The 144,179-nt window shown below is 45.4% G+C and overlaps 1 protein-coding gene across 1 annotated transcript; it reads right to left on the bottom strand.

Annotated features, from left to right (window-relative positions):
* Positions 1-1,228: 1,228 nt before the first annotated feature.
* Positions 1,229-89,076, bottom strand: ACE (angiotensin I converting enzyme). Its single transcript, XM_030221319.1, has 25 exons — positions 88,294-89,076; positions 59,027-59,194; positions 56,012-56,105; positions 52,891-53,034; positions 50,428-50,619; positions 50,073-50,170; positions 47,243-47,415; positions 46,476-46,699; positions 46,090-46,234; positions 45,123-45,221; positions 43,672-43,794; positions 38,684-38,895; positions 37,578-37,714; positions 32,783-32,941; positions 32,494-32,584; positions 28,745-28,888; positions 26,387-26,578; positions 25,344-25,441; positions 21,738-21,907; positions 20,659-20,882; positions 16,438-16,582; positions 9,840-9,938; positions 7,961-8,083; positions 5,756-5,937; positions 1,229-1,837 (listed from the first exon to the last, which is right to left on the bottom strand). The coding sequence occupies exons 1-25, from the start codon at positions 88,513-88,515 to the stop codon at positions 1,689-1,691; spliced, it is 3,807 nt and encodes a 1,268-aa protein (XP_030077179.1). The 5' UTR covers positions 88,516-89,076; the 3' UTR covers positions 1,229-1,688.
* Positions 89,077-144,179: the final 55,103 nt, after the last annotated feature.

Genomic DNA, 144,179 nt, shown 5'->3' on the forward strand with positions numbered 1-144,179 from the left:
TTCACATCATTTCTTTATTATTTGAATGCTCTAATGTATGCTATTAAGGTTTGCCATTCGAATTGTGCTCAATATCATAACACCCCATCTACATTGCTAAATGCTCAGTAGTAGAAAAAACTTATCACAGTATTTCTAAATGTTGTGGAAAGACCATCATGTAGAAAGAGCAAAAAAAGACAACCAGCACTGGAAACCCAGGGGTCATTTATAAAAGGTGCACTAGCCTTTTTAGCACGCGCTAACCATGTAGACGCCAATAATATTCCTATGGACATCTACATGGTTAGCACGTAACTACTCTTTACCGCACCTTTGCAAAAGGGGCCCCTAGTGCATAATCTTCACTATAATCATTGGCCCACAATTTTCTTTATTTGAACTTCACAAATATTGTGGATCAATGATTATAGTGAAGATTGTGTGTTCGGTTTGGCAGTGTAATTGGCTTTTTTTTGCACTTTCTATGTGATGGTCCTTCCACAACATTTAGAAACACTGTGATAGGTTTTTCTACTGAACATTTCGCAATGTAGATCGTGTGTTATTGATACTAATTTATCCCACAGTCCCATGGCAGTGTTTTGGGGATTTATTAATTGCTATCTTGGATATTTGTATTGTGGTGACATATGATTTATGTTATCTACTAAGGGGTTGTTATTTGTATTGTGCTGACATGGTAAGTATTGTATAAGTATTATATGACTGCCCTTTATGCTGCAATATCATTTGTACCCTATGATTTTTTTGCAGTGCTGTTAAATGTTTATATTTCTAATCCTGTATCATGTTCTATTACTGGGTTTCAATTTGTCATCTCTAAGTTATTATTATTATTATTATTATTTACGGTTCGTTTCTACCCCACATTTTCCCACAAATGCAGGCACAATGTGTGAGAAGAACCTCATTGATGTTTAATATTTGGTTATTTTACTATTGTTATTCAGGTAACAAAAGTTTTATGTCAAGTTATACTGCCGTACACCACCTGGGTGAGTCTCCTCAAAAAGGCTATTAATAAATCCCAATAAATATATATATGAAAGCATATACCTAATTTTTCTGTTATTATGCTCCTATTGACCCCGCCTATTCAATTTTACACACTTACCCTAAGGCCCCTTTTCAGAGGTCAAGGCAGATGACAGTGCCTGGGTGTTAACAGGCTACTGAAGTGCTCAGTTTTTCTCAAAAATAAGATTCAAAATTTTTAAAAAGGAGAGAAATTAAAATTGTTTTATTTGTTTGGTCTATCAACCACATTATTAAAAACACAGATTTCTCTTTGCTTTACTGTATCAAATCAGGGAATTGACCAAGACAGTGATTAGCTAGAAAATAATGTCCCGCATGTCTCCCCCACCCTGCACCTTGTGATTGCAAAACATTTCTGTTTTCTTTCTGTAATGGTGTTCCACCAGTGCAAGTATTTTGCAAATAAATAATCAACATTGGAGGAAGGCTCTTGCATAGTCAAAGGGTTTTTTTTTCCTTTAGAACCTGATTCAAAGAAAGACACTTGGATGTAACACACATGCGGCTCAGCACCGAGCACCCCTGCCACCTGTGAACACCAAGGCACAATTCCGAGTCGCTGCTCCTCAGCTCCTTTGCTTGTGCTCTGAGAAGGTGCTCAGTACTTCCTCAGCTCCATTCTGATGCTGACTTTCCAGCTTTCCGTTTTACAGAGGCAAATTTGACCGCCACACGATGACAGTGATGACAAGGATCATCCCCAGAACCAGAAGGATCCACTGGCCGGCTGCGGCTTGGCTTTCTTCCAGAGACATCCCCAGGAAACTGGATTTGGCCACAGGCTGCTCTTGGGAGGCTGGGAAAGAAAAGAACTTGTTTAAATGATTTAAAATATTTCTTTACAAAAAGTGGGGCAGATGCATGGAACAGCCTTCCAGAAGATGCAGTGGAGATAAAAACAATCACTGAGTTCAAGGAAGTCTGAGACAGGCACAGGAGATCCCTGGTTGTGAAGAAATGAACAGAAAACCAAAGATCAGCTGGGACGTAAGTCTGGAGAATGAGAGGGGACCTTTAGATCTATAGTCCATGTTTCTTTGTTACAGCGGCCTCCACATTGATCCCATTCTCCCACAGGTTTCTGATATAGTAGTAGTGAATGTGTATTTACAGGACCAGGCTGTAGTTCACAAGTAGAAAGGGTTGGAAGCACGCAGGAGGAAGATTTCAGTCTTGCACTGCCTGAGCTGTAGAACTGCCAATGAACCAGATGCTAGATGGCTGGGATCGGGACCTCGTTGATTAGTCTGATGGGCAGGAGGTAGCTCAGAAGCACGAAGAGTGAGTGACTAGAAAGACGAACGTGGCAACGACACGGGTTCATGTTGGGAACGAGTGAAGAGAAATAGGGTAGTGCCTGAACTATGTCCTTACAACAGGAGGAGGAGTGGCCTAGTGGTTAGGGTGGTGGACTCTGGTCCTGGGGAACTGAGTTCGATTCCCACTTCAGGCACAGGCAGCTCCTTGTGACTCTGGGCAAGTCACTTAACCCTCCATTGCCCCATGTAAACCGCATTGAGCCTGCCATGAGTGGGAAAGCGCAGGGTACAAATGTAACAAAAATAAAATAGATACTATTGGAGATTCTACATGGAATGTTGCTACTATTGGCGATTCTACATGGAATGTTGCTATTCCACTAGCAACATTCCATGTAGAAGGCTGCGCAGGCTTCTGTTTCTGTGAGTCTGACGTCCTGCACGTACGTGCAGGACGTCAGACTCACAGAAGCAGAAGCCTGCGCGGCCACATTGGTGACCTGCAAGGGCCAACTTCTACATGGAATGTTGCTAGTGGAATAGCAACATTCCATGTAGAATCTCAAATAGTAGCAACAGTGGAGGAGTGGCCTAGTGGTTAGGGTGGTGGACTTTGGTCCTGAGGAACTGAGTTCGATTCCCACTTCAGGCACAGGCAGCTCCTTGTGACTCTGGGCAAGTCACTTAACCCTCCATTGCCCCAGGTACAAATAAGTACCTGTATATGTAAGCCGCATTGAGCCTGCCATGAGTGGGAAAGCACAGGGTACAAATGTAACAAAAAAAAAAAATGACAACAGGACTAGAACGGAAAAACATCACAACAAATAGTTTTAGATTGATCCTATGGTTTAGAGCATTGCACATTTTCACAGATTTATTTAAATGGCACTGAAAATTATGATATGTTTTATTAACTGGCACTGAGAATTATGTTACTTGTTTTCGGAGTGATCTGTCGCACGTTGAGACAGTCGTGGGCGAAATTCTGGCCACAGTTGGTGGGGTCAGCAGCAGAATACTTATAGCACCTAAGACTGAAAGTTAAGTTTTGGGGGGTTTTCTAATCCGCAGTCATAGTTTTAAAAGGATATCCATAAGGATTAAACCCACATAGAATTTTAAAAATGGGTGATTTTAAATGCCTGTGAGGTAAATTACCCTGGTAAATCCTGCCACCTATACAAAAAGAAAAGATGGAGGTGGGGGTTCTGAAGCTTCCCCCCCCCCCCCCCCAAAGAAGGTCATACTCTAAGTGTGGGATTTATTGTTAAGTACATAAGTTGGATATTTAAAAGAGCTATTATTTTGGAAAAGAAAAACCACCAGGTCAACCAATAAGGAGGAGCAGAGATTCTGCAATAGTGACACAGTCAGGAAAAGAAGGAAGTGGGAGAAAGGAAAGATGAGGAAAACAGGGGACCCTGGCAACTAGGGCAACAGGTAGATCATTTTATATGAATCTCCTTGTGTTATGAGGGAAATTCAAGAAATGGCACTGAAATGTAAGCACCGAGATGAAGCATGCTGAGCAAAAATTCTATAATGGCAGTTAAGTGTGAGCACTTATGCCAGCTCAACGGTTGCCGTAATGCTCACATCCAACTGTAGGCAATTAGGCGCATACATGATAGTATTCTATAACGTGTCCCTAACTGCCTTACATATCCCTGACCCACCTGTGCCCCTCCCATGTGCCCTAACTGCCTTACCCATTACTGACCCACCTGTGCCCCTCTCATGTGCCCTGCCTTACATGTTCCTGACTCACCCATGCCCCTCCTATATGCTCCTAACTGCCTTACCATCCCTGACCCATCCATGCCCCTCCCCCTGTGCCCCTAACTGCCTTACATGTTCCTGACCCACCCGTGCCCCTCCCATGTGCCCTAACTGCCTTACCCATTACTGACCCACCTGTGCCCTGCCTTACATGTTCCTGACTCACCCATGCCCCTCCTATGTGCCCCTAACTGCCTTATATGTTCCTGACCCATCCATGTCCCTCCCCCTGTGCCCCTAACTGCCTTACATGCTCTTGACCTACCCATGCCCCTCCCATGTGCCCCTAACTGCCTTACCTGTCTCTGGCCCACCCATGCCCCTCCCATGTGCCTCTAACTGCCTTACTCATCCCTGCCTCACTCATGCCCCTCCCATGTCCACATCCCACTTGAAGTTACGTGCTCTGAGATTTAAGCGTGCAACTTATAAAATAGCAAGAAAGGAAAGTTGCAGGTGTAACTATTAATTGTTGCCCATTAGCACCAACTAAGGCCACTTATAGCCAATTAACATCCAAGTCTTCAATTAAGTTGCATGTGCAACTGACCTTATTCTATAAACTGCACATGCAACTTTGAGCGCTAAGCTTAAAGTTGGTTGTTCAACTTCTTAAATTTGGGGGTACATGTCTGGCTGGGCCACCAACCAACCCACTCTTTGAAGCCTCGTGTTTTTGAAGCATGCATAACAGGTGTTTTTAAAAATGTGTCTTTATGTGGCATTTTCCTTTCAAATATATCCTAAGGGGCTCTACGGCTCTCACTCCTTGGAAACCTGCATGTAGTACATACAGCTCTGATGATTTTGGGGTTAATGAGCCAGCTTCAGATGTTTTCATCAGTGACTTACTGCTCCCTCCTGGCAGTGGACTTCAAGCTGCTAGCTAAGTAGTGTTCCCTGGTGGCCATGTGCTAGACTGGTTAACAGGCATGATTCATGAAGCAGAATTGGATTTAGCTCGAATCCTTTCAGTAGTAGTGCAAGGCAACTTACATCTAGGCATTTCCTTGTCCCCAGAGGGTTTACAATCTACGTTTGTACCTGAGGCAATGGAGGATTAAATGACTCATCCAAGGTCACAAAGAAATTCAGTGGCATTTGAATTCTGGCTTCCCTGTTTCTCATTCCACTACTCTAACCACTAAAGTACTCCTTCGCAACAACTTTAGAGAAACTAGACTCAGTTCCTCCTATAAGAGTGATATGTTGAGCCATTCAGCATCTGTGCATTATTTAGTGATCACGTAGCTCAAACCCAAGTCTTTGAAAACACCCATGGTTTGGACTCCTTCCCTTCTAATATGGCAGTTCATTCGTAAGAGGAAGGTCCATGGCTCTAGACCAGAGGTTAATCCAGTCCTCGGGGCACACCTAGCCAGTCAGATTTTCAGGATACCCACAATGAACATGCATGAGATAGATTTGTACACGCTGGAGGTAGTGCGTGCACATTTATCTCATGTTTATTAATTGCACATATCCTTAAAACCTGACTGGCTAAGTGTGTCCCCAGGACTGAAAACCCCTGCTGTAGACAAATGTAACCAAGCTTATTACACACAAACAAGATCCAACCAGAAGACCAGAAGTTGAATCTATGTCACTGTTGTGCCCTAGCAGATGTGTCTAACCCCATTAAACCATGACTCTGTCTCCAAGCATGCACAAACCTGGGCTCCAGTTGTAGTCAGGCCAGCCTAGGGTCTCCTGGTTTCTTTGGTTCTCGTTGATCAACCAAGTTGTCAAGGGCTCAAAATACTTCATTAGTGCCTCAGCAGACATGTTGGGTTGGCCTGTAATCATCTGCATGGCCTCTGGCCAAGGCTTGCTAGAGCCAAGCTTCATAGCATCCCTGTGGAAGAAAACTGTCCTATTAGTCATTGCTCTACCTACTCAACTTTTCACGCTTCCCTGTATACAGAGAAACAGAACATTGCAATGAATAACAGACCATTATATTGATTCCTGGACTTTTTGAGGGAGGCATATAGGATATATATTTAATATGTACTCTTTTCATTTTATGGAGAATATACACCATCTCCCTACAATGCTGAGCTATTTCTGGAGACTGGCATTGAATATCTAATTTATTTTTGGCCAGTTCAAACTTAAATCGGCCAAGCTGATTATTCACCACTGGCTGGTTAAGTTTGAACCAGCCAAAGACAGGCCTGGAATTCATATGGTCAAATGTGGCCGCCGAATTCACACTGATAATTGGCGGATAGATGGTTATATTGTGCGATATAACCTGCTATCTGCTAGTCACTAACAGCGAATTTTCAGTGGGTCATGGCCAGCCAGGTCCCGCTAAAAATTCATGGATAGCCAGTTATGAGGCATTTCACTGGCCAGGTGCTGATTCTGGTCAGTTAAATGCTTTCGAATATCAGGGGGTAGGATTATAAAATACTAGCACTTATGTGTGTGAATGTAGCATTCATGCGTGTAAGAGCCAGTTGGGTGCTAAGCGGTATTCTATAAGCTTATCGTCTAACCTGCATAGCGTGCAACAGCAAGGGGGGCATATACATGGATGGGAGAAGAGCAGGGCATGGGCCACTGGTGGCAAATGCTGGCCTTATGCTCTGTTTTATAATAGAATCTATGTACCCAGATGCCATTATGAAGTTTGCGCTCAGTATCCTGCATTTTAGTGCCCAAATTTGGGCTTTCTTTATAGAATTGCCCCCCCCCCCCCCCAGAGGGCAGTTCTATAAATCAGGACACCTATTTGGCGCCTACTGTGTAAAGCAAGTAGGAAACTAGCACATAGCTATTATTATTTCCAGGCATATGTGTTCACATCAAACATATAAACGGCAAGTGACCGTACTCACTAGCAAATGCGCAGTACAGACTTCCCTCTCTGTCCCACCCTTGTGTCAAGACGTCATGACGTCAGAGGGCGGAACAGAGAGGGAAACGGAGTCGAATTGTCGGACGCCGCCGCCGCTGCCGCCTGGAAAGGAACATCGCACAACACAACCTCCACCTCCTCCCCTCCCCATCCCCGCCGCCGCTCCCGCCCCCCTCCGTGCCGGGCCCCCTGCACTGACCTGACAGCACCTCTCACCTCCGTGTGGAAGCGCTGCAGGCAGCAGCAGAGCGATCTGCTGCTGCCTGCAGCACTTCCACACGGAGGTGAGAGGCGCTGTCAGGTCAGTGCAAGGGGCCTGGCACGGAGGGGGGAGGGAGCGGCGGCGAGAAGGGTAGCTGGAAATCTCGCCCGTTTTTACAGGCTTAACGGCTAGTACAAACATAAATGACTAGAAGACCAACATTTACGCATATACTGGTCACCTAACTTTAGGCGTCTCCTTTCATTACTGAAAATGACAAAGAGCTGTTAGAGTCTTTGACTAAGTATTTGGATGAGAATAATGGGTGGAGGATGCGTCAGCGTAAATGAGCATAAAAGTTGGCAAAAACTGAAGTGATCTTTGTAGGTAGGTATTTGAATCCCTCTTTGCTCTATGTTGTAAAAGTATCAGGGAATGGATCGGCTCTTCAAAATTTAAGAGTGGCAATTTCCCACCCCTTCCCCTCTCGTGGATCCCTCCCTTTATCTTTCACCACCCTCCCTCCCTCACGCAGTCTAACCCCTTGATTCTGAATTATTGTAAACCATTTTGCTTTGCCTTGGCTTTAACCCTTTAGCGTCCAATGTTCCCGTAATAAGCCATATGGGAACAGATTGATGGGAACAATGGACACTAAAGGGTTAAAAGCAATATATCAAATAAGTTGAAATAAATTAAATAATCTAACAAACATGTAATCACGGGTGATAGGTCCACGACAGGGTCCCAGAACTGCAGCTCTACAGTACAGCGCTCATGTCACACTAATGTCTCTCAGACTATACTTACGCAAGGAGCTTCCCAGCGTTTGTTGATTTATAGATGTCGCATTTGTGCAGAGGCCCCTGTTGATTGGCCGCTTTGCAGAGGGCCTCGTGGAACTGAAACTGGATCACAAAACTCACAAAGTATCTGTGAAGGAGAACAGAGCAGACCATGTCCACCAATTCACAAATCACCTTTTCTCTAAAGTGCCTTTTTCGAACCAGCTTGCTTCATTTGCTCACAATCCGTTACACTGTTAAGAAAGAGCGTAAACCACGGTACACAGACGCAAGAGACTGTTGACCTGTTTTGAGTTGTTAACAGAGTGATTCAAAACATGTAACGGTTGAGGAAATGGTGGCATAAGCTACAGTTCCTACGGGTAGCCAACCTAGCAGAACAAACTCTATTATGAGGCCAAAATACAGTTGTACTTTATTTTCAAGTTTCAGCTTCCAGGAGGGCCGCTACATTTTCCTCCCCTTTTAAAACCAGTATGACCCTTCAGGTCAAACCTTTTTGGTGCTCTTTCACATATTGATACTTTTGTGTCACTTTTGGGCTCATTTTCAAGAGAAAAACATCCAAAAAGTGGCATAAATCTGCATTTGGATGTTTTTCTATGTTTTTAGACGTTTTTCTATGAAGTCCGTCAGAAGTGTGTTCAAATCACAAGGGGGCTTGTCAGGGACATGTTAAGGGTGGAATTTGGGCATTCCAAACACTTAAATGTTTTTCAGCCACAATGGAACAGAACAAAACCGTCCAAGACTAAGACGTTTTGAGCTAGACCTGTTTTTATAAAGAATAAGGCACAAAAAGGTGCCCTAAATGACCAGATGACCACTGGAGGGAATCAGGGGTGACTTCCCCTTACTCCCCCAGCGGTCACTAACTCCCTCCCACCCCCCAAAAATGTGATTTAAAACATTACCTGCCAACCTCAGATGTTATACTCAGGTCCATTAGAACAGCATGTAGGTCCCTGGAATAGTCTAGTGGTGGGTGCGGTGCACTGCAGACAGGTGGACCCAGGCCCATACCTCTCCCTACCTGTTACACTTGTGGAGGAAACTGTGAGCCCTCTAAAACTCACCAGAAACCCACTGTACCCACAAATAGGTGCCCCCTTCACCCGTAAGGGCTATGGTAGTGTAAGTTGAGGTGGTGAGTTTTGGCGGGCTCAGCAGACAAGATAAGGGAGCAATGGTGAGATGTGTACCTGGGTGCATTTTATGAAGTCCACTGCAGTGACCCCTAGGGTGCCCTATTGCTTTCCTGGGATGTCAGGGGGACCAGTCTACTAAAAATGCTGGCTCCTCCTACATCTCAATGGCTTGATTTTGTACGTTTTGCACTTGGACATTTTTTGTTTGAAAATGGACCAAAACACAAAACGTCCAAATCACAAAACCTGGTATTTTTGAAAACAAAAGAGACGTTTTTCTTTTCTGAAAATGACCTTCTTTCCCATTCCGATTTTGGAGGTCGGACTTAGATGTCATATCGAAAATGCCCCTCTTTGTGATATAAAAAATAATTAGAAAAATATCTGGGCTTAAGACCTTTCTGACCCAGTACTAAGACCAGCATTTGGACTCCCAAATAGAAGCCCCACCAGGTGTAGTGATAGATATGGTTACTCCCGTTTTGTCCAGGCCTTTTCCAGTTGCTCAAGCCTCTACTTGGCTCTTTCTCAGTCACCTGCAGGTATAGAATCACCCATATCATGATGTGCCCTACCACACAAGCAATGTGAGCAGTCACAGGCAATGGAGGAGGAACAGAGCCTACAGCCGCTTTTAACAGATGGCATGCACCCATAAACCTGCAAATGGAAATGGACAGAGAAGCACCAGGCATTTCATCTACCAAAGGGATCCCACAGCAATTCCATCCCTACCTGACATAGGGCACGTTGGCAGGAATATGAAACTTTGAACCTGGATCAAAATCATTTTCAGATCTTGGCACTGGTGGGCACAGTCCCTGGTACTTCAACCTGCACAGAAAGAGACAAAAGGAAGCATTATTGATCTGGGAAGCAGTGCGTATCAGCAGGATTAATGATGTGCCTGCTACGGAAGTCCCAAGAGCAAGCTCCTCTCCATCCAGGCTTAGTCAATTCATTAACTGTTCAGATGGAAAGGCCCTTAATTGTTCTAATTACATAGTTCTTTGTGTCCTATTTCTATGCCCTTATTAGAATGTAAAGTATAACTAGTCAATTCTAAACCAGAATGGAGGCAGTTTGCAAGCATATACTGTCACTTTTGCACATATAAATTTTGGAGCATGGGACAAGTAAAAACCAGGAATCCTGTAAGAATCCATTATCATGCAGTGAGTTGCCTCAGGGCAGATGAGATAGTCTGCCTTCCTCTGTTGGTTGCCCTCAGGCTTATTGAAATCATATAAATGGGATACTTTGGTTTCTCTTGAAAGGCTGATTTTATCAGCTTCAAGCTGTCCAGTCCAAGGTTATCTACTGTCCAAAGCAAACCTTCAGCTGCACCCCCCCAACCTTCTTAGAGGCTGCTCAAGGCAATTTGATGCCTGAGGTAAGGAAGGACATGGTGCCCCCTTCAAGAAGCTCAAAAGGAAAAATCCCCTCAGAGCTCTGGTCAGGAAGTGGAGAGAGAGGGAAGGATCCCTCACACAGAACACTGGCCAGGAGGTTGCTCCAAGAAAAAAAGAATGTATCTTATATTCCCAGGATATATTTATTTATTTGGATTTTGTCAATACCATTTTCAGTAGTAGCTCACTGTGACTTACATTCAGGTACACTAGGTATTTCCCTGTTTCTCTGGAGGGCTCATACTCTAAGTTTATACCTGAGGCAATGGAGAGTTAAGTGACTTGCTCAAGACCAGAAGCAGCAGCTGGATTTGAACAGGGCACCTCTGGATGTCAAGACTGGTGCTCTAACCACTAGGTCATTCCTCCATGCCACAAAATAAATAAATACTGTAAATACATGTGGCCGTCTCTATGGAAAGGTGATTAAAATAGCAGATTCAAAATGTTGAGAATGGCCAATTTTTCATGTCATGGGTCCATAAGCAGTCTGCAAAAGTTACATGCTTGAACTTCTGTTACTTTTTTAAATTTTTTCTTATAAAAGGATGGAGTTTGGACTGCTGTATTACAATTTGCTGCCCTAACAAAATTAATTAAAACCTCATTTTTTATTTCTGGTGACCACCCTTCTCCCAGAGATATTCACATATAATATAGCAGGGCTTGACAAATCCTCAGCACCAGGTCAACATGATGACTGGAAATTACCTTCCGATGCCCAGGATTTTCTTGACCTATACTGCCGTGGCCATAGGGAACAGAAGCTTCTGGCCCTCTGCAAGTTTGAGTCACAGTGCAAGAATTCCAGCACTGGTCTCGGTATCTCAAGCACTGTTCCCTCTAAGCTGAGCGAAGAGTCCTCCACCTACAGTCCTGCCAGTGGGGGGTGCTGTTTCACTATTACATTTTCAATAGTGAGGGACAGGCAAGCTCTGCAGTACTCCAGGGAACCTGACTGTCCCTGGTGATTGAAAATACAGTATTGAAGCACCACCTTCCACTGGCAGCAATGCAATTGGAGGAACTCTCATTCAGCTTAGAGGGAACAGTGTAAGATTCATGAGACCAGCACAGTGTAGAAACTCAGCAACAGTCTCGCAAGATTTGAGATACCATGACCAGCACTGGAGTTCTTGCACTATACGACTCAAACTCGCCTGTTTTTCAACATTTTGTTCCTGCACCTGACGCCGACTCCACATTTTTGGATTTCATCTTTTTGAAGACTGTCATCCAGACACCTTAATGTTCATCCGTGATTCCGTGCACAGACCCCTGATGTAGGCTTTACGCCGAAACACAGTGCTGTGTCAGGTCTCGAAGAATAAAGGTTTCATTGGTTACATTCCTCGTTCTTCTGTTCCTTTGTGGCAGAGCCTTACTGATTTCGCTACTGCTTTTGCTGGTTTCTACTATGTAGTGACACACGGTCCTCCGCTTTTGCAGCGTCTCAGGGCTAACCAATCACCTCCGGGCATTTCTCCAGTGATAGAAAACTGAAAAATATCTTCCTGCACTGGAATTGGCATACGGTGAGAGTCAGAACTTACCGCCAGGCTCCTCCCGGAGTAGGGCTGAAATGCTGCATGCCATGCAAACACTGCCCCTACCATACTTTTGCAAAAGGGCAGCACTGGTTTGTTTTTGTATTTTTTGTTGTTGTTGGTTTTTTTTGCGAGGGAAGGAGAATCTTAAACTCCTTCATTATGCTTTATCTGTTCATTATTTTAATTTGATATTGTTTCTTCTATTTCAAGTAAACAAAATGAACCACAAATGAAATGGGGGAGAGAGGGGACTAAAATTACAACATTATTTTAATGTTATTTATTTTTGTAACTTATCGATTGTATACTTACGTTGTATGTATTAATTGCTGCATACTGCTTAAATATATAAGTGGTTTATAAACTTAAGAAATTAAAGGGCTCATTTTCGAAAGAAAAAAAACACCCAAAAAAACACTGTAAGGTGGCAGAAGGATGTTTTTCTCTCAAAACGTCCCAGTTGCAACTTCCGACCCCCCCAATTTTAGATGTTTTGCTCCACAGGTTGTGCAAATTTCAAGGGGGCATGTTGGGGGCATATTTTGGGCGAAACATGGGCAGCACGAAAAGACAGACATTTTTTCTGCAATAATGGAACAAAATGAAAATGTCTAGGGCCAAAATTAATACTTTTTGGCTAGACCTGTTTCAATCACAACTAAGGGCCCTGTTTACTAAGCCGCGCTGTGGGTGAGCTAGCATTTTAGCGCTCGCTAAAAATTAGTGCGCACTAACAATAGAGACGCCCATTATATTCCTAAGGGTGTCTCTAACGTTAGCATATGCTAATTTTTAGAGAGTGCTAAAAAGTTTGTGCGCCTACACTGCGGCTTAATGAACAGGGCCCTAAGTGACTAAAGGATGCCCTAAATGATCAAATGACCACTGGAGGGATTAAGGCATAAACACTCTTACTCCCCCAGTGGTCACGGACTCCCTCCCACAGCTGTGAAAGGAACAGTACACATCAGTTTTACTTGTCCCATTATAGCCAGTCCTATGAGAGCAGCAAGCAGGTCCCTGGAGTAGCCTAGTGGTCGGTGTAGTACACTGTAGAGAAGGGAACCCAGGGCCATAATAGTGGTGTAGCAAGGGCGAGACGGTGGGGGCGATCCGCCCTGGGTGCACGCCGCTGGAGGGTGCAGAGAGCAGCCGCGCGCCTGTCGGCTCCACTGGTTCCCTGCTCCCTCTGCCCCAGAACAGGTTACTTCTTGTTCTGGGGCAGAGGAAGCAGGGAGCCAGTTGAGCTGACAGGCACGCGGCTGCTCTCTGCACCCTCCAGCAGCCAAGAATGCACCCGGGGGGGGGCTTGATGCGCCGGGGAGGAGGGTGTCATTGCGCTGGGGGGGGGGGGGTGTCATGCTGCACCCCGGGGGGGGGGGACGCCACTGCACCTGGGGGGGGGGGGCGCAGCGGCGATCCGCCCCAGGTGGCAGATGACCTAGGATCGCCACTGTCCCACTGTAACTGTTACATTTGTGATGGAAAGAGTGAGCCCTCCAAAACTGACCAAAAACCTATCGTACCTACATATAGGTGACACCTGCAGCCATAAGGGCCAGTGTACTATACTATATTATGACACCCCCGCCAAATACCTTATCAGTTCAAGGTGGATTACAGAGACAAAGAGACCAGAAACAAATATTCTGGGAATTACAACAAAGCAGTCATACATAAAATCAATTATCCATTAACTACAGCAAGTATGACTTAATACACGGAAACAAAAATGTTTTCAGCTTCTTTCTAAACAACATACAATGTAAACAACATCACAAGACTAAGGGGAGTAAATACCATAATGAAGCCATCTGGTAATGGAGAGACGGAGAAAAATGTCTGATTGACTTTAAAGCAGTAGCACCAGGAAACTGTAAGAGGAATTGATTACGTGTCTGAGATCTATGAAGGAGTTTCACTAAATTTATCATATACAACGGAGCTTCTCCCGACCAGATCTTAAACATCAGTATCAGTGGTTCGCCTGCTGTTACTTTCATATCTGAGAAACTGTGTGTGTACTGCGTACATGACCGAGAACAGTATGTGCACTTTTTGTTTAGGGAAGTGTCTGTAACAATCCAGCATATTTTAATTTTCCATTGGAATACAGATTAGTATTTTAGGGCCTACTGTAATATTTGCAATACTGCTTTCAGTTTTGCATCTGTGTGACCAAGAGAGGAATTCTGCTGACCTGTGTTTTCTGCATAGAGGATCTTGTTTATTCTCTTTGCCACAAAATAGGTGTGTTGGGTCTAGTGTAATATTTGCAGCGCTGCATTTTTATATGGGCTGTGGCTGGGTACGTTTATTTTAGATTAAAATATTTGTAGGCTTCAAACTGGGGTGTGGCTATCTGTTGGGGCAGAGCCACAGTCTTCCCCTTCCCCTATCCCTTACATACACACACGCATACACAGTTGAAGGATTTTGGCACAAATGTGTCAGAGATCCAGAAAGGAATGGAAAATAGAATGGGTTTGGTGACTGATAGTGTCAAAATGGAGAATTAAGAGAGTGTCTTATGCAGTATGGTGGCCTAAGGGCACATGAGTAAACCTGATAGCATTAATGGGCAGTAGGGCTTGATTGATTACGTGTCTGAGATCTATGAAGGAGTTTCACTAAATTTATCATATACAACGGAGCTTCTCCCGACCAGATCTTAAACATCAGTATCAGTGGTTCGCCTGAGGATCTTTCATTAGGACAGAGAGGATCATTCATTATTTTATTTTATTTTTTTTATTTGTTACATTTGTATCCCACATTTTCCCACCTATTTGCAGGCTCAATGTGGCTTACATAATATCGTAAAGGCGTTTGCCAATTCCGGTATGAATACAGTAATGTTGTGGTAGAATAAGTTACGAGCTTTGGTTTCGTTGTGTTGCAGGGTACAGGCATTTAAGTTGGGTTGGTAGGGTATGCCTTTTTGAACAGGTTAGTTTTTAATGATTTCCAGAAGTTTAGGTGATCATAAATTGTTTTCACGGCTTTTGGTAAAGCGTTCCATAGTTGTGTGCTTATGTAGGAAAAGCTGGATGCATAGGTTGATTTGTATTGGAGTCCTTTGCAGCTTGGGTAGTGGAGATTTAGGTATGTTCGTGTTGATCCTGTTGTGTTTCTGGATGGTAGGTCTATGAGGTCTGTGATGTATCCCGGGGCTTTGCCGTAGATACGTTTATGAACCAGGGTGCAGATTTTGAAAGCAATACATTCTTTGATTGGGAGCCAGTGCAGTTTTTCTTGGAGGGGTTTGGCGTTTTTCCAAATATAAGCCTGGCTGCCGTGTTGGGATGTTTGGTGGGTTTTGGAGGGCTCACCATACAATAAAAGGGGGTAATAGTGAGATGTGTACCTTGGATCTTTTATGTGAAATCCACTGCAGTGCCCCTTAGGGTGCCCCATTGCTCTGCCTGGATGTCTGTGTGGCCATTCTACTAAGAATGCTGGTCCCCCATACATCCCAATGGATTGTTTTTGTGCATTTTCCCCTTGGACTTTTTTTTTTAATGGTCCAAAAAGACAGATGCACTAAGCACAAAATGTCTAGCAAATGATCATTTTCAAAACAAAAAGTTGGGCTTTTTTCTGATTTGAAAATGGCCATGTTCGCTACTGGGTTTTTGGATGTTTTTTTTGCAAAACGTCCAAAATTGGATTTAGACATATCCAAAATGCCCCTCCATGTGAAATGAATTGCCCCCTACTAGTGTTTCTCATATTGCTTGCACTCTTTGACAGAATGTAGATGATTCTGTCAAAGAAACCAAGTAACACTTTTCCCACAGTGAGATGACCAAAACACTAGTTTGTGTTGAATGAAATAGCAAGGAATTTAAATATGTGTCATGACAGTGGCGTAGGAAGGGGGGGGCGGGAAGGGCGGTCCGCCCCGGGTGCACGCGCTCGGGGGGTGCCGGCCCCGCTGGTTCCCTGCTCTCTCTGCCCCGGAACAGGTTACTTCCTGTTCCGGGGTAGAGAGAGCAGGGAACCAGCGGGGCTGACGCAGTTCCGAGTGACGTGCACTCGGGGCGGATCGGCCCTCCCGCAGGTAAGAATGCGGTCCGGGGGGGGTGCGCCGCAGAGGGGGGGTAGCGCCGTGCTCCACCCGGGGGGGGGGGTGCACAGCGGCGACCCGCCCCGGGTGCCATTAGCCCTCGCTACGGCACTGTGTCATGAGAATCTGTAACTCCTGTTTTTAAATTTTCTGCTTGCCAGAAAATTCTCCTTGTTACATATTTATTTCCTGTCAAATTTTAAAAGACATACATGCCCCCTGAGTTGTTGTTTTGTCCTGGGTTTTTTTTTTTTTTTGCAAAGGGAATATTTTATCCTAACTAACGCATGGACACGGTTCACCTGAGGTTCCACCACTGCTGGTTATACTCGGATTCTGGGATCCGTCCATCAAATACTTTCCACCTCCACTGGTCCATCAGGTAGCCAAAAGGCAGGAAGGCAATTTTATCCAGGGCCATGCTCATCAAGTAGTTAATGTCGCTTTCTGTAAAGATAGAAGGGGAGAATTAATGTCAAGCTTAGACTATTTTTTATAGGTAACCTTTTACTAAGCTGTGTTAGGTACTAACACACTGGTACATGCCTAATGCAACTTAAAATGACATACTGTGGCTTATGCTCAGGCATCCTGTGATAACTTCCCAAAATGTCACAGGAAAATATCAAAATGATTAAATCATATCAGAACCTTAATTATACACATGCATCATAAGAACAATAAACATTATATATATATAAATATCAGGAAAATGAAAGTGTTGCTAACGATAACCTAAAGATGTCATGCAAATATCAAACATATAAATGGCAGGAGGCGTACTCACTCGCAAATGCGCAGTAGAGACCCTCTCTGTCCCGCCCCCCGCGTCAATACGTGATGACGGGGGCGTGACAGAGAGGGAACCTGCGCACCTGCGAGTGAGGGAACCGCCGTCGCCACCGCTCCCCCCCCCCCCCCAGAGTCGCCGCCGCTGCCATCCACCCTCCACCCGGCCCGGGTACCTGGCTTCACTATTCAAACCGCCGGAACGCAGCACACAGCTCATCTGAGCTGCCGTAGGCCTTCCTTACCTGCCTGTGTCCCGCCCTCGCCGACGTTACGGCACACGAGTGCGGAACACACGCAGAGAAGAAGGAAGGCCGACGGCAGCCCAGATGAGCTGTGTGCTGCGTTCCGGCTGCTTTCCCGCGACGGGAAGCAGTTGAGGGCGCCCAAAATTGGCTTTCAATTATGCCGATTTGGGCGACCTTGCGAGAAGGACGCCCATCTCCTAATTTGTGTCGGAAGGCGGGCGCCCTTCTCTTTCGAAAAGTCAACTGATGGTCACTTATAAAAAAAATTTTTTTGTTCTATGTACAGAAATGCATTGCTAATACTGGAGTTCAAAAAATGTTGGTTTTTAAAACTTGTTGCTCACATGGAAAAACATTTGCATACACCACGCCACTCCTTAGAGGAAACATTGCCCATGACCGGGATTTGAATTTTCGATACATTACTTTTTTTCAAATCCAAGCTCAGGGCTCCTTTCACTAAGCAGCGGTAAGCCCAAAGCGGGCTTACAGCTCGCTATACCAGAAGTACCAGCAGCAGCCCAGCAGTACTTCCAACCCCTAACATACCGTCATTTCTGTCACTACAAAAATGTATTTATTTTTGTAGCACTGGAGCGTACCTGGCGGTAATCAGGCAGTGATGTGCGCTGCCCAGTTACCACTGGGTTAACATGGGAGCCCTTACCACCACCTCAATGGATGGCGGTAAGGGCTCCCCCCTGAAATGGCAATGCAGCAAGTGCTTTACTTGCCACCCAGCCATTTCCTGTAGAAAAGCGACACTTCCCTTTTACCAGCTGCGGTAAAAGGGGGGCCTCGGCGGGTGTGTAAGACACGCTCTGACGTCAGCGCTGGCCCCCTTTTGCCGCAGCTTGGTAAAAGGGGCCCTAGGTGAGTTACATTTATTTATTTATTTCCAGGAGCTTGCTATACCGCATGGGATCCTATGTGGCTACTGCATGTTTACAATACTAAACGTATTCAGGTTCATGAGTTATTTCCACTGGACAATTCCTTGAACTAAAGAACCTCTGATGGTAGACTCTCCAGAACAGACTACTGCTCTGTGACAGCTATTGGGGTGTTCTTAAAAGCCCTTTCCACTGACACCACTTCAAACTAACAGAGGTGCATAGGGAGGATTGAGGGCCCCAAACATTTCTCGTGAATAGGAGAAGGAAGAAAGCTGATTGTTTAACTGGAACTGGATTTAGGGTCCTCATGTCCCAGGGCAGTGGCAGTTCTGGCCTCTCTGTTCACGTAAACCTGCATTACAAGGTAGGGAAATGCTTCTGCCAACACATCATTTTCACAACCATGAGAAAGGCAAGTCTGTAGCAAGGCGCCTGTATATATGCCCCCACCCCTTTGCAGGTGTAAATATAGGTAAAATCAGCACACGCATCTAAGCCCCCTAAGCATTATTCTATAAGCGCATGTGTGTAAGTACTATAACATGTAACTGCAGGGGTGTACATGTGAATGGAGCATGGAGGTGGCACGTGCAGGGCTCCCACATATTCACCTTACACAATACTGTAAGTTACGCACTTTCCTGCCGCACTTAGGCATGTCTATGGCAGGTACGCTGAGACTGGGTTTCAGAAAACAGAGGGTAGGGTTGAATGGCCATTTTTCTCAATAGAGAAGGGTGAATAGTGGAGTGCCACAGGGATCTGTACTGGGACCGGTGCTATTTAACAAATTTATTAATGATCTGGAAAACGCAACGATGAGTGAGGTGATTAAATTTGCAGATGATACAAAACTATTCAAAGTTGTCAAAACACATGCGAATTGTGAAAAACTGCAGGAAGACCTTAGGAAACTTGAAATTTAATGTGGATAATTGCAAAGTGATGCACATTGGGAAGAATAATCTGAATCATTATTAGCTGATGCTAGGGTTCACGTTACGAGTCAGCATTCAAGAAAAAGATCTAAGTGTCATTGTAGACAATACACTGAAATCTTCTGCCCAGTGTGTGGCGGTGGCCAAAAAATCAAACAGGATGCTAGGAATTATTAGGAGAGGCATGCAAAATAAGACCAAGAATATTATAATGCCTCTGTATCGCTCCATGGTGCAACCTCACCTTGAGTATTGTGTTCAATTTTGGTCGATGTATCTCAAAAAAGATATAGCAGAATTAGAAAAGGTTCAAAGAAGAGCGACCAACATGATAAAGTGGATGGAACTCCTCCCATATGAGGAAAGGCTAAAGAGACAGCTGAGAGGGGATATGATTGAGGTCTACAAAATCCTGAGTGGTGCAGAATGGGTAAAAGTGAATCGATTTTTCACTCTTTCAAAAAGTACAAAGACTAGGGGACACTCAATGAAACTACGTGGAAATACTTTTAAAACAAATAGGAGGAAATACATTTTTTTACTCAAAGAATAGTTAAGGTCTGAAACTCGTTGCTGGAGGATGTGTATCTAGCTTTTAAAAAGGTTTGGACAAGTTCCTGGAGGAAAAGTCCACAGTCTGTTATTGAGATGGATGTGGGGGAAGCCACTGCCCCGGGATTGGTAGCATGAAATGTTGCTACTAATTGGGTTTCTGCCAGGTGCTTGTAATCTGGAGTGGCCACTGTTGGAAGCAGGATGCTGGGCTAGATGCACCATTGATCTGACCCAGTACGGCTATATTCTTATGTTGCACCAGAGACCTATACAGAGGAATAATGATATTCTTAAGTTTGTTTTCATTTGAACAATCCCTAACATTTCTATTTGTTTTTTTTAGCAGCCACAGATCACTGGGCTGAAGATTTCAAGGTATTAACCAAGATTTTTTTTCAGTACTGGAAATACAGCACACCTTCTGAGACAAGAACCCACAAATCCTAGACCTAGACGTTCCTGCTACTAGATGGTCCAGGTCATCAGAGGCAGGTGAGCCAGTCCTAATTTAACCCCATTTCAGCCTGCCCCCAATGACTTGGACCCATCTGTTACCCTAATTCCTAGTCCATGTTGTAACCACTGCAATACAAAATAACATACTTCCTGTCAAGTCTTTTTGCTAATGCAATAGTCATCCTATGAATTTGCTGTGGGTTCCCTCTGGTGGCAGACGTCAGAACTGCATTTAAAGTGCATCTAAACAGGTTGAGCAATGGAGTTGCTCAGGCAAATAGCTACAGTGGGGTATCTGATAGGTTGATTACATCTATGCAAGAGAACCACATGATTTCCTAGGAAGATGTTGCTTCCTCAGTGATGGAGGGACTTTGGAGGCATCCCAACCTTAATAAAAGCACATGGTGCCTCAGGAATTTGCATCTTAGAACATTTTGAGAGCACTGTGTAATATTTCTGGAGAAGAGAAGAAGACATATTACCAATTAATCAGCATTAGCACAGATATGCTTAGTCTTCCATTTCATAAATTAGCTAACACATTCAACCTAACTATTGGGGACTCTTCCCCAACTCATTGCCGAATACAGGGAAATTCTCTCCCCTTAAAGTGACGAAGAATATACAACAAGACACACCTTTATTATCTTCTACTTTATCCAGCAGGTTGATGCTGTGGAGATGTTTGGGTGTAGAAACAGAGAGAGCCAAGACATCTCCAATAGCCTCATGGAAGCCAGGATTGGCTCCATCCCGGAAGGAGACTGGCTGGTCTTTGTATTGCAGGAAGTATTGTACATGGCCCATCTCATGGTGGACGGTGATTAGGTCATCCATGTTCACCACTGTGCACTGTTTAATTCTGAAAAGGGGGGAGATATGAGAAGGAAAGAGCAAATGTTTAAAAGGCTTTATATGACAAAATGCAGGCAAATAAGATCCACCAGGCAGAAAATGAGGGGTCAAACAATGGGATCTTGCCAGGTATTTGTGACCTGGATTGGCCACTGTTGGAAACAGGATGCAGGGCTTGATGGACCTTTGGTCTTTCCCAGCATGGCAATACTTACGTGCTTATGTACTAATGGGTAACTAATGGAAAATTGGGTCACCAGATAATACACATTAGGGGTTGTAGACGTAGGACCCTGATCTTTAAGGGAATCCTTTTACTAAGGTGCATGGAAAACTGGCCTATGGTAGTGTAGGCGCAAGTTTTGGGCGCACGCAGAATCATTTTTCAGCGCACCTGTCAAAAAGGCCTTTTTCAAATTTTTGCCAAAAATGGACGTGCGGTAAAATGAAAATTGCCTCGCTTCCATTTTGGGTAGCGGAAAGTCTCACGCGGTAACCGGGCAGTAATGGTCTACGTGCATCAAATTCCACTTAGCATGCATCCGATACGCGTGGCAGAAAATAAAAATTCTTTTTCGCCGCGCACCAAAAATGACATTACCGCAAGAGCCACGTGGTAGCCATGTGGTAACTCCATTTTGGCGTGCCTTGGGTGTGCGTAGATGCTTACGCGGCTTAGTAAAAGGACCCCTAAGTAAATGCACAAAAACTAGAAATGGACATGCGAACTGTATCATGATTTAGCCCACTTCCAATCTCGTGGGCACGTCCTACCCAATGTAGTCAACATGTTGTAAGACAGTAATTTTCCCTAGCAGGCTAAATCTGCATAAGGCCGCATCCTCTCCCCCCTGTCTCAGACCTGAAATCCTTCCGGTTGTAGAAGTCCCAAGCTGAGGCGTGGCATACCACCTCCCTGTCCTTGGGTTTTTCTATCATGGACTTTGCCCAGAATTCTGGAGGCATTTGGATTAGCCCAAGGGATGTAAAGAAACGGTCAGATTCCTCAAACATCTTCCGTGGTGTCCAACCCTGGAAGAAAAGTATAAAGTTCCCTCTAGAGTCAGCACAGGTGAGCAGGCCTAATTTACAGTGCTAAGAGCAGTATGTACAAAAGTGTAATGGTCTCAAGCTCTCTCTCACTTCCCATTTTTAGAATACAAGGTACCATGGTAATACACATTAGTGGAAGCCCAGGCTCAGTGTTAAGAGGCTGCCCACTGCAGCCATCGCCAGGGGCGTAGCCAGACCTCAGCGGGAGGGGGGGCACTGTTTAGCCGCCTTCCCCCGCCACCGACCCCCCCGGCTGTCGCCGCCGCCACCGCCGCAAAAACCCTCCCCTGTCACCGCCGCCAGGTACCTTGTTTGCTGGCGGTGGTCCCCAACCCCTGCCAGCCGAAAAGTCTTCTTCAGCGCCGGCGCCTTCACTGTGTGATGATCTGTTTCGAACTCCTGACATCCTGCACTGTGCACATCCTGTATATAGGCGTCAGAAACAGATCATCACACAGCAAAGGCGCCAGAGACCACCGACGCTGAATAAGACTCTTAGGCTGGCGGGGGTTGGGGACCCCCGCCAGCAGACAAGGAACCTACTGCAGTGGCAGGGCGGGCGGGCGGTGGCCGACGGAGGTGTCGGTGGCTGGGGGGGGGTGGGGGTCAAATGCAGAGGGGCCCCACGTAGCTACGCCCCTGGCCATCACTATATATTTAGGGTAAATTCAATACATGATGCCGAGATTTAGGCACAGAGATGATGTGTGCTGAGCGGAACTACTGTTATAAAATACCAGCATAAGTCTGCGCCTACAGACCTAACCGTTAGGCACAAGCACTTACGCCAACTCCAAGGCACCTAAATGCACTCTATAACCTGCATAACTAACTGTTTGACATGCCTCTGACCCTCCCAAGTCCACAGTGCCCTCTGCAATTTCCGCACAAAGCATATAGAATAACAACTAAGGGTAGTTATGCATGTAACTGCTAATTGGCGCTAATTAGCACCAATTAAAGTCAATCATTGGCTGATAACTCCAGTTCACAACCAGTTAGTGAATCAAGTTGCGCACACAACTGACCTTATTCAATAAACTGAGTGTGCAACTCTGTGGGTTAAGCATAAAGTTGAGCATCTGACTTTATAGAATTAGTGGATTAGGGTATAGAGAATGACACAGGGACAAAGTTTGTCCCGATCCTTGCAGACTCTGTCCGTGTCCTATCCCCGCGGGCTCTATCTCTGTCCCCACCATAGGCGCCCCATATAAGAGGCTTGGGGAGGCTAAGCCTCCCCAGCCCAATGGTCGACTTCCGGGTGTTGCACCCGCCCTACCCGCTCCCCTCGCGTGTGCGGTTTAATTGTTTTAGTTCCGTGGCAGCGACGTCATTGACGTCACTTCCAGGGAGAATACGGAGGTCAGTTCCGCCCTCTTGGCAGCGCCAAACTCCGCCCCTCCGCCCCCTTGGCAGCGACCTACAGAGGAAAGCTCCGCCCCCTTTAGCCTCCCCAAAACAGTTGGCTACCGACCGTCTATGGTCCCCACCCCCATCCTCTGCAGGCTCTGTCCTCATCTGCAGAAGCCTCAAACACTTATGATTTTATATTTAAATGTTTTTATTAAAGTATAAAAACGAACAATATTCTGTGCAACTGTTGTTTATAAATCACAAATTGAAAACAATTATAACAATGAGCAACCATAACTTTTTTTTTCCTTACATTTGTACCCTGCGCTTTCCCACTCATGGCAGGCTCAATGCGGCTTACATGGGGCAATGGAGGGTTAAGTGACTTGCCCAGAATCACAAGGAGCTGCCTGTGCCTGAAGTGGGAATCGAACTCAGTTCCTCAGGACCAAAGTCCACCACCCCAACCACTAGGCCACTCCTCCACTAATAATAATAATACCCCCGCCCCCTCTATCCTTCCAATCCCAACAATAGCTGACTTCTACTACCCTAAGGAACCCTAACCCACCCTGTTCAAATGTCCAGGGGTATAAAATACAATCCACTCTGTATGTCATAGTGGGGGAGAAATATGTCCTACACTGTTAACATTTTTTAATCTGTGGATGAATAATAAGTAATCAACAATCTCAGGATTTTTTTTGTTACATTTGTACCCCGCGCTTTCCCAATCACGGCAGGCTCAATGCGGCTTACATGGGGCAATGGAGGGTTAAGTGACTTGCCCAGAGTCACAAGGAGCTGCCTGTGCCTGAAGTGGGAATCGAACTCAGTTCCCCAGGATCAAAGTCCACCACCCTAACTACAAGGCCACTCCTCCACTGTTGCTACTATTTGAGATTCTATATGGAATGTTGCTATTCCACTAGTGTAGAAGTCGGCCCTTGCAGATCACCAATGTGGCCGCGCAGGCTTCTGCTTCTGTGAGTCTGACGTCCTGCACGTACGTGCAGGACGTCAGACTCACAGAAACAGAAGCCTGCGCAGCCTTCTACATGGAATGTTGCTAGTGGAATAGCAACATTCCATGTAGAATCTCCAATAGTAGCAACATTCCATGTAGAATCTCCAATAGTATCTATTTTATTTTTGTTACATTTGTACCCCGCGCTTTCCCACTCATGGCAGGCTCAATGCGGCTTACATGGGGCAATGGAGGGTTAAGTGACTTGCCCAGAGTCACAAGGAGCTGCCTGTGCCTGAAGTGGGAATCGAACTCAGTTCCTCAGGACCAAAGTCCACCACCCTAACCACTAGGCTACTCCTCCACTTCAGTCTAGCTCTCCCGTCTTCCATAGTCCTTCCTGCAACAGAAAATGCCTTCTCAGAAGGTGTGCTGGTAGCAGGAATGCACAGGATCCCTTGTGCAAATTTTGCCATTTGTAGCCAGCACTTTGCTTGTTTTTCCAAAAAATCAAAACATCATCATTGGCATCACTCAAACATAACTAACTGTCTAATTCATTAACAGCCTTCAAAGTACAGAATGACACAGGGACAAATTTGGATCCTGTCCTCACACCAGCACCATGGGCTCTGTCCTTATCTCCGCCCCATCCCTGCAGGTTCTGTCCCCGTTCCTGTCACCGCGGTTACCGCAAATCCCCATCCCCGTGTCATTCTCTATTAGGGTGCACTGGCACTGAAAACAATAGCAATGAAATATCTCACTGCTGGGAACAAATAAATATGAACAATTTGAACCAATACTACATTGGCTTTAAATCCACAATGAAAATTCCTGGATGGACACAGAAGTGAGCTGATAAACAGAGTGCTATAGAAGGATACACTATACTGGGGAAACCTCCAAGCTCTGGTCAAAGGTCTACAATTTCAACCTGGCCAATTAACAAATTATATGGGCAGTATTCCACTCTCTCATCCTGGCCATGACTTGTAGATTCCCTAGACTTAGATCTGAGAACTATCTGTTCTAAACATGTGACCCATAATGTCCAATGATTGCTCTTCACCCATGTGCAAATTCTCATACCTGACTTATCATGGCTGGTGTGGCATCTACTTTTGTTGCACTGGGGAAGGGAACCACCAGATCAAAGATGTTGCTCCAGGACTGGGCCCACATGTTACCTGGGAAATATGTAGATTTGGGTGATGGGAAGAAGAGTAATACAGCAGGGAGGAGAAGGGGGTAAGAATGGAAAGAAAAGAATGAAAGAGGCAAGTAGGAGAGACAGAAGAATTGGGAAAGCAAATATACAGATGAGCAAAATGTTCTACCCTCTCAGCCATACATCTAAATTATCAGTTAAATATGTGAATTTGTTGCCCAGACCTTCCACTCTCAGCATTGGTTTCCCTCTTCTCTATCTACCACCACCACCACCACTGCTTCGAAGTTTAACTATTTCCAGGGGCATAGCCAGGCTTCGGTGGGAGGGGGGTCCAGAGCCCGAGTTGAGGAGGCACATTTTAGCCATTACCACCCCCCCCCCGCCACCGCCACCAACTGATGACCCCTGCCAACGACCCTCTTGACCCCCCTCCCGCCGCCAACCCTCCCCCGCCGTCAGCGTGGGCTACCTTTGCTGGCGGGGGACCCCAATCCCCACCAGCCGAGGAGGTCCTCTTCTTCCTCCGATTCGAAGGCTTCATTCTGTTTCTGACGTCGGACGTCAGACTCACAGAAACAGAACGAAGCCTTCAAATTGGAGGAAGAAGAGGACCTCCTCAGCTGGGGTCCCCCGCCAGCAAAGGCAGCCCACGGTGGGGGAGGGTTGGCGGCGGGAGGGGGGTCGAGAGGGTTGGCGGCGGGAGGGGGGGGTCGAGAGGCAGGGAGATGCAGGGGCAAATCTATGGGGGCCCGGGCCCCCCAGGCCCCACGTAGCTACGCCACTGATTTTAACTCAAGCACTTCATTTGAAGGAGAGTTGTCATTAGTTGTCTGCAACAGCAGTACACTTGATTTGGGCTTTGTGACTCTGGATGGGGTTCACCAGGCAATACTCCCTCTCCCCCTCCCCTCCCCAAATATTCTGTACTTTGCTTCACTCAAGCAGCCCTCGGGAACCTTACCTAGCAGGTGGGCAGGAATAGGGCCATTCAGATTGATGTATTTCCCACCATATTTCTTATAGAGCGCTCGACGGACGTAGGCATGCAGGTTCAGGTATAAGGGCTGCAGCTGTTGAAAGATGTTGTCCAGATCAGCTTCTAAGGTGGGCGTTTCATAAACTGATCTCCAGGAGGCTCCGTTGTCCTCAAAACCTGGATACAGAGAGATAAAAAGCAGAAAGGTTCCTGAAATAACCTGTAAAACTACCATAGTAACATAGGACTGCATCCTAGAACCTCATAATTTAGAATATTGTATTTGCGTGTCAGTGGGTGTGCATGGTAACTTGAGTTGCAAATATTGTGTATTGTTCTTTGAATTTCCTTATCTCTGACAAACAGGGGCTTTGTTTTCTTTCTAGGGCTGATAAAAGCCAGAGAGATTTGTAAAATTGCAGACTGCTTTAACAGGGAACTGCTTGAAAAGAAAAGGGTCTATCTCTCTTCTCATTTAAGCTTCAACAATTGGGATTATGCAACCTGTAATTCTTTATTTACTGAATGAAAGTACTAATTTGATGCAGTCTTACCTGTTATAGTATTATCTAATCTGTTAATGGAGTGTATACTGTCATTTGTTCTGGCTTGACCAAAATCTAACTTGGAGCAGATTTGAGGAAGTCCTTTTTTCTTCTTCCATTGACTGTGGGACCTGTCAGCAGCTATTTCAATGGAGGAATCAGTGGGGGCAGGAGTGATTGGGATCACTCCTGCTCTGAAGGGGCCACTAGGTCACCAGGGAAGTTAAAGGTAGGCTCAGGGAGGTCCTTCGGGCGGGCGAGGGGCTGGCTTTCAGCTGTCCTCTGGGGGGGAGGGTGGGGGAAGGTGGGTGGCCCAGCCCGGCCTGTCCGAGGCCAAGTCTCTGTGTGGGAGGGACATGAGTAGATAGTGATGGCAAGGACCGGGGGGGGGGGGGGGGGCCAGAGGACTTGCCCTGGTGGGGGAGAGGGGAAGTTTTGGTTTCAGCTGTAAATGAACTTGCATTTTCTGCCAAAACCTGAACTTGGATTTAGAGCCAAAACCAAACTCAACATTCAGTCAGCCTCTATCCTAGTCTTGGCCAAAAAATGCCCACAACACACCCTCTTGCTATTTGAACATACTGTAGTGTTGGATGTCCTTTTTGCAAAATTGAGATTTGGAGGTTTCAAGTACACGGGCATCCACTTGGGCATTTTGAGACAGCCATATTCTTCGAAAATAAACTCCATAGTAACATAGTAGATGACAGCAGATGGCAACCTGCATGATCCACCTAGCATGCCCAACAAGAGATAACATATGCATACTTGATAGTAAGCACAGCTACATTTCAGTCTCACTTCACCAAAAGATGAGACTACCCAAAAACTTTCACTCTGTGAACACAGCAGATGTAAGGGGAAATAATTATGAAATTTTCCCTAACTGACAAGATGCCTGTTTTACTGACTAACAATGCTATTTTCCATTTATATTTCATTTACTACATTTATAGCTCACTTATTGCTACACTTCAGTCTTCAGCTAGGCTGACAATCAAGGTAGCAATGCTTGTAACATAGGAGTAATATGGCCTCAGCTTCCAATATCCAAATAATCTGAGCTGCTATGTTAACTGCACCAGCTGAAATCAACAAATAGCATTCCAGTCATCCAAGCAAGAAAGAATCCAAGGTTGAGCCACCACAGCTAGATCTGTTTAATCCAAATAATACCTCAGCTGGTGCAAAACCGTAAGCAATGCAAACAGCTCTGCATTACTTTAGAAATACAACTGCAAAAACATCCTATATAATAATTCTCACCTCCAACATTCTGAGGCTGCCTGGAACCGTGGATCATGTTAGAGAAGATAATAGTGATGTCACACAACCCACACCAGACTGGCCAGTAGAAGGGAGAGGGGCGGAGCCACGATACAGGGAGCAGTGAATCAGCACAACACGGGGAATGCACAGCAGCAGGAACAGAAGCCTCTCTCACACAGTCACTCTCTCAAACATACACACTTCAGAGGAAAACCTTGCTAGTGCCCGTTTCCTTTCAAATAGAAATGGGCCTTTTTTACTAGTAGTTTAGAATCAAACTTCACTCTCAAACTTTATATTGCTGGTCTCTTCAGAACAGTCTGCTCTAAGATCACCATCAACACATCTGTCTAGCTGAAATTTCACGAGCCACACTACTTAAGAGCATAAAAGTGACATCCCTCCACTTCCTGTTAAAGGGTTTTGATGATCTAATGCATCTAGATGTGAGGGGCAAAAAATCAATGCATGGCTGAAACCTTAAGCCAGAGATATGAGGAAATGTTAAGAGTGGGGAGGCAGTGCTGACCATTTAGCCTTGCTGCTTTGTTGCTCAGGTCCACGTATCTCTTGAATTTGTTTCTGATCGCCTTTCCAGAAGCGTCTCTCCATCCTTTCCAGGCAAAGAGGAGTTCATCATAATTCCTGGACTTGGCAAGGGTTTCAGTCAGGTCTGCAGGAGGAGGAACACATTGAAAGGGCTTAGAATTGGTGGGACTCACATTTTTCCGATCACAATCATCCCACAAGCCTGCGAGAGTGATCAGTCTGTCACCTGATCCAGGTCAAGTCCAAAAGAATAACAGTTCTAGCTTTGCCTCACTGCATCTAAAAACGTCTAGTCCTTCTTTTCCAAGAGAAATGGGAACCAAGGTCAAAGTTGGGGGTCTACCCTAGGGAGCACCTGTCACCATCATATTGCCTGGTGAAAAGATCTTTCTCACCATGCGGAAGTCCGCAGGCCTGCTCATGACAGGAAACTTCCAGAAGTTTTTGCAACAGATTCGGCTCCACCTGTTTGTTTCTTATGACCTTCCTGAAGTCAGGTTCAACCCTTAATCCACTAGGTCAGTAGTTCCCAATCCTGTCCCATCCAGTCTGGTTGTCAGGAGATCCACAATGAACATACAAGTACATGAGAGAAATCTGCACACAACGGCGGCAGTATTTACAAATCTATCTCATGCATATTCTTTGCAAATATCTTGAAAACAAGCTAAGGGTCTTCAGGATACATTCAGGAACCACTGCATTAGGTGATACCAGGGCCGCTGAGAGGGCCTGAGGGGCGGGAGGGGCAAAATTCCCTGGGCCTGGCCTCCAAGAGGGGGGCCCGGTGCCAGCAAGCTTCTTCCTGCCTGCCTGCTTCAGGTCTGTCTCTCTCCTGCTCCTGTATGCCAGGAGGACCCAGATGGATGATTGTATTAACGTGATAACCCGGACCCGGATTATCGCGTAAATGCAATCATCCAGGTGCTGGCACGCAGGAGATGACAGACTAAGGGAGAAGCAGTCAGACACAGAAACATAAGGGGGTGGGCAGGGGTGGTGCCCCGAATGGGGGGGGGGGGGGCAATGAGAGTGGGAGGTGCGGTGTAGTGGCCCGGGGGGGGGGGGTGGGGGGCAGGCGGTGGTCCTACCCTGGGCCCAGCTGTGTCTTTCAGTGGCACTGGGTGATATTAGTGGACTCTTGGTCAGAGCAAAAGAAGTGAGACTTCTCAGTTCCTGTTACAATGCATTCTGGTAGTTTAAAAATAACTTTGAAATGGGAGTTGAAAAAACTAAGACTGACTTGCTTGTTCCTTCTGATGTGGAGTCACCCACTTTCTCTATCTAGTCTGCATTATCTGCTGTATTTAGGGATCCTGGAGAACACTTACAGGCCGATCAAGCCTGGTGCTGCCCTATTGCATGCAGGGAGATGTAGTTCCTGATGTGCATACAGTGGGTAACACTGGAACTAGATCAGCCTGTCAGTGGCATACCAAGGGGGGGGGGGGCGGTGGGGGCAGTCCACCCCGGGTGCACGCCGCTGGGGGGGTGCCACGTGTCTGTCGGCAACGCTCGTTCCTTGCTCCCTCTGCCCCAGAACAGGAAGTAACCCGTTCCGGGGCAGAGGGAGGAGGGAACGAACGTTGCCAACAGACTCGCGGCACCCCCCCCAGCAGGTAAAGATGCACCCGGGGGGGGGGCTGTCCGTCGTTTTGCCGGGGGGGGGGGGGGTCGTGCTGCACCCGGGGGGAGGGCACATCGGCGCTCCGCCCCGGGTGTCAGCCACCCTAGGAACGCCACTGCAGCCTGTTAAATTGATCTGAATGAGGTGGGGCCCTGGCTATATTTCACTCTAGCAGCTCTGGGTGTGCATCACCAATATTCCTTGAAGAGCCCTCGTGACAGCTGCCTACTCTTTTACATTAAGGGGGAAAGTTATCAATGTTGGCTACCATTAAGGCAGGCTATTTTACTGATAACCCAGGTTATTAGTACTTAGGTCTCATTGCATAAAATGGGACCTCTGCTAAAATTGCATGAGTCAGTGATAAAATAACACGTCTTAGCAGTAGTTCACATTGATAACTTTTTCCCTTAGTGTGAATACTTTCAGTCTCTGTTAACCAGAGCCAATATTGTGATTTATTATATATTACAGTGATTTCAATCTCTAGATATTTCTTTTTTCTTTAATTAAGTGGGACATTATCAATGTGGGCTATTATTAAGACCAGGTGCGTAGCCAGACTTCGGCGGGAGGGGGTTCAGAGCCCGAGGTGAGGGGGCACATTTTAGCCTGCCGCTGACCCCCTCCCCTGCCATTGCCAACACTCACCCCCCCCCCCCCGCCATTGCTGACCCCGCCACTACCACAGCCACCACCACCAACTTTGCCCCCCCCCCCGCCGCCGACCCTCTCCACCCCCCCTCCCACGCCAACCCGCCGTCGCCTACCTTTGCTGGTGGGGGACCCCAACCCCCACCAGCCGAAGTCCTCTTCTTCCCGCAAAAGGCTTCCTTCTGTTTCTGACGTCCTGCATGTTGTACGTGCAGGACGTCAGACTCACAGAACGAAGCCTTGCAGATCAGCTGATCTACAAGGCTTCGTTCTGTTAGTCTGACGTCCTGCACGTACAAGGAAGCCTTTTGCAGGAAGAAGGGGACCTCAGCTGATGGAGGTTGGGGTCTCCCGCCAGCAAAGGCAGGTGACGGTGGGAGGGGGGGGCGAGAGGGTCCAGGGCCAAATCTACAGGGGCCCAGGCCCCCCTGGCCCCACGTACCTAGGCCACTGATTAAGACATGTTATTTTACTCAACCCAGGTTATTAGTAAGGTCTCATTGCATCTCTATCTATCTATCTATCTATCTATCTATCTATCTATCTATCTATCTATCTATATATATATATATATATATCCTTTTTGGCTGCACCCTCTACACCAGTTTTCAAATGGAAACTTTCCACTTTTTAAAAGTGGCTTTCTTCCATGAAAACACATGTGCATTTAGAATTGAAACGTATGTGCATAAGTATGTTCTCCACCTCAGTTCTAACCTCAGAAATCCCTCCCTGATGCACATGTGTACACTTAGGTGCAGATGTGTTGGACCATAAAGCCCCATTTTAGTGCATAAAACTCTCTTTTATGAGTGGAAATGTCTTAGAAAGTTGCCTCTTTCCTAGTGCAATCTCAGGTGGCGAAAGATGTGCTACGTGTGTTCATTTTGTCTCAGTTGCCGTGTTGTTTCCATGAATGCTCTTTTTGTTAGGGTTTCCCCCCCCCCCTTTTTGTCATCACAGGAACAGTGCCATCCCCTTCCCATGCACTTCTGAAAGAGCACACTCTCTTTGTGACCAGTGGGCACTCTTTTGAAAGAATGCATTCTCTTTCAGAAGAGTGCACAGTATTGATAGCACACAGAAAAAATAAAACATGCCAACAACATGAAAGGACATAGGAAATGTCAAATGAATGTACATCCCTAGTTTTTGACACTGCTACTTTAAGGAGGAACCCTTTTGGGGAAGGGGTTTTCCAGGGAAGCATCAGGCACAATAAGCAGGTGAAACCCCTTGTAGTCTAGTGGTCAGTGCAGCAGAGTTTGATTCCCGGGAACTGGGTTTGATTCCCACTACAGCTCCTTTTGACTCTGGGCAAGGCACTTAACCCTCCATTGCCCAAGCTATTAATAAGTACCTGTATATACTATGCTTTGAATGTAGTAGCAAAAGCCACAGAAAGTTAGTATATCAAGTCCCTTCCCCTTCTTACTGGTAATCCTTACCTGGGTCCAGGGGCTGACAATTTGAGTTGCCATCCTTGCAAACTTTAGCCACACTGTAAGCAGTTTCCATATCGGAGAGTATTTGGTTGTACTAATAAAATATAAAAAAGATATCAGTGTAAGGCAGATGGTTTCTGTCTGTGCAGAGACAGACTATGTGGCAGCATCAGGAACAAAAGATAAAAAGAGGGAGAGTAAGGCGTATTTAGTTTAGCTATTTTTACTCAGTCCGCAGAGGCTACTGGGGCCCGCCTTAAGTCTCTTGGTCTTTCCCTTTCCCTGCCCTCACCTCCTTCAGCTCAACCTCCGGCAGGGCTGACCTGCCGATGTCACTCAACTTCTTCAGAAGGCGTTTCATCTCTGGGTTCTGGAAGTCCGTATAATCGTACTGCCGGGCCTGCATGCCATATTGCAGAGTGTGATTTGACATCTTCAGGTTTTTGTCGAGCTGTTACAAAGAACAGAATCTCAGTGGCGTGCCAGGGCAAGAGATTAATGAATAGATGGAGGAAGCAACAGCTCTAAGGAAGGATCGGATTCAATGGTAAAACTACCTCGGCTGAAAATGTCCTCCCATAGAACAGCTAAGAAGTACATGAAGTGGTGCTGGGGCTGTATTTACGACAAGACATTGATCCCCTCATTCTATAACTTGCCACCTAAATTTAAGCACCATCCCCTGGATTCTATATAGCACGACCAAAATTGCGTGCGCAAATCCGGTTGTATTCTGGATTTGCACTCGCAATTTAATTACTTAAGCCAATCAGCATCGATAACTGCCACTTAAGCAATTATTTACACTAATTGGCATTAATTAGAATTTGTGCACACAACTTGCTAGAGGTATTCTATAAAGTGGTGCGGTAAATTCTAATGCGTGCTGCCAAAAAGGGGGTGTGGCCATGGGCATGGAATGGGCAGGCCATGGGTGTTCTGAAAATGTAGGCACAGGGTTATAGAATACGCCTGCTCTGCTCATAACTTAGGCTCTGGTATTCACACTAAGGGGTCCTTTTATTAAGGTGCGCTGAAAAATGACCTGCGGTAGTGTAGGCACGGATTTTGGGTGCGCGCAAAATCATTTTTCAGCGCACCTGCAAAAAAATGCCTTTTTAAAATCTGTGCCGAAAATGGACGTGCGGCAAAACGAAAATTGCCGTGCATCTATTTTGGGTCTGGGACCTTACCGCCAGCCATTGACCTAGCGGTAAAGTCTCATGCGGTAACCGGGCGGTAAAGACCTACGCGTGCCAAATTCCACTTGGCACACATCCAATACGCGCATCCGAAAAGAAAAATTATTTTTCGGACGCGAATATCGGGCATGCACCAAAATTTAAATTACCACAAGAGCCACGCGGTAGTCGGGCAGTAACTCCATTTTGGCGTGCGTTAGGCATGTGCAGACACTTATGTGGCTTAGTAAAAGGGCCCCTAAAGTTTAAACGGGCACGGCTAAAGTTTATACCGCAAGGCATATTCTAAAAACCCATTAGGCATATTCAATAAACCGCGCCTAAATCTAGGCACGGTTTATAGAATACGCCTAGGCGGAAGTATTTTCAGCACCACTTTTTCAGTCACCATATAAAGAATCTAGTCCCATGAGCTTGCTTACATTATAGAACACTAGCACTTACTTGGGTGAGTGTACACTCAGGTGCGTAAGTGCCAGGTGCTCACTCACCTCCTGATTCTATAAAGCTCGGCAAAAATTACGCATGCAAATTTAATAGAATGAGCCAATTAGTGCCAATAATTGGCTTTTTAACAAGCAATTATTGGCACTAATTAGATTGAATTGGGACTAACGCGTGTAAAGTTAGGCGTGGGATCTGCGCCTAAAATTTACTTGCAGTCCTAAAAAGGGGGTATAGAAATGGTAGGGTCATGGGCATTTGGAGGCAGATCGGGGGCGTGGTTTCGAGTTACACATGTAACTACAGAATAATGGTGATCCACATGTAAATTTAGGCATGGGCATTTGCACCACATTTTCACTGATGCAAATGGTGGCACCTAAATTTACATGCAACCTGTACGCCTAAGCATTAATTCTATACACTGCGCCAAAGTTTAGGCATGGCTGTTTAAGCAGGCCTCCTCCCTCTCCTTCTCTGCACATATTTAGTAGACTGCTAAAACCTGTCGTTTCTTTCTCTATAATATCACCAAAATTCGCCCTTTCCTTTCTGAGCACACTACCAGAACCCTCACCCACACTCTTATCACCTCTCACTTAGACTATTGCAACTTGCTTCTCACAGGTCTCCCACTTAGCCATCTCTCTCTTCTTCAATCTGTTCAAAATTCTGCTGCACAACTAATATTCCGCCAGTGTCGTTATGCTCATATTAGCCCTCTCCTCAAGTCACTTCACTGGCTCCCTATCCGTTTTCACATACAGTTCAAACTCTTATTGACCTATAAAGTGCATTCACTCTGCAGCTCCTCAGCACCTCTCCACTCTCATCTCTCCCTACATTCCTCCCCGGGAACTCCGTTCACTGGGTAAATCTCTCTTATCTGCACCCTTCTTCTCCACCACTAACTCCAGACTCCGTTCCTTTTATCTTGCTGCACCATATGCCTGGAATAGACTTACTGAGCCGGTTCGTCAAGCTCCATCTCTGGCCGTCTTCAAATCTAAGCTAAAAGCCCACCTTTTTGATGCTGCTTTTAACTTCTAACCCTTATTCACTTGTTCAGAACCCTTATTTTATCATCCTCACTTTAATATTCCCTTATCTCTTGTTTCTCCTGTTTGTCCTAATTAGATTGTAAGCTCTGTCGAGAAGGGACTGTCTCTTCATGTTCAAGTGTACACATACGACTAGTAGCGCTATAGAAATGATAAGTAGTAGTAGTGATTTTTTAGGTGCCAAACGTAGAATCTAGCCCTCAGCGCTGTTCTGTACATGACATATGCAACTCGTTAATCAGGGGCATAGCCAAACACCCAATTTTGGGTGGGCCTGAGCCCAAAGTGAGTGGGCACAAGAACCCTGCCCCCTGCCTGACATCTCTCCTCCCCTCCTCCCATGGCAATCGGGGGGGGGGGGGGGGGATCTCAACTCCACTCCCCCAAACACCTGGTACCTTTTAAGTCCCTTAGTTCTCGTGCCAGCCCTGAGCCTTCCCTCTGATGTAATTTCTGGTCCCACGGTATGAGTCACTGCTTATTGCCGGTGATGAACTGAAGGATTTAAAAGTTACTGGGATGTTGCGGGAGTGGAGTTCAAAAAACTCCGATCGCCTGAGGGGGAAGGGAGGGAGAGATGCCAGGAGTCTTCAGCTGACAGGGCTTGGAAATCCCTGCCAGCCACATCACAGCTGTGCCGCTCCTGGGTGGGCCTGAGCTCAAAATGGGAAGGCTTGTGCCCACCCATGGCTACAGCACTGCTTAGCACATAAAGGCAAGGGGGGAGTTGACATAATATGGCCCATTTCGAAGGGCGTTAAAATCTTTTCTATTCAGAAACTTCCTGACTTCTTAAGCAGAAAGAAGATTGTATTATTCCTGAATGAAGTGTTTGTGTTCTGTTATATTCCTTGTTATGTAATTTTTACCGCCAACTGATTTCTACTGCGAGCTAAAAATGCTACCGCGGCTTAGTAAAACACCCCTTGATGTGGGCTCCCTAATGCAATACAGACGCTCAAATTTCATTATAGAATGCTAGTGTAAACCCTCCTCGGTGCACCTACATGTAGACATGCCAACTTATGCCAGGTCTACGGCAGGTATAAACGGGTGTTCTCTAAGTGTGGCACGCAATGCATGCAACGTCCACTATTCTCTAAGCTGGGCTTGTAAGTGGAAGACACGCTCATGTCCCACTCATGCTCCGTCCATGTGTACTCCTCCTTACAGATATGTGCTATGCCACTTACGTGGTGAAGGCAGTTAGCTTAGCAGAGTTTAAAAAGGGGTTAGTCGGTTTCCTAAAGAACAAGTCCATAAACCACTACTAAATGTACTTGGGAAAAATCCACAATTCCAGGAATAACATGTATAGAATGTCTGTACATTTGGGAAGCTCGCCAGGTGCCCTTGGCCTGGATTGGCCGCTGTCGTGGACAGGATGCTGGGCTCGATGGACCCTTTGTCTTTTCCCAGTGAGGCATTACTTATGTACTCTTATGGAATAGTGCTGAGGGTGCATGCATGCAAAAGTGGCATTTTTTTTGCTGCATTTAGGGGTCCTTTTACTAAGCTACAGTAAAGAGTGGCCTGCAGTAGGGTGGGCACATGTTTTTGGTGTGCGCCGGGCCATGTTTTACAGAGGCTGGGAAAAAAGACTCTTTATAATGGGGGCACTGAATGGCCATGTGCTAAAATTAAATGTAATGCAGAGCTATTTACTACCTAAGCCCTTATCGCCATCCATTGACCTAGCAGTAAAGGTTCACACATTACACGCACGGTACTCATACAGCATGTGCCAATATGGCCGTGTTGCTGATTACCTCCAGGAAGGCCCTCCCCCCCCCCCCCCCCCCAGTGGTACAAAACAGAAAAATATTTTCTACCACAGGAAACAGCACACCGACTTCAAAACTATCACAGGGTGCCCACGTTACCCCTGCGGTAGTTCCAATTTGGCACACGCTACCTGCGCATTAGCCCTACCGCTGCTTCGTAAAGGACCCCTTACTGTGCATACCTGCAGGTGCGCAGTTATAGAATAGCCTTCACCTTTCAATGTGCCTATTCTACATGCGTGTTCTCCCATACACTTTTATAACAGCTATTATCCTCATGTTAAACATGCTTTATAGGTGGAAAATGCTTTAGAAAATTTCCCCCACCGGGTCCAGCTTCATGGCATCTCCAGTTTTCTAACAAAATTAATGTTCAGTCTGAATTTCCTGTTAACTAGTCATTGGTAGTTAAACAAAACTGACTGCATTCCAGTGCGTCTAAACATTCCCGTCTATTCTGGAAACCTGATGGGCTGCGGCTGACGATGTTGTCCCACCCTTGAATTACTTCATTTTGATTTGGTTTCTTGGTCTAGAAGCTACCGACCCTTCCCTTCATTTGACGAGCATTACACATTGGACTAAATAATCTATACCATGATCTGTTTGTTCTGGTCTGTGATATCGGTGTTGTAGGCCCACGAGGACTCAACGTAATCGTTCCACACTACTTCAGCTGTGCTGTTGTATTCCTCTAAAAAGGTGACAGCTTGAGCTTCATCTGCTATTTTATCTGCAGGGAGAGGAAAAAAAAGTGAAAAGGCTGAACCAATGGGTTATGAAAGCAGAGGAATCGAAGATCAGGTGGAGTCTAGGGTCTATCACAGATCCCTCCATCAAGGATGGTTAAAAGCTTTAAGTAGGTGAGACTGTACACAAATTAACATCATTTCATGCACACGAATCTAATGAATATCTGTTTTAGATAGCCTCTAATCCTGATCTACTTGTTGGGTAATTCTCACCACTTTTGCTCCATGTCTTAAAACACAACAGGGGAACCTGAGTTCTTCTATCAGTCTTTCTAGGTCTTCAGCTTGGCTATTAGAGACTGACCTCCTATCCTCAGAGCATAAAGCGAACACCTGTAAGTTCTGCCACCCTCAGGCTATGGGCAGACATATCAGATTAGATGCTAGTCAAACCTGAACACTCTGTAAATAGCCATTTATCCATAAAACGACTAGAACTGCCCCAGTGGGTAGCAAGATCCACAGCATGAACACCACTCAAGGACACTTAACATACCAAGGACTCTGAAGTACTTGCCGTCTCCTTCAGGATATGTACTATGATGCCACCATAACCTCCCAGAGCAAGGCCAAGACTGAAGCGTTAAGAAATAAAATAAGAGACCATGGAGCAATTCCATGCTTGGATTTCAAGGGGCGATTGACAGATATATTAAATAACCCTGGGCTGATGCTGTTGGTGCCAGTCATGATGTCCAGAAAGAAACCCTGGTCAGTCATTGTAGCATCAGAACAATTATGACCTTGGGTCAGGTGAGTCATTCTGACATCACCTCAGCCAACTGCAAGACTTTGAAAACCAGTAAATGCTGGTCAAGTGTCTTCCGAAAATTAATGTATCAGTTAAATACAAGAATGACAACTGAGAAAACTTTTGTTTTCGTGGTAGCTTTTATGACTGGTAGAGTGCTTTGGAACCAGCTCTGGCATGAGTGACTGCAAAACCTTACCAATACCCTGAGGGTAGCCTTCAGGAACAGGTGGGCGCCATTCAAACTCTGGCCAGCCAAGGGTTTCCTTATTTTTGTTGTTCTCCTCTTTCAGCCACTCCGTCACAGGTGAGAAGTACTCCAGCAGGGGTCCAGCATCCATCTTGTCTGTCCCAGTCATACTAAACAAGATCTCCTGCCAGGACTTGGAAGAACCTGCCTTCATAGCCTCACTACAGATTGCAAAGAAAAGAGAGAGAGGGCTAAGTCAAGCTTTGCAGAGAGGCTTATACACCCCAGATCAGATGGAACATACTAAAACCAGTCATATTATTTAATTCCATACAGCCCGGCAAAATCAGCTTATAGTCCCCAGTTACCGTATGTTAATTCACAAACACACTAGACTGTTACACCCTAATGTTCTCTGGCTATTGTTCTACCATCCTATCATCCTCCATTGTTACATTCCATTGTTATATCCCCCAAATGATACTCTGAATTGACCTTGTCTTCCCTTAACTCTTCATAATGTAACCCATAATCGCATTGTAACAAATTGTACTTCCATCAATCACAATGTATTGTAAGCCACACTGAGCCCGCAAATAGGTGGGAAAATGTGGGATACAAATGCAATAAATAATAATAATAAAAGGACCCCTAAATAATAATAAAAGACCTGGGCTATGGAATGCTCTTCCAAGCTCCTTGAGATTGCAAACCTCACTATCCAAGGTCAAGGCAGATCTCGAAGCGTATTTATTTACTGATGCTTTCCACTGCTGTCATTTCTGTTTCTTTGACCACCTAGTCCAGGGTGGACACTGATTCTTGCAGAGCATCCCCCAGTCCTACCTTCTTTCCTCTCTATTCTTATTTATTTATTTAAAAAATTTCTATATCGCCTATAAACTAGGCAATTTACAATTTAAAACATACATAATAAAAACAAGAACTAGATAGTAAGATATCACACAGCACACATTTATTTATTTATTTGTTACATTTGTATCCCACATTTTCCCACCTAATTGTAGGTTGTGAACAAGTACAGAGTGAATGGTACAATTAAATAGATCTGGTGCAGTGGCGTAGCAGGGGGGGCTGCCACCCGGGGCGGGGCGGTTCGCCGTTGCACCCCCCCCCCCCCCGGGTGCAGCACGATGACATCCCCCCCCCCTCGGCGCATCGACACCCCCGACCAGCTCCCGCACCCTACCTTTAAAAAGAATGTCGGAATCCGAGGCGAGGCGCAGCCCCTGGCGCCTGCCCTGCATGTAAAAGAAATGTGGACCGTCGGGCCTTCTCTCGCTCTGTCTGTTCCGCCCTTGCGGAAATAGGAAGTTGCATCCGCTTAGAGCGAAGGAAGGCCCGATGGTCCACATTTCTTTTACGTGCAGGGCAGGCACGGGGCGCTGCGCCTCGCCTCGGATTCCGATATTCTTTTAAAGGTAGGGTGCGGGAGCTGGTCGGGGGGTGTCGATGTGCTGAGGGGGGGGGGAGCTGGCAGGGAGCACCCCCCCCCCCGAGCTGACACCCGGGGCGGACCGCCCCTCCCGACCCCCCCTTGCTACGCCACTGATCTGGTGTGGTTCGTTCCTTGCCGGTTGCAAGGGTGGGATTGTGCAGCGAGGAATTGAGTATTGTCCAATGCCTAGTTTAATTGTTGTGTTTTATTGTTCGGTGTTTATGTTGGTTCTATGGGGTACGCCTTTCTGAAAAGGTGAGTCTTCAGGTAATCGTTTGTGGTTTTCAGGTCTTTTGACAGTGTGTTCCAGAGCTGTGTGTATATGTAAGAGAAACCAGACGTATATGTTGATTTATACTTCAGTTCCTTGCATCTTGGGAAGTAAAGGTTTAGGTACTTTCTTGCTGATTCAATTGTGTTTCTGATTGGTAAGTCAATCAGTTCTGTCATGTAGCCTGGGGCTAGGCCATGGATTATTTTGTGAACCATCTTTGCTATTTCATAAAAGCTTCTACAAAGAACTGTGTTTTCAGCACTTTCTCAAACTGAGCCATCTTGCTGCATAAACAAAGTGGTCCCAGAAGGGCATTCCATAAATGAACCCCCACAACAGAGAAAGCAGACAGACTCGTTTCAACAAAATGAACTTTCCCAGCCGTATCCAGAGACAAGCGCATTGCACTCTCTGAGCGCAAAGGCCGTTGTGGATTATAAATATGAATGGCTTGAGTGAAGTACTGCGGGGGGGGGGGGGGGGGGGGGGGGGGGAGGGGCTGCTGCATATAAGGCTTGATGAATCAAAACCAGTGTCTTAAAACGTATTCGAAAAAGCACTGGCAGCCAATGCAGAAGTTTCAGCACTGACTAAATATGCTCAGATGTGACTTGTCTTGTCATTTAGCTTCTGGAACCTTTGTCACTTTTGATATTAGTCTGTAAACCAACCTGAAGGTCCCCAAAGGGTGGGGTAGTAAGAACTAAATAAACACGAAACTTGATTTATGACACATTATGCACTGCCATACTGGGACAGACCAAAGGTCCATCAAGCCCAGTATCTTTTTCCAGCACTGGCCAATTCAGGTCACAAGTACTTGGCAAGATCCCAGAACAGGTAAAATAGATTTTGTGCTGATTATCCCCAGGAATAAACAGTAGATTTTCCCAAGTCCATCTTAATAATGGCTTATAGACTTTTCTTTGAGGAGCGTGTTCAAATCTTTTTTAAACCTTGCTAAGCTAACAACTTTTACCACATTCTCTGGCAATGAATTTCAGAGTTTAATTACATGTTGAATGAAGAAATACTTTCCCCAATTTCTTTTAAATATGCTACATTGTGTGCCCCCTAGTACTTGTAGTTTCAGAAAGAGTGACTCCTTGTAGGTGTCCCGATGCTATGTGGTGTGAGCCTGATCTATAATAGTATCTGCGTGCCCAGATTCTTTTATCGAATACCAGTATAATCCAGCAATGGCACGCCTTACATTTAGGCATACCCAGCTACACCAGCCATAGACCTGGTGTAATTTCACGTATCCAAATGCAGTATGGGTGTGCATTAACTATTTTGTAAGTTCCGTGCATAACTGAGAGGCCCACACATGTACTGCCCATGCTCTGCCCCACATGTGCCCCTTGAAGTTCTGTGCTATAGCACTTATGTGTGCCCTTATAGAATATCGCTCAAGGCACTTATGCGCATTAGTACAACATTTCACTGCATTTGCGTGCATAAAGAGTGCGTTACTGTGTGCACCTAGTTATAGAATTGAACGGAGATGGCTGAGGGGAGGTCTATAAAATACTGAGCGGAGGTAGATGTGAATCGCTTGTTTACTCTTTCCAAAAATACTAGGACTAGGGGGGGCACACAATGAAGCTGCTAAGTAGTAAATTTAAAACAAACCAGAGAAAATATTTCTTCACTCAATGTGTAATTAAACTAATTCATTGCCAGAGAATATGGTAAAAGCAGTTAGCAGGGTTTAAAAAGGGTTTGGATAATTTCCTAAAAACAAAGTCCATAAGCCATTATGATGGACTGGAGGAAAATCCATTGCTTATTTCTAGGATATGCAGCATAAAATCTGTTTTAGTGTTCTAGAATCTTGCCAGGTACTTTTGACCTGGATTGGCCACTGTTAGAAACAGGTTTCTGGGCTTGATGGGCCTTCGGTCTCTCCCAGCAAGGCAATGCTTATGTTCTTATTTATTTTGGTGTCTTGGTAATGGAACAAACACAATCAGACAATCCAAGCATTTATCATAGACATATAAATATATACATAAGAAACAATTGAGCACATGAGGACTAAAGGGAAAATGGGAAATAAATAAATATAACTCTTGCAATAAAACACACAGGATCAATGAATAGAAGGAAAAGCCTCCTTTACAAATGTCTCCTCTTGCATAGGTCAGACTTACAAATAACAGAAAAAAAAAAGCCCAGAACTAACTGGTTCTGCCCTTTGGGATGTAAAGCCCTGGGTTAACCCTAGCAGGTAAGTCCCCAGGGAAGACTAGAAGGAAGTGGTGCTTTAATCATAGGGGTTTCACAGTAACACAGTAAATGATGGCAGATAAAAACCACACGGTCCATCCAGTCTACCCAACAAAAGCGAAGCTGCACCCGCCCTCTGTGCAGGTTATAGTCATTCATGCTTATACACTGGTTGGCAATTTATCATCATGCCAATCCTATATATGTGTTAGAAGCCATGATGGGGCACACTGTGCCAGTCCTGGCATGTCATTGAATACCCAGGCTTAAAGCCAGCAGCAGCTGAGAGATCACTCACTACCACTGGCTGAATATTTATTATTATTAGCATTTGTATAGCGCTACCAGACGCACGCAGCGCTGAACACCTGACACAGAGAGACAGTCCCTGCTCAGTAGAGCTTACAATCGAAAATAATACAGACAGACAAGACAATTTAGGGTGAGGGGAGTACTGGGTAAGAAGGAACAAGGGGAGAGGCAAATGAGTAGTGGCTAGGAGCCAAAAGCAGTGCTTACACTGTAGGGCCCTTTTACAAAGACCAAAATGAGACTACCGCCAGGCTACCATGCCCCCCTGGTGGTAATTTCAGATTTGGCGTGTGCCCATACTGCCTGGATGCTTTTTTTAAAATGTATTTCCTCCCACCGCGCATGTAGCATGTGAACCCCTTACCGCTAGATCAATGGGTGGCATTAAGGGCTCAGAATGGTTTCGGGTACGCGCTGGTTTCAGTTTTACCGCAGGCCCTTTTCCCATCTCATTAAAAAAAAAAGCCCTCTTTTGCAAATGTGTTAAAAAACTGGCCCGGCGCATGCCCAATACATGTGCCTACACTACCACAGGCCACTTTTTTACCACGGCTTAGTAAAAGGACCCCTTAGGGAGCCAGTTCTAACATTGTCTTCCATGTGTCATACAGAAGAATGCACATCAGAGCAGACAATGCACAGTGATAACCCCAAATCTGCATGTAGCAATTACTCTTTCCTCTTACCCACAGCAATGTTCGTGCTGTGACTTTGTCTTACCCAATTATCTTTCCAGCTTCTCCCGAGGTGTAAATATCACAAGTGTGAAGGGGGCCTGTTTGGTTCGCTGCCTTGCACAGGGTCTTGTGGAACTGGAACTGAAGGATAAAGCTCACAAAGTATCTGTGACGACAAGAAGCCTGGATAAAGTAACTCTGCGTTAACAAGGCTAAAAGTGGTAGAAAAACCAGAATTTCATCAGGCACAAACAGGAAGCAGTCAAGAAATGTTAGCATATTACAAACAGATCCAAGCCCCCAAGTTACACGCTGATTTGTCGTCACACTTACTGTGTGCCTTACATCACTGCTATGCCCTTCCAGATGTGCACGCACAAAGCATTAATATATTTTTATAGTGAGGTCCCCCACTCAGTTAAACCCATGCAGGACAACTGTATATAAGGCATGCTTTCATTTAGGCGCATCTGGCACATGTAACTGTAGAACAGACACCACTTATGTGCACTTATAACTAGTTGCACACCGCTTTGACCTGTGCTTTCAGTAAAGGCGGTTATGTAAATACTAATAAACCATAAAGCATTAATCTGTAAGCTCACGTCTAAGTGGCATAGAGTACAATTGATTGAAGAGGGAGCATACAAGTACTTATGAGCATGGGTGGGACATAGGAGAAGACTATCAGATGCACATGTTGATTGACAGGTGTACCCTCCCACATCTGCCATTGACTTGGCATCAGGGGCGTAGTCAGAGTTCGGCGGGAGGAGCGTCCAGAGCCCGAGGTGAGGGGGCACATTTTAGCCCCCCCTCCCGCCATTGCCAACCCCACCACCACCAACTTTGCCCCCCCCCCCCCCCCCCGCCGACAACCCTCTGGATCCCCCCTCCCGCCGCCAACCCACCGTCGTCTACCTTTGCTGGCAGGTGACCCCAACCCCCGCCAACCGAGGTCCTCTTCTTTCCGCAGAAGGAAGCCTTTTGCGGAAAGAAGAAGATCTTAGCTGGTGGGGGTTGGGGTCCCCCACCAGCAAAGGCAGGCGATGGCGGCAGGAGGGAGGTCGAGAGGGTCGTCGGCAGGGGGGGTCCAGGGCCAAATATATGGGGGCCCAGGCCCCACGTAGTTATGCCACTGCTTGGCATAAGTGGGCATGCCTTCCTTTTGGCATACTAATATAGGTTTGGACTAGTATTCTGTAGTGGAATCAGAGCACCCTGATGCTGTTATAAAATTGACACTCCCTGCGTTGCATCAGGGGTACCGAAAAGGAGTCAACAATGTACAGAATTGCCGCCATATTGAGTGGTCTGTGGGATGGCTTCAGTTCTCTCATTCACCTGCAGAGGGTGTGCTTTAGTACATTTCATATGATATCATGGGCTATAGGTGTCAATACTGCAGGTGGCCAGTTTGCAATCAGTGTAGCCATCCAGGCTAGTAATAGCCCTCTGTGATGAGGGGTCACTTAATGCAATGTTCTCTGTTACCTGATATAGGGTGTGTTTCCAGGGATGTGGAACTTAGCACCAGCATCAAAATTATTTTCACCTCTTGGGACTGGGGGGCAGATTCCTTGATATTTAGTTCTAAAAAATGAAACCCACAAAAGAAATCAAACATTAAGAACGAAACCAGTAGCATTAGCCAGATCCTAAGAAGCAAATGCCCCAAATCTATTTTTTAAAGTAATGTTCCATTCCTGACATCCTGGAAGACTTTCCTGATAATTCTGAATTTGCAGTGAAACCAGTACCAGATACTCGTAACAACCTTAGACTTAGATTCCAAGAGAAGCAAAACTTGATTAAGGTTTGACAAGAGCTTGGGTGAGAAACTCCTGAAGACTACCAAAGATGGCAAGGGGCACCGTGGGTTACTGAGTCAAGTGTTAGATGCTGCTAAAGGTGAAATGTTAAAATCAGGCTTTAGGTTTTCCCTGGGGCTTTCAATGAACTATGGCCATTTCCATTAGAACAAGCTGTTAAGAATTAAATCTAGCTAAATTCCAATCTAGGGCACAATGACACCTCACCACCTTTCTACATTATCTTCTAATGTGAAACCTCACTTTCTATTTCCTGTTGCTGAGGTGCAGAAGTAAAAAACTGAGTCCTAAGTAAACATTTCCCATGATTAACAGCTAAAACTCATGATAGTGGAATGGCATTCTTAATAGAGATTGGCTAAGGAAGCTAAGTGAACCATGAACTGTGATTTGTTTTGCTGATCAGTTCCAATTACGATCTTTCAGAACCTGAACAAGCCACCATCTTTCTCTTTACATCCAGATGAGAGCCTCAGGCAGAAGGAGAAAATGGGAACTGGCTGAGGTTACTTGTCTGCATTTCAAATCAGGAGTTCTGGACTCCTGCAATCTGTTTCTAGGTCCTAGGCCTAGTGGATGGTTGAGTTTGTCAGGTCTTATAATGTAGAACAGTAGATGCAGAATTTCACCTAAGGTACCACCAGTCATAGTTGTAGAGGCTGGGGTTAGTACGGCCACTAAACACATTCCATCGCCACTGGTCAATCAGGTATCCAAAGGGGAGGAAAGCAATCTTCTCCAGGGCCATTTTCAGGAGGTAGTTAATGTCACTCTCTGAAATACACAAGAAAGAAGACTGAAGCAGGCCAGTGAAAGGTTGCTAGGCATTACCTGTACTAACTCTGCTTGTACTGAGAAGACTTGAACAATAGACCTTTGCTTCCAAAACCGGTCTTAAGCACTGGCAGCAAGGAAGGACTCCACTAGTTGTTGGTGCCACATCAGAAGGGCACTAACAACCAGGCTTATGTTGAATGTTTCCCAGATGAACTACAGTGCATGGAGGAAGTCATACCGTTATCACTGGTGACCTTATCAAGGAGCCCAATCTTATGCAGATGCCCTGGGGTTGACACTGAAAGAGACATGACATCTCCAATGGCCTCATGAAAGCCAGGATTGGCACCACGACGAAAAGTCACAGGCTGGTCCTTATACTGTAGGTAGTACTCTACATGCCCCATCTCGTGGTGGACAGTGAAGAGCTGTTCCATTGTAACAGTGGTGCACTGCTTTATCCTAAGAAAAAAAGGGGAGATCAGAGCTTTTGAACTCATCTGAAGGGCTTCACTGCAGGGGCAATGGGCATAGGGTGTTGGTGAGAAGGGAGAAAGACAAGATAGCCTGTGAAAACTCTTTCAGTTTGTCAAAACCATTTGAAACTATGTTGTGTAAATTATTGTGCCCTGTAAAAATTTTCTTATTCTACAGGAGACGTGCCCTGCACAGTTTGGTGGAGAGCACGAGGAAGAAAAGCTGAGACACATTTTACTACCTCAACAATTAGGAATGTTTAATTCTTATATCACTAGAAACATCTACTTTTCCCACTCTTCCTAGGTGACATGCCTAGAAGGCTTTGAGGACCTTCACCAGCCTAAAGGCTGAATGGACACTGACTCTAAGACATACCATCAGCACTCCACTATAATGGCATTTGGGAGTTTGCGAGATACATGGCAAGAATACTGATGTTATTCTGTTGTAAGCTGCTTGGTACCCACCAATCTGCCTTCTGTGTCCTAAATTCTATGACCACACATCCCATTTTTTGTCACTCACCTGAAGTCCTTCCTATTGTAGAAGTCCCAGGCGGACGCATGGCATACAACCTCACGCCCATCTTTGGGTTTTTCCAACATTGACTTTTCCCAGAATTCTGGTGGCATTGGAAGCAGCCCAAGGGAGGTGAAGAAATCCTCTGAAACATTAAACATATGGACAGCGTTCCATCCCTAGAGAAGAATGCGGATAAATATAACTAAACAAATAAGAAGGATGCAGCAAAATGATTTAAAGGGGTGGTTCTAAGATGACATAAAACAACTAGGTTATGATCAAAAGGCTTGATGGACCATTGGTCTGTCCTAGTACGGCAATACTTATGTACAGGAAAGACAGTGTTCTGAAGGTCATGTCATTTTCTATTTATGGTAACTGACTGCATGGAAAGATAGTTTCAAGCTGTAAACAAAGTAGAGAGAAAGACCTTCTGAGCAGTGGCGTACCAAGGGGGGGCGGTGGGGGCGGTCCGCCCCGGGTACACGCCGCTGGGGGGGGTGCCACGCGCCTGTCGACTCTTCGTTTTCATGCTCCCTTTGCCCCGGAACAGGTTACTTCCTGTTCCAGGGCAGAGGGAGCATGAAAATGAAGAGCCGGCAGGCGCGTGGCACCCCCCCTCCCCCAGCGGCGTGCACCCAGGGGGGGGGGTTCCTTCGCCTGGGGATCGGGGGTTCTTTTGCCGGGGGGGCGTCGCGCTGTTCCGGGGGGGGGGGGCGCTGCACCCGGGGGGCAGGGCGCATCGGCGATCCGCCCCGGGTGTCAGCCCCCCTAGGAACGCCACTGCTTCTGAGGTTTCTTTCAGTCCTATCTTTTTATGGTTCTTGGGTGCAAGTCTGTCAACCAAACAGCTTTACTTGCTGCTGTATGTGATTAAACAGCTTAGCTTACATTTCTTGTCTGACACCTTCCATCTCCCAAACTAACATAAATAAATAAATAAATACATCACACACTATACAGCGCTCATGTACAGTACAGGCTCAAAACGATGCTATAATCAGTTTCGCAGCTTGCACAAAGGCCGCAAAAGATTAATGGTTCATCTTCACATGAGATCTGTTGGCCTGATATCCAGTGGGAATTAAGTGTTGGTTGCCAGGTGGCCAATGTGTAAGTCTCCCATCTGCAGTAATGGCAAAACCACCACAAAAGCAGTTACCACGTTTGTGTATTAGTTGTTACCATACACAAAACTGCATGATAACAGCCTAACACACTTTAGCAAAAGGGCCCTTTTAATAGCTATGGGGCTCTTTTACCAAGCTGCGGGAAAAAGGCAATTTTCCCCACACGCTAGGGCCCTTTTTACCGAAGTGGGTAAAAATGCCCCCAGCACACATGGCCATGCGGTAAGAGAACTCTTAAAACATGGCCATGTGATGGGGAGCCCTTACCGCCTCCCACTGAGGTGGCAATAAGGGCTCCTGCACTAACCCGGAGGCAGGGGCGTCGCCACAGGGTCCACGGTCAGGTACACTTTTCTAAAACGTTCTCTTATTTCCAACATGCCTTGATATTTTTGACCACTTTCCCTAGGAAGGAAATTTTAAAGAAGCTGCAAAATGGTGTGGTTGACATGTTAGTCCACTTGGATACATAGAAAAAAAAAGGCTAACAAACAAGTATATTTTAGGTCTTTCATTGGACTACCCATACACTTTGGAGAGGTTTATACTCCCTTCAAACCAAACCATCATCCCCAGCTGAGTTTGCGCTGACATCGAGAAGGCAATATAATGCTGAAAAGAATATTTGTTTGCATTGGCATTCGCTGGAACGTAAATAACTTTATTATGATTTGTCAGTTTATAATTGTAATGTCCATTTTGTTATGTACATGATTTTATATTGGGTTTTATTTGTGGTATGTTGACAATGCTGTTTTTTGTAAACCATTTTGAGGCAGTGGCATAGCAAGGGCGGGGCGGTGGGGGCGGTCCACCCCGGGTGCACGCCGCTGGTGGGGGGGTGTCAGCTCCGCTGGTTCCCTGCTCCCTTTGCCCCGGAACAGGTTACTTCCTGTTCCGGGGCAGAGGGAGCAGGGAACCAGCGGAACCGACACCCCCCTAGTGGCGTGCACACAGCAGGCAAGAATGCACTCGGGGGGGGGGGGCTTGGATGATGCGCCGAGGGGGGAGGTTTGATGCGCCGAGGGGGTGGGCTTGGGTGATGCGCCAAGGGAGGGTTTGATGCACCGAGGGGGGGGGGCTTGGGTGATGCACCAAGGGGGGGGGGTTGATGCGCTGGGGGGATGTCATGCTGCACCTGGGAGGGGGGTGCGCAACGGCGAACCACCCCGGGTGGCAGCTGCCCTCGCTATGCCACTGCTTTGAGGTGTTATACAATAGCGGTATATAAGAATAGTAGCTAAATAAACAATTCAGATATGTCTAACAATCTAAGGGGTTCTTTTACTAAGCTGTGGTAAAAAGTGGCCTGGGAAAAAAGGGCTTTTTATAATGGGGGCAGTAAATTTAAAAGTAGCACATGGTCATTTACTGCCCAAGCACTTACCGCCACCCACTGACCTAGTGGTAAGGGCTCACACGCTACTCGTGCGGTAAATCAGTCAGCATATGCCAATGTGGCCATGCTGCCAACTACCACTGGGAATGCCCCCCATGGTAGAAAATAGAAAAAAATAGTTTCTACTGCAGGAAACAGCACACACCAACTTCGAGGCTATCGCAGGGTGCCTACACACTACCACTGTGGTAGGGTCGATTTGGCATGCACTACTCACTCGTTAGCCCTACCACCGCTTAGTAAAATGGCCCCTAAATGCACAAGAGACTGGAATCATGCAGGTCAACATTGCTGAAGGCCTTACTTTTGCAACCATTGCATCTGTGACATCTACATTGGTTTTGCTGGGAAATGGAATCATCATATCGTATATGTTGTTCCATTGCTGAGCCCACATGTTCCCTGAAGAGAGAGAAGAACAAGCACCTGCTTTGTCAATCATTAAGTAGCAAGAGGATCTCATCTTAATCAAAAGAAATGCATCCACTACCTTCAATGTAATTCTTTCCTTGTAGAAAGTGCCTTCTACTTGTAGCTACAACCTTTTATTTTTCAAATCCTTTAAACTTACATTTTTGGTAAGTATATTTAATTGAATGTTAGTTAATGAGCTTTGGATTTAGCTCTGTTAATTTCATTTTTTAGGTCTTTCCTCTTACCCAGCAAGTGCGCGGGGATGGGACCCTTAAGGTTGATGTATTTGGGCCCATAGCGTTCATAGAGCTTTCTGCGGACGAAGGCATGAAGATTTAGATAAAGGGGCTCCAACTGGTGGTACAGTGACTCAAGATCATTCTCAAAAGTCGAGGAATCATACCAGGAACGCCAATAAGCACCGGTGTCCGAAAAGTCTGATAAATAAAAAAAAAAAGAGTATTAATGGAAATACTGCATTTCCTGAAGCTGGAATCATTGTATATGAAAACAGTTATTTCACCTGCTATTATAAATTACTCTAAAATGTGTAACCATGTTTATATTAAGAAACCCTGAATTCACAAATGACCAGAGCAAAGGTTTTTAATGGTTTGGGAGTAGTTTGTCACGTAGTTGCTCTGCACCGGTACAGATGGGCTGACCACATCGTTGAGGAGTGACTGACAGCTCCCCCTCCCACCCAGGATACTGACCTCATTTTTCTGTTCATGCCAGATATTGACTGTTTTGTAATGTGTTTGTCATCAATAAAAATGTTGAAACCCTAAAAACTTATTTTTGCCAAAATGGTTCCCTCTTGAGAAAAATAGTAGTGATCACTGTACTAAACTATCAACACTGACTAGAGTATTTCTCTCCTCTTCCATAAGAATTTCACGTCACAGAATGGCACTTTCCAACAACACTGTCATCCTTGCCTATAACTTCAGGACCATGGACAGCTCCACTAGAACATAAGAATAGCCATAGTGGGTCAGACCAATGGTCCATCTAGCCCAGTATCCTATTTCCAACAGTGGCTAATCCAGGTCACAAGTACCTGGTAGAAACCCAAATAGTAGCAACATTTCATGCTACCAGTCCCAGGGTAAGCAATGACTTCTCCATGTCTATCTCAATAGCAGACTATGGACTTTTCCTACAGGAACTTGTCCAAACCTTTTTTAAACCCAGATATCCTAACCAATGTTACTACATCCTCCGCAATGAGTTCCAGAGCTTAACTATTCATTGAGGGCCAGATTCTATATATAGCACCTAAAATTTCCACGCGGTAAAGATTTCTGCCTAAGTGCATTCTGCAAGCAGTACCTTGATTTAGGTGCGGTATATAGAATATGCTTAAGTGGAAAACCTATATACCGAACTCTTGTCCCAAACATCCAACTTTATAACACAGTTCAATCACACTTCAACATTATACTCTATTTTTTTCAACGGGGATCATCAGATTATTTCGCCAGCATTTTCCATTTGGGCACAGCGTCCCATCCACTATGGTGCTGTGTACATCTTCATAGATGTACCCGATTATGTTTTTAGGATTATTATATCTATATCTATATCTATATTTCACACACTACCATGCTCTCAGAAGTCTCAATTTTCAGTTTTCAGTTTTAAAGTACAATAACTGAGTACTTAATTTAGGCAGCAACTCTGCAAACCGGTCAAACCTCTGCCGACAAGGCTAGGTTTCGAGATTCTTCATCAGGGTAGAGGTTGCGCATGCAAACCTCTACCCTGATGAAGAATCTCGAAACCTGGCCTTGTCGGCAGAGGTTTGACCGGTTTGCAGAGTTGCTGCCTAAGTTAAGTACTCAGTTATTGTACTTTAAAACTGAAAATTGAGACTTCTGAGAGCATGATAGTGTGTGAAATATAGATATAGATGATCGTGTGTGAAATATAGATATAGATATAATAATCCTAAAAAAATAATTGGGTACATCTATGAAGATGTACACAGCACCATAGTGGATGGGACGCTGTGCCCAAATGGAAAATGCTGGCGAAATAATCTGATGATCCCCGTTGAAAAAAATAGAGTATAATGATGAAGTGTGATTGAACTGTGTTATAAAGTTGGATGTTTGGGACAAGAGTTCAGTATATTGCTAAATGGTCCCCACATCAAGACTGTGAGGTCACTTCAAATTGATTTACCTAAGTGGAAAACCTAGCACCTACAACACATGTCCATTTAGGCCAACAAGAACATAGCCTAAATCCATGCACATAGATTTACTCACAGTGGGCCATATTCTATAACTACTCGTGTAAATTTTGGAACACCCATGAAATGCCCATTTCCCCGCCCATAGCCATGCCCCTTTTGAACTACACGCATTAGAATTTAGGCGCAGTTCATTACAGAATACGGTTAGCGAGTCATGTGTGTAAATTCTAATTATTGCCAATTAGTGCTCATTATTGCTTGTTAAGTGCTGTTATCAACACTGATTAACTTGTTAAGTCAATTAAGTTATGCAGGTTGTTATAGAATTTGCCTAGATTTTGGCACGGATCTCTAGGGGTGAAAAAAGTAACAAACTTCTGCTTCTATTTACTCATGTTCTTCAGTTTATTGGTCTTTAGGGCTCTCCCTGCCTGCTTTTGGCATCAACAAAACTGCTAAAAGTCAACCTGAGATGCATTAGCAGGACTTTGTGTGGACCCCTTACCATCCATCCGGTAAGCCCAGTTGCTAAGATTCACAAATGTCTCGTACTTTGGTTTCAGGGGGATACCAGTTGCATTATGCCAGCCGTCCCATGCATAAAGCAGTTTCTTGTAATTGCGTGATTTTGCCATAATCTCAGTCAGGTCTGAGATACAGAAGATAAAAAGAGAGAGAAAGCAAAGTTTCATTACCTTAAAAATATTTGAAAGTCATAATTACCAAAAGAAAGAACTTTATATTATATTAGCTCCATTCTCTACTCATATATGATGATCTGGGAGCTCTGAGAAAATTAGTTAGTAATATAAAAACATGACAGCAGATAAAGGCCAAATGGGTCTGGCCATCCTCTGTAACCCCAAACTTTTCCTTTTCCTAAGCAATCCCACAAGCTTATCCCATGCCTTTTAAAATTCTGACATAGTCCTCAACTCCATAACCTCCACCAGGAGGCCATTCCATGCCTCCACCACCCTCTCTGTGAAATAATACTTTCTTAGATTACTCTTAAGCCTATTCCCTCTTAACTTCATCATATGCCCCCTCGTTCAAGAGCTTTCCTTCAGTTGAAAAGGGCTCATTTCCTGTACATTAATGCCCTTTAGACATTTAAACATCTTTATCATGTCTCCACTCTCCCTCCTCTCTTCCAGCGTATACATGTTGAGGTTCATAAGCCTGTCCCTATATTTTTTGTGTTCCAGACCTCTTACTAATTTTAATACATTTAATACATAATAATTTTAATAACTTTAATAAAGTTCCACAACTTATTTATTTATTATTTATTAGGATTTATTTACCGCCTTTTTGAAGGAATTCACTCAAGGCGGTATACAGTAAGAATAGATCAAGCATGAGCAGTAGGCAATTAGAGCAGTAAAAATATTCGAACAACAATACAAAGTACGGCATGGTATACTACTTGCAATGACAACACCATATGTACTAGAACATTATAATTGGTAGTGAGGGGTAAGGCAAAGTTGTAGCATATAGATGAGTAAGAAAGTAGGAAGAATTAGAAAGTAAGGCGATTGATTTGAAGAAAGTTGCACGTGAGGTCAGAGAGATGGTTAAATATTATCTCAGCTAGGGTAGGAGTGGATAAACATGTCCCGCTGCAGTATGAGCAGCCCGAGTCAATCCTTGTGTGTGTGAGTGAGACTAACAAGTTAGTTACTTCTTCCATTAGGCTTGGTTGAAGAGCCAAGCTTTCACCTGCTTCCTGAAGTAGAGGTAGTCTTGTGTTAAGTTGTAATTTATTTATTTCTCACATTTCTATACCATCTTTTCCCAAAGGCTACAAGACAGTTTACAGGAATAAAATGTGTATTCATATAAATACGGCAACATAGTAAGGAGGTTATTTTAGAAGCCCCTATTTGCCTTATAAAAATACAAGTATTTACATGTGCATATTGAATAAACATGCAAAATCCGCGACTTACACTTGCAAATGGGAAGGGGGTGTGGTTAAGTGAGGCCAAAATATACATGTCTTTTTTAGCTTATCTGCAAAACTTGGTCAGGAAATTTCAGCTGTAATCAGATCCTCACGTTCACATGTAGAGTTCTGACGAAATATTAAGACATTACTTTTAAGAAATTGTGTTTTAAGTGCTGCATAATTGTATTATGTTTGCTGTATAGGATTTATGTATTTTTGCTGTAAGAACTATGCAATTCCTGGGTATAACCAGTTTCTTATAATGGTAGCCGCTCTGAACTGTAAGGTTTGAGCAGGTTATAAGTTCTAGTATTATTCTTATTCCCCATTTCAGAAGGGGCATGCATGTTTATGAGCATCAAGATCAACTGTTGGATTTACAACTGCTCTTAGGCACATCTAGGTTTCATAAAAGTGTTCATTTTGGACAGCCCTCTATAGGAGGGATTAGGGGAAGTCAATCCCTCTTGCCTAAAATTGATTGCGGGTTCTGTACCTAATTGGGAACATAGAGACATGTAGGGTTCTAAAATGACAATCACACACGTCTATGTTCTGAAGCACCAACTTATACTTGTAAGTGCCGACTCTCAGATCTGTGTGTTGCCGAATCGCATTCATTGATGTTTCAGAGGTTGATAATTGTAAACTGGATCCTCCTGCCATATGCAACCAATGCATACATGTATCAGCAGACCTTTTTCTAGAATACTACTGGAAAATAATACGTCCTAAACTGAGGGCACCTTTTACCAAGGTGGTAAAAGGGGCCTTGTGGTGGCGTCACCGCGCGGGTTTGCCACACACCAAGGCCACCATTTACCGCGAGGGTAAAAGGCTTTTTATGTAAAGGGAAAGGAAATGGCCATGCACTAAGCAAAGGCATTGGCAGGTGGCCATTTCCTAGGGGAGCCCTTACCACCAGACACAGCCTTGGTGCTAGAAAATACATAACTATTTTCAACTGCCAAAAATGGCATGCTGTGTGAGCTGGAACTACCACCAGGAGCCCGGCAAGCCAGCAGTAGCCCCACCACACTTTGTAAAAGGGCCCCTGAATGTCTCAATTCCGATTTCTCTGTTCTGTATAAAATAGGGCTTCTTGCGTCTTCAGCAGAGCTCAGTGATCAGGAAGAATAGGGGCATGGATGTAGCCTGGTTTCAGAGTACATTACTCAGTTTCAGTTCCGATAAGGAACCACTGGTTTCAGACAATGAAGGTGCTGGATTTTGAGATTTAACTATTCACCAGGAGCATTAGTGGGAGAAGCAGAATTTGAATCTGGCTTCTCTGGTTCCCAGCTTGTTGCTCATCTAGGGGCATTAGCAGGATCTCTGCGCTATACACCCACTGAGCACTCTGTAGGGACCAGCCCTGCCTTGCTAGTTCTTCTGGGTGAATGTAGAAAGGCAATGCCTTCAAGCTAAGAGTAAATCCCCAGGATAAAGCTGTAGAAAGGCAAGTGGGTGCCTCTTTTAGTATTCAAGAACCAAATACCTCAAGCAGCCTGTTCTCTTGTACTCTTGAATGAATACATAGCCTGTCCTGACCATGCTACCTTACAAACTCAGCAAATTAGACCAAGGGAAGAGAATGAGTTGAAAACAACCTCTGTGTTTATATAATGTTTGTTGAATTCTGATACCAAGAGATTCACCATAACAGCTGTACCTGGATCTAAGGACCAGCAGTTGGTACTCTGGTTGGGAGGGCACACCTTGGATGTAGAATAGATATTGTCCATCTCACTCATGATTGTGTTGAGCTGAAAACAGGAAAACAACAAAATTCATATTTATATTCATCCTTCACCACAAATGCCAGTGTCCACTGCCTCACTAAACCAGTTCCAGTTGCTGCCAGTCTTCTCAACTACCAAGCTCCTTCCCCCACCCATTTCCACTGAATACCAATCCCCTTACCCATTCCATTTCAGTAACTACCAGTCACCTTGCCCACTCCATTACACTGAAAGCCAACCCACTTACTCATTCCATTTCAGTAAGTACCAACCTCGTTACCCTCTCCATCCCACTGAATGCCAACCCCCTTACCCACTCCATTCCTGTGAGTACCTGGCCCTTTACCCACTCAATTCCAGTGAGTACCTGTCCCCTTCTCCACTCCATTCCAGTGGGTACCAACCCCCTTACCCACTCCATTCCAGTGAGTACCTGTCCCCTTACCCACTCCATTCCAGTGAGTACCTGTCCCCTTACCCACTCCATTCCAGTGAGTCTCAGCCCACTTGTACATTCCATTCTAGTAAGTACCAGTCCTCTCAGCCACCCAATTCCTCAGCACATTTCTTGGACAGCTCTGGGACCTTGGGGGAAACTCTGCCGCAGAGTACTTTCTATATCATGGAGCATTTCCCAAAATCTTTCTTCTTTAGAATATGCTTCATGAATCACATACCTGTCTGTTTACGCTTTCCAAAAATACTAGGACAAGGGGGCATGTGATAAAGCTGCAGTGTAGTAAATTTAAAACAAATCAGAGGAAATTTTTCTTCACTCAACGCATAGTTAAACTCTGGAATTCGCTGCCAGAAAAAGTGGTTAAGGCGGTTAACTTAGCGGACTTCAAAAAAAGGTTGGACGGCTTCCTGGAGGAAAAGGCCATAGAATGTTATTGAATGGACAAGGGAATAACACACTATTTCTAAGAGGGGCAGGACAAATTGCTTGTTCTTTTGGCTGCTGTCGGTGACAGGGTGTTGGGCTCGATGGACCCTTGGTCTGTCCCAGCATGGCGATGCTTATGTACTTATGTATACCTTATTATGGCTATCTGATCTTTTGTAATGATAAAGCACTGACCGACATAGTTTCTTTTTGAAATACAGTATTAGATTTACCCTATCCTGTGAGACCTTTTCCTTCCTAACTGACACCAATATCCTCAAGCGTTTTCCCTTTTATCACCCTTCATCTCTCCATCAGTAGACCAGCATGACAGTGCCCTCCTGTGGCAAAGAGAACTTGGTGCAGTTCAGTTAGACATTAATTCCAGGGTAGCTTTTACATTTACTATTTTAAGGTCAGTTCTTGACTCTGGTTACAGTTGCATTTCCAGCCCTGGTCAGCCCAAAGAACAAGAGATCAAATGCCACCACTAGACAACGGCAATGCAAACCCACAAGAGGTCAAGACTGTTTTAAATCAGAGATGTGTGTGGGGAGAAAACTCTACTATTTTGGATCATTGGCTTAATAACACCTAGAAGAGTAGCAGACAGGTACGTGTAATCTTTTCATAGTAACATAGTAGATGACGGCAGAAAAAGACCTGCACGGTCCATCTAGTCTGCCCACGATAACTCATATGTGTATACCTTACCTTGATTTGTACCTGTCTTTTCCAGGGCACAGCCGTATAAATCTGTGCAGCAGTATTTCCCATCTCCCAACCACCAGTCCCTCCTCCCATCACCGGCTCCGGCACAGACCCCGTATAAAAAGTCTGCCCTCCCCCATCCTAGCCTCTCAACCACCAACCCCTCTTCCCCCTGCCTCCCAATTTCAGTTAAGCTTCTGTGGATCCATTCTGAAATTGGGAGGCAGGGGGAAGAGGGGTTGGTGGTTGAGAGGCTAGGATGGGGGAGGGCAGACTTTTTATACGGGGTCTGTGCCGGAGCCGGTGATGGGAGGAGGGACTGGTGGTTGGGAGATGGGAAATACTGCTGCACAGATTTATACGGCTGTGCCCTGGAAAAGACAGGTACAAATCAAGGTAAGGTATACACATATGAGTTATCGTGGGCAGACTAGATGGACCGTGCAGGTCTTTTTCTGCCGTCATCTACTATGTTACTATGAAAAGATTACACGTACCTGTCTGCTACTCTTCTAGGTGTTATTAAGCCAATGATCCAAAATAGTAGAGTTTTCTCCCCACACACATCTCTGATTTAAAACAGTCTTGACCTCTTGTGGGTTTGCATTGCCGTTGTCTAGTGGTGGCATTTGATCTCTTGTTCTTTTCAAGACTTGTAACTCTCTGGGAGGCTTTTTATTGTAAAATCACAGCATGCAGGGGTATTCGTTTACATTAGTCTCTACTCATGGCTCACTGCAAGGAAAACTGAAACAATTTTTTTTTCTGTAGATTTCCTTTCAAGTCATTTTGAACAGCTCAGCAACTTAAGCAGGCAAAGTGCCGAAACCTGAATAGCAAGTAAATGAGATTCATCAGTAGAGCTCACATGAGTGATGGAGGTCTATAATAAAGCTTCAATAATTGCCTTTCTCAAGGATGACAGACTTTTTCAGAGGACCACATTTCTTTTTTTTTTTCAGTTATGCAAACACAAATCTAAGAGCAAGACTGCAACAGAGCAAAGTGTTGCAGAGGGAGCAAAGCAGACAAGGATCAGAGACAGAAAAGAAAAAGGAGAAAACAGCAGTGAGAAAAGCTGACAGATGACAGAGGAGTAGACCAGAAGGAAAAAAAAACAGGGAAGAGATGGACTGAGGAGGGGAAAGTATGATATATAGAGAGAGAAAGAATGGAGAAGAACAGGGAAGAGAGAAACAAGGCCAAAGAAAGAGAAAGGAAATGCATATAATTCCTGAACAGAAATATCATAGTTTCTCAAGCGTAGAACATATCATTGTTAAAACAGCTTATAAACCTGAAAGTTTGGAGAAGTGTATCTAATGATGGCATCTTGGATCGCACTCACCTTTTCTCGTTCAGCTACGGGGAGGTTGGAAGGTCCCAGGATTCGGATGGAGCTAATGATTTTCTTCAGCTCAGGGTCTGAGAAGTTTTGCCAGTGGGGGTCATAGAGTTCCTTGGCTTTCTTGCCCCATGCTTCTGCAAACTCCTGCTCCTCCAGAGATGCATTGATCTGAAAGAAGTAGAAGCCATTGAAAGAGGGATTTCTGAGCTGCCAAAAACTGTTCGATTTGTGAAAAGCACCACAGTGTATATTGGTGTAAACTAGTAACCATGTGTGCTGCCAGCTAGTCAGGAAAATGTTCACAACTGTGCAAGTAAACAGTTTAAATGTGTTTTTACTTTTTGAATATCTAATCATCTTTATTAGCCTAGGGCAGATAATGAGCACCAGCGTCAGTCCCTAAGTTGCACCCACCTCACCTCCCCATATCACCCTGCCTTTTCTGTGTATTTATTTATTCTATTTTATGCATTTTCCATAGTGTCTATCAGGAACAGACAAGGGCATATCTTCCTAATGTTAGAATATGTTATAAGCAGGAGACCTGATCATGCTGCTTTAAGAAGGACAGTAACATCATTGTGTTCCCAATGGCAGACAGAGCTTGAGGAGAGGAGTGAGCAGGCTATATTTGTAGCACTGGAAGCATTTGGGTGTGCTGCCCACCTACGCCCAATGGGTCTTTTGCAAATGTAAACATTCTCCAGGTTATTAATCTTATCCAAAAGACCAAGAAGAGATAACCTCAGCCCATAGCTCGGACACTAGCCAAAGAAGCAGAGAAGTGCTCTGGAGAAGCTCGAAGAGCAAATTATCCACAAACTGGCAGTACAAGAGAGGGAGACCCTTAAACAGTTGCTAATGGTATATAGTCTGGCAAGACTATTTCCACCCAAAGCAGCCTCCTCATTAAGCTTTCAATTTGGACGATGTATATAGGATTTCTCCAAATTAAATTGGTCACACTATGACCCAGTTCCGGTTGAGAAAAGAGCTTGGCCTGCCTGCAAGGGCCTGTCCTTCAACGCCCATCTAGCCAACTAGGCAATATCAGCTCTCCCCCACCCCTAACACACACACACACAAATAACCAAACCAAATACTGTGTAGAAAGACTTGTTTATTCCTGGTGTGTCAACTGGGGAGTCCAGCCTAGAGAAGAGGAAGTCAGTGGGGACATGGCGGTAGGATACAAAATCCTCGTGTATAAACAAGCTTCCTAAGATGTTTAAATTAAGACCTTTCTCGCTTGTTCTGACTTAAATGGAAAGAATGTAAACATAAACACATAACACAGACAAACATAGTCCATTAGTACTACTTACATTATTCCACAATTCATGGGTATTCACTGTCAGGGCTAAAGGTTATATGTAAACAAATGGGCTTGTCACCGAGCCAGTCTAGCTCAATTTATAATCATGTCCTTGAAAAAAAAAGAGGGTGAGGGCTTCAGGAAATTTATCATTAACAGCAAATTTAGACATTTATTTTACCTGTTCACAAAAGTGAAACAGCAAATAGAAAATCCCGATCATGATTTTGGAAGTGCAGGGTACCCTATGGGTTCTGGAGATGGGACCAGTGTGGTCTTAAGAGCTTGTGACTCACCCACATATTGGTCATTCTTATGCTGATCCAAGGAAAAGATGTCACCAGCTCCAGAAATTCAAGATTTCAGTCTAAATGCACTTACTAGTTAAGCTCCAAGAGGTGAATTAGCAGCATCTGGTTGAAAATTTGTCATGAAATACTTTTGTACAGAGAAGCAACTTTTTTTACTGTCAAGTTCTTTTTTTAAGCTTTTCAGCTCAAGGGAAGGTTCCATTCATTTGTCTGTCTGTCTATCTGAAGACACAATGACTTCGGTGAAACATCATTGGTCAGATCCATGTTTACCATCAGATGGGGAATGTACAGGATGGACCTAGTGCCTGCCCTGTTGAAAATAACTTTGATCCAATAAAGCTGAAGTCTTCTTTTTTTTATTTTCAACTGTTTATTTTTACAAACAAAGGTGCCAAAAAACAAATACTAATACAATATAAAATTGTAAAAAAAAACCCCAAAAGTCCCGGGTCTAACAAATGCAATACATAGTCCCTTTTTACAAAGATGAAAATTCAATCCTCCTTGTGTATCAACCTATTCACAAAACAAATCTAACGGAGCCCGGATTTTTTTAAACACTGAAAACCTCCATCTGTTAACGTCGTACTTCCCAGTGAGAAACATGGTATTCTACTATCTATTCATAGACAAGACTGTATTGTCTTTCTACTCAGACAATATAGACCGTATAGCTATGGCCATAAGTAAATCAAATAGCTTTGCCTTCTCCTTACTAAATAAATGAGATAAAGTGACTGCTCACAACGCAAGAAACCTTGTACTTAAGCTTAGCATGAATTCCTAATACATTTATGATTCTATCCCATACTGGTACCCAAAATTATTTTATAGGCAAATAGCACGAGATAGAGTTCCCACAGCAGAACTACAAGACCGGCATTTATTAGAACCACCAGCCCCCAGTTTTGCAACTTCGGAAGGGGTTCATAAGGCTCTGTGAGCCAAATAATACAGAGACTGAGTGACCACTGCTGATAGTGACGGCCTGTACACTTTATTCCAAAAGGTTTCCCCACATGGCTCAGGAAGACCCTCTAAACCAACTATATATATATACTCTCCTACCTAGTGTGGGAAGCCAGAAGGGAAAAAAACTGGCATTTTCTATCCCTTTGGTCCTTGCATGCTAGTTTTGAGCGATATACGTCTTCAGGGTTGGGCAGGTCTGCAAATGTCCAGATCAAGGGGGCTAGGACAAGAGGCCCAAAGCCATGAGCCCAGCCAATTCCTGACACTATCTGTTGTTTGATATCCTTTGTCTGTCAGATGGCTGATATTTAAAATATATCTCACCCACTGAAGTCTTGTGGTCTCTTTTTTCACGCATAACACGGAGCGCATGACTTGTTTTTACTCATTAACGATGACAACAAGTCCGCTCTTTTTATAACACAAGAGCCCTTGGTTGTAGTCCACACTCCACATTATGCAAATATTATGTTTCAATTACTTACACATAGCTCTTTAAATATAACTGTTTAGAGCCATTGCCACCTGATAAAACCATTTGCCTTGAGTACATTTAACATCCTTAATTTTCAATAAACTTCACTATTACGATTTGTCAGGTTTTTACAATTTAATCTATATTGGTTGCGATGCCTCTCTTATAATATTTCTTTGTCTAATGTGAGACCATATGTGAGACCTTTATTTTAGATTAGAAGCTTCTATTGTCCCGTTCCGGGCCCTTACCGGGAAGCCCCCAGCGGGGGGCGAAGACCGACGGAGGCCGCGGGATCCAGAGCGGCGAAGACCAGCCGCCGACGGGGCCGGCGCTGCCGCGGGTCGCTCCGAGACCGGCGATCCGCTGGAGCAAGCGCCGGTCTCGGAGGAGGGGAGGCGCCGGCCAAGATGGCGGCGCCGGCGTCTCCCTCGATGGAGCAGACCAGAGAGCCAGCCCCACCTCCTCGCGCCGGATTGGCGCTCGAACAAAGAGACCCCGCCCGCCGGGCCAGCTGGCCAATCCCAGCCTCCCTTGCCTGGCTAGGCCGGAGGGATTGGTTCCAGCTGATCCCAGGGGCCGGCGGGCGGGGGATTTAAACGACGAAACGGAAGGGGACCAATGCTTCCGTTTCGTTCGTCAGAAGCCGACACCGTGGATCCCGGAGTGTTGCCACTTCCAGAGACTGTGTTCCTTCAGTGTGCATCTTCAGCTAGCCGTCCTGCTAGCCTTCCTTCAGTGTGCATCTTCAGCTAGCCGTCCTGCTAGCCTTCCTTCAGTGTGTATTGTCTGCTAGCCGTCCTGCTAGCCTTCCTTCGGTGGTGTATTGTCTGCTAGCCGTCCTGCTAGCCCTCCTGCGGAGACCGTGACTTCTGCTAGCCGTCCTGCTAGCCACCTCCAGAGACAGTGTTGTATCTCCTGCTAGCCGTCCTGCTAGCCCTCCTGCTGAGACCGTGACTTCTGCTAGCCGTCCTGCTAGCCACGTCCAGAGACAGTGTTGTATCCCCTGCTAGCCGTCCTGCTAGCCCTCCTGCGGAGACAGTGACTTCTGCTAGCCGTCCTGCTAGCCACCGCCAGAGACTGTGTTCCGTTTCAGCTAGCTGCCCTGCTAGCCTTTCCTTCAGTGTTGTGCCTTCAGCTAGCCGTCCTGCTAGCCCTCTTTTCAGAGACTGCGACTTTTGCTAGCCGTCCGGCTAGCTCTCTCCCATAGTCAGTGCTACGGGCTGGCCGCCCTTGCCAGCTATCCTCCAGTGACTGTTCCCTCTCGGAGAGCTAGCCGCCTCTGCTAGTCCTCCCTTAAGGACTGCGTCTGATTACCATCCAGGTCAGCCCTCACCCCGCGGTTCCGGCAGTCCTGCTGGCCGCCTGCAGCTGAGGGCTCAACCCTCGGTGAACGGCGGTCGCCGCGGGTGAAGATTCGGGGTGCTCGGCTGTCCTCTGGGGCCTTGCGGGGCCTTAGGGAACTTGAGAGCTCACCAACAGAGACAGTACAGGACATCTATACATATTGATTTGTGTTGTCATATTTTAATTCAATACATTTGTCCATTAGATATTTCAAGTGGATGATTTTATACAGTACAAGAGGTATTTATATATTTTATACATGTGTGTTCTTTTTGGAGATTTTGCTTATACAGCGATGTTATTTTCCGATTGGGAAATTGTATTAAAGTTTGGTCTTATCTTTTTATTACTTTTACAATATCTTGTAAAACTGTGTCAAAGATTATTATTATTTTCATTTTTTTATGATATAAGTTGGTTTGAACATTTTTGATTTAATATGTACCATTCATTATCTTTTTTTATGATCTCTTGGAACAGACTCCTGATGCAGGCCTAGTCAGCCGAAACACAGCTGTGTCGAGTCTTGTTTACCCTTTAATAAACAGTTTTAATCATCTGGAATGTCGTCCACTGATTTTTGAGTCATCTTCGCTGTACTGCTATATACTGTATATTCTTGCAGAGATTTGTTTCTTCTGTGTACACATAGATGGCCAATGACACCATACCGCTTGTCTATAGTTTGGAGAATTCCAGGAATCTCGGTGAACTAATAAGACATGACCCTGCCACTTCGTAACTCACACACTTGCTCTCCTTTTTCTACCACCAGGAGACATTTTTAATGCTTTTATAGATTTTCTTTGTATTTATTTTCTAAATGCATTTGCTATTTGAGTTGGTCACTAGCACACACATCCAAGGTGAATTTCGCTATTTTGTTCTCTTAAGTGCCCTATTGTGTGCCCTACACAGAACAATTACTTTGGGGGTTACACAGAAAAAAATATATATCCAATTTAGTATTAGTGGTGGGCTATGGGCTGACTTCCCAGTGAAATATGTCTTCCAACCTGCACTAGTTGCATTTGAGAATTTAACGCTACATGGCCAGGCTGTAGATGGCTGTACTGCCCCAAGCAGTCCTTATAAAGACAAAATGCAGGCCTGAGTTACAGTTCCAAAAGTTGAAGGTTTCCTAGTAACCTTTTATTTCTGAGCCTCAAGTTTTGAGTTGTGAGTGTTCCTGACTGGAAATGTGTGGGTTCAGCTCCCACTGCAGATCCTTGTGACTCTGGCTAAGTTATTTAACCCTCCACTGCCCCAGGTACAAATAAGTACCTGTATGAACTATATAAACCACTTTGAAAGTAGTTGCAAAAAAAACACAGAAAGGCAGTATATTAAGTGGAGATGAAAACGGTAACAGAATTCAAACATGCGTGGGATAAACATAAAGGAATCCTGTTCAGAAGAAATGGATCCTCAGGAGCTTAGCCGAGATTGGATAACAGAGCCGGTAGTGGGAGGCGGGGCTGGTGGTTGGGAGGCGGGGATAGTGCTGGGCAGACTTATATGGTCTGTGCCAGAGCCGATGGTGAGAGGCGGGGATAGTGCTGGGCAGACTTGTACAGTCTGCGCCCTGAAAAAGACAGGTACAAATCAAGGTAAGGTATTCACAAAAAAGTGGCACATTTCTTGGGCAGACTGGATGGACCGTGCAGGTCTTTTTCTGCCGTCATCTACTATGTCACTATGTAAGTCCCATTTCCCCTTCGTAGTGATAGGGTGAATCGGATTGGTGGAGGGGTAGCACTGGGAAAAGACCAAGGGTCCATCGAGCCCAGCATCCTGTCCACGACAGCGGCCAATCCAGGCCAAGTGCACCTGGCAAGCTTCCCAAATGTACAAACATTCTATACATGTTATTCCTGGAATTGTGGATTTTTCCCAAGTCCATTTAGTAGCGGTTTATGGACTTGTCCTTTAGGAAACCATCTAACCTCTTTTTAAACTCTGTTAAGCTAACCGCCTTCACTACGTTCTCCAGCAACGAATTCCAGAGTTTAATTATGCGTTGGGTGAAGAAATATTTTCTCCAATTTGTTTTAAATTTACTACACTGTAATTTCATCGCATGCCCCCTAGTCCTAGTATTTTTGGAAAGCGTGAACAGACGCTTCACATCCATCTGTTCCATTCCACTCATTATTTTATATACCTCTATCATGTCTCCCCTCAGCTGTCTCTTCTCCAAGCTGAAAAGCCCTAGCCTCCTTAGTCTTTCTTCATAGAGAAGTCGTCCCATGCCCGCTATCATTTTAGTCGCCCTTCACTGCACCTTTTTCAATTCTACTATATCTTTCTTGAGATGCGGCAACCAGAATTGAACACAATACTCAAGGTGCAGTCTCATGCGTATTCATTATGAATATCTTGAAAACCAAACCGGCTGGCTTATCCCAAGGACTGGGTTCAGAACGCCACTCGATCTACACCAGGTGAAATGGTGACAAACTATGATTCAGTGAACCTGCTGTTGCTAGACGTGGATGATGCTACGGAACTGGCAGAAGCCTTCATGAGTCTCAGTCCTGAGCAGGGAGCTCCCAAGCGGAGGAGAGCATCTGTGGCAGATCTACTGGGCACAAAAGAGGAAAATAAGAACCAATGGTCTATCTAGCCCAGTATCCTGTTTCCAACAGTGGCCAAGCCAGGTCACAAGTACCTGGCAGAAACCCAAATAGTAGAAACATTCCATGCTACCAATCCCAGTGCAAACAGTGCCTTCTCTCGTGTTCATCTCAATAACAGACTAAGGACTTTTCCTCCGGGAACTTGTCCAAACCTTTTTTAAACCCAGATATGCTAACCACTGTTATCACATCCTCCGACGAGTTATATATTGTTTACCCCTCTAGTCTTTGTACTTTTTCAAAGAGCGAAAAATGGATTCACTTTTACCCGTTCTACACCACTCAGGATTTTGTAGACTTTAATCATACCTCCCCTCAGCCATCTCTTTTCCAAGCTGAAGAGTCCTAACCTCTTTAGCCTTTCCTTATATGAGAGGAGTTCCATCCCCTTTATCATTAATTACCAGTCAGAACTGCTGTCGGCTATTGTCCAACAATGCCCTGGCCCCAGTGAAGTCTGCTGTCTCTGCACTGTGTGAATCTCCATAGAAAGCTTCACTTGGGGGGGGGGGGGGGGTTGGACATTAATCTCAGGTATGAAGCAGCCCCCTACCTAGAGATTGTGTCTCTCAGCTCTATTCTTACATAGCTGAGACTTCTAACAAGTTCAATAGTCAGGATATTTCACTGGGCAACCATGAAAAGTGTCTGCAGTCCTGTAAAAGTCATTTTTCACTTTACAAACGACTATTGCTGAGCGTTGCCCAGGGCAACTTGTGTTGTGATTAATGAGTATAGGGATAAGTTTTGCTCTCATTAAAGACAAGCCACATGCATAGCAGCAATGATGAGAATTCGGGGAAACGGCACAATTAAAAAATAGCGATGCTTTATTCATTTTCCTAAGGCTAGTTTGTTAAAATAATTTTTGAACCAGTGTATAAATAAGTCTCCCTCAAGGAGTGACACGGCTGCACATACTGCGGAAGGACATGTTTATCCACTCCTACCCTAGCAGAGATTACATTTAATCATCTCTCTGACCTCATGTCAAACTGTCTTTAAATTAGTCACCTTATTTTCTAACTCCTCTTACTCTCTTACCTATCTATATGTTCCATCTTTACTTATACCCTACGCTATCTATTAAAATGTTCTATTACATATTGTGTTGATATTGTAAGTAGTATACTATCAAGCTCATTTTCAAAGCACTTAGCCTCCCAAAGTTCCATAGAAACCTATGGAACTTAGCCTCCCAAAGTGCTTTGAAAATATGCCTCTATGCCATACTTTGTATTGATAATTGAATATTTTTACTGCTGTAATTGTCTATTGCTTATATTTGATTTATTCTTACTGTATATCGCCTTGAGTGAATTCCTTCAAAAAGGCGGTAAATAAATCCTAATAAATAAATTATATGCATGACTGAGACCATGAAACAGCAGCTAGGCACACAGTGTAAACTTGGCATGTATTATCAGTTGTCCCTGGATTCTATATAGGTCACCCAAATTTGGGCATGGATCCCAGATGTACATGCAAACCAATTAGTCAATTAGGTGCTGAGTTAATTGGTACTTAATTGGCACCAATTTGGCTTTGCACATACATCTGTCCTAGTTGCTATTCTATAACGTCCGCGCCTAAATTTCATAGTGCGCAACTCATAAGAGGGTGTGGCCACAGGAGGGGCATGGACAGGTCAGGGTGTTGGTGTTCCTAGAAATTAGGTGGGATGTTATCTCTATATAATAATTTGTAACCCTGCTTCCCTGGATGGCTGGCTGGCTGGGGTCATAACAGCATGCTAACAACACCACGCCTCCAGGTTCCCTTCCCTCTCAGTGTCCCGCCCTCGCATAAAGACAACATGACGTCAGAGGAGGGCGGGACACTGAGAGGGAAGTCAAGGGAAGGCTGGATTTGACGCGAGCCCAGCCTGCTGCCGCTGCCACCTCAGGTAAGATGAACGGCTTAAAGGCAGGGCGGCAGGAAGCACAGAGTCACTGGCCATGGATGAGAGGGAATGGCAGGGGAGGGGAGGAGAATCACGGGACAAAGGGGAGGCCAGAATCGCGGAACACGGAGGGGAGGGGAGGGCAGGGCAGAGGAGAATCGCTGGACATGGAGGGGAGGCCAGAATCGCGGGACATGGAGGGGAAGGCAGCGCAGAGGAGAATCGCGGGACACGGAGGGGAGGCCAGAGTAACGGGACACGGAGGGGAGGGCAGGGCAGACTCTGCCCGGCAGAGGCGAATCGCGGGACATGGAGGGAAGGCCAGAATCGTGGAACACGGAGGGGAGGGCAGGGCAGAGGAGAATTGCGGGACACGGAGGGGAGGCCAGAATCGCAGGACATGGAGGGGAGGGCAGAGGAGAATCGCTGGACACGGAGGGGAGGGCAGGGCAGAGGAGAATCGCTGGACACGGAGGGGAGGCCAGAATCGCGGGACACGAAGGGGAGGGCAGGGCAGAGGAGAATTGCGGGATACACAATGGGCCATATTCTATAACTACACACATAAATTTCAGAACACCCTCAAAATGCCCATTTCTCCACCCATAACCACGCCCCTTTTGAACTGCGCATATTAGAATACACTTAGGGATTTGTGTGCGTAAATTCTAATTAGTGCTCATTATTGCATGTTAAGTGCTGTTTTCATAGTAACATAGTAAATGACAGCAGATAAAGACCTGAATGGCCCATCCAATCTGCCCAACAGTCACACTCATTAACAATTCATGATTAAATCAACAATGAATGTGATATTATATACTTTATCGCGAGTCTTTCTTTGGTGTTTCTGGGACATAGGCCGTAGAAATCCACCCTTTTCTATCCTTATGTTCCACCTACTGGAGTTGCCATCAAAGCTCACTCTAGCCTATCAAATACGTCTTGTCGTTTGCGGGACCCAAACCGTAAAAGTCTGCCCAGCACTGTCCTCGGTTCCAGCTACTGAAATTGCCGTTGAAGCCCTTTCCAGCCTATCCTAAACTGGACTGCCATATACACACACCAACCTACAATGTCTGCCTGGCACCGGCCTTAGTTCTTCACAGCCAGAGTAGCCGTCCAAGTATCACTCACACATCCATCCCCTGCAGCCATTTAAGAGTTTTTTTTATGTATTTTTGTTTTCTACCATTTCTTTTCTAAAAACAGGGTTCCTTTGTGTTTATCCCACACCTTTTTGAATTCCGTCACTGTTTTGTCTCTACCACCTCCCTCGGGAGGGAATTCCAAGCATTGACCACCCTCTCTGTGAAAAAGAATTTCCTGATATTACTCCTAAGTGTACCACCCCACAACCTCAGCTCATGTCCTCTAGTTTTATCATTTCCCCTTCTCTGGAAGAGATTTGTTTCTATATTAATACCTTTCCAAGCATTTAAACATCTGTATCATATCTCCCCTATCCCTTCTTTTCTCTAGGCTATACATATTTAGCTCTTCTAGTCTCCTCTCATATGTCTTATGGCACAAGCCCCATATCATTTTTGTAGCCTTCCTCTGGACCACTTCTAGTCTTTTTTATATCCTTAGCTATATACGGCCTCCAAAACTGAACACAATAATCCCGCTGGGGCCTCACCAATGACTTGTACAGGTGCATTAACACCTCCTTTCTTCTGCTGGTTACTCCTCTCTTGATGCAACCTAGCATCCTTCTGGCTACGGCCACTACTTTGTCACACTGTTTTTTCGCTTTAAGGTCCTCGGATACCAACACCCCAAGGTCTCTCTCTCCCCGTCTGTGCATATCAGCCTCTCACCTCTTAGGACAAACAGCTCCCTTGGGTTTCTATTCCCCAAATGCATCACTTTGCACTTTTTTGCATTAAATTTTAATTGCCAAACGTTACGACTATTCTTCTAACTTTTGAAGATCCCTTTTCATGCTTTCCACTCCCCTTCAGGGTGTCCACTCTGTTATAAATCTTGGTATCAACATTGATTAGCTTGTTAAGCCCATTAAGTTATGTACATAAGCCAATTAAGAATATGCTTAAGTTTCGGCATGGAACACCTAGGCGCACTATATAGAATCCGGCAATTAGTGTGGATCTTAATGGCACCTAACTCTGGGCACCATTTACTGAATCCGGCCCTCAATGTGTAACCACAAGTGGCCATACTCATGGGCACAGTATGGGCGAATGATGGCTGTTCCACCTAGCATTGCAAGGCATGCCAGCCATTGACTTAGCATAAGCTGTCAGGCCTAGCTTTTGGTGTACCAAATTGCACTTGTACTAGTTTCTATAATAGTTTAGGTGTGCTGCAATGCTATTATCCAATTGGCACTACACACACCTGTGAAGAAACAGTGTGTTTTAAGCCTGTAAAATGTAATGGATATTTTCTTGCATTGATTATGTTCAGAAGTGTATTTCTCCTATTTGGCCAGCAAATGGTGTTTCTTTGCTGTAAAGCTTTTACAGAGAACTGAGTGTTTTTTCTTTAGTTTGACACAAACAGGAAACAAGAAAAAGTATATATCTGAAATCTTGTTAACTGGGCTCTGATTAGCCCAGGTGCTCATCTTATTTGGACTTTACTGGTTTTGAGTTCAGTTTCAGCCCAGGAGAAGAGAGAGAGAGAGAGAGAGAGAGAGAGAGAGAGAGCTCTTTACTGAAGCCCTGTAAAAAAACAGTTATATTTGATAACTGGTGAACAGTTATATATGTCCTGATCTCCCCAGGTACTTTCTAGGAAGTATGCAAATGTTTAGTTAGTTTTCTAATTGATCCATTTTTCAGTTACTTGATACTGTTTGCTACGTGTACGTTTTTTGTCCACTTTTCCAAATCCTGAGAATAAACACATTTGTTCGTTCTGCCTGTCTGGACTGATAAAGAATCCTGGTGGTTTGTGTGTTGGGTCTCTGAGTGCTTTCTGGGAACTGTGGGACCACTGGGAGTGTGGCTCCTGTAACCTAGAAATCACTGGAGATAATTTGAGAGCAGGAGACTCGCCCAGAGGTGGTTGCGAGCCAGTCAGTGGGAGGAGGATGGTAGTGTAGAGCACGAGCGGCAGGTGCAGGCAGACCTGAGCTGTGCCGGGGATAGACCCTCTAAGTGGCCTAGGCGGGTGGCTAGGCATTTCATGACAGCACCCCATTGCGGTGACTTAATTTAAGTAACACCAACAGCAAAGGTGACAAACAATCCCAAACCAAGAGGTGTGGCGTAGATCCTTTATTAGTTGGTAAAACAAGACTCAGCAAGAGTCAGGATTTGGCCACTAGGCCTTCATCAGGAGTCTGTACCAAACTCTTTATAAATCTAAAGGTGGTATTGTGGATATAAGCGCACTGAGAGAACACTGGTGTCGGCTGAACTAATGTCACATGTGACCCACACCATATAAGCAATAAAGCACAGAAAAATGCACCAATATCACACACGCAGCACCGTGCGATATTGACGCATTTTTCTGTGCTTTATTGCTTATATGGTGTGCCGCACCCGAGATTTGATTCGTGTTGAGTCTTATTTTACCAACTAATAAAGGATATATGCCACACCTCTTGGTTTGGGACTGTTTGATTGCCACCTCTGCTGTTGTTGTTGCCTCTTTGCTTTGACGCAAAGGTTTCTTCGTCTTTGTGTGACTTAATATAGGTGCCACTTTATATAGAATTGCCACCTTTGTTATTAATCAGAAGGTTAGGATTCACTCTGATCTGGGATAGTTCTGAATGTAATGATAGCATATTTCTTTCCAAAGTTTTCAGCCAAGCTTATCAGGGTGCTTGTGTGTTCTTTTTTTGACTGTGCTCATGGGAGGAAATTCATGGTGACTCTGGTATATCCTGAAACACTGGCTGATGGGAATGTCCTTTTATACACATGATCAGTTTTTTTCATTAGGCCAGCATATGATTGACTTTGTAAAATGTTAACAATGGGATCTGTTTCTTTGATTCATGAGTTCTCCCTGTATTATGAGCTGTCAAGATACTTTTCATCTTTGTTTTTGACAAAAGTTATACACTGTTTTATTCTGAAATCCTAACCCCTCTCCTCCTCCACACAGACTATCTTAGGAAAAAACAGAAGGAGAATTAGGAAGAGGATTCAGACAGGATGCCACAACCAGGGCCACTGAGGGGGGGGGGGCAAGATTCCTTTGGACTGGCTTCCAAAGGGGGCCCAGCGCAGGCAAGGCTTCCAGAGGCAGGCAGAAGGTTCTACTCCCTCAGTGTGTCTCTCTCCTGCTCCTGTGTGTCGGGACCCGAGTTATCATGTCAACGAGATAATCCATGTTCCACTGCAATCCAGCCTGATCCTGACTGTACTAGAAGGAGAGGGAAAAGTAGGAAATATCTGCCCCAATAAAAGGATTTAACTGAGAAGACTTATTTAAAAAAAAGGAAAGTCATGTGAGTTTCCAAGCTAGGAGATTTTGCCTCTTCTACAGCTGCTAAATTGACAGTCTTCAGCTTGGGCTGTTGAGCAGGAGAGTGACAGACCGAGGGAGGAGCAGACGCAGGAAGGTACGGGGGGGGGGGGGGGGGGGGGGGGGGGCAGTGGTGGCCTAATTGGGGGCGGGCGGCAGCCCGAGTGGAAGGGACAGCCCTGTCTACAATACTCAGAGTTTTGTAAACAGGTGTTTTGATGAATAAAGGTTACGTACCTCAGCTTTAAGGCCTTGAGATATTGGACTGTCTCAGCAAGAGTAATCACAGATAAAATAAATCTAATACTAAGCACTGCCATAAGGAGGGACCCGAGCTGGATTCCTAGTTCTGATCTTCTCATCTCCAGGTCAGCTGGGGCTCAGCAGGTAAAACTCACAATCCCTATGGAAGGAGGAGTTTTAGTACAGCTGGATGTAGAGTCCATGGTCCAGAGTTCTCGAAGGCGCAAATGAAGGCTCATGACACCGCAATCCAGCCTGACCCTGACTGGGCTAGAAGGAAAGGGAAAAGGTGGAAATATCTGCCCCAATAAAAGGATTTAACTGAGAAGACTTATTTAAAAAAAATGGAAAGTCATGTGAGTTTCCCAGCTAGGAGATTTTGCCTCTTCTGCAGCAGCTAAATTGCTAGTCTTCAGCTTGGGCTGATTTAAGAGCTTCCTAGGACCTCAGATAAGCTGCGAAGACAAGGTTGGCTCTATTCTGAAAGCAAAACAAAGCCATTGGAGGCTCAAGACAATCAAAGAATGCTGTAATAACACCTTTTGTATGATAACTGAATACAATGTCAGGCATTATCTATGGGACAAAAGGATTTTGTGTGTCATTCCTAGTTTCTTATACCCAAGAAGAGGTTTGAAAGAAGAGAATAAGAACCACAATAGTCTAAAATGATGCTCAGCCTTCTGGGTTTTCTAATGTCAGCCATATACATACTGAGTCATGTGTGAAACAACTAGATTTCATTTTAATACAGAATATTTATGCTTTTCTTTCTTTACCTTGATATGGAAAACAGTGACTTTGTACAAGGCTGAGGGTCACTGAAAGCAGAATGTCTTTATAGACAGGATAACTATTTCTTTGACACTGTCTATGACAGTGATTTTGTAGAGGAAACTTCCTGCCACATACTTTTCCTTATTCAATATTTTCTCTAACAGATCTCACTAGGATTAAAAGGAGGTTATTCTGTAATATTGTTGTGCTGTTCTGCAACCCTAACTATATAGGACACTGAAAAGATGACAGTGCTTCAGAAAAGGGGCAGCAGAATGGTACAAGGCTGTACAGAGAGGTGTCAAACACTAAACCAGGACTATTCTGAGCTATAGTTACATAGAAACACAGAAAAGTTTAAAAATGAAGGCAGATAAAGACCATATGGCCTATCCAGTCTGCCCATCCGTGCCATCTAATCTCCTTTTCACCCATATACTTGTCTCAAGCTTGCTTGAATTCAGATACTGTCTTCGTCGCCACAACCTTCAGCGAGGCCATTGCACCTGCATGATTTTCTCACTGGCACCCTCCCTGCCCCGCCCGCTTTACCACCACCAAAAAAAAGGAGATGGTGGGCTGGGAGCAATTTTTTTGCCTCTCCATAATGAAAGATACACAGCTTTTATTCTGAAGCCCCCCCCCCCCCCCCCCCATCCACCACACACATACACTCTTGTCTTTGGACAAAAGGGAAGATGATTGAAAGAGGCTATCCCAGTGCTCAAAATCCTATAATCAGATGTTTGAAGAATTAAGTTAGTACTGTAGATTTACGACTTATAGATGCTGAATTGTCTCAGCAGCAGTGGCCAGAGAAGAAATAAATCTAACCCAAGGACGGGCAAGTGCATAGGCATCAACATTTCAAAGTGATCTGGGGGTGCCAAATACAACATCTCTTCTGAGACACAATAAAGGAGCTTGCCCAATACTGTGGGTGCTTGACAAGCACTAGCACCGACAGAGCTGGCCCCTATGCCCCATGGCCTAGTGGGAAGGAGGGTGGCACAGAGGCAACATGAAGATATAACTGGCTATCCACAGATTTTCATCCCCATTTTAGCAGCTACATTTGGCTACGTGAATATCCTTGGCCGCATGGGATATCTTTGACCGGTTTGAACATAACCAGCTAAGTCTGAACATCAACATAGCTGGTTATGGTCAAACTGGCCAAAAATAAACTGGATATTCAATGCCCGTCACCAGAAACGGCCGGCATTGAATATCCGGGCTCTGCTAACTCCAGTGGTCTGAATCTCGGTCCCACTGTACATGACCAAGTCAAGATTAGAAAACAGAGGTAGAGGAGGGAAAGGAGACGCCAGTTCGCCGGGGTTGGGGTGAAGTCAGAGGCACAGGAAAAGATACAGTTAACTCAAGGTTAAAAATATTAATTGCGAGATTCATCTCAATTAAAACTTTTAATCGTCTAACAGCTCTAGTTCTAACTAGATATCTGTTCACACAGATTGGCTGGGGTCAACAGCATTGCACCAGGAAGGAAACTGGACACAGTAGATAGGCCTTGCAGTTCTTGTCTGCCAGCAATACCCAATTGTAAATCTAAGCCAGTTATGTAGTTAGGCTTTCCCTAATGAATATGCAGACTTACAACACTAAATCTGAGCTACTAATACTCTTCCAATGTCATCAATCATACACAGAATACTCTCAATTACTATGATGACCCATATACTTAAAACGGTGAGAATACTCTACACAAGTAAATTCATCTCCCCTTACGTTCCTACCTGTAACCTCCGCTCTCAGGACAAATCCCTCCTTCTCAGTATCCTTCTCCACCACCGCCAACTCCAAGTTCCGCCCTTTCTGCCTCGCCTCACCCCATGCGTGGAATAAACTCCCTGAGCCCATACGCCAGGCCCCCTCCCTGCCCATCTTCAAATCCTTGCTCAAAGCCCACCTCTTCAATGTTGCCTTCGGCACCTAACCACTATACCTCTACTCAGGAAATCTAGACTACCCCAACTTGACATTTCGTCCTTTAGATTGTAAGCTCCTTTGAGCAGGGACTGTCCTTCTTTGTTGCTCTGTACAGTGCTGCGTAACCCTAGTAGCGCTCTAGAAATGTTAAGTAGTAGTAGTAGTAATCAAACAACCGTTAAATATAAACACTCTGAAATCTCTAATATAAAGTGTACAAAAGTTCACTTATCGGTGTCCCATACTCTGTCAGTTCACTGGAGTCAAATCGTCCCAATAAAATATGAACAGTTCATCCTTGTTGATGATATCGAAATCACTTGACCAACAGTCCGTCCTTGGATACTGATAAAGATCCAATGGTATCGTGTTCACTTGGCTGTTGTAAATTTATCTATAAAATCCAAACAAATGGACTTCTCCTAAGCTCAGTTATGTAACCTTAAAGAATCAAGGTTCTTACAGAGTACCTACAAAACGTTCTACAGTCTTTGTTGGTAATCAGCAGTCATCTCACAGTCTCAGAGATGATTAGAGATTTCAGTGTGTTTATATGTAATGGTTGTTTGATATAAGATTAATAGAAGTGAATTTACTTGTGTCGAGTGTTCTCACCATCTTAAGTATATGGGTCATCATAGTGATTGAGAGTAATGAATATGCATGAGAGAGAACGCTTGTACTTCCTCAATTGTATAGATAAATTCATTAAGGATATCTTGTAAAGCAAACTAATTTGCAGCCCTCTAGGAATGCATGTTGCAATCCCTACTGTGCATCTCATGATCTAATTGTAGATTCATTCCCAACAAATCTGAATGCAATTCACTGTCTATAAATCCAGCTAAAGATTCCATTTTACACAAAATGTGAATCTGGTCCAGGAAAAAACTATTTCACCCAGTCTCTCCAGATGGTCTACGGTTAAGTAATCAGAGAATCTCAAGCCTTCCCCTGAATCACCTTCTCTTCCACTTTATGTTTATGTTGCATATGACTGGTTGAATGCCAGACTCGGAAATCAGAATGCTGCAGTCCAAACAACAAAAGAAGTCAAGAGTATTTTTGCAAGAACTATGGGACGGTAATTATATGTGGGCACCTCCTCTTAGGCACCTGGATGGTAAGAACCTAATCTAATCTAATTATCGCTCTCATATACCACATCTACCCTATAAAATAGAGTTTGAGGTGGTTAACAAGCAAGTGAGTATAAAGTGAAATGTTAAAATATGAAGTAAAAAGAACCTCAAACATCATACAATTTCTGAAATAAGGTCTTGAAATTTCTACGAAACTAGAAATATGAAATTGCTATTTTGAAGAATCTTAGGAAGCATATTCCAAGACAAAAATGATTGGTAAGAAAAGGAATACTCCAATAGTTTTTTTTAAAACAAACAGATTTAAAAGAAGGGAACCTCAATGTATTATTACGACTTTGCCTATGTGTCACGTTTCCTGAAAAGACATGAACTAATGAAAGGGTTACTACTGGAGTCATACCATGACAATTTTTTAAAATTAAAACACAGACACTTAAAAATCAATCCTTGCCTGTAACGGCAACCAATGAAGCCTCCCTCAAAAGCAGAGAAACATGATTGGGCCACTGTGTTTTGAACTAACTATACTTTCTTCAAAACATCTACTGCCATACCCTCATAAAAAGAGTTGCAGTGGTCAAGTTGTGATAGAGCTATAAACTGAACCAGGATGGCAAAATGATTCACATCAATTAGTGAGTGAACAGATCTCAAAAGTCGCAGATTTTAACAAAATAGTTTTTAACCAAATTATTAACCTGTGGTTGAAAAGTCAACAAGGAGTCCAAAATGACTCCCATTACCTTTGATGAGTAATCAATGGAAATAGATTCAGATGTATTCAAGGCTAAGCTCCTAGGAAAGGATGAATCTGAAGTGCCAAACCAAAGCAGCTTAGTCTTGGAAGGGTTCAATTTTAATCGATATTGACTTGCCCATGATTGGATTTTGGAAATACAGGTGCGAAGTCTCAAAATGGATGTTTGAACTTCTGGGTATACTTGTTGAAGAATGAGAATGTCTCAGCATATGAGTAAAGGAACTCAACCCTGTCCAGTAAAACCTATTCTATAATGGCACCTAGATACCAGATTCCATTGTAGACTACAGCATAACATGGTATTAGAGCATGCTACATTTAAGCGCCCACAGCTACCCCAGCCATAGACCTGATGCAACTGAGGGCACCCAAATATGGCAAAGTAGTATGCATAAATGGCAGCCCCACCCATGTGAACGCCCCCTTGCATTTACGCACTATCTCCCGGATTCTATATAGTGCGACCAAAATTGCACATGCAAATCCAATCGTATTTTGGATGTGCGTGCGCAATTTAATTATTAAGCAAGCCAATTAGCGTTGATAATTGCCACTTAAGCAATTACTGACACTAACTGGCATTAATTAGAATTGACGCACACAACTTGCTAGGCGATTTCTGTAAAGTGATGCGCGTAAATTCTAATGTGTGCTGCTAAAAAGGGGGCGTGGCTATGGGCGTGGATTGGGTGGGTCATGGGCGTTCCGAAAATCTATGTGCAGGGTTATAGAATGCACCTGCTCCTTGCCTAACTGAGGTACTGGTATTCAACTAGAGTTAGGTGCAGGCATGGCCACTAGGCGTATTCTATAAACCCACCTAGGTGTATTCTATAAATCATGCCTAAATCTAGGCGCAGTTTACAGAATACGCCTACATGGAAATATTTTTGGCAACGATTTTTCGCCATGTATAGAACGTGGTTCTATCCGCTTAATATTCAAAAGGGTTTAACCCACTGAGTGACACAGCACCTGATATTCAGTGGTACTTAACCAGTTAGTGCCACTGAATATCACCATCAACCGGCCATCTGCTAACAGGGAAGGGGAGGGCCGGGGGCAGAGCATGGACAGAGTGCCTACTTATCTGGTTAGCAGAGATTTTCAGTATGTTAACTGGCTAAGTAACCGCATAAAAGTTAGGACAGCAAAAAGACTGTCTTAACTTTTGGGCTGATACTGTAAACGTAACACCGACGCTAGGGGTGATTAACAGTAGACCAGCACCGGCATTAGTGAGAACAGAATGCTCAGAGGGTGTGAGAGCCAAAGATTACCACAAATAGCATGCAAATGTAGTCAAATGGATGTTGATGAGGTAATTTCCTATTCCCTCCTAATGTTCAGAGAACAGCGACCAAAACAACGCTGCCCTTACCGCTGAAAAAAAACTAACACCATCTCAGAGCAGGCATTAGGGTGTTTGAAGAGAGGATTTCTCACGATTCTGTCTTTAAAATCTGCCCGTTTTGATTTCTTTTGGAAGTGGAATAAGCCGTGCGAGCCTGTAAGCGCCGGTACTAAGAAATACATGTGTGCAAGTCCGAGCAAACCCGAAAGTGAAGTGAAAGCACGCATTGCTGTCTGTTTCCTGTGCTTAAATATAAGCTTTTCAACTAAACAAATAATTTTGAAAAGCTTATATCTAAAGGCGCAGAAAACAGGCGCTAAGGTGTGCTTCACTTTCGGGTTTGCCTGGCGCATGCGAACAAGAGCCAAACTTACTGCAAAACTCTTCTGCGCATGCTCCAAGCATGTACTCACTCTGCCACTCCCCAGTATCTCTCCACACTCGTCCTCCTCTACACCCCTTCCCGTGCACTCCGTTCCATGGATAAATCCTTCTTATCTGTTCCCTTCTCCACTACTGCCAACTCCAGACTTCGCCCCTTCTGTCTCGCTGCACCCTACACCTGGAATAGACTTCCTGAGCCCCTACGTCTTGCCCCATCCTTGGCCACCTTTAAATCTAGATTGAAAGCCCACCTCTTTAACATTGCTTTTGACTTGTAACCATTCGCCCCCACCTACCCTCCTCTTTCCTCTACACAATTGATTTGCTTGCTTTATTTTTGTCTATTAGATTGTAAGCTCTTTGAGCAGGGACTGTCTTTCTTCTATGTTTGTGCAGCGCTGTGTACGCTTTGTAGCGCTATAGAAATGCTAAATAGTAGTAGTCATTTACTATGTTAGTATGTTACTATACCACTGTGAGCTACATATTGGGCCCTTAAAGAACAGCGCTTAGGTATTCTGCTGCCAATTACATTCCTAAGTGCTGATATTCTCTACACTTACTCATTCAGATGGCACATAAATGTGGGTGCCCTGTTATGGACTTGCCCTTTATAGAGGCAATTGTCAAAGAGTCTGAATAACATAGATGCTTTTAACATATACAGATGTGAGGAAATCTGTGTTGCTAATCTTTGAACATTAACAAGTGTCAATCAAGTTAAAAATATCTGCGTACTTTGTGGCTGCTCTTGTGTGGGTGGCCAAGTGTGTGGGGTTTTTTTTGGGAGGGGGGAAAACAGCACATTTACATTTGAAAATGAAGTGTGTGCATGATGTTTCCTCTCCTCCTACCCCCTTCCAGGAGGTCCTCATTCTTCTGTGACTTAATATACTCCTGCTGTGGAAGGCCACACTAGCATCATCCCACCTGGATAAACTACTGTTTACACATGTAATAAAGTTTGAAATGTGTCCTGTAAAAAACAAGAAAGAAAGAAGAAAAAAATAAAAAATTAACTGGAAACAAAAAGAAAGGAAAAATAAAAAATATAAAGAAAAATGGAGTAAACAGGCAGAGAAAGAAAAAGACGAAGGTCAAAAACATAAGAGGGAGAAGTGAAGAAAATAAGGAAGTCTAGAGCTGTTTCTGAGCCCTTGTTGGGCCATGATTCTCCCAACAGCTAAGAAACGATGGGCCTATTCTGGAAATGAAGGGTAGGACTTGTGCGTAGTAATAAACAGTGCCGCCCCTATTTCGACAAACATTTGTTCTCAAGGGATTGAAGATTGTCTGAAATAAGGTTCCTGGTAATGCTGCAGAGGTAGTTTTGATAACCCTTGAAGGGCATCTCTGGCATCACTCAATACTGACATGTATATTGTCTTCGGGGGAGGGGGGGTGCTTCCTGGTTCCTTCCTGTAAAAAAGAGGCTGGCTGTGTCAATGAAAGCTTAGGGCGCCATGGTTTGGATTGAGCTGGATCCCAAAACGAGAAGCCCAAATCTAAATGTATTTCTAAACTGCTTTTCCAAGTTGCCTAAAGCGCTGAATGATAACAAAATTGCCTAAAGCAGTGGTTCCCAAACCTGGTCCTGGAGGCACACCAGCCAGTCGGGTTTTCAGGATACTCACAATGAATATTCATGGATCCTAAGGAGCTTAGCCGAGATTGTGTGGCAGAGCCGGTGGCGGGGATAGTGCTGGGCAGACTTATACGGTCTGTGCCAGAGCCAGTGGTGGGAGGCGGGGATAATGCTGGGCAGACTTACACGGTGTGTGCCCTGACAAGGACAGGTACAAATCAAGGTAAGGTATACACAAAAAGTAGCACATATGAGTTTATCTTGTAGGGCACACTGGATGGACCATGCAGGTCTTTTTCTACCATCATTTACTATGTTACTATGAGAGAGATTTGCATGCAGTGGAGGCAGTGCATGCAAATCTCTCTCATGAATATGCATTGTGGATATCCTGAAAACCCAACTGGCTGGGGTGCCTCCAGGAACAGGTTTGGGAACCACTGGATTATGCTAAAATAACCTAGCCACGATCACCTATCAGCGGTTTTTATTTTTCAGCTCAAATAGTTAATTTCCTGTAGGTAGCAGCGTAGTTTGACGTTGTATGCTGCAGGAAATCATTTGCTAATTCTATTTTCCAATGCATCCAACAGAGGGAAGTGTTACACTTTTCGTACTATCAGTGGTATATAGATAGTTTTGTTTTCCTATGTCAGTTATCTCTCCACTGTGCCTCTGACTGTCCCAGTGCTAGCTATCTTCAGTTGCTGAACAAATGCCTTTATTCAGGGAATGGAACAGGGGTGGCCTGTGGGGGTTGTGAAGGGAGGCAGGGCCCTGTGCAGAAACTCACTGCAAGGCCTCATTTGCATATGTCAGTAGGGACCGAAAGGTGGAGTTCAAAAATGGAGCCATGTACAAAAAAACAGTCGCTCCATGGTTGCAAAGCCCTGGACTGGAGTCTCTGAGTCTCATCATTGGGGCTTTGTTTTGCCAGACTGCACCTCAATAACAGGAACTACTGACAGACTTCATGTCCTTGCATTTGGCTGGAAAGTTCTTAAATCAGAACAGAGTACACCTTGTTCAAGCCAGCACCTACCTCCAACCACCAGCTTTTAGAAAAACTACAGTTGCTTCCAACCAGTAAACAGGGAATATGAGGGGATTGTGAGACTAAAAGATACAGCAAAACGCTATGTAGAAAATGATGAAGAAAAAGCCAATTTGCTAAATAGATACTTTTGTTCTGTTTTTACTGAAGAAAATCCTGGGGAAGGACCGAGAGGGACTGGCAAAAGTACACCTGAAAACGAAGTGGATAGAGCACCGTTCACGGAAGAGAGTGTATATGAACAACTTGGAAAGCTAAAGGTGGACAAAGCCATGGGGCCGGACGGGATCCACCCCAGAATACTGAGGGAGCTCAGAGAGGTTCTGGCGGGTCCTCTTAAAGATTTGTTTAATAAATCCTTGGAGACAGGAGAGGTTCCGAGGGATTGGAGAATGGCGGAGGTGGTCCCTCTTCACAAAAATGGGGATAGGGAAGAAGCTGGAAACTACAGGCCGGTAAGCCTCACTTCGGTTATTGGAAAAGTAATGGAAGCCATGCTGAAGGAAAGGATAGTGAATTTCCTGGAAGCCAATAAGTTGCAAGATCCGAGACAACATGGTTTCACCAAAGGGAAGTCGTGCCAAACGAATCTCATTGAATTCTTTGACTGGGTGACGGGAGAATTAAATCAAGGACGTGCTATGGACATCATCTACTTAGATTTCAGCAAGGCTTTTGACATGGTTCCCCACAGGAGGCTCTTGAATAAACTAGAAGGGCTGAAGATAGGACCCGAAGTGGTGAACTGGATTAGGAACTGGTTGATGGGCAGACGCCAGAGGGTGGTAGTGAATGGAGTTCACTCGGAGGAGGGAAAGGTGAGTAGTGGAGTGCCTCAGGGATCGGTGCTGGGGCCCATTCTGTTCAATATATTTGTGAGTGACATTGCCGAAGGGTTACAAGGTAAAGTTTGCCTTTTTGCGGATGACACCAAGATTTGCAACAGAGTGGACACCCCGGAGGGAGTGGAAAACATGAAAAAAGATCTGAAGAAGCTAGAAGAATGGTCTAACGTTTGGCAATTAAAATTCAATGCGAAGAAATGTAAAGTGATGCACTTAGGGAGTAGAAATCCAAGGGAGGCAGGCGTATGTGTTAGGTGGGGAGAGCCTGATAGACACAGACGGGGAGAGGGATCTTGGGGTGATAGTATCTGAGGACCTGAAGGCGATGAAACAGTGCGACAAGGCGGTGGCCGTAGCGAGAAGGTTGCTAGGCTGTATAGAGAGAGGTGTGACCAGCAGAAAAAAGGAGGTTTTAATGCCCCTGTATAAGACGTTGGTGAGGCCCCACCTGGAGTATTGTGTTCAGTTTTGGAGGCCGTACCTTGCGAAGGATGTTAAAAAAATGGAAGCGGTACAAAGAAAAGCTACAAGGATGGTATGGGAGTTGCGTTCCAAGACGTATGAAGAGAGACTTGCTGACCTGAACATGTATACTCTGGAGGAAAGGAGGAACAGGGGTGATATGATACAGACGTTCAAATATTTGAAAGGTATTAATCCGCAAACGAATCTTTTCCGGAGAGGGGAAGGCGGTAGAACGAGAGGACATGAAATGAGATTGAAGGGGGGCAGACTCAGGAAAGATGTCAGGAAGTATTTCTTCACGGAGAGGGTGGTGAACGCTTGGAATGCCCTCCCGCGGGAGGTGGTGGAGATGAAAACGGTAACGGAATTCAAGCATGAGTGGGACAGGCATAAAGGAATCCTGTGCAGAAGGAATGGATCCACAGAAGCTTAGCTAAAATTGGGTGGCGGGGGGAAGAGGGGTTGGTGGTTGAGATGCTAGGATGGGGGAGGGCAGACTTATACGGGGTCTGTGCCGGAGCCGGTGATGGGAGGTGGGACTGGTGGTTGGGAGGCGGGAAATACTGCTGCATAGACTTATACGGTCTGTGCCCTGAAAAAGACAGGTACAAATCAAGGTAAGGTATACACATATGAGTTTATCGTGGGCAGACTAGATGGACCGTGCAGGTCTTTTTCTGCCGTCATCTACTATGTATGTTACTATGTGAGACTATCTTTGCACCTTGATAGCAATTAAATCGATAACCATTGCAACATAGTCAGATGCAAAGAACATAAGCAGTAGATTGGTACAAATTAAGACATATAGACTTTGAACTTCCACAATAAAACAATCCCACCTTACTTAAAAAAAAAAAAAAAGAAAGAAAATTGCTCCCCTTAGTCAGGTAGCAATTAAATAAGGACACAATACAAAGCAGATGGAATTAAAACAGGCCACAACTTTGTTTATTGCAAAATAAGGCAGAATTAAACAGAACAGTATTAATCCAAGCAAAGAAATACAAAAACAATGCAAGCTAACAATGCCGGATAACCTTGAACTTGACCTTAGCGACCACACCGCCTGGCAAGGGCTTGATGTATTGGCCCAAGAATAGAAGCTTAACGTTCACTGCTGGGTGAAGATTACAGCCTAGAATTTCAAATAAGCATATGGCTTCAATTTGCTCAAGCATTCTTTCCCTCCCCCCCCCCCCACCCAAGCTGCAATGAACTACCCCCACCAATCGGAAACACCAATGGAGCATGAGAAAGCATATGCCAACAAACAGGAGGTGGGTGGACGAGAAAGCTGCCTCTGAGGAGCAAGTGTGGCTCGATCCTTGGAGGTAAAGTACAACAGAAAAGATACCGCCCACCCCCCAAGGCAAACAGCCAATAAAAAAAACTCTAAAATTTGGCACTTGAGACAGCCCAACCAAAGACTGCCCAGGTGAAAACGCACAAGAGGCCACAAGTGAGGTGAGTGACAGGAAGGCAAGACTCTCCTGACTTCCAGTCCCCCACCCCAGCCCTTAACTCAAGAACCCCTTGGGCCTGACACTGGGCCTACCGGGAGCTATCAAGTGCTGCAGGCTCATCCCCCCTCTTCTTCAGTTGAAAGCTAACCTCACAGCACACGCTAGAGGAAGAGGTCTCCTTTTTCTCCACCCCCACACCTCTTGCTTTTCCGCTTCTTCCCAAAATGCCTACCGATGGTATCGACAGCTGGGCCCATCACCTGACGTATCTAATGCACCAGTACCATCAGTAGCCTGATGCCAACAAGAGGCTGAAACTAAGTTTGAATTACTCACCTTTGACAAATCGTAGTTCAAGTCAAGAGTGGACTGACAGTAATCTGGGCCCCTGGGCAGAAAGGGTCATTGCCACCCCCCCACCCTAACCTGAAGAACCCTGCTGGTCTAGTGGCCTTTTTAGAAGGCAGGAAAGAATCCCACTCTTTCTTGGCCACTGTCACTGCTCTGACACAGCCGCTTCTTCTTAATGGCTGCCGAGAATTCCTGCAGCAGTCTTGTGGGTCTCGGCAGCCATTTTAAAGATGCGGCAGCGCCGGACAGAGCAGTGCAGCGGGCAGGAAAGAGTGGGGTTCTTTCCTTCCCCCGAAGAGGCCACTAGACCACCAGGGCCCTTCAAAGTAGGCCTGGGGGGCTGTAGTGTGCAGGAGGGGAGAGAGGCACTGGGCACCCAGACCTCCTGGGCCCTCGGGCACTGCCCGGTTATCAGTCCGCCCCTGGTTCAAGGAAAGTTACATTCATGTACGCAAGTCATTTCCCTGCCCAAGCAGATCACATCTTAATATCCACTGTATCTGTATACAATATGTAAATCGCTTTGGTTGTACCATAGAAAGGCTGAAGATCAAGAATCTCAGAACACATAAAACAATCGAAGCCATAGCTGAGACTGGAGAGGAGGATAACGTGGCTTACAAAGCCTGTTCCTGGGAGAGGTAGAGATTTGAACCATGGCTTACGATCTGTCTCTCTAAACACTAAGGAGGACTTTTATTAAGCTGTGTCAAAAAGTGGCCTTTGCGCACCCTTACCCAGGTTTTTCCCACGTGCTAACGCCATTTTTACCACAGCCATAAAAAAAGGTCCTTTTTCTTTTGTTCCATTAGTGCAGGGCAATTACAAAAACTTAGCAAGTGATTGAGAACTTCCTGCCACCCATTCTGCAGGTGGTAAGAGCATATGCGCTATCTGGGCGCTAACCAGTTATTGCCCCCTCAAAAAATATTTTTTAGCGTGCGCACATTCGACAGTTACCGAGCATATCCCACGGTACACCATTTTAAGCTGTGTTAGGTACATGTTAGCACCTAATGCAACTTAGTTAAAGAGTCCCGAACCTACTTCTCTGCACTAAGCGGATATGGGAAGCTCCTGGTGGGAGGCGGGGCTGGTGGTTGGGAGGCGAGGATATTGCTGGGCAGACTTATACGGTCTGTGCCAGAGCCGGTGGTTGGGAGGCAGGGATAGTGCTGGGCAGACTTATACGGTCTGTGCCATGAAAATGACAGATACAAATCAAGGTAAGGTATACACAAAAAGTAGCATATATGAGTTTATCTTGTTGGGTAGACTGGATGGACCGTGCAGGTCTTTTTCTGCCGTCACCTACTATGTTACTATTTAGAACAGGGGTGGTCAGCCAGGGTCCTCAAGAGTTGCAGCACAGCTAAAAATAAGTCAGCCATTCAAGAGTCTACCTCTGGCCTCAACTCAGTGGTCACATGATAATATTCTGTCCTGGGACGTTTGGTTTAAGCAAGGTAGTATATAAATATGACAAAAGTTCAGCTTAAATGTCATTTACAAACTAATCAGACGAAAGCTTGTGCATTTACTGTACTTGTGGCATTTTTAACAGCAGAGAGAGAGGATAAAAAGGATCTATTTTTATTAATTCCCTCTTACAGAGTTCTGTCAATACTGTATTCTAAATCAGGGGTGGGCAACCTTGGTCCTTGAGGGCTGCAGCCCAGTTGGGTTTTCAGGATTTCCCCAATGAATATGCATGAGAACTATCTGCATGCAATGAAGGCGGTGCATGCAAACAGACTGCATGAATATGGGGAAATCCTGAAAACCTAATGCAACTTAGTCAGGTTTTCAGGATTTCTCCATGAATATGCAAATAGTTCTCACGCATATTCATTGGGGAAATCCTGAAAACCCAACTGGGCTGCAGCCCTCAAGGACCGAGGTTGCCCACCCCTGATTTAGAATACAGCATAGGCAGAACTCTGTAAGAGGGAATTAATACAAATAGATCCCCTTCTCTCTCTGCTAAATACAAGTACAGTAAATGCACACGTTTTCTTCTGATTAATTTGTAAACTACATTCAAGCTGAACTTTTGTCGTATTTATATGCCACCTTGTCTACACCAAACATCACAGGACAGAATATTGTGATGTGACCACTGAGTTGAGGCCAGAGCCAGACTCTTAGATGACTGACTAATCAATGGAAGGGCTTCCTTCTGTCCAACCCATGGCAAGAGTCAACTCTTCCTCTTCAGATGGAAGTTTCCTTCCCTTATGCGCTCAACACAAGACTCAGGTGTCTGTCTGTTCTCTTCTGCTCTTTTAGGACCTCCTTTCCATCAAGCAGACATGTGTAGCGGAAACACCAGCTTTTCAAGCATTTCATCCTATGGAGCCTCAGCTAATGCAGATGAGGACAACAGGTTCAATTCCATCTTCCCAATCCTGCCAAATTTGGTCACCCTATCATTCTGTGGCACGTAGTCTTCAAGTGCAAGAGAAGCTGAAAGATTTCCAGAAAGAGGAGGAGGATGCGGGTTCTCTCACCCAGTGTCCAACTCGGATCATGTCGTGCCAAAGTGTTCGAAGAAATGTGAAAATATCCCCTCCCCCACCCACCCTTCAAAAGTCTGCAACCGTGGTGGAAGAAGGGGCAGGTGGGACAGATAGAATACGCTGCCAGAACCCTTATCGCCTCTCGCTTGGACTATTGCAATTTACTTCTCACTGGTCTTCCGCTCAGCCATCTCTCTCCTCTCCAATCTGTCCAAAATTCTGCAGCACGACTTGTTTTCCGCCAGAATCGTTATACTCACACAAGCCCGCTCCTCAAGTCACTTCACTGGCTCCCTGTCCGCTTCTGCATTCAGTTTAAACTTCTGGTACTGACCTTTAAATGCATCCACTCTGCAGCCCCCCATTACTTCTCCGCTCTCATCTCTCCCTACATTCCTCCATGTGAACTCCGCTCACTGGACAAATCTCTCGTCGTCCCCCTTCTCCTCCACTGCTAACTCCAGGCTTCGCTCCTTTTCTCTCGCAGCACCTTATGCCTGGAATAGACTTGCTGGACCTATACGTCTAGCTCCATCTCTACCCGTTTTCAAATCTATGCTGAAAACCCACCTTTTCATTGCTGCTTTTGGCTCCTAGCCACAATTGCCCTCCCCTTGTCCCTTCCTTCTCACCCATTACTTCCCTCACCTGTAACTGTCTTGTCTGTATTATTTAGATTGTAAGCTCTTTTGAGCAGGGACTGTCTCTTTGTATCAGGTGTTCAGCGCTGCGTGCGTCTGATAGCGCTATACAAATCCTAATAATAATAATAACCTAGACACTGATCTATAGAATGTGCAAAGCAAGGCTGCAAATCCTTTTGAGCACCCTAGGCGTCAAAATAGACGACCTTCGATAACGCATAAATAAATGGAAGGTGTCGGCGATTTCTGGGCAACTCGCCTTGAACTGGATGCTTATTTAGTAAGGATCTGTTTAACCCCCTTCCCACACCCACCGTTTTCCTTCCCTCCCTCCCCTCCCGATCTACCTGCTTTTGCTGGTTCTCCGCGGTCAGGTTGGTGTTATAATCCCAGCTGGCAGACACACTCTTGAAAAGGACCTGTTCGGCCGTGCTGTTGTAGTCGCTGGCGAAGACCTGGGCTCCATCCTGGTCGTTGCTGTAGTTGCCCGGCAGGTACTGGGGGTCCAGGGCGAAGGTAGCGGCTGGCAGGAGCAGCAGCAGGAGGAGAGCAAAGCCCGGGCACGGCATGTTCCACTCAGGGTGCCAAGGGGTTTCCCCCCTTTCTGCGCCTGTCAAGAAGATTCCTCTGCAGCTTGCGAGTCCCTTATAAACTGCAAAGCTCCTTTGCACAAACCCTGCCCACAAAGGGCAGATAAGAAAGAACTTGAGCACTCAAGCGAGCAGCACCGCATCCTCAAAGGGGCCATGATCGGGCTCAAAGTCCAACCGGGACTGGCCGGGGTGCTGCAAAGAGCTGCCTTTCCTCCATTCGGACGCCCACCCCCCCATGCAGAGCGCTGGAGCCCGCCTGAAAGAGAAAGAAGGTTGGCGAGTTGAACAGTAGCAGGGGGCGACCTCTGGCATTTCAGGGGCTGCTGCAGCTTCCTTCGGGAAATAGTAGCCCCCTTGGAAGAGAGAGACAGACAACCAAGTGGAGGGGGAGGGGAATAGAGGCAGGTGAACGGATCGAGAGGGCGAGAGATTGCCAAAGAGAGCAGACATAGGAAGGGGCGACTAGGGAGATGGGGGAGCAAGGGGGGGTACAAAATTCCCCGGGCTCAGCCGACTCCATGGGTGCTGCTCGCTATCTCGCCCCTCCCTCCCAGCCAGGTTCCGAGTTCCAGGGCCCTCCCACCGTCCGTCCCTCCCCCTGAATTTCAAAAGCCTTCTTCTTACCTCGTCGGGGGCGGGGTTACGGCGACAGCAGCACGCAGTGAAAGGCGTGTGTATAGGCTCGCGGTTCAGCCTTCCCTTGTCGGTCTCTGAGCTCTGGGCTGGCCCCGCCCTCAAGGGGCGGGACCAGAGTTCAGAGACCGACAAAGGATGGCTGAAGCGCGAGCCTGCACGCTTTTCACTGGGTGCTGCTGTCGCCGTAACCCCGCCCCCGACGAGGTACGAGAAGGAGGCTGTGAAAAGCCTACCTGGAAGGGAAGAACTAGATTTACGTTTCACATGCCAGGTATTTTTTTTGTTTAATCCAGATGTGCACCTGAGAGGAGGCTCCATTAGTTCTGCATAGCATTTGGCCCCTATTTTCTCTATCACTCTCTTTTTCTGTGCCTGCACAAAGCAACCATAATCACGTCAATGAACCCACTAAAACATTCATCTGTTTTTATTTTATGTAAAAATATTTTGTTTTCTGCAACACTAGACCATAGTATGCAGCAGCACACAAAATACTGTTCAAATAATTAATGCCCAGGGGAAATGCAGCAAAGTTCAGGAGGAAATTCAGAGAGGAGCCAACCGAAACTGGCTGAAAGATTTCGGACAAAACCAAATCCGAAAACTAAAGTTTGGTTGTGCCAGTATGAACCGGTGAGGACTACAGTGAGGGAATTGTCGGAGCATCCCACTGCTAACTCCACAGTATCCAAGCCATATAATAATGTAAATAAGTAAAGACTGTATTTAAATTTATTGGATTTGTACCCCACATTTTCTGAGTTTGACTCATTGTATGTGGCTTACGTACATTGGACAGAGATGTGATTACAGGTAACGGAGCTGGAATTGGAGAGGGAAAGCTCCTGTGAGATCAGTAGGGCCTGGTACTAAAGGTAAGATTCTCAGGGGGGCTGGATGAGGGAGAAGTGAATGGCAGTCAGGAGTGTCTTACTCAAGCTGGTCTAAGTACATAAGTACACTAGTATTGCTACTTTGTAGCTTTATCGCATGCCCCCTAACCCTAGTATTTTTGGAAAGAGTAAACTAACGATTCACATCTACCTGTTCCACTCCACTCATTATTTTATAGACCTCAATCATATCTCCCCTCAGTCGTCTCTTCTCCAAGCTGAAGAGCCCTAGCCGCTTTAGCCTTTCCTCGTCCCATCCCATTTTTTCATTTTCGTCACTCTTCCCTGTACCTTTTCTAATTCCACTATTATTAGCAGGAAGTTCTTGTACATTTTAATTTTCTTTGAAACTTGTCATACTAGATGCTAGACATGCTAGATCATAGCATAATTCGGCCCACAACGTTTGCAGCTAGGTGGGTGAAGTATTAGGTAGCTTCTCAGCTTGTTCGCGTATAACTGTGAAAGTAGCTTTAGCAGAAGTGTCATATAGACTGGTGCCAAAGCCATAGAGAATCTGGTATATGAAAGTGCAGATTTTAAAGACCACTCTTGCTCTTGCTGTAACCAGTGCAGGGATTGTTTCAAGGGAGTAGAGTGATCATATGTGGATGCACCGAATATTTATTTATTTATTGTGAACACTTATATCCCACAAAATCCCACCGAGGCAGGCTCCATGTGGCTTACAACATTCAAGTAAAATAGTAACATAGTAATTCTAGAACAACAGAGAATTAGGCAGAAGAGGGGAAGGGAGGGAAACAAAAGGATAAAGGGATTAAGCACGCAGAGATGTTTAATGCTGTTTATAGCTGTTTGAAAACATGTTCCTTGCATCCCGCATATATTGCATTGCAGTAATCTATCTGGTAAATCTTAAATTGTCTGGAGTGCAATAATCAGTGCTTTTTTTGTGCCGGTACGCGCCGGTACGGCGTACCGGCACCTTTTTTTCTCAGGCTGACAGAACTCTCTCACGGAAGTCTGAGTCTCCTACTGAGCGGCTCTGCTGTGGCAGCGGGTGAAGTTTGTCACGTCACCAACCCCTTACCCTATCAGCTTTGGCAAGCAGGCCTAACAACAGCACGCACCCGACTGCAACGAAGAGGTCACCTGAGCAATAGCGCGTGCGTGTTGTGAAGCAAGGTCCTGCTCCTGCCTGCCTCGTGCACTGCTTTGAATCGCGCGGGAATCGGGACAGAGAAGAACAGAAAGAAGTGCTCACCAGCACAACTGCTCCCTCCGAAGTTGGAAAAATGCCTGCAACAGGCAAGGTACAGCTGAGCACCGGCAGTGGGGCACCCGTTTGTGCTGCTGCGCCCCTGGTTAAATGGACCAATGGAATGGGAAGCATTTTTTTAATAGAGAATGCGTCTTTTTGATATAATGGGAAGTTACAGAGGATCACATATTCGGAAGATATGGATTTCATTATGAATCTACGTTTTATGAATATATGTTGAATACTCTTTTTGGAACATGTTTGTAGATTTTCAAAGATTTTTTGCGTATTCTTTGGACACTTTCTCTTTAAGTTCTCTGAGAATAATGGTATGTCAGTTATAATTGAGTCGTCCGTCTTGCTGATTGGATACAATAGAGAATACCACCTAGTGGGATCTAATTGATGATTGGATACTATAGCAAATACCTCCCAGAGGGTGGAGCTAAACTGTTGGCGTCCTTTATCAACATTCGCCATTTTCTGAACTGGTGTTCGCGATGGATTGAACGAGAACAATTTTTTTGTTTTTCGACATTCTCCTGATGAAGATTGCGAAACAGTGGGTCCCTTGCTGTCGGGAAAATTAGTTAAACATGGAAGTAATGCTTTTTCAGCATTACCCACTTTGAAAAATTTCTACTCTGTAACCGGAAGAGTGCGTGATTGAAAATATAGAACCAGTTTACTGACAACGTGGAAGCAGGTCATTTTGTCTACATAAGAGATATAAATCTAAGGTTCAAGATAAGTGACTCTTTGTTTGTTAGTATGAACTCTAACTGATAAGTTTATTGTATAACTGTTTCAGTTTTAGAAAACTGGTGATATTTCACTTAATTCAAAAGGTTTACAGAGTAATTATATAAGTTTTGTTCTTCCATTCAATATTCTCTGCAGTGTTGTGCATTAAGATGGACATTACAACAATAGATTAAAATACTCTATTTTCCGTTTTTTGTTCACAGTGTCTTTTTCTCCCCTAGATAGGGAGTTTTTTGGCATCTGTGAGGTTTTTCGGAAAGTAGTAGGTGCCTATGATGTTGGCCAATTCAGTGGAGTCCTAATTAAAGGTTCCCTGGGCTATTGAGGCTACTTTATATATATATATAAACTAACTGTTGAAGTCCCCAATTCTGCACGAACCTACAGAGAGTAGAATAGGAGTGAAGTTTTGAATTTAGTAATCTATCTGGGACAGAACGAAGCTTTGGACCAGGATGCGGAAGGTGCTTTTTGAAAAGTAGGTTCTTAGTTGTCCTATTGCCAAAGTGATCTGAATACTTTGGATGTTAGGGCAGAGGCTTGCGGTTCAAATGTTAGGTGTTGGTCAAGTAGCATTCCCAGTACCTTGATGTTTGTGTCTAGAGGATTATCTGTTTGTTTGATAGATAATTTATTACATGATAATGGTTGGAATGGGCTGGTTATCTCTATGGACTTCATCTTGTCTCTGTTGAGTTTCAGCTTGAAGGCCATGGCCCAAGATTCCATTAGATCTAGTGCCTTTGTGATTTCTCCTAGCACTTTCGAGATGTCATTGGCGAAGGGTATACAAATAGTAACATCGTCTGCGTAGATGTATGTCTTGAAACTGCTTGCTTCCAGTTTGTGGCCTAATGGCGACATCAGGATGTTGAATAGAGAGGGAGAGATGGGAGAGCCTTGTGGCATTCCGTATTCTGGGATCCATTCTGAAGACAGAGTTCCTGACATTTTCACTCTGTACAATCTGTGTCTCAGGAAGCCCTCAATCCATAGTAATACCTTGCCCCCCTATTCCTGTGTTGTCTAGTAAGTTTAGCAGTATCCCATGATCACTTCCATTACAGCCTATTAAAACCCCCAGCAACAACTCAGAGGCTTACACGCTAGGCTGATTGTGATCTTGCTAGCTTTGTTTTGAGTGCACCGGGACGACGGCCACACGGAGTAGTGGAAATAGGAAGAACCCGATTAGCCCTCTGCTTACAATGAACTAGACAGACTCACTTCCTCTACAACCTTAAATGTTTAAATGCTGATACTGATTAATATTATTACCGCTTGATTAGCCCTCTGCTTACAGTGAACTAGAAGGACCGAGATGGATTGACAAAAGTACATGTGAGAGTGGAGTGGATTTAGCACCGTTCACAGAAGAGAGTGTGTATGAACAACTAGGAAACCTAAAGGTGGACAAAGCCATGGGACCGGACGGGATCCACCCTAGGATATTGAGGGAGCTCAGAGAGGTTCTGGCTGGTCCTCTTAAAGATTTGTTTAATAAATCCTTGGAGACGGGAGAGGTTCCGTGCGATTGGAGAACGGCGGAGGTGGTCCCTCTTCACAAAAGTGGTGATAGGGAAGAAGCTGGAAACTACAGGCCGGTAAGCCTCACTTCGGTTATTGGAAAAGTAATGGAAGCGATGCTAAAGGACAGGATAGTGAATTTCCTGGAAGCCAATAAGTTGCAAGATCCGAAACAACATGGTTTTACCAAAGGGAAATCATGTCAAACGAATCTCATTGAATTCTTTGACTGGGTGACTGGAGAATTGAATCAAGGACGTGCTATGGACGTCATCTACTTAGATTTCAGCAAAGCTTTTTTTGACACAGTTCCCCACAGGAGGCTCTTAAATAAACTGGACAGGCTGAAGATAGGACCTGAAGTGGTGAACTGGATTAGGAACTGGTTGACGGACAGAAACCAGAGGGTGGTGATGAATGGAATTCGCTCGGAGGAGGGGAAGGTGAGTAGTGGAGTGCCTCAGGGATTGGTGCTGGGACCGATTCTGTTCAATATATTTGTGAGTGACATTGCCGATGGGTTAGAAGGTAAAGTTTGCCTTTTTGCGGACGATACTAAGATTTGTAACAGAGTGGACACCGGGGAGAGAGTGGAAAACATGAAAAGGGATCTGCGGAAACTAGAAGAATGGTCTAAGGTTTGGCAATTAAAATTCAATGCGAAGAAATGCATAGTTACGGATGGGGAGAGGGATCTTGGGGTGATAGTATCTGAGGATCTGAAGGCGACGAAACAGTGTGACAAGGCGGTGGCCGTAGCCAGAAGGTTGCTAGGCTGTCTAGAGAGAGGAGTGACCAGCAGAAGAAAAGAGGTGTTGATGCCCTTGTATAAGTCGTTGGTGAGGCCCCACCTGGAGTATTGTGTTCAGTTCTGGAGGCTGTACCTTGCTAAGGATGTAAAAAAAAAATGGAAGCGGTGCAAAGAAAAGCTACAAAAATGGTATGGGATTTGCGTTACAAGACGTATGAGGAGAGACTTGCGGACCTGAACATGTATACCCTGGAGGAAAGGAGAAACAGGGGTGATATGATACAGACATTCAAATATTTGAAAGGTATTAATCCGCAAACGAAACTTTTCCGGAGATGGGAGGGCGGTAGAACGAGAGGACATGATATGAGAGTGAAGGGGGGCAGACTCAAAATGTCAGGAAGTATTTTTTCACGGAGAGAGTGGTAGATACTTGGAATGCCCTCCTGCGGGAGGTGGTGGAGATGAAAACGGTAGCGGAATTCAAGCATGCGTGGGATAAACATAAAGGAATCCTGTGCAGAAGGAATGGATCCTCAGAAGCTTAGCCGACATTGGGAGGCGGGGCTGATGTTTGGGTGGTGGGGCTAGTTCTGGGCAAGACTTCTATGGTCTGTGTCCTGAAAATGGCAGATACAAATCAAGGTAAGGTATACACAAGAAGTAGCACATATGAGTTTATCTTGTTGGGCAGACTAGATGGACCGTGCAGGTCTTTTTCTGCCGTCATCTACTATGTTACTATGACTCACTTCCTCTACAACCTTAAATGCTTAAATGTTGATACTGATTAATGTTATTACCGCTTGATTATTAGATTGCTTAACGAGAATACTGCTTGAATTATACTTACTAACTACTTAATTGCTCACACTGCTAGACGTGTCACTGCCTATCGCCGACACTGATGTTTCTACAAAATTTCACTCACTAATACTACCCTCAAGCATAACCAAACATCACAAACCAAAGCCAACATGAACACCAATAAATTACTCATGATAACCTACTTCCTTCCCCTAATTTTACCACGCATGGACCACTCCCAACTTAAACAACAATCTACCCACAATACACAAACCCTATAGACAACCCATTTACAACTCACCAGACCAAAAGAACAATAACCAACTAAAAGGAAAAACAAATATATAAGGAAATAACCAACAGAAAGGGAAGAAAGGAAACAACAAAACCAGATACCAAGAAAACAGGCAATTAATAAAAATAAGCACATCTAAGCCCCAAACGGAGCCTTACCACTCAATACAACTGGGGTACGTAAACGCCAGATCAGTAGTAAACAAAACAGAGACTATAACAGACTGGATCACTACAGACAATCTTGACCTTCTATTCATCACGGAAACCTTGATCTACAACCTTAAAGACCCCATAATCTTAGAACTACGCCCACCAGGATACAAAATTACCCACTGGACAAGAAGCGGAAAAAGAGGATGTGGAATAGCCATAAATAGCCAAAAAGATGTTCCACTCTATGTGGAAATTAAAAAGAATAAGATCAATCTTCCCAAGGACCGTCTTCTGTAATCTGATACATTCATTAGTACTCAGTCATCTAGATTACTGCAACTCACTTTACGCTGGCTGCAAAGAGCAAATACTCAAAAAACTCCAGACAGCCCAGAACACTGCAGCCAGACTCATATTTGGAAAATCAAAATACAAAAGTGCAAAACCCCTACGAGAGAAGCTGCACTGGCTCCCACTCAAAGAACACATCACGTTCAAAGTATGTACCCTAGTACATAAAATCATCCATGTCGATGCCCCAGCCTACTTGTCAGACCTGATAGACCTGTCATCCAGGAATGCCAAAAAATCATCTCGTACATTCCTTAACCTTCATTTCCCCAACTGTAAAGGTCTGAAATACAAATGAATGCATTCGTCAACCTTTTCCTATATGAGCATGCAATTCTGGAACGCATTGCCACGTAACCTAAAAGCGACCTATGAACTGACCAACTTCCGCAAACTACTAAAGACCCATCTCTTCGACAAGATATACCACAAAGACCAAAACATGGAAACTCCCGCATATATCCAGAAATGCTAATAATGCCTTCTATTATATTACTATCGTGTATTCCATTACCATGCAACCCAAAATCCTTCTGTAACACCAAATGTTTACTCCCCTCTCATTTCCACTATCCATGATGTATTGTAAGCCACTTTGAGCCTGCAAAAAGGTGGGAAAATGTGGGATACAAATGCAATAAATAATAATAATAATTTACAAATCCGACTTCACCATCACAACCACAGCTGAATCCATCCTACCACAACTTGAAATTGCCTCGGTAAGAATCAGCCACCCAAATTTGCAGGATCACCTCAACGCAATCCTACTCTACAGACCACCAGGCAAATGACAAGACTCCCAAATATACCTTATGGACTTCATCTCGAACACTTGTGTTTCTACCGCAAACCTTATCATAATAGGAGACATCAACTTGCACCTTGAAGATCTTACCTTGACAAGCACACAAGAATGCAAAGAGTTCCAACAACTATGGGACCTTCAAGCACCAAATACACAACCAACACACATAAAAGGACACACACTAGACATTATCACACACAAATTCGATCCAGACTCAAATCTTCTACTAACAAACACAAGATGGACACCTGCACCGTGGTCAGACCACTATAAAGCATACATCTCCCTCCAATGGCGAACAAAAGACACAACTAATAAACAAGAACGAAAAACCTACACCACGAGAGGAAAAATAGACCCGGTAATATTCTGGCAACAGATCTACCAAAACGGATGGACATCAAGAGCAGACACAATCCAATTCCTCCAAGAATGGGACGATAGATGTAGAACAATACTAGACAACATTGCCCCAATTCAAACCAGAACATCACACAGGAAGAAATCAACACCATGGTTCACTGAAGAACTGAAAAAACTCAAAACACAAGTTAGAAGGTTAGAACGTGCATGGAATAAAAAGAAAGACGACCCAACACTTAATGCATGGAAACAACTTCAAAGAAAATATAAGTATACCATAAGACAAACTAAAAGATTATTTTATAAAAAAAGAAATTGGACCAAATTACAAAGACACACACAAACTCTTCCAACTCGTGAATAAACTACTAGATACCACACCAATCACAACCAACAACAAAGAAACACCAGGAGCAGACAATCTCGCGAAATACTTCAATGAGAAAATCATTCAACTACGACTTAAAATACCAGTCAGCACCACCGATTACGCCACACTCCTTGACTGACTAGATCCAGGTGTATACCCAGCAGACAGAACCTGGACCAATTTCGAGATACTATCGGAGGATCTTATCTCCCAAACGCTCAAAAGATTTGCCAAATCTCACTACAAATTAGCTATATGCCCAAACAACCTCATAACATCTGCCCCTCATCAATTTATAATAGACCTCACGAATCACGTAAACTATATGCTACAAATCGGACTCTTCCCGAAGGAAAAAGGAAACATTCTACTTACTCCTATACCCAAAGACGCAAAGAAGAGCGTCAGTGAACTAACTAACTACAGGCCAGTAGCATCCATACCCCTAATAACCAAACTGACGGAAGGGATGGTAACCAAACTACTCACAAACTATTTAAACAAATTCTCAATACTACACGATTCCCAGTCAGGATTTCGGTCCAACCACAGCACGGAAACAGTACTAGTTACTCTCATAAATAAATTTAAACAAATGATTGCAACTGGCAAGAATATACTACTGCTACAATTTGATATGTCTAGTGCCTTCAATATGGTTGATCATGGGATACTACTACATATCCTCGAGTATTTCGGAATTGGAGGAAATGTTCTCAATGTTCTCAACTGGTTCAAGGGGTTCTTAACCACACGATCATATTAAGTGACATCTAATTCGACTACATCATCTACATGGACACCAGAATGCGGAGTTCCACAGGGATCCCCCCTATCACCGAATCTATTCAACTTAATGATGATACCCTTGGCGAAACTACTATCAAACCAGAACCTTAACCCATACATATACGCAGATGATGTAATGATCTACATTCCATTCAAACATGATCTAAAGGAAATTTCCAATGACATCAACCAAAGCCTACATATCATGCACACATGGGCAGACGCATTCAAGCTGAAACTCAATGCAGAAAAAACCCAATGCCTAATACTTACCTCACAACACAACACGAACAAATTCACCACCATTGACACACCAAAACTGAATCTTCCAATCTCGGACACCCTCAAAATTCTTGGAGTCACCATTTATCAACACCTAACACTTGAGAGTCACACGAAAAACACAACCCAGAAGATGTTCCACTCAATGTGGAAATTAAAAAGAGTAAGACCTTTCTTCCCAAGAACCATCTTCGCAACCTGGTACAATCAATGGTACTCAGCCACCTAGATTATTGCAATGCAATCTACGCTGGTTGAAAATAGCAAATAATCAAGAAACTTCAGACAGCTCAGAACACTGCAGCTAGACTCATATTCGGTAAAACAAAATACGAAAGCGCTAAACCTCTACGAAAAAAGATGCACTGGCTTCCACTTAAAGAACGTATTACGTTCAAAGTATGCACCCTAGTTCATAAAATTATTCATGGAGACGCACCAGCCTACATATCAGACCTGATAGACCTACCACCCAGGAATGCTAAAAAATCATCCCGCACATTCCTCAATCTTCATTTCCCAAATTGTAAAGGTCTCAAATACAAACTAACACACGCATCAAACATTTCCTACCTGAGCACACAATTCTGGAATGCGCTGCCGTGCAAATTAAAAACGATCTATGAATTAGCTAACTTCCGAGTTCTACTGAAGGCTCATCTCTTTAATAAGGCATACAACAATGATCAACAAATATAAACTCCTATACGCACATCCAAAACTGCCTCTACTATGTCTACCTGCCAAAACACTACCATGTTTTCTCACTATCATGGTTCCCAAAATCCTTTAGCTACTACTAAATGTATATTTTCTTATATAACTCTTATATATTTCTTAAATATTTCTTAATATGTTTGCTTGTTAATACACTATCATGTTTTATCATTATCATGCTACCCCAAATCCTTCAGTTATCACTAAATGTATACTTTTTCATGTACTTCTTTTACTCGTGATGTATTGTAAGCCACATTGAGCCTGCAAAGAGGTGGGAAAATGTGGGATACAAATGCAATAAATAAATAAATCAATGCAAATGCCGAGAACATGTCAAATTGGAGGATCATTATTCTCCTACCCATGCTTAGGTTGTTGTTATGACGGTTTCTATGCTGTAGCTTGGGTGAAAGCCCAATTGTGAACTGTGAAGTTCAGAGAAATGCATTATATATGCCATGAGCTGTTTGGCAACTATGCTTTCCATCACGTAGGGGGATAGAGGCCACTGGTCTGTAGTTTGATACTGTGTCTTACCACGTCTGTAGTTTGATACTATGTCCCGCATGGTGTTCCTGTTTTTGGTTATGTGGGTTAGGACAATACTGCCTTATCTTTTGAGAATTGACCCTGGTGGAACATGAAAGTTATGTATTTGGTCAGGCTGTGTATGAATGCGTCAGGAGCGTTCATTAAGAAACTTAGGCAGGTATCTAGTAAGCAACGTGATTTGGCACGTGTGGTCAGCAGGTACCTGACCTGGTCTTTGGTAGGCGGCGTGAAAGATGTCCATACTCTGTCAGCTGGTACGAGATCCTCCGTATTCCCGGCTAGGTTGAGATATATCCCTATGTTTGTCAGCTGAGTGGGTAGTCCTCTTCTGATACTAGTGACTTTTGCTGGAAAGTAGTTGGCTAGCTCCTGGGCTGAGGGGGGGTCTTTGTTGTCCACGGTCAGGTCCTGTGTCTCTAACAAGCTGAAAAGCTTTTTGTAATTCAGTTGTGCTCCTCCTACATAGCATTCATAGTACGTGGTCTTGGCCTTTTTTTTTAACATCGACTTGTATTGTTGGTTCACTTTGTGCCGCTGTATTTTGCTTTTTACCCTCAATCAAAATAACCTCCACACACATAGACCACAGCTAATGAAAACTGAAATTAAAAACCACGGTGCTTTTAGTGTGGCTGACTTTGCACCACACTGATGTCATAACTCCAAAGGGAGGCTAATTCCCAAGGAATTATCATATTTACAGACTTAAATTCCTGCTAAAATTTTGTATCAAAAGCATTTCTTTGGAGCATTCAGTTTACCACATAAACTATTGTGCAAGATCATAACTGCATTATTTATTTAGATTTTGCTCACATCTTTTTCATCTTTTTCAGTAGTAGCTCAATGTGAGTTACATTCAGGTACACTGGGTATTTCCCTGTACATAAGTAATGCCACACTGAAAAAAGACCAAGGGTCCATCGAGGCCAGCATTCTGTCCACGACAGCGGCCAATCCAGGCCAAGGGCACCTGGCAAGCTTCCCAAACGTACAAACATTCTATACATGTTATTCCTGGAATTGTGGATTTTTCCCAAGTCCATTTAGTAGTGGTTTATGGACTTGTTCTTTAGGAAACCGTCTAACCCCTTTTTAAACTCTTGCCAAGCTAACCGCCTTCACCACGTTCTTCGGCAACGAATTCCAGAGTTTAATTATGCGTTGGGTGAAGAAACATTTTCTCCGGTTTGTTTTAAATTTACTACACTATAGTTTCATCGCATGCCCCCTAGTCCTAGTATTTTTGGAAAGCATGAACAGACTCTTCACATCCACCTGTTCCACTCCACTTATTATTTTATACGCCTCTATCATGTCTCCCCTCAGCCGTCTCTTCTCCAAACTGAAAAGCCCTAGCCTCCTTAGTCTTTCTTCATAGGGAAGTCGTCCCATCCCCGCTATCATTTTAGTCACCCTTTGCTGCACCTTTTCCAATTCTACTATATCTTTCTTGAGATGCGGCGACCAGAATTGAACACAATACTCAAAGTGCAGTCGCACCAAGGAGCGATACAACAGCATTATAACATCCTCACACCTGTTTTCCATACCTTTCCTAATAATACCCAACATTCTATTCGCTTTCCTAGCCGCAGCAGCACACTGAGCAGAAGGTTTCAGTGTATTATCGACGACGACACCCAGATCCCTTTCTTGGTTCGTAACTACGTAGCTATAATGACGTAGCTGTAATTAGGGTTCTTTTTTCCCACATGCATCACCTTGCACTTGCTCACATTAAACGTCATCTGCCATTTAGCCGCCCAGTCTCCCAGTAAGGTCCTTCTGTAATTTTTCACAATCCTGTCGTGAGTTAATGACTTTGAATAACTTTGTGTCATCAGCAAATGTAATTACCTTGCTAGTTACTTCCATCTCTAAATCATTTATAAATATATTAAAAAGCTGCTGTCCCAGCACAGACCCCTGAGGAACCCCACTAGCTACCCTTCTCCATTGTGAATACTGCCCATTTAATCCCACTCTCTGTTTCCTTTCCTTCAACCAGTTTTTAATCCATAATAGGACATTTCCTCCTATCCCATGACCCTCCAATTTCCTCTGTAGCCTTTCATGAGGTACCTTGTCAAACGCCTTTTGAAAATCCAGATACACAATATCAACCGGCTCCCCTTTGTTCATATGTTTACTCCTTCAAAGAATTGAAGTAAATTGGTCAGGCAAGATTTCCCCACACAAAAGCCGTGCTGACTTGGTCTCAGTAATCTATGTCCTTGGATGTGCTCTGTAATTTTGCTTTTAATAATAGCCTCTACCATTTTCCCCGGCACCGACGTCAGACTCACCGGTCTATAATTTCCCGGATCTCCCCTGGAACCTTTTTTGAAAATTGGCGTTACATTGGCCACCCTCCAATCTTCCGGTACCACGCTTGATTTTAAGGATAAATTGCATATCGCTAACAGTAGCTCCGCAAGCTCATTTTTCAGTTCTATCAGTACTCTAGGATGAATACCATCCGGTCCAGGAGATTTGCTACTCTTCAGTTTGCTGAACTGCCCCATTACGTCCTCCAGGTTTACCGTGAAGTCAGTAAGTTTCTCCGACTCGTCCGCTTGAAATACCATTTCCGACACCGGTATCCCACCTAAATCTTCCTCGGTGAAGACCGAAGCAAAGAATTCATTCAATCTCTCCGCTACGTCTTTGTCTTCCTTGATCGCCCCTTTTACCCCTCGGTCATCCAGTGGCCCAACTGATTCTTTTGCCGGCTTCCTGCTTTTAATATACCGAAAAAAGTTTTTACTATGTTTTTTTTGCCTCTAATGCTATCTTTTTTTCGTAATCCCTCTTGGCTTTCTTTATCTGCGCCTTGCATTTGCTTTGACACTCCTTATGCTGCTTCTTGTTATTTTCAGACGGTTCCTTCTTCCATTTTCTGAAGGCGTTTCTTTTAGCCCTAATAGCTTCCTTCACCTCACTTTTCAACCACGCCGGCTGTCTTTTGGACTTCCGTCTTTCTTTTCTAATTTGCGGAATATGTTTGGCCTGGGCCTCCAGGATGGTATTTTTGAACAGTGTCCATGCCTGTTGTACAGTTTGTACCCTCTCAGTTGCCCCCCTAAGTTTTTTTTTCACCGTTCTTCTCATTTTATCATAGTCTCCTTTTTTAAAGTTAAACACTAACGTATTTGACTTCCTGTGTATAGTTACTTCAAGGTTGATATCAAAACTAATCATATTATGATCACTGTTATCAAGCGGCTCCAGTACCATAACATCCCTCACCAGATCATGCGCTCCACTAAGGACCAAGTCTAGAATTTTTCCTTCTCTCGTCGGCTCCTGCACTAGCTGCTCCATAAAGCTGTCCTTGATTTCATCAAGGAATTGTACCTCTCTAGCATGTCCCGATGTTACATTTACTCAGTCTATATTTGGATAATTGAAGTCACCCATTATTATCACATTGCCCATTTTGTTTGCGTCTCTGATTTCGTTTATCATTTCTGCGTCTACCTGCTCATCCTGGCGAGGCGGACGGTAGTACATTCCTATCACCGTCCTTTTCCCTTTTATACATGGAATTTCAACCCACAATGATTCAAAGGTGTGATTTGTGTCCAGCTGAATTTGTAATCTATCTGAGTCAAGGCTCTCATTAATATACAATGCTACCCCTCCACCAGACCGGTCCACCCGGCAATGTAGAGTTAAGGGACATGCCCAAGGTCACAAGGAGCAGTGGTAGGATTTGAACTGGGCACCTCTGGATGTTAAAACAGGTGCTTTAACCAGTAGGCCACTCCTCCTGCATTACTTGTAATTGCAGTACAAACAAAGAATGCAAAGAGGACCAATTCCTTCCCCCCCCCCCCCCCCCCCCCCCCCCCAGACTACCTTACAATCCCTGATGGTCTAGTGGTGTAGTCAGGGCAGGAGTGATGCCCCAGTCACAACAGCCATTTTGACAGCAAAGTGGGAACGGGCAGGAGTAACTGGGGACCACTCCTGCCCCAACTATATCCATAGACCACCAAGGATTGTAAGATAGGCCCAGAGGGGCCTATGGATTATAAAATAGGCCCATAGGGGGAGGCACCTGGAGAAATCTGGGAGGAAGGGCAACTCCTGTTCAGGGGAAGGAGGTAGACAAATGGGACAAAGCACAAATTTTCAGCTTCTAAAGCACAGTCATTTTCAGTCAAGACCAAAAATTAAAATAACCTGAGATTGAAACCAGGCATAAAAAAGATTATGGGCCAGTTTTGGTGCCTTAATTAAAAACAAACCCAAAATTTGGTTGGTCTCTAATCCAGCGACAAACTTGGGAGGAATGGCGATTATTGAGAATAATCAGAAAACAGGAGGAAGTTTTCAACTGGTGTAAAAGCTGGTTCTGTAGGAGGACTTGACACAGCCTGTGAACCCTTCCCCTCTCTTGCCTACTGGAAGTCTTATCTGCCTAATTTCACAGACAGTCCCCTTCTTGCTCTTTATGCTTCCTTGCTGATAATCAGGATGGGGCCATTTGTATCTGTATTGATTCTATGATGTATTGTTTTAGGCTAATATCAGTGCATGTTTTCTAGCCAGTACTCAAATGCCAGGCCACACTTCAGGGGTGGGGTGATCACTGAGAGACCCACCCCACAATAGCCAGGTCCCATACAACCAGTCACAGAATCTATGACAAGGCAGAGCTCTTTCATTAAAACTTGGGGACCATGTGTCACTTTTAGCAGACAATAGAAAAGGTGCCGGTACTCAGTACCCCCAAGTACCCCCTCAAAAAAAGCCCTGGCTAATATAATTACGTTTTATTGTATTGTATTTTTATTATGCTGCTTTATCCTTAAATAATTGTGTTTTTGTGTTGTGAACTAGTCTGGATCCTTATCAGAGAAGAGGAGATATAAGGGAATAAGGGAGGTAGGTTACTGTGTCTGCTTTGCCTTGCGGATGTGAATAATGAAGGAGTTCATAAAGCCACCAATAACTCCACCCCCCAACACCCCAACACACTTGAAATTAAAAGATTTTTAAAAACCACTTTTTAAAGATGGCAATGAAAAACATTCAAAGAAATATTACTACATCCAGTATCACTAATACAGGGGAGTCAAGATGGTGTTTGAGACAGAAGTGCTGTGAGTCAGCTCCTGTTGGCATCTGTTATAAGCCATTTTCTAGTTTTAAGCTGTTTTCTCGTTTTTGCTGGTTACAATGGGGAAGAGCTCTGTTGAGCAGGGACTGTCTCTTCATGTTCAAGTGTACAGCGCTGCGTACGTCTAGTAGCGCTATAGAAATGATAAGTAGTAGTAGGAAGAAGAAAGGACAGATACATACCTACCCATGGGTACAAAGTTCTGTTCTTGAGCTGATTCAGACCATCCTCTAGATTGGATCCGCTACAGTGTCTTTGGAGGGCCTGACGTTTCATGAGTCAGGCCTTAGTGTACAGCAGGCATCTTTGAGCCTGGAAGATAGACTGGTTCCAGCAAGATCGGAAAGCAGTTTCTTGGCTTCCCTACTATCTGTGAAAGGGCAGGAGAAGTTAGTCATCCTCATCAAGCAAGGAGCCAGTGCATAGAATGCCTCATCCTCTCCCCTCAAGTTAGCCAGGGGAGCGGTTATTGGAGATCAAGGTTTGACATTACAACAACTTCTGAGTTGGTTGCTGAGTTGGTTCAGCATGGCACCACCCCTGGTGGACTACAGAAACTAGCGGTAGTCAACTGTGATGCCATGTGGAAAGCCATCAAGATGCTGGACTTGAAGCAGCACACATAATATAATAATGAATTAAATGAAATTTATTTATGTCAAATCTTCCAGTAAGTAATCTGGTGGAGATATTAGTTCCAACACATCTGATTTTTGTTTTGTTATGTAGGATTGACTATTTTTGAATTTTGATAGTATTTTGTCTCTCCTATTGGGATTTTTCATTATATGGACTTGACCCTATTGCAAACTATGCAGGTATTTCTGGAGAAGTCGGGGGATATCCAGGCCAAGGTGGAAATACAGGGTGCCTAATATTTAGCGCAAGTTAACCAGCTGGGAATAGCCACCAACTGGCTAACTCACATCTCGGCAGATATTTCAGTGGCATTTTACCAGTCATCACTGCTGAAAATGCCCGGTTGGCACCTAAAATAAAGCCAGGGAGGTTGGGGGCATTCCAGGGGCGTGACCGGTTAAGTACAAATATTCAGAACTTAACTGACCAGGCTTATCAATCAAATAAGGCCGCAGGAAAAGCAGACCTATCTTTGCCCACTAAGCCATGGCCTTTAAGTCTGAATATCAACTTAACCAGTCATGCTAGCTGGCGTTGAAAAACCTGAATATTCAATGCTGGTTGCTGGAAACAGCATATATCTGGGTTGAAAGCTGGCAGTAGGCAGTCAAAGTGCTGCCTGCTGCTGGCTGAATATTGGGGGGAGGATGTTTAGATCCACCCTGTTAGTAACCTTTGCCCTGGAACTGGACAGAAATGTAGTGTTAAGTAATTACTTCATATACATGTATGAAGAATTTAAGAACATAAGAATAGCCATACTGGGTCAGACCAATGGTCCATCTAGCCCAGTATCCTGTTTCCAACAGTGGCCAATCCAGGTCACAAGTACCTGGTAGAAACCCAATTAGTAGCAACATTTCATGCTACCAATCTCAGGACAAGCAGTGGCTTTCCCTATTCCTATCTCAATAGCAGACTATGGACGTTTCCTCCAGGAACTTGTCCAACACTTTTATAAGCCCAGATACGCTAACCTCGGTTACCGTAGAAAAATGTATGCAGATAAAGACAATATGGCCTATCTAGTCTGCCAATCTATGCCATGTACTCTCCATGTTACTCCCTTAGAGATCATAAGTACTTGTCCCAAGCTCTCTTGAATTCAGATACTGTTTTTGTCTCCACCACTTCCACCTGAAGGCCGTTGCACAAATTCACAACCCTTTCTGAGAAGAAGTATTTGAAGGAGTAGCCTAGTGGTTAGTGCAGTGGACTTTGATCCTGGGGAACTGAGTTTGATTCCCACTGCAGCTCCTTGTGACTCTGGGCAAGTCACTTAACCCTCCGTTGCCCCTGGTACAAAATAAGTACCTGAATATATGTAAACCGCTTTGAATGTAGTTGCAAAAACCTCAGAAAGGTGGTATATCAAGTTCCATTTCCCTTTCCCTATTGGAGATTCTACATGGAATGTTGCTACTGTTGGAGATTCTAGATGGAATGTTGGTATTCCACTAGCAACATTCCATGTATAGTAGTAGTAGAAGCCTGCCCTTGCAGATCAGCAACACGGCTGCGCAGGCTTCTGTTTCTGTGAGTCTGACGTCCTGCACATACGTGCAGGACGTCAGACTCACAGAAACAGAAGCCTGCGCAGCCGCGTTGCTGATCTGCAAGGGCAGGCTTCTACATGGAATGTTTGGAGGAGTAGCCTAGTGGTTAGTGCAGTGGACTTTGATCCTGGTGAACTGAGTTCGATTCCCACTGCAGCTCCTTGTGACTCTGGGCAAGACACTTAACCCTCCATTGCCCCTGGTACAAAATAAGTACCTGAATATATGTAAACCGCTTTGAATGTAGTTGCAAAAACCTCAGGAAGTCCCAGTTCCCTTTCCAGAGCTTAACTATTCATTGAGTGAAAAAATTAGAGCTGTATCGAATAGCATGTTTTACTATTTGGCCAAATATGAATAATGAAAAACATTATTTGGCCGAATACGAATAATGTGCATTGAGCTTTAACATAACAAATAATGAAGCGAGTAAAATCAGAGATCAAGTGCTATTATGTTTTAAAAGTATTTCCATGAAACTTCCTTGAGTGTCCCCTAGTCTTTGTACATTTTGAAAGAGTAAAAAATCGATTCACTTTTACCTGTTCTACACTACTCAGGATTTTGTAGATCTCAATCATATCTCCCTTCAGCCATCCTTTTTCCAAGCTGAAGAACCCTAACCTCTTTAGCTTTCCTCATATGAGAGACATTCCATCCCCTTTATCATTTTGGTCACTCTTTTTTGAACCTTTTCTAATTCTGCTATATCTTTTTTGAGATACAGTGATGAGACTTGAACACAATAGTCAAAAAACCAACCAAAAATCAGACCGCCCAGCAATCAAAACTACAGCCCAGATAAGTTCAAAAGAACGCCAATTTGAGAAACTGTCAATAGAATAGAAACTGTCACAATAGTGTTATACAAATTATATCGGGTGGTTTTTTTGACTTATGAGGAGCCTGCGCAGTATCTAATTATAGCAGAGGAATTTCTGCAAAAAGATACGAGGCAAACTGCCATTCACAAGAGCTTAATAAGAAGTGAAGGCAGAGCATCTGAAGTCTTTTCCCCTCCATTATACACAATAACAGAGAGATATTAACCTTGCTTTATAAGATATAGGAAGATAGATAGATGTCTGCAAAATAGGTTTTGAAAATACTGCTTTGGACATTTTGAGAAGCAAAACATCCAAATGCTGCTTTATGACACTTTTTGTTTGGTTTTCTCTTTCAAAAATGAGCCCCATAGAGTCTTTGGAACCTGCAAAACCACTTCAAGCTATTTTAATCATCCCCAGGATTGACAAAACTGGAATATGGGAAAGTTAAAGAATCACAGGTTAGGACGGGTGTCATAATTTTCCAGTACCTCCAGTTTCTGGTGAGTCACTGACATACCTTTCATTAAGGCAACTTACCCAGACTTTAGCTCCACCAGTTGCAACCTCTCGTTTAACAAAACATATTTAATCTGAGCCTGAAGGGACTCGGGCGCTTGCACAATCTGATCCACACTTTTTAACAAAGCATGCTCCAAATCCTGCAACTCCTACAATTATTTTCTCTGGTCTTTTTCTCTCCCTAAAAGAGCTCTTTACTCCTAGTTTCTCATCCAATATTCCACAAATCATTGGCACAAACATTGCCTTCTCACTTATCCCAGCAGTCCTCTCGCTACTAACTGCATTCCACTCCAAGGGACTTTGAGAAGCAATTGGTGTAATTGGTTTTCCTTGCCATTCAGTTGCTTAGTGGCTGCTGCCTTGGCATCCACTGCCTCAACTTCTGGGTCTGGGGAAGCAAACATGTGGACAATGGGGAGCCGGTTGATATTGTATATCTGGATTTTCAGAAGGCGTTTGACAAAGTGCCGCACGAAAGACTCCTGAAGAAATTGCAGAGTCATGGAATCGGAGGTAGGGTATTATTATGGATTAAGAACTGGTTGAAAGATAGGAAGCAGAGAGTAGGATTGCGTGGCCAGTATTCTCAGTGGAGGAGGGTAGTTAGTGGGGTCCCGCAGGGGTCTGTGCTGGGTCCGTTGCTTTTTAATGTATTTATAAATGACCTAGAGATGGGAATAACTAGTGAGGTAATTAAATTCGCCGATGACACAAAATTATTCAGGGTCGTCAAGTCGCAGGAGGAATGTGAACGATTACAGGAGGACCTTGCGAGACTGGGAGAATGGGCGTGCAAGTGGCAGATGAAGTTCAATGTTGACAAGTGCAAAGTGATGCATGTGGGTAAGAGGAACCCGAATTATAGCTACGTCTTGCAAGGTTCCGCGTTAGGAGTTACGGATCAAGAAAGGGATCTGGGTGTCGTCGTCGATGATACGCTGAAACCTTCTGCTCAGTGTGCTGCTGCGGCTAGGAAAGCGAATAGAATGTTGGGTGTTATTAGGAAGGGTATGGAGTCCAGGTGTGCGGATGTTATAATGCCGTTGTATCGCTCCATGGTGCGACCGCACCTGGAGTATTGTGTTCAGTACTGGTCTCCGTATCTCAAAAAAGATATAGTAGAATTGGAAAAGGTACAGCGAAGGGCGACGAAAATGATAGTGGGGATGGGACGACTTTCCTATGAAGAGAGGCTGAGAAGGCTAGGGCTTTTCAGCTTGGAGAAGAGACGGCTGAGGGGAGATATGATAGAAGTGTATAAAATAATGAGTGGAATGGATCGGGTGGATGTGAAGCGACTGTTCACGCTATCCAAAAATACTAGGACTAGAGGGCATGAGTTGAAGCTACAGTGTGGTAAATTTAAAACGAATCGGAGAAAATTTTTCTTCACCCAACGTGTAATTAGACTCTGGAATTCATTGCCGGAGAACGTGGTACGGGCGGTTAGCTTGACGGAGTTTAAAAAGGGGTTAGATAGATTCCTAAAGGACAAGTCCATAGACCGCTATTAAATGGACTTGGAAAAATTCCGCATTTTTAGGTATAACTTGTCTGGAATGTTTTTACGTTTGGGGAGCGTGCCAGGTGCCCTTGACCTGGATTGGCCACTGTCGGTGACAGGATGCTGGGCTAGATGGACCTTTGGTCTTTCCCAGTATGGCACTACTTATGTACTTATGAAGTAACATACATAGTAAATGACGGCAGATAAAGACCTGTACGGTCCATCCAGTCTGCCCAACAAGATGAACTCATTTTACATGGTATGTGATACCAGGAGCGTAGCCAGACTTCAGCGGGAGAGGGGTCCAGAGCCCGAGGTGAGGCCTCCCTGGCATCGCCGACCCCCCCCCCCCTCCTCCCCGTCCCTTTTGACCCCCCCGTCCCTTTCGACCCCCCCTCCCGCCACCGCCAACCCTCCCCTGCCATCGGGTACCTTTGCTGGCGGACGTAGCGTGCAGGACGTCAAGAGGACTCAGAAACAGAATCCAGATCAGCAACGCGCTGGACTTGGAGACCGGCGCTGAAGAGGACTTCAGCTGGCGGTGGTTGGGGACCCCGGCCAGCAAAGGTACCCGATGGCGGTGGCGGGGAAGGGTTGGCGGCAGCGGGAGGAGGGGTCGGCGGTGGAAGCAGGGGGCCAGGGTTAAATCTGAGGGGGCCCATGCCCCCATGGCCCCACCTAGCTACACCCCTGTATATGTATACCTGAGTTTGATTTGTCCTTGCCTTTCTCAGGGTACTTGGAGGTTAGAAATGTGTTGATGGCACCTAGAGCCAAATTCCTCCACTACATTCTTCTTCCTGAATTAAAGCACCAAAGCTAGCACAACAAAGCCCATCAAAGTCTGCTGGACAAGAGTTGGGATAGCTGCTGGTTCAAGTGGGTAAACTTGCATGTCTTCCCCTTGCATGTAACCCTGTTAACCAAAGCTCCTTGCCCAGTGTCCTCATACCATCATCTTGAGCCCGCCCCCTCCCCATCCACATTTTAAAAACACTAATTTCACACCCATCGTTGTCTCTAGTGCCATAGCCATTTCTAATCTGTATTAGTGATTTTTCCTGGGAGTTATCAGGATCCTTCCCCCTGCCCTATTCCATTTTAGTTGCTACTTTTCCCCCATCTATACATTTGTTACCCCAATCTCATTCTAGAGGGCATGGTGGCCCACTCCCACACTCTCCTCATTCCACCCCTTGCACTTTCTCCATGCTTCACTCTCACATGCACGCAGTCTTTCCCTAAAGCCCCCGCCCTTTCTTTTCAATTCTCCCATTCCCACCATACCCACTCTCTAGTTCCTCTTTGCATTCTGCCCTTCCCCTGTACCCCATCCAATTCCCCATTCCTCAAACTATTTATTTATTTTTATTTTAGTTGCATTTGTACCCCGCGCTTTCCCACTCATGGCAGGCTCAATGCGGCTTACATATACAGGTACTTATTTGTACCTGGAGCAATGGAGGGTTAAGTGACTTGCCCAGAGTCACAAGGAGCTGCCTGTGCCTGAAGTGGGAATCGAACTCAGTTCCTCAGTTCCCCAGGACCAGAGTCCACCACCCTAAACACTAGGCCACTCCTCCACTATGTTGCATGTACTCTGAAAGCCTACGTATTTACTAGATCTTTGGGTAACTGATCTTGTTTTTAAGATTTTATTAGATGAGTATTTTCTAACTTCCCAATCTGATTGACTGGTTTGCTTTTATTGTAATCTGCAACGAACCAGGTAGTAATTAGCACCTCCTATACCCTGTACCCAAGCATGGACTCACCGTGGTTCTCTTGCTTCTTTGTCCCCATCCATCATATCATATTATTACAGCCCAGTTAGTCTTCCCATACCCTCATCCACTACAAATCCCTCCGCAGAGCCTCTCCTTTCCCTACCCACCCTCTTATCCTCCCCAGCCAGCCTGAAAGAATCCAAAGTCCATATTCAATATAGTTACATGGTTCTTCTATAAATTAGGCACCCGCAGTCCACATAATACACTCCCTGTCCACACGCCTTGTCCACGTAAATGTATAGAAAACTAGTCACTTACCTGCAGAGTGCCTACGCATTATTCTGTAACAGCACAGTAAGGTATCAGCTCTCAATGGCACACCACCACTTGCAGAAAAGTCTTCAAACAGAAAAACCTTTGTGCCCCCTTATTTCCAGGCTCTTCATAGTTTTCTTGCAAAGTTCAGTATGCAAACAATGGCTGCTCATGGCCTACTGTCAGTAAAGGTACAGAAGAACAGACCTCCACAGTGCAAACAAGCATACAAACACAGCAAAGGAGGCAGGAACAATAAAAGGATGATGCTTAAAAAATCAAATATTTATTCATATCCAAAACTCAGTAGTATGAACAGTGCAAAATTCACAGGTAGAAAACTTCATCTGACACGTTCGACACAGCTCAACGCTGAGTTCCAGCGTTTAGCGAAACTACTGAGCTGACACTAGAATAGCATTTGTTTTGAGCTCAGAAGGAAAATATTTCTTTGCGCTGTCACGTGTTACAACATAAGTCAGTTGTACATCAATGCTTGTGAGATTCCTGATGCAGGCCTAGTGGCCAAAACACGGCCCATGTCTACTACAACTACTGGATGTCTTTATTCTGAATTGAATGTCCTTTCTAAAATACCATCCGTTGTGTTAGATGATGGACTAACTCACTGACACAATGAATATGGGTTTTTCAAGACCCAGCTCCATCTTGCCTTCAGTTGTTAATGCTGTGATCTAATATTGTGTAAAGGCAGTATATCAAGCTTTAAGTAAACATAAAGAAATGACTAAAGAATGAAAAAGACATGCATCGCCTTTTTGGCAATATGTAAGCCACATTGAACCTGCCATACGGTGGGAAAATGTGGGATACAAATGCAATAAATAAATAAATAAATACATAAATAAATACATTTAATAAGCACTCTCACTCATAGCATATGATAATAAAGTGATATGCACTTGCTGCCCGATAGCGCTATTTAACTGGCCAGGAACAATCATTATGGATGTGTTCTACAGCACAGGCTCCCAATTGTTTTGGTTGAGTGGACCACTTATTAACCTGCAAAACGTTCCGAGACCCCAGTTCATCACCACCGCTCTTTGACGACTCCTTCCCCTCAGTGCCAAGCCTGTCTCTATTAGTCCTCTGTATTTCCCTCCCTCTTCCTGTGTCCATCAGTTTTTCTGTATTTACCAACCGGTCCCTAACAGTCTCTCCTATGCAGCTGTTTCATTCTGATCTCAGTCACTCCCACTCTTGCTGATTCTTCTGTCCCCTGCAGCTCCTAATGCTGCTGCTGCTGCCACCTCTACAGCAGCCTCTGTATTCTACTCACAGGGATTGCAACAGCATGAAAAGACTTTTTCTCTGGGCTAGATGCACTAAACCTTAACGACCCTCTAACAACCCTTTAATGAAGGAAATTCCTAACCATTGCATGCATTAAAGGCCTTTTTCCTACGAAGCAAGCAGCTAACGAAAACGGAATGCAAAGGAGAAACTACCAATGAAATGTGGACAATTCGGAATGCACTAACCATACCAACGATTGCAATGAATCATTTACCGTCAGAAAGTTTACGTGCGCTTAGACCTGTTGTTAAGGCCTGAGCTATAATTTCCCCGCTGCCCCCTGCACCATAAAAATCCAAGCCAGCATGTTTAAAAAGAAAAGTGAGATACAAACACGTGGCTCTCTGCTTTCCCCTGCATCATTACAAAACAAAACATACTGCTTCTCCCTGCAGCTTAAAAATCCTGTCTCTCCCCTTCTCCCACAGCTTTGAAAATTAACACTCTCTGCTATCCCCTGAAGCCAATTTTCCCAGTAATGTAAACAAGCTGCAAAGAGGTCTTTTGTTACAAAAGGGGATTTACGAGGGTCGAGGGTCGTTCTTTTTAGAGTTATCTTCAACTGCACTCTTCTGCTAGATCAGACAGCTAAAAGGCTTGCAGGTCGGGATCCCCTCCTCGCACGCCCCAGTCTGACGTAAACAACCTACTGTAGGTTTAATACATTTGTGGCTGCTCTGCACATGCTTAAGGGGCAAATTAACAACGGGGATTACGAACGCTTGATACATTGTACTTTTCAATACCGCACTGAACATTTCTGAGCTGTTTTTTTGTGTGCATTCTTCGTTGTTTCAAATTCGTTAAGCACTTTTACGATTTAGATTTTTTTTTAACGTTTGGTTGATGCATCTAGCCCTCTGTGTCTTGCGGACCACAGGTTAGGAACCCACTGTTCTACATAATCCCCATGCTAACATATCCCCCTAATGAACTGAAAGCACTAAAGAACATAAGAATAGACATACTGGGTCAGACCTAGCTCAATATCTTTTGTCCAACAGTGGTCAATCCAGGTCACAAGTACCTGGCAGAAACCCAAATAGTAGCAACATTCCATGCTACCAATCCAAGGAGCAAGCAGTGGCTGCCCCCATGTTTGTCTCATTAGCAGACTATGGACTTTTTTTTTTTGTTACATTTGTACCCTGCGCTTTCCCACTCATGGCAGGCTCAATGCGGCTTACATGGGGCAATGGAGGGTTAAGAGGCAGATGCAGCAACCAAACGTAAAAAAATCTAAATCGTTAAAGTCCCTAACGATTTTAAAATAACGAAAAATGCACCAAAAAAAAAGTCACACATGCTGGAATCGGTATTGAAACGTACAATGTATCAAAGAATCACAATACACATCGTTAATAGGCCCCCAAATCATGCGCAGAGCAGCCAAGCGTTATGTTAGCTGCTCTGCGCATGCCACAAACAGTCAAATCACAAGCACATGGCAAATTGAATTGACACATAAAAAAAATAAAACTAAAAAAAGGATCGGGAGGGGGCAAGGGCGCTCATCAGGAGCGTCCTGTACGGACGGCCTTGCCCCCCCCCCCCGCCGCTGCTCCCCACTTTCCGCCGCTCCCCCCACCCCGAAAAAGCAAAATTGTAGCAGCCCCTGCCCCCCTCCCTTCCTCACTACTCTCAGCTCCGCCTCCTGACATCCTCCGTCTGTGCCCCGCCCCCTTTGGGGGTCGTCGCCGCCATTCCCCTTCTCCATCGGGCCCCCCTCCCTCTTACCGGGCCCGTGCAGCGCCTCTCTCCTCTGTCCGAAGGCGCTGCACGGGCAAGAAGAACGCTGAATCAGCTGATGCCTGCCTTCGCGATAGAGCGTCTTTCTCCTCCTGGGCCCGCCCCTGTCTGACGTCAGTAACACTGACGTCAGACAGGGGCGGGCGCAGCAGGAGAAAGACGCGCCATCGCGAAGGCAGGCATCAGCTGATTCAGCGTTCTTCTTGCCCGTGCAGCGCCTTCGGACAGAGGAGAGAGGCGCTGCACGGGCCCGGTAAGAGGGAGGGGGGCCCGATGGAGAAGGGGAATGGCGGCGACGACCCCCAAAGGGGGCGGGCACAGACGGAGGATGTCGGGAGGCGGAGCTGAGAGTAGTGAGGAAGGGAGGGGGGCAGGGGCTGCTACAATTTTGCTTTTTCGGGGTGGGGGGAGCGGCGGAAAGTGGGGAGCAGCGGCGGGGGGGGGGGGCAAGGCCGTCCGTACAGGATGCTCCTGATGAGCGCCCTTGCCCCCTCCCGATCCTTTTTTTAGTTTTATTTTTTTATGTGTTTTCTGAGGTCCTTTGGACCAATCACAGCGCTTTTAGCTCTGCTAATGCGCTGGGATTGGCTCAAAGTTTGTTTATTTTTTCACTTAACACTTTTTCCTGGCACAGAGCTGTCCTAACGAGAGGTCCAGACCTCTCGTTAGTTTTCCTGCCTTTTTCCTGCGTAAAGGCAATCGGAAAAGGTTAGTGCATGTCGTTTCAATGGGGTTTTCACACTAATTGCTCATCTCCATTCCGTTTTCGTTAGCTGCTACTGTCGTCGGAAAATAGGCTTAAGTGCATGGAAAGGATCGGAAATTCTTCCCCGAGGGCTCATTTAACGATGAAAAACGTTTAGTGCATCTGCCTCTAAGTGACTTGCCCAGAGTCACAAGGAGCTGCCTGTGCCTGAAGTGGGAATCGAACTCAGTTCCTCAGGACCAAAGTCCACCACCCTAACCACTAGGCCACTCCTCCACTCCAAGGAACTTTTCCTCCAGGAACTTGTCTAAACCTTTTTAAAACCCAAATACATTAACCACCATCCTCTGACAAGGAGTTCCAGAGCTTAACTATTTGTTGAGTGAATAAATATTTCCTCCTATGTGTTTTAAAGGTTTTTCCTTGTAACTTCATTGAGTGTCCCCTAGTCTTTGTACTTTTGGAAAGAGTAAACAAGCACTGCCAGGTTGTACCCAGGCACCTCATCTAAATTCTGCTTTCTTTTGAAGTGCGTAAACATCTGTCTGCTTAAGGCATTAGGCTTCATGCCCTCCCTCAAAGAAGCATCAATAAATGGATCCAGTTTCTTAATGAACCCTTAATTCACTCTCTTAGGAGGTACTGGATCCAGCAAAAGGGCAGATGATTTAAAATCTATAACCCACCTCATTTTCCATGATGGGCTGAAAAACATTTAAGATAATATGGTTTTGGGTACAGTAGTACTCAGAAGAAGTTCCCAAACCAGAGACTCGCTGGCTGCTGTTGGAGCTTCTGTTTTCTTAATGGGCTAATCCTAGAATTGTCTCTCAATAGTGTGTCATATTAAACAAGAAACTGAATTGAGGAAAAGTAAATTACACTTTATTTTACAGGCGTACCAAATGAGAGGAACCTATGTGATCATTTCTGAAGGATTCAAGTGATGCAAAGTCTGACCTGGGCCTGGTGATTTCCAGAACAAACAAACTGCCACGACAGCTATGCGAGTGTGCCATGCAGATTCGGAGAAGAGGCTTTTGTCCCCAGAGTTTTGAGTTATTATTTATTACTTCACTAAGGTCAAGCTTTGGGCTGACTCAAGTTGATAGGGTAGTATGTACAATCTTGGAGAACAGATAGGGCTTACACTGAAGGGGGGTCTCTCCTCTTTATCACAGCTCTGCAGGAGGTCTGATACTGAGGGGGACATGCCTCTCTGCCTGCTCCCACCCTTCCCCCAACCATCATCCTGCAGCCTTATTTATCTGCAAAAAGGACTTTCACCAGGAGATTTCACACCATAAAAACACAGAATCTGACAGCAGATAAGACCCTGAGGCACAACTGCTCTTTGCCCATTTTCCTTTCTTGTTGCATTAGGGTAGAATCTACCCAGTCTCTGGCTTTCCCCTCAGTTCCCCCCTCACCACCACCAGTTAAAAATCCTCTGTGCTTCTCCCAGGCTTCAATTCTCACCTCTCACATCTAAGGATCCTCTGGGCTTATCCCAGACTTTACCCCTCATTTCCCACACATCTAACAATCCTCTTTGATCATCCCAGGCTTCACCCCTCACCTTCACCCCACAGCTATGGATCTTCTGTGCTTATCCCAGGCATTGCTCCCCCCCCCCCCCCACACAGCTAAGGATCCTCTGTGCTTATCAATGGCGTAGCTATGGGGGGCCACAGGGGCCTGGGCCCCCTCAAACTGGCTCCGGGGCTCCCGGTTTGGCTAGCGGAGATCCCCAACCCCCGCCAGTTAAGGCATCTGTCCTGCGCTGGTCTTACATAGCTGGTGCCCTGACCTGCACCAGCAGTGTAAGAATAGTGTGGGTCCAGTCTCCGGCATGTTGTTGATCAGGATTCTGTTTCTGTGAGTCCTGACATCCTGGGACGTCAGGAGTCACAGAAACAGAATCCAGATCAGCAAACGCGCCAGGCTCGGAGACCGGCGCTGAAGGGGACTTCGGCTGGCGGGGATTGGGGACCCCCGCCAGCAAAGGTACCTGGCGGTGGAGTGGGGCTTAGCAGTGCTGGGGGGGGGGCTAAAATGTGCCCTCTCACCTCGGACTCTGGACTCCCCTCCCATCGAAGTCTGGCTACGTCCCTGCACTAGCACAGGCCACTTTGTACCACAGCATGGCGGCAGCAGTCTATAAACCTCATCTGTCAGCTGGAGAATGAAGTGCAGGAGAGCCTTAACAAAGCGATAAGGGAAACTGCCCTTAGCCTTTATTTGGGAAGAGTTTTCTGCATTAGTGAAGAGAATTTGTTTGGTTCTGTTAGGTTATGTTATGTTAGACTCAGTTGGGTGGTTACAAAGTTCAACCCAAGAGGTTGGTATTATTTTAGCAAGTATTGTTTTTTGAATTTTTACCTTTTTTTTCAATTAAATTTGTTTTATTCAGTTTTCAACACTACAATATCGTCACACATATAAACTCCAGAATATAGAAAGACGCAACAAAGAAAAACAAAGTGTTAAGATCCTCTGCCAGAAATACACACAACGCCAAAATAGCTCAGCCATTGTTTTAATTTGGAAATTAGTGGTTCTTTCCTATAATTTGCAAATTATATTGATCCCTTTCTTAAAGGTCTATAATTCTTTTCACGTCCATAAAAAATGAACAGGAACTTTCCACTTATCTTAGCACTGAAAGTCCCACTGAGAAACATAGAAACATGACGGCAGATAAGGCCAAATGGCCCATCCAGTCCGCCCATCCTCAGTAACCACTAACTCCTCCTTTTCCTAAGAGATCCCAGGTGCCTATCCCACGCTTTCTTAATTCTGACACAGTCCTTGTGTCCACGACCTCCACTGGGAGGCCATTCCATGCATCCACCACCCTTTCGATGAAAAAGTATTTTCTTAGATTCCTCCCAAGCCTATTTATTTTTAATTCTTTCACGTCCATAAAGAATAAACAGGAACTTCTGCTTATCTTAGAGTTGTTTGCAGTCCTTCATTGATAAGTATGTGCAACAAGCTGTTAACAGACACCCCTGCATCCGCTCAATATCACCATGATTATCACTTAGCCAAAATGTTCATCTTCTGAAAAATATCCTCCAAATGTGGACTCAGAAGCTACAAAGTTCGACAATTGAAAAGCCTAAAAGGATATTTTTAAGAAGATGGACATTTTGGCTGAGTGATATGGTGATAGGGTGTCTGTTAACAGCTTTTTGCACATACTTACCGATGAAGGACTGCAAACATTCTAAAATAAGTGGAAATTATGGACGTGAAAGAATTATAGACCTTTATGTGGGACTTTCAGTACTGGGTATTGTGACTTTGCACTCTTAGAGGGCCTTTTACTAAAGCTTAGCTCAAGTTATCTGCAGCAGGACCCATAGGAATAACATGGGCCCTGCTGCAGATAACTTGAGCTAAGCTTTAGTAAAATACCCTCCTTAGTTGTTTCACCTTCAAACATGTGTATCCTCATAAGGAGGCAGATATAAGCTGGACTGTGTATGTCATATGTTTATAATGCTGGTGATATGCAAAGGAAAAGTTTTTGTGATATGATTTTGTAATAAAGAATAGTGTTTGTTTGTTGAAAGATTGCCGTAGTTATTGGTGATGATAATTGTGTGAACACTGAAGTCAATGAAGATATATTGAAAATCCAGACTGGCGGGATGTGCCCCAAGAACTGGGTTAAAAAAAACCCTGGTTCAAAGGCTCAGAGATAGTGTTTTAGTCTGATTGCAGGTGAGGGTCCAAAACTCACTCCCCCCCCCCCCACCCCGCCCCCATAACTGTTATTATTGTGTCTTACCAGCACCCCATGCAGCTTTAGGAAGAGAGAAAACAAAACACGGTCCCCACTGCAGCCTTCATCTGTCCTATTCCAACCAATGGACGTCAGTCTCTTGGCTACTGCTCCCCTGTGTTGTTCACTCCAAGGCACTCTGGGGTTTTTTACTAAGGGGCACTGAAAAATGGCCTGAGGTAATGTAGGCGCATGTTTTGGGTGCGCGCAGAATCATTTTTCAGCGCACCTGCAAAAAAAATGCCTTTTAAAAATTTTGGCCGAGAATGGATGTGCGGCAAAATGAAAATTGCTGCATGTCCATTTTGGGTCTGAGATCTTACCGCTAGCCATTGACCTAGTGGTAAAGTCTCACGCAGTAACCGGGCGGTAATGACCTACGCGCGTCAAATACCACTTGGTACACGTCCAGTACTAGCGTCCAAAAATAATTTTTGGCCGTGCGTATTGGTCACACGCCAAAAATGAAATTACTGAAAGAGCCGCACGGTAGCCGGGTGGTAACTTCATTTTGGCACGTGTTGGGCGCACATAGACGCTTAACCTGCTTATTTTCGAACGAGAAGGCCAGCCATCTTCCGACACAAATCGGGAGATGGGCCGGCCTTCTCCTAAAGCCGGCCAAATCGGTATAATCGAAAGCCAATTTTGGCCGGCTTCAACTGCTTTCGGTCGCGGAGCCAGCGAACGTTTAAGGTGGCATGACGGCAGTGTACCGAAGGCGGGATGGGGCGTGGTTAAGAGATGGCTGGCTTCAGCCGATAATGGTAAAAAGAAAGCCGGCCCTGACGAGCATTTGGCCGACTTTACTTGGTCTCTTTTTGTTCACGACCAAGCCTCAAAAAGGTGCTCCCACTGACCAAATGACCACCGGAGGGAATGGAGGATGACCTCCCCTTACTCCCCCAGTGGTCACCAGCCCCCTTCCACCAAAAAAATAAAAAACATTTTTTTGCCAGCCTCAAATGTCATACCCAGCTCTGTCACAGCAGTATGCAGGTCCCTGGAGCAGTTTTTAGTGGGTGCAGTGCACTTCAGGCAGGCGGACCCAGGCCCATTCCCCCCCCCCCACCTGTTACACTTGTGGTGGTAAATGTGAGCCCTCCAAACCCCCTCCCCCCAAAACCCACTGTATCCACATGTAGGTGCCCCCTTCATCCCTAAGGGCTATGGCAGTGGTGTACAGTTGTGGGGAGTGGGCTTTGGGGGGCTCAGCACACAAGGTAAGGGAGCTATGCACCTGGGAGCTATTTGTGAAGTCCACTGCAGTGCCCCCTAGGGTGCCCGGTTGGTGTCCTGGCATGTGAAGGGGACCAGTGCAGTACAAATGCTGGCTCCTCCCAGGACCAAAGGGCTTGCATTTGGCCGGGTTTGAGATGGCCGCCATTAGTTTCCATTATCGGTGAAAACCAATGGCGGCCATCTCTAAGGGCGGCAATCTCTAAGGGCGGCCCAAATGTTGAGATTTGGCCAGCCCCAACCGTATTATCGAAACAAAAGATGGCCGGCCATCTTGTTTCGATAATACGGTCGGGTATGCGGGTTTACAGGGCCGTCATTAGAGATGGCCACCCTTATAGATGGCTGGCCCCGTTCGATTATGGCCCTCTATGTGGCTTAGTAAAAGGGCTCCTCTATTTGCCAGCCTGGGTTTAGTATCCCCCCCTCCTCACGTCCCCCTCCTCTCTGTATCTATGAGAGAGAGGAATGGAGAAAGGGATATATTAGCAATTTGCAGTATATAAGCAAAATAAATGAAAGCTTATTCTGTTTTTTTTATATTTGAACTGCTAATACTTTACTACATTTTATTTTTGTGCTTTGAATTGCATCTTTTGTGATTAGTTTATGTGATTGATTTTCAGTTATTATGAAAACGATGGATTATAAATTGGAAAATTGACTTCAGTGGAATGGACAGTTTTAAAATAGAGGAATAAAAGGACGGATGAGAGTAATTAAAATGAAGATAGGAAGAACAGAGGTGATGAGATAGAAAATGGTGAGAAAGAAAAAAGAGAAGGACAAAGAGAAAACATGGAAGAGGAGAGAGAGGAAGCAATCTGTTCCTGCCATTGCTTTCCGATCTTATTCAGAGCATCAGTATACTTTAAGTGGCTTTTGTTATGGACGTGATATATAAATCTGTGCTCATATGAAATCTGAGGCCCCTGATCTCTATATGCTAAATGCCTGCCTTGACATTTCCTGTAACGTCCTTGCTGTTTTGCAGTGTATTGCAGCCTACTCAAGCCCTGAAGCATAAGTACATAAGTATTGCCATACTGAGAAAGACCAAAGGTCCATCGAGCCCAGCATCCTGTTTCCAACAGTGGCCAATCCAGGTCACAGATACCCGGCAAGATCCCAAAAATGTACAAAACATTTTGTACTGCTTATTCCAGAAATAGTGGATTTTCCCCAAGTCCATTTAATAATGGTCTATGGGCTTTTCCTTTAGGAAGCCGTCCAACCCTTTTTTAAACTCCGCTAAGCTAACCGCCTTTACCACATTCTCTGGCAACGAATTCCAGAGTTTAATTACACGTTGAGTGAAGAAACATTTTCTCCGATTCATTTTAAATTTACTACATTGTAGCTTCAATGCATGCCCCCTAGTCCTAGTATTTTTGGAAAGCGTGAACAGATGCTTCACTTCTACCCGTTCTACTCCACTCATTATTTTATAGACCTTTATCATATCTCCCCTCAGCTGCCTTTTCTCCAAGCTGAAGAGCCCTAGCCGCTTTAGCCTTTCCTCATAGGGAAGTCGTCCCATCCCCTTTATCATTTTCGTCGCCCATCTCTGCACCTTTTCTAATTCCACTATATGTTTTTTGAGATGCGGTGACCAGAATTGAACACAATATTCGAGGTGCGGTCGCACCATGGAGCAATACAAAGGCATTATAACATCCTCATTTTTGTTTTTTATTCCTTTGCTAATAATACCTAATATTCTCTTTGCTTTCTTAGCTGCAGCAGCACACTGAGCGGAAGGTTTCAACGTATCATCAACGACGACACCTAGATCCCTTTCTTGATCCGAGACTCCTAACATGGAACCTTGCATGACATAGCTATAATTCGGATTCCTCTTTCCCACATGCATCTCTTTGCACTTGCTCACATTAAACGTCATCTGCCATTTAGACTCCCAGTCTCGTAAGATCCGCTTGTAATTTTTCACAATCCTCCCGCGATTTAACGACTTTGAATAACTTTGTGTCATCAGCAAATTTAATTACCTCACTCACTAGTTACTCCCATCTCTAGATCATTTATAAATATGTTAAAAAGCAGCTGTCCCACCACAGAGCCCTGGGGAACCCCACTAACTACCCTTCTTCATTGAGAATACTGACCATTTAACCCTACTCTCTGTTGTCTATCTTTTAACCAGTTTTTAATCCACAATAGAACACTACCTCCTATCCCATGAGTCTCCAATTTCCTCTGGAGTCTTTCATGAGGTACTTTGTCAAACGCCTTCTGAAAATCCAGATACACAATATCAACCGGCTCACCTTTATCCACATGTTCGTTCACCCCTTCAAAGAAATGTAGATTGGTGAGGCAAGATTTCCCTTCACTAAATCCATGTTGACTTTGTCTCATTAATCCATGCTTTTGAATATGCTCTGTAATTTTGTTCTTAATAATAATCTCTACCATTTTGCCTGGCACCAACGTCAGACTCACGGTCTATAATTTTCCGGATCTCCTCTGGAATCTTTTTTAAAAATCGGCATTGCATTGGCCACCCTCCAATCTTCCGGTACCACACTCGATTTTAAGGATATAAATTACATATTACTAACAATAGCTCCGCAAGCTCATTTTTCAGTTCTATCAGTACTCTGGGATGAATACCATCCGGTCCAGGAGATTTGCTACAGTTTTACATCCTCCAGGTTTACAGAGAATTCATTAAGTTTCTCCAACTCATCAGCTTCAAATACCATTTCCAGCACCGGTATCCTACCCAAATCTTCCTTGGGGAAGACCGAAGCAAAGAATTTATTTAATCTCTCCGCTACGGCTTTGTCGTCCCTGATCGCCCCTTTTACTCCTCGGTCATCTAGCGGTCCAACTGATTCTTTTGCCGGCTTCCTGCTTTTAATATACCTAAAAAAAATTTATTATGTGTTTTTGCCTCCAACGCAATCTTTTTTTCGAAGTCCCTCTTGGCCTTCCTTATCAGACCATTCTTCAAGCTTTGCGAGATCTTTCCTCATGCTATCCACACCCTCCAGGGTGTCTACCCATCTACAGAATTTGGTATCACTCACAAAGAAGTTAAAAACAGCCGGCCTGAGGACCGATCCCTGCAGTTCACCATTGACAACATCCCTTTCCTCAGAGCAAGCTCCATTTACCACTACTCTCTGTCTCCTCCCATTTAACCAGTTTTTAACCCAGTGTTCTCTGTGAGTTTTATTCTCTGTGGTGCTGTTGCCCATGCGCTACTGCCAGGCCTCTTTCTTTAAGAGTTTTAACCCTCTTTTAATTATTTGTTCACTGCTGTTAATCGAATAAATATAGAGGAGGACAGGAGTGAAAGGAATAGAAAGAATGACTGAAGCGAGAGAGGACTAGATGGGTGGGGGGAGGGAAGCTCAGTCAGTAAGAGCTTCTGTGGATGTTATAAATCTTCTCTGACCTCATGTGTCATAAAACAGCCCCAATTACCACTCAAACACAGGGGCTGCAGGTGCACCATCAGCAGTCTCAGGAATGAAGGTAACATTGTAATTACCACACCATTCATTGCTTAGTCCCTTCCCAGTGTCAGACTCTCTCCTGATCTTTGCATTATCAGGCAATGAGACATATAGGCAGAAAGCGACTGGCAGGTTTTACACACACTGCAGCCATGGACGTCTGAGACATCAATCGGATCTCATTTTTTCTGGGTGTGGAGTCAGGATGGGGGTCGGGGTTATTACCAAACACGCTGTCCAGTGTTTAAGAGCAACCGCTCTTCATAAAACCAAACCTTTACCTATGTGCTCAGCAGCTGGCTAGCGTATCTTTCCAGTTCAGCCAGAAACCCTGTAAAACTATTTGTGGGACCGTTTTCAAAGGGACCTTACTGGGTAGCTGGGTAGTATTACCTAGTGTTCAAAAATTTCCTGTTACAGAGCAGCTAAACGTGTACATGAACTTCCACAATGTACCTAGTTTTAACCAGATATAAAAGAATCATTTTCAGGGCTTGTTAGATCAGGAACTACAATACCTATCATTGAATTTTCAGCCGCACATGCATAGTTTGCTTTTGTTCCTGTCCTCGCAGAAATAGCAGGTAGAAAAGTTTCAACAATGTGCAGACACATGCATTACAGCTAGATCGACTGCTGAGAATGTCCCCCAAAAGCTGGAACTGGAAGGAAGCCAAGAAAGTCAACAGATCAGCCCCCTGACTCTAGGCATGACCCCCGATACCTAAAGCCAGCCCAAACAGACATTTGCTTGAAAGCAAAGAACCAGTGCTGGAGAGGCATACACTGAGCCTGGCTCCTCTGCCTTCCCCCTGAAAAGCTGTTAACACTGATGCAAAAAATAAACCTTGGTACCATTGTGATCTTAACCTTTTGAAGCACCTAGTGTGGCTTGGCGTGGCGTGTGCAGCATGCCTCTGACACAAACACGCAACTACTGAAACATATCATACCTGTAAAATTCAAAAGCATTTCTATATATCTCAATGTAAGAAAGCAAAAAAAAAAAAAAATACTTTTTACACTACTCTGATCCAGAATTCCAATGACTCCAATAAAAAAATCGTGCCCTGTTTTTTCTAGACTTAGTCCCGTTCTAATATAGATTCTTACACTGCTTCCTCTGCTAATGCATTAACTCAATTTCTTCTTACTAAGGTTACTTCTTTTCAGTCATCTTTCCCAACTATCACAGATGATACTGAATCTGTTCTACAATCTTCGACTCCAAGATCTCAATGGTCTTCCTTTAACCCGCCTTCTTGTGAATCAATCTCTAGATCTCTGGCAGAATTGAACACCACCACCTGTATTTTAAACCCAATTCCATCATCCTGGATTAAATCATCCTCCCTTGGTCTCTTACGTTTAGTTCATCAATTTGTTGCATGCAGTTTAACCGATGGACTTGTTCCCGATTCACTTAAAAATGCTATAATCCATCCTATTCCTTAAAAAAGTCTTTTACTCTTTCCAACTACAGACCCATCTCAAATCTCCCATTTTTAGCCAAAATAATTGAAAATACTATTTTCTTACAATTGAAATCCATTTAGAACCTGTATTCGCTTTTCATCCACGTCAATCCGGCTTCAGAACCAATTCCAACACTGAAACTGTTCTGACCTCCCTTTTAAGTAAGATCTATGTTAAAAAGGATGATGGTTTTATTGCATTTGCAGTGTTACTCGACTTGTATTAATCCGCAAAAAAATCTTTTCCGGAGATGGGAAGGCGGTAGAACGAGAGGACATGAAATGAGATTGAAGGGGTGCAGACTCAAAAAAGATGTCAGGAAGTATTTTTTTCACGGAGAGGGTGGTGGATGCTTGGAATGCCCTCCCGCGGGAGGTGGTGGAGGTGAAAACGGTAACGGAATTCAAACATGCGTGGGATGTGCATAAAGGAATCCTGTGCAGTAGGAATGGATCCTAAGAAGCTTAGCCAAAATTGGGTGGCGGAGCAGGTGGGGGAAGAGAGGTTGGTGGTTGGGAGGCGAGGATAGTGGAGGGCAGACTTATACGGTCTGTGCCAGAGCCGGAGATGGGAGGCGGGACTGGTGGTTGGGAGGCGGGAAATACTGCTGGGCAGACTTGTACGGTCTGTGCCCTGAAAAAGGCAGGTACAAATCAAGGTAAGGTATACACATATGAGTTTATCTTGTTGGGCAGACTGGATGGACCGTGCAGGTCTTTTTCTGCCATCATCTACTATGTTACTATGTTTGTCCAAAGCTTTTGATGTCATTGATCACAAACTTCTTCGAAAGAGACTTAGGTCTATTGGCATATCCGGTACAGTTTACAATTGGTTCTTCTCTTTTTTTTTCCAAAACCAAACTTTCAGAGTAGCTATGTTGGATCAATTGTCAGAGAGCTATTCTCTTTTCTGCAAGGTTCCATAGGTATCCATTTTATCTCCAACTCTTATCAGTCTTTTTCTTAACCCCCTTGCGACAGTGGTCCAGTTATCAGGTTTGAGCATTTAGTATTACGCCAATGATATTTTTTTTTAACATTCATTACCTCTCTAATGAGAATCCTGATCTGGGTCCATTACAACTATGTTTAGATGAGGTTGCAAACTGGTTTCAGGAACATCATCTGGTTTTAAACCCTCAGAAAACAACTGAATGTTTGGATCACAGGAATAGGTATCCCATATAAGATGCTTGACAACCTTCCCCTCCTTCCTGTCATCACGTGTTCACCGTGGGCCACTGCTTCAACATGAAAAGCAAACTGGGAGCTTTCCCTCTCCACCGCCTGTCTGCCCAGTCTGCTGTCTCCTCAATTCAGTGGCATGAGAATACAACTAGGTGCTTCCCGGACCCGCTGCGTCCCTGATTCGGTGGCCATAAATAAACAGAAACTGTGCATGGGTCCATAGAGCTCTGCATGCTGCTGATAGCTCTGCCAATTCCTGCTCAAACAGGAAGTTGCATCCTAGGTGGCAGGAAGTTGCATCATAGGTGGTGGGGTCGGAAGAGCTGTCAACACTGTGCAGAGCTCTATGGCCCTGCGCATGGTTTCTGTTTATTGACAGCCACTGAATCAGAGAGACAGCAAGTCAGGGAAGCTCCCAGTTTGTTTTTCATGTCACTGAATTGGGGAGACTGTGGGTTGGGCAGACAAGCAGTAGAAAGGGGAAGCTCCTATTTTGTGTGTTTATTTTGTAGTCAAAGGCAGAAAAAGAGAGTGCTAGGGTAATGCTGGAGGCAGGAACGAAGGAAAGAAAGAGAGAGGATGATGGGGGGAAGAGACAAAGTCAAAGCTAGATAGTGGGAGGAGAGAGAGAAATGGGCACTACTGAATGGTGGGGGAAGAAAAGTTGAGGGGTGATGGTAGAGTGAGGAGAGGGGGAGGGTCAGTGCTGGATGGGGGGGGGGGGAGAGACAAAGGGGCCTCATTGGATGAGGAGAGAGCCATAGATAGAAGAGATCCTGGATAGCTAGGAGAAGGAGAAAGAGAAGAGATGCTGCATGGCAAAGGGGGGAGAGTGTTGATGGATGGGGAAAGAGAGGAGCTGTTGCATAGCAGGTGGAGCGAGACAGAGACAGAAGATTCTGGATGGTATGGTAGGGTGGGTGAGAGAGACAGAAGAGATGCTGCATGGTGGAGGGAGGGAGGGAGAGAGACAGAAGTACCCCGACAGGCTCAGGTGTTGCAACCCCAAAGATTTAAATGTGACCCACCACACCCCATCTCACCCTTCATTAGCCCCGCCCCAACCCCACCCAAATTTAGCCTCACCAAACATCTGAGACACCGACCGCCTATGATCACAAGCCATGCATCTCCTCCACCTGTCACACCAGTTATATTTAGGCTACCCATTCTGAAGGAGTGGAACGCCGGTACTACCTGAATACTACTGAGCAACAGGACAACCTCATGTTTTGTGCCTACTGATGGACTTTTACTTATGCACTCTACCTCTGCTTTTGGCTGTTTGGCCACACCTTATTACTGCACTGGACATTTGTGCCTTATCCAGTTTTACTGTTTACTAACAAGACAAGTTTGCTGTTTACTAATGTACAGACAGAATGCAGGGCTATTAGATATATAGCTTGTAACAGTAGTTTGCAAGGCCTATACAAGACCAGCTTGCACGTAGCAACGCCATCTGAATAGGCGGCCTTGGAGGGTGCTGACACCCCCCTGCATTCCTGAGCCGCACCTTATCTCCTGTGCTAGAAAGGAGCATTGTGTGTGTACAGAATAAGCTGCTAAGTTTCGTTTTTCTTGCCAGTATCATTTCAGTGTTATGACGTGTGTACGTACTGGGACTACAATTTTGTACTGTAAGAACTACAAATGTTTACTGCGCATGACAGGTATGACGTGTAAGGGGCCAAATGCGCAGGCCCAGTAGGGAAGTATAAATGTAAGCGTCAGATGATTTATGACACACAGTGTCCCGAGGCTACTCGGTGCTGTTCACTTGCTAGCAATAAAGTTGCCTTGTTTGGAACCAAAAATTTGCCTTTCGTCTCCTGATTTCCCACCTGTTTCATTGGCGACCCAGATGGGACAGAAGTAGAAAGGGGAATCGGATTATATTCTTCCCCTCCCCCACTGCAGGCTTCTGCACAGTCCGTGTACGTCTCACGGGCCACCAACAGGTCATCCACGTATTGGACGACCGGCCCGTACTCGTCTTGGTACGTTTTCAGGTCCTGGGCAAGCTGGTCACCAAAGAGGGTGGGGGAGTTCTTGAACCCCTGGGGAAGCCGGGTCCATGTATATTGCTGCTTGGTTCCCGTCTGTAAGTCTTCCCACGTGAAGGCAAACAACTTTTGGCTGTCAACAGCAAGAGGGATGGAGAAGAAGGCGTCCTTCAAATCAATGACACTGTACCACTTGGTCTGAGATGGCACTTGGGCCAGGATGGAGTATGGGTTCGGTACGAGGGCAACGATGTCGGCTACCTGGTTGTTGACTTTCCTCAGGTCCTGGACGGGTCTGTACTCGGATGTTCCTGGCTTCTTAACGGGCAACAATGGGGTGTTCCATGCGGATCTGATTGGCTTAAGGACTCCCTGTTGAAGGAGTTTCTGTAGATGTATGTGCATACTATGCCGGGCTGCATAGGGGATGTGGTATTGTCCTTGGTTAACAACTTGAGCATTCGGTTTGAGCTCAATCCAGATGGGGATAGCGTTTACGGCCAGTCCGCCGGGGTTCAATTCTGCCCATACATCAGGCACTTCATCCATTATGGCCCGCCTCTGCTGGGCGAAAGGGGTGTTCTGGTCGTAACGGCAGTCGCCGGGTCCCGCAGTTGGGGGAACATGTAGTCTCCATTCTTCTCTTACTGGACAGATAAGTGTTACTGGCCGATCTTCAAAGCGAGCTTCCACTTCACCCGTAGTCTTGAACTTCAAGGTGGCCTGGAGCTTACAGAGTAGGTCTCGACCAATCAAGGGGACCGGGCATCCAGGGATGTGTATGAACTGATGGGACACCATCGTCCCTCCGATCTGGACTTGGCGCTCTTTGAGGAGGGGGGCCGCAAGGGATTTCCCGGAGGCTCCCACAATTGGTATAGTTTCTTTCGTGGCTGGGGCTATGGCAGTGGTGATAACAGATCGCTGGGCCCCTGTGTCTAGTAAGGCCTTCATAGATTCTGTCCCCACTCGAATTTCCACCAGAGGGTCAGTGGGGACTCTGCCCTCCCGGTTTCTTCATGCTGAGCCGTCTCGGGTAGCGTCCACAGCCATCTGCCATTCCCTCCGGTCATCCCGTCCTCTCTCTCTTCGGCCCCTCCCACGGCCTCGCCTAGGGGCCCCCGTACGGTCGCCGGTCTCCTCCTCTCTCTGCCGGTCCCATGATTCCTCTTCTCTCGGGTTGTCCCGTATCTCCTCTGGACAATCAGCCCACCAGTGTCCTTCTTGTCGGCAATTTGCACACTGGTTACGCCCTATGGGGGACCGCGTTCCTCTTGTTCTCCTGCCCCTCCCCTTTGGTCTAGACCTCATTCGTTCTTCCAGCACCGTAGCCAACACATCTGCCTTCTCCCGCATCCGTCTGGTCGATTCCTTCCGGGCCTCCACCTTCTCCTCCTGGTCGCGATATCCGAATACGCGATCAGCTATAGCTTTCAGTTGGCTTAGGCTCATCCCTTCGAACCCCTCCGTTCTCTGTAGCTTTCTTCGTATATCCGGTGCTGACTGGCTAACAAAACTCATAACCACGGTTGGGAGGTTCTTAGGGTCTTCGGGATTTATCGGGCTGTGCCTTCTGAATGCTTCCATAAGTCGTTCAAGGAAGTCCCCTGGACTCTCGTCCTTTTGTTGGACTACATTGTGGATTTTTCCCATATTGGTAACCTTCTGCTTCCCCTTCTTTAAGGCGGCCAGGTACGCCTGTTGGTATCGGCGGATAAAGGTTTGGCCTTCGGCGGTTCGGTAATCCCACGTGGGGGCAGCGATGGGCGCCTCCGTTTCTAGTAGGTTCTGTAAATTGGCATGGGCCGGATTCGCATCCCGGACGGCTTGCTCCATATTTTGTTGTAAAAGGCGGCGTTCTTCAGAGGTCAGGATGTGGGCGCTCAACTGCCTAAGGTCGGCCCAAGTTGGATTGTAGCTGTATATAATGCCTTCCACCAGCTCTATCAGCTGCTCGGGTTTCTGGTCGTAGGACGGCCCATGGAATTTCCAGTTATACAAATCGGCACTTGAGAAGGGAACGTGACTATAGACTGTTGATTCGATGGGCTGGCCCCCCCCCTCTGCCGGGTTAGGGGTATAGGTGGTGGACTGTCGGACTGGGAATAAGTGAGAGGTTCCCCCTTTCCGGCTGGACGGAAGGGCCTGTTGCGGACTCGATTGGGGGAACCGAGTAATGTTCTTCACAACCCGTGTACTCTTCCGTGTGGTTGCGAGGCCAGGTGACTCAGGTGAGGCTGGGTGGGACGTCTCCCCGGCATCCGACTCTGACCCGGAAGTCTCGGCGTCAGCGGGGCCTTCTGCTAGGCCCGTAAGGTCAGGGTACATAGGAGCATAGGGCGGCGGCGCGATGTCGTCTTCGTATGCTTCCGCCGTAGCAAGTATCGGGGCTTTTGGAGGCTTCTTCTCGGCCAAACCCTGAACTTTCCCTGCGGTCTTCTTTGGGGGTTTTTTTCTAGAAAGTGTGTTGGTAGTACTGGGCGTAGTTCCTGCCTTAACTCTGGTAGCAGGGGGCGTGGTCTCAGTGGCTTCAGTGCTAGGGGCGGTAGGCCGTATGGGGGCGGTCCCTGCGGCCTTCGGGACGGCAGCGGTTGCCGAGCTTTGAAGAGCGAAGGCATGGGTCGGCAGGGTTCTAAGCTTGGTTTTCCGGCCTTTTCTCTGCTTTACCAACATAAGGGCGGCCTTTTCTACCTTCCGTTGGGCCCAAGCTGGCGGATCCCGGACTACATCCAACCACGCTTCTATGTATGGAATGTCCTCAGGACAGCCTGGGTTTCCCTCAATTATAACAATATTCATGACCGCCGCCACTTTTTCATACTCGAATGACCCTTCCGGGGGCCATCCAGCAATTCCTAGCCCTGGCCACATAAATTGACATCTCTGTATCATCCCGGCCCTGCTACATTTATCTAGGTCGAACACTTCGCTAAAGTGTTCCGTCATTAAATCTAGCGGTGAAGACCCACCCCCGCCCATCCTAACCTGAGTGCCAAAGGACAGGTGACGGACAAAGGGGGAAAGGGGAGGTGGAGGAGTAAGGGGTCTCGTTCCACCAGACACAGAAGGGTCATTCGAGTATGAAAAAGTGGCGGCGGTCATGAATATTGTTATAATTGAGGGAAACCCAGGCTGTCCTGAGGACATTCCATACATAGAAGCGTGGTTGGATGTAGTCCGGGATCCCCTTTACCTCTTGAAAACCCTGGAAGCCCAGGGGTACCGGGCCAGTCGCAAGAAGGCGCAGATATGCGAGATCGAAGTCGAGTATCTGGGGTTTCGCCTCCGAGAAGGAACCCGACGGCTCGGTATCCCCCGAACCCAAGCCATCCGCAACCAACCCACTCCTGCAAATAAGAAGGAACTACGGGCACTCCTCGGAGCCGCTGGATATTGCCGCATTTGGATTATCAATTTTGCCATCCTGACCCACAGTTTGTACGCCAAACTGAAAGGACCTGAACTCGAGGGCCAAAATCTCCAGTGGGAGAAACACGAACTGAAAGCCCTTCAGGACCTTAAGGATGCCCTTGCGGCCCCACCAGCGCTCGGACTGCCAGATGTGACTAAGCCGTTCCACTTGTTCATCGACGAAAAGAAGGGATTGGCACTTGGAGTCCTCACCCAACTGGTCGGCACCTGGCAACGCCCTGTAGCATACCTCTCCAAGAGCATGGACAACGTGGCACGAGGATGGCCGGGCTGTCTCCGAAGCATTGCAGCGGCCTGTCTCCTGATACACGAGGCCAATAAACTCACATTCGGCCAAACACTTTTTGTGACCACACCCCACACCATCCGCGGCCTACTCGAGAGCCACGGACCCAGATGGATGACCAACTCCCGATTGGTCAAATACCAAGCCCTCCTGTGCGAGAATCCGGAGGTGCGGATCCTGGACACGACCAACCTCAATCCTGCCACCCTCCTTCCGGCCCCTGAACCACCACTCCACGACTGTGAAGAGGTAATGGCCACTGTGCACTCGAGCAGACCTGACCTGAAGGATCAACCCTGGCAAGGGGGCATCACCCTTTTTACCGATGGAAGCAGCCAGGTGATAGAGGGAATTCGAAGAGCTGGCTATGCGGTGGTATCTGAGGACCATGTGATCGAGGCTATGGCTCTGACACCCGGAACATCAGCCCAGAAAGCGGAGCTAATCGCCCTCACCAGAGCCCTCCTGTGGGCTGAAGGGAAAGTTGTCAACATTTACACCGACTCCAAATACGCTTTCCTCACCCTCCAGGTGCACGGAGCCTTGTACAAAGAGAGGGGATTTCTGACAGCTGAAGGGAAAGGACTTGCAAATGCCGCTGAAATCTGCCAATTACTCGAGTCGGTATGGAAGCCGAAGAAGGTGGCTGTGATGCACTGCAGGGCCCACACTGGAAGAACGGACCCTATCGCCCGGGGAAATCAGCGGGCGGACGACGCTGCAAAAAGGGCAAGTCAGCTCCCCTACTCCTCTCACCCTCCTGACCCCGTACTCGTCGTCCAGCTCCCTACGGAGACCCCTATTTACACCCCCCAAGAAACGGAATGGGCCCAACAAGAGGGTCTACAGTCACGCAATGGCTGGTGGATACTACAGGATGGGCGTATATGGATACCCGAAGCCTTGGCCTGGACGGTGGCCAAGGAGGCTCACGACCGCACCCACCTGGGAAGGGACGCCCTGGGGCGCTTACTTGAGAAGACCTACTACATCAACAAACTATCCCTGTGGACCAAAAACGCTTCCAGCCGATGCGCGACTTGTGCCCGGAACAACCCTCGAACGGGGCCCGGCCCTATGCCAGGACATGTTCTCCGAGGCACCAGCCCTTTCCACGTGTGCCAGATTGACTTCACACACATGCCCCCGGCGCGCGGTTACAAAGCTATCATCGTCGCCGTGTGTACCTACACCGGATGGATTGAAGCCCAGCCCACTAGAACGGAAATGGCTAAAGAAGTTACCTCCCTACTGCTTCATCAAATCCTACCCAGATACGGCCTCCCCAAGCAAATAAATTCTGACAACGGCCCCGCCTTCGCCAGTGAAGTAACACAACAGCTCAGTACCAGACTGGGCCTCGATTGGAAGTTGCATTGTGCCTGGAGACCCCAAAGCAGTGGAGTAGTAGAGAGGGCTAACCGATCCCTGAAGAACCAGCTTGCCAAGCTATGCCAAGAAGCAAAAGCCAAGTGGCCCGACCTGCTCCCCCTGGCCTTGCTGCATCTTAGGTGTACCCCCAAGGCTACAGGCCTTACTCCTTACGAGATGATGTACGCTAGGCCACCACCACTGCCCTCCTTTCCCGACTCCTTGCAGATACAGGGTGAGAGTTCCTTAGTAAAACAGATGAGAGCCTTACACCAGGTAGTGCAAGACATCCAGCAGTACACTGAAAGAGTAGCTCCCTTGGTCCTCACCAATCCGACGCACAGGTTCAGGGTGGGAGACGAGGTATGGGTAAAAGAGTGGGATGAATCTGACTGCCTAAAGCCAAAATGGAAGGGGCCCTCCCTTGTTCTCCTAACGACCTCCACCGCTGTTAAAATTGCAGGAAGCCCAGTGTGGATACATTGGACCCGATTGAAGCCTGCTGCTCCCACTAGCAGCTCCCTGAAGCGTTGGACTGCGCACCAACATCCTGACGCTCCATTACGGCTGACTCTAAGAAAGACGTGAACCACCAGATTCATGCCTGCCCAGCAACAGGAACTCAGTTTCTGGACCCACTGCGTTTTTGGCTCTCTCTTTATCGCAGCCATAATCGTGGGCCTTATCATCTTCTTGCTGCAAAGGCTCGGATACCTTCCACCGCATATATGATGCTGAGCCTACTACTCCTCCTCTGCTCAGTCCCGAGCTATTACCCCTTGAGCCAGAACTGTACTGAATGTTTGCGCCTCGTGCGCCACCGTATAGAGGGAGGATATCACCTAGTCACTACCCTCATTCACCAGACGCAGCCCCCGGAAGGCGGTTGCCAGTTTCTCCCGACTTGTGCCCTCATCACTCCGAATGGCCTCCAACAGTTCCACAGATGCCTCCAAGGAAATCTCACTATCTGTCACAGCCCTACCAAACCAAGATACTACAATGTCACCCTCAGCGTAGGACTCCCTGCGTATGTGGCCGGACCTCCGGGAGTCGAGGGAGATGGCATTCTGTATTACATTAATTCCACTCGTATCCTTGTCGGTGGCATCCAAACTGTAGCAACCCTCACCTTCGACGTCTGTGCCGCCATGGACAAGCACCCTTGGTCTCGCAAGTGTGGTAGCCAGAGTTGGCGAGAGGCATACGTTAAGGACCACAAGTATGTCTGCCCCTTCAGTCCAGACATGAGATGCTGCTCCCCGTGGGTGTGGCTCCCATGCGCCGGCGACACTCGAGCCTCGGGCTGGGACCGAGTATGTGCTTATACGGGAGGAGGATACACCGGATGCGCCGGCCTGGGTGAATTTCGTCGAGGTTCTGGTAACTATGTGTCCCTAGACTGGCCCATCCGAGGACACGACATGCCCTGGAGAGGAACGTGGGGCCTCGGCATTGACGGCGGAGGAATGGATCCGTTGACATATATTACCATATATCAGAGTCTCGAAACGAAGCCTCCTACGCACTACCAGACTACTGTTGTCGGCTACCAAGACGTATTTGATGAAATTGCTCGTGCCGAGCAGACCGAGACTAAATTCCCCATTTCCCCAGAAGCCCGAAATATGTTCCTCAATTTGGCTGAAAACATCGCCCTCTCCCTCGGAATTGCCAACTGTTTCGTCTGTGGAGGCACCGACATGGGTGAACAATGGCCCTGGGAAGCGAGAGAGATCCGACAACACACATGGGATGCACTCAACACCACTAACATTACCTTTCCCCAACGGCCGAAGCCATACGAATGGGCCCTGAGAACAAACATCATAGGTACCCTCTGCGCTAGTCGAGCGCCATCGAAGCGTTACTCTGTACCAGTGGGAGACTCTGCTTGTACGGGGGTTCTTCACTACAATGGCAGCCGGACGACCTGGTGGCAAACGGACAACCTGCCCGCCCCGGAGCCTATCTGGACAGAACCCACCTTGAACATGACATGGACCTACGGAGGGAACGCTTCCCTCAAGTGGGTAGCCCCGGCGGGCTACTACTATATCTGCGGACGCAGGGCCTATGAACAGCTCCCGACCCGCTGGTACGGTACCTGCCTCTTGGGCACGGTCCGACCTAGTTTTTTCCTTCTGCCCATACAAGTTGGCGAAACTTTGGGTATCCCCCTTTACGTGGAAAAGGGGCCTGATAATCCTACCCGACGACGACGGTCTTTCCCACCCGTCAAGCCCAAGGTCCAAATTGGAGACTGGAAAGACAATGAGTGGCCGCCTGAACGCATCATTCATTACTATGGACCGGCCACGTGGGCTGAAGATGGTACATGGGGGTACCGCACCCCTATCTACATGCTAAATCGCATTATTCGCCTACAGGCCGTACTCGAAATCCTCACTAACGATTCTGCCCTGGCCCTCAATATCCTAGCTCGACAGAACACTAAGCTCATTACCGCCGTCTACCAAAATCGCTTGGCTCTTGACTACCTCTTAGCCCAGGAGGGCGGGGTGTGTGGCAAGTTTAACCTCAGTAATTGCTGCTTACAGATTGATGACCAGAGCCATGTCATCAGGGAGATAACTGACCGGATGGTCAAACTAGCCCACGTCCCCGTCCAGACCTGGAACAGTGCGTGGGATTGGACTTCCTCCCTCACCAGCTGGCTCCCAACCTCCGGGAGCCTGCAAGGCCTCCTCGTCATGGGTGGCCTGTTCTTGCTGTCTTGCCTAATAATACCTTTGTCTCTCCCCTTAGTTTTCAGGTGTCTCCGCTCCGCCATGGAAAGCATCGCTGACCGCCGTGCTGCTGCTCAACTTATGGCTCTCCAGATGTACTCCCCCATTCCCCAGTCTGATGAAGCTGACGATGAAGCACCTTGTGGCTGATGTGCACTTTGAACCCCCTGAGTCACTCAATGGGCCATCACCCTTGTGCCAGCAAAAGACCGGCTACAAAGGGGGGGGGATTCCACTAGGGGCCCTCCGTCTCAACCCCGGCGAAGCAACCAACGGCTGCGCAAGGGCTTAGGGCTCGCTTGTTGCCTCCCTCGCTAACTATCCTTGTCCTTTCTTTCCTTTTCAGGGTTCATGGAGGTGATACTCTCCACCAGAATGGATGTTCAAGTATCAAAAGGGGGGAATGAAGGAGTGGAACGCCGGTACTACCTGAATACTACTGAGCAACAGGACAACCTCATGTTTTGTGCCTACTGATGGACTTTTACTTATGCACTCTACCTCTGCTTTTGGCTGTTTGGCCACACCTTATTACTGCACTGGACATTTGTGCCTTATCCAGTTTTACTGTTTACTAACAAGACAAGTTTGCTGTTTACTAATGTACAGACAGAATGCAGGGCTATTAGATATATAGCTTGTAACAGTAGTTTGCAAGGCCTATACAAGACCAGCTTGCACGTAGCAACGCCATCTGAATAGGCGGCCTTGGAGGGTGCTGACACCCCCCTGCATTCCTGAGCCGCACCTTATCTCCTGTGCTAGAAAGGAGCATTGTGTGTGTACAGAATAAGCTGCTAAGTTTCGTTTTTCTTGCCAGTATCATTTCAGTGTTATGACGTGTGTACGTACTGGGACTACAATTTGTACTGTAAGAACTACAAATGTTTACTGCGCATGACAGGTATGACGTGTAAGGGGCCAAATGCGCAGGCCCAGTAGGGAAGTATAAATGTAAGCGTCAGATGATTTATGACACACAGTGTCCCGAGGCTACTCGGTGCTGTTCACTTGCTAGCAATAAAGTTGCCTTGTTTGGAACCAAAAATTTGCCTTTCGTCTCCTGATTTCCCACCTGTTTCAATTCAACCAGTTGACAGTTTCAGGTCTCTGGGAGTAATCATAGATTCAAAATGCACTTTTATCTCACAGGTTTCATCAGTTCTTAAATCAGGATTTATGGTGGTCTGTAAAATAAGATCAGTGCATAGCTTTCTAGATCACAGTGCATTACTTACCCTATACAACACTTTTGTTGGATCTTGCCTTGATTATTGCAACGTGGTTTACGCTGGCATTTCTAAAACTGAAATAAAAAGACTGCAAACACGACAAAACATAGCAGCTCGTGTTCTCTGTCACGCCAAGTGGAGAGAACACATCTCCATTTTGATCTCAGAATTACACTGGTTACAAATCAAATACAGAATTCAATTTAAAATTCTCAGGGGCCCTTTTACAAAGCTGCATAGACGCCCAACGCACATTAATTTGGAGATACCGCCCAGCTATCGCGAGGCCCGGGCAATAATTTCATTTTTTATAATTTTCATTTTCCTGCGTGTGGCAGAAACCGTGCAGTAATCGTCAGTCTACAAAATAACAGACTATGGACCTTTCCTCCAGGAACTTGTCCAAACTTTTTTTAAACCCAGATACGCTAACCACTGTTACCACATCCTCTGGCAATAAGTTCCGGCAACACCCTTTTATACCAAAACATGTATTCTTTATATTTTTCCATGATATAACTATGAAAATACTATGTTTTGATTTGCGGTGCTTTGAGAAAAAGGGGAAGGGGGGGGGAAGTGCAGGGGGAAGAGGATGAGATGATTATATGGTCTGGGATTAGGGAGGTGACAGGAACAAAATGATGGGCAGCATGCTCAGTGGCCTCAGTAAGGCAGTTGAGTGTATTGCCTATCAATTGCACCTTCTGTGCAACCTCCTTAATCTCTGCCAGGCCAACGCACTGTAAATCTCCTCCCGAGCTGCATCCACAGCTGATGCACCACTTTCAGGGTGCAACTTGGGAGCTGATATGACAGCAGTCACTGCAGCGTCCTGGGGAACCACCTCCATCCAGAAGACTCTATGATCCTCTTTTCCCACTTCTTCTTGAGGGGGTTGGCAAAACATGGAGGGATGGAGAGAGAGGAGAGGCATGTGAAGCAAAACAAAGGAGGGTCGCTGAATGGAAGAACTGATGACGGAAGGTTGGGAGTGGGGAGGAGAGCCACTAGAGAGAGGGCGATGGTTGCACCAGTGCAGCTGCAGTCCTATCAGATGCCTGTCCTGCAATTTCTGGGCGACTTGGGCTGCCACTTTAGGTTTACAGTTGGAGGAGCCTGGGCCTGGACTTTGACCTTGGCATATGTACAGTTCTGGAGACCGCACCTTCAAAAAGATATTTTTAAAAAAGGTATTAACTGTACTCCTCACTGTCCTGAGAAGACTCTGCAAAAAGAAAGGTGCATTTGTCTGCCTCAACACAGCAACAGACCTGTTGGAACAAAGCACTAAACATGGGTGGTTTCTAGAGAATTTAGAACACTTTCAATGAAGTGAAAGACTACACTTCACCTTAACACCGCATTTTTGTTCCCACATCGCCCCTTTAATCCTGCCAGAGCACTTGTAAAGCTTTGCCATATGAATAGCCAGTGGCGTACCAAGGGGAGGGGGGCGGTCCGCCCCAGGTGCACGCCACTGGGGGGGGGGGGGCCGTGTGTGCCTGTCCTTCATTCATTCCATGTTCCCTCTGCCCCGGAATAGGTCCTGTTCCGGGGCAGAGGGAGCATGGAACGAACGAAGGACAGGCACGCGCAGCACCCCCTCCCCCAGCAGCATCCGGGGGGCGGGGCGCATTGACGATCTGCCCCGGGTGTCAGCCCCCTAGGAACGCCACTGTGAATAGCTATGCTTTGCAAATGATGTAGATTTATAGCCGATTTTCCAGTGCCTCTTTTCTGACCTAAATGAGTAGTTCTTGAAGACCTGCAAAGTGAAACTTTTCAGCGGACTGTTCGCACACTAAATTTCGAGCAGCTGGCAGTTGTGGGGTTTACAAAAATTCTATAGCACTATTCTGTAAAACATGAACACTGTCCCACCCATCACAGATAAACTGACCCCTCCCCAGTGAAAACCCTAACCCACCCGGAATTCCTGTTTGCCACACTTTAGGATATGCCAGTGGCTCTTCTGGCCAGGCCGCCTCACGCTTGTGGAGGTGCCTGCTCAAGAATCTGAAAAACAGCAAAAGTTGTTTGTGAACAGGTTCCTTAGCACAGTGTATAAAGCGCAGTCCAAGGTGCAGTAATGTGTGGACCGTTGTGTTCGGCTTAGAGGCACCAGAACTAGAAATGTTATGTGTACATATAATTTACCTGCATGGCTTGTGCTCATCCCAAATGTGTTTAAGGAGTCTGAAGAATGTGAAGAAAACAGAGAAGAAAGGGTAGAGCAAGGCAACGGTAGGAGAAGAGGAGAAAGAGGAACCCGCTGGCCCTGAATCCCCATACAAGCCAGACATTGCATATTTCAACCAAGAACAACACTGGCGAGGACACCAGAGAAACACTGGTATGTTGTCACATCCGTCGCTCCCTCCGGCTGCCCCTCCGCTGGAAGCAGGAGCCGGTGTCCATCGCGGCGAGGGCCGGCCTTCTTGAGGCCGCGGCGATAGCCGCCCAGTCCGGAGCCGAGGCCATGGGCTGGCAATCGCGGCTGCCGGGCTCTCGATCGCCGGCTATGGGGTCCGTACTCGCGCCAGTGGGGAGAATGGTGCCGAGACGCGATGGCCGGCGTCTCCTTCACTTTCAGGCGCGGGAACACGAAGCTCCGCCTCAGAGGAGTTAGATTGGGAGGCCGGTGCTGTAGTCCCGCCTGGGAGGTCGGACAGAGCCAATCAGAAGGATTCTGTCAGTAACCGGGTTCTGATTGGCCGGCCATGTCGGCTGGGGCTGGGCGGTTGAATGCGGACAGTATTTAAGGAGCAGGCCTGAGATAGGACATTGCTTCAGGTTCTGGTTCCCGAGGCCAGTCTCCGTGTGTTCCAGTTTTCAGGTCGTTTTCCTTGCTCTCCTGGTTTTGACCTTTGCATTGTTTTTGGACTTCTCTGCTAGCTGCCTGCCCTGACCTATTGCCTGTTTTGACTATGTTGTTTTCCTCCTGCCCTCCTGGCTCCTGGTACCAGTATTGGGTCAGTTCATCAACCCCGCGGTTCCGGAAGTCCCGTTGGCCGCCTGCAGCTGGGGGCTCAACCCTCGGTGAACGGCGGTCGCCGCGGGTGAAGACTTGGGGTTGCACGGCTGTCCTCTGAGGTCCTTCGGGGCCTTGCGGGACCTAAGGGCTCACCTTCTCTTCAGACAAGACATATGTATTGTAACAGGTAGGGGGTGCTTTCTCCACAAAAAGGGATCCACACACTTGCAAAGTTAATTCAGTGTTCCAACACTGAACCACAGCACTCCACAACAGGTAGAGCATTCTCCTTCAAACAGAACAGGCCCTCAACCCAGCTGGGCCCTGGAGGGCCTGCATTACTAATCCCGCTACCTCATCAGCAGGATCTTTGTTACAGGTCATAAGAACATAAGCATTATTATACTGAGAAAGACTGAAAGTCCATTAAGGCCAGTATCCTGTTTCCAACAGTGGCCAATCCAAGTCACAAGTACCTGGCAAGATCCCAGAATAGTAAAACAGATTTTATGCTGCTTTTTCCCGAAGTCCATCTTAATGATGGTTTATGGACTTTTCTTTTAGAAAATTATCCAAACCTTTTTTAAACTCTGCTAAGCTAACTGCTTTTACCACATTCTCTGGCAACGACTTCCAGAGTTTAATTACACATTGAAAGAAGAAATATTTTCTCTAGTTTGTTGTAAATTTACTACTTAGTAGCTTTATTGCATGCCCCCTAGTCCTAGTATTTTTGGAAAGAGTAAACAAGCAATTCACATCTACCCATTCCACACTGCTCAGTATTTTATAGACCTCTATCATATCTCCCTTCAATTATCTTTCTTCAAACTGAAGAGCCCTAGCTGCTTTAGCCTTTCCTCATCGGGATGTCATCCCATCCACTTTATCATTTTCATAACTGTTCTCTGTACCTTTTCTAATTCCACTATATCATTTTTGAGATGCAGTGACCAAAATTGCACACAGTATTTTGGGTGTGGTCACACCATGGAGTGATACAAAGGCATTCTCACTTTTTGTTTTACATTCCTTTCCTAATAATTCCTAACATTCTCTTTCTTAGATGCTGCTGCACACTGAGCAGAGGGTTTCAACATATTATCAACGATGACGCCTCGATCCTTTTCTTGGGTGGTGAATTCTAATCTGGAACCTTGCATCACGTAGCTATACTTTGGGCTCCTCTCTCCCACATGCACCACTTTGCACTTGTTCACATTAAACATCATCTGGCATTTGGATGCCCAGTTTCATAAGGTCCTCTTGCAATTTTTCACAATCCTCTTGTGATTTAACAATTTTGAGTAACTTTGTGTCATCAGCAAGTGTAATTACTTCACTAGTTATTCCCATCTCTAGATGATTTATAAATATGTTAAAAATTAGCAGTCCCAGCACAGACCCCTGGGGAACCCCACTATCTTCCCTTCTCCATTGAGAATACTGACAACCCTATTCTCTGTTTTCTATCTCTTAACCAGTTTTTAATCCACAATAGGACACTACCTCCTATCCCATGACTCTCCAATTTCCTCTGGAGTCTTTCATGAGGTACTTTGTCAAACGCCTTCTGAAAATCCAGCTACACAATATCAACCGGCTCACTTTTATCCACATGCTTGTTCACCCCTTCAAAGAAATATAATAGATTGGTGAGGCAAGATTTCCCTTCACTAAATCCATGTTGGCTTTGTCTCATTAATCCATGGCAAGACTGTTAGTAACATAGTAGATGACTGCAGAAAAAGACCTGCACGGTCCATCCAGTCTGCCCAACAAGATAAACTCACATGTGCTACTTTTTGTGTATACCTTACCTTGATTTGTACCTGTCCTTTTCCGGGCACATACCGTATAAGTCTGCCCAGCACTATCCCCGCCTCCCAACCACCCGCCCCGCCTCCCACCACCGGTTCTGGCACAGACTGTATAAGTCTGCCCAGCACTATCCCCACCTCCCAACCACCAGTCCCGCCTCTCACCACCGGCTCTGGCACAGACCGTATAAGTCTGCCCAGCACCATCTCCACCTCCCGCCACCGGCTCTGCCACCCAATCTCGTCTAAGCTCCTTAGGATCCATTCCTTCTGAACAGGATTCCTTTATGTTTATCCCACGCATGTTTGAATTCCGTTACCGTTTTCGTTTCCACCACCTCCCGTGGGAGGGCATTCCAAGCATCCACTAGGAGAAGACAGAAGAAAGCAGAGAGCAGAGACTGGGACCAACACTACCGGAAAAGTAAAATTACCAGGCAACAAAGGTAGAAAAGGTTTTTGTATTTTCTGTTTATGGGTTAGAATATGTTAGTTTTTGGAATGTATATATGCTGGTTTAAGACATGGCAGAGAGAGAAATCTCACTCATTGGCCTTAAATCTCCAGCATCGCGGTGGTATATCTCCAGCTTTGGGATGGGCCACCCTTGACGTCTCTGTTATCACAACACTCAAAAGATAAGCTTTTAATTAAATGTGTTTTATTAGCCTTAATGAGTTAAAAGATCACTTTATTTTGATGAAACGTTAACTATAATCCTTATCACTGTTTATGCTGTGCTATGTGGTACCTGCTTCTGTTTCACCACCCATGACATATAACCAGAAAAGACCCATATCTTATGCTGCCCAAAGGCCTACTTTCCTTTCCAGAATGAAGAGACTTGTGTGGAAGGAGAGCATTGTCTTTCCATGGAGTGGAGGTTGGCACACTGTACTGGTATCTGGTGGGCTGTTTGAGTCCTTTAAGGCATCATCACCAAACTCTAACGTTTGCCCTGTGGCAGCAGGGCTCTCTGTGTAGCAGGGGAGAAGGCACAGGGCATTTACATTGTTCAGTAAGGCAATGAAAAGCAATATACTGAAGGTGGGTCTCCAGAAGGCCTGATTTTATTACAGGGCCCCTATGTAAGACATGTAAAAAGGCACCTATTTTAATCCCATTGTAGAAAGGCTATAGAGGCACCTTCATATCTTTTGAAACAGTCTCCCAGAAACAGTCCCAGTAGCACATACATGTTCTGAAGCAGGTAGAAATGTGTGCTGAACTCTACCTGTGTACTCTCACATTCTGTAAAATGCATGTGTGCACCGCCTCAGCTCTGCTGA

This window comes from Microcaecilia unicolor, chromosome 12, assembly GCF_901765095.1.
Source record: "Microcaecilia unicolor chromosome 12, aMicUni1.1, whole genome shotgun sequence".
NCBI classification, from domain to species: domain Eukaryota; kingdom Metazoa; phylum Chordata; class Amphibia; order Gymnophiona; family Siphonopidae; genus Microcaecilia; species Microcaecilia unicolor.

Bases quoted from the DNA above. Each gene is read 5' to 3' on its own strand.
- ACE (XM_030221319.1), bottom strand. From the start codon at position 88,515: ATGCCGTGCCCGGGCTTTGCTCTCCTCCTGCTGCTGCTCCTGCCAGCC. The intron at 47,416-50,072 runs GTAAGGCCTTCA...ATTCTTCTCTAG, and splicing joins CAGATGCAATGGTTGCAAAA to GGATGGAACGCTGTCCATAT. The intron at 28,889-32,493 runs GTAAGGATTACC...CTCCTCCTGCAG, and splicing joins TTGTCAGCCCCTGGACCCAG to ACCTGACTGAAACCCTTGCC.